At 41.8% G+C, this 144,179-nt stretch overlaps 3 protein-coding genes across 16 annotated transcripts in view; 2 read left to right on the forward strand and 1 right to left on the reverse strand.

Moving 5' to 3' along the window:
* LOC136841606 (zinc metalloproteinase nas-4-like) overlaps window positions 1–16,664 on the forward strand; it is a 129,253-nt gene extending 112,589 nt beyond the window's left edge. For 5 of the 8 annotated variants that reach the window (XM_067108678.1, XM_067108677.1, XM_067108674.1 and 2 more), the window contains 2 exons: window positions 11,181–11,226; window positions 13,485–16,664. In XM_067108678.1, the coding sequence (XP_066964779.1) occupies window positions 11,181–11,226; window positions 13,485–14,044 (606 nt within the window). In that variant the 3' untranslated portion in view covers window positions 14,045–16,664. Of the gene's footprint in view, window positions 1–11,180; window positions 11,227–11,554; window positions 11,995–13,484 lie in introns of those variants that run through there. The other 3 variants (XR_010854031.1, XR_010854030.1, XM_067108679.1) reach the window with 3 other exon arrangements.
* Window positions 16,665–38,370: 21,706 nt separating this feature from the next.
* Window positions 38,371–112,765, reverse strand: LOC136841608 (cylicin-1-like). 7 transcript variants are annotated; one of them, XM_067108683.1, is made up of 5 exons: window positions 112,432–112,534; window positions 96,710–96,875; window positions 92,401–93,010; window positions 54,790–54,978; window positions 38,371–41,033 (listed from the first exon to the last, which is right to left on the reverse strand). In XM_067108683.1, exons 3-5 carry the CDS (start codon window positions 92,921–92,923, stop codon window positions 39,199–39,201), a joined length of 2,547 nt encoding a protein of 848 aa, XP_066964784.1. In that variant the 5' UTR covers window positions 92,924–93,010; window positions 96,710–96,875; window positions 112,432–112,534; the 3' UTR covers window positions 38,371–39,198. The 7 variants fall into 7 exon arrangements, with proteins under 7 accessions (XP_066964784.1, XP_066964782.1, XP_066964781.1 ...); XM_067108681.1 differs by lacking the exon at window positions 96,710–96,875 and having other exon boundaries at window positions 112,530–112,765; XM_067108680.1 differs by lacking the exon at window positions 96,710–96,875 and having other exon boundaries at window positions 112,432–112,551.
* A 26,566-nt stretch (window positions 112,766–139,331) lies between these two features.
* LOC136841919 (uncharacterized) lies at window positions 139,332–140,003 on the forward strand. Its single transcript, XM_067109338.1, has one exon. It carries the CDS (start codon window positions 139,332–139,334, stop codon window positions 140,001–140,003), a length of 672 nt encoding a protein of 223 aa, XP_066965439.1.
* The last annotated feature ends 4,176 nt before the right edge of the window (window positions 140,004–144,179 follow it).

The raw sequence follows: 144,179 nt of genomic DNA on the forward strand, positions 1-144,179 counted from the left end.
TACTGTATTGTGAAATGAACTCGTGGCTTGAAAGTCATGCTAAACCCCACCTGCATACACCTGTTTGAGTGGTATGAAGACCACCAAGACTGGACACTGTTTATTTATCTAATTGTTTTATTACAGAAAAGGTGAAATTTGTCTTTATTCATTTAATTTTTGTTTCATTATAGAAAAGAAAGTGAATGGTGACTTTATTTAGTTTTGTCTTACTTAACAGAAGGGGAAAAACCATTTAAAATATATTTGACCTCCTTATGTCCTCAGCAGCCATTTCCACAAGCATTTTTAAACTTACATAATTACACAAACTAATTTTGCTGAGGTGAGCCCTTTCAACCATCACTTTTGCTGTGGGTACCAGATTATTTTTTTTAAAAGTTCTTTCAGCTCTGATTTTGTCTGTGGTGATAGCTTTTCAGTAAATTCCTAGGCTTCTTAAAATTTGATTTAAATACATCTCGAAAGTCAACCAAGGTTAAATGCTCCAGGACAAGTATATAGTCTCAAGGCATGAGGAAATGGCTCCAACATTTGACATTTTCTCTTATTACTGACTCTTCTTACCTCTGTCACAAAATGTTCAGTTTTGTATTGGAATGTTGTGGGAAATTATTATTCAAGTTTTCCCACCTTCTTCCTTATATTATGTATTTTTTTCATCCTCCATCACAAAGCTCTTCTTTTGCATTTAACATCTTATGACAAAAAACCACACAAAGCATCAGCAAAAGTTGCACTCAGATCTAATGAAACCCTTCTCTTGGTGGTTTTAACTCTGAACATGTTTAAAAAGGGTTAATGAATCAAATGGAGTTTTTAAAAATTACCCCAAGGAATAACATTCTTACAGGTTTTGCCAGAGTAAGAGCCTGTCCCAGCACACAGCTGGCTTAATCAAAAACGAATGAAGGAACAGCTGAAAAAACAGAACTCAGACTTAGTGTCACTTCAAGGTACAGTCAACCCCCAGTATTCGCGGGGAATACGTACCACTACCCCCCGCAAATAGCTAAAATCCACAAATACTTAAAACCCCTAAAAAAAACACTTAAAACTGCCTATTTTGATAGTTCAAAACACCAAAAAACCATCTAAAAATGCTTATACCGGAATATTTTAATAGTTCTATCTCAAAAAGTGCATTTAGTCACGAAAATGATATGAAAATACAATAATTTTTTAATATTTCTCGGTGAAAAATACCGTGAATAGGCGAATTTTCCGTGAATAATGTGTATATGTTCCACAGAGAAATCCGTGAATAGGTGAAGCAGCGAATCCAGAACCGCAAACAGGCGGGGGTCCACTGAACACTTACAGTACACTTCCTGCCCATAATATACTTTCATAAAAGTTCACTGTCAAAATTACTTTGCTTCTTAGGTTTTCTGCCTCAAATTTAATAATTTCTTCTTTTACATAAATTTTTAAGATATGTGCACTATTATGTGGGAACTTATGCAAGCCTGTATCTTTATAGATTGTATTATATCAGTTGGGCACATTTTGTGCCAGATTGTAGCGAGATCTTTTGTAACTGTTTATTTCAATTCAAATTACAGAATTGGATTTGAAACTTTCAAGAAATTAATTGTAACAGTTTTGATGGTAAGTAACTCAAATTGCAGCTGGAAATAGTTACTAATTCCTTTAATTCCCCTTTCCTGAAAAATCATTCATTTATTAATTTATTTTAATTTTTTATTTCATTTTCTTATCTGTTCAAGTTGTTCTTTATGGGTCAGTGTTATACAGTAGACAGTTTGTAAGTTGTTCTTTATGGATCAGAGTTACAGGTAACTGTATACAAGTGATATGGTTGTTGGCCTGGAGAAGAAGATTGTTCAGTGTGAGGATGATGCAACACTTGTGGGTGTAGTAAAGTCTCCACATATGAGAAATGAAGCTGTCCTAGTCTCAGTCATGACTTGGACCAGATTAGTGAATGGTGTAGTTGGTGGGGTATGAGGCTGAGACTCCAATAAAACAAAAACACTATTGATTAGCAGATCTTGTATGGATTTCCCACCTCATCCTCCCCTTTAAGTGGATGGGACCCTGCTGAATGAGTCTGGAGTTTCAACTATTCTAGATGTAACTTTTGACTCGTATCTTACTTTTGAGCAACATCTAATTAAAGTGTCAGCAAATGCTGCGCGAAAGTTAGGTATTGTACATAAGGCCTCATATATTTATAGCAGTGATAAAATCAGTGCAACTTGTTTTAAGTAATTTGTCCTTCATTTACTTGAATACTGATCTCTGGTGTGGATGTCTGCTTCTGATAGAGATTTATCTCTCTTAGAGAGTGATTAATGGTGGTATGTTTGCATTTCCTAATATCAGCAGTTATAATTTGGACCAGCTATAATTTGCAGATATTGGAAATGCTCCTGTCATGGCAGTGGTTGGAGCAAACTGTATTTCCTAGTTTGAATGGTTAACAACTTTGGCTTGTTTGCGGATTACTGTATTTTGGTTTTGACTGTGCTAAGAATGCTGCCTGGTAATCTTCACTTATAAGAATGATCAGTGTAGGTGTCCCAGACAAGACTGAATGATCACTAGATTTGTTTGTCTGCAACTGTAGACCCTCATTCTTTAGGTACTGATTGCAGGGATCAGGAGTGTATGCTGTCCTTGAATTGTGTGAAGCATATCTCTTGATTTCCTGCCCAGTGGAGGATATACAGGTTAGGAGGAAGTCAAAGATCACATAAGGGTCTTCTGAGAACATGTTGCTGCTCTCACCACCTCTTCCCAGATCTGTTCCTACTTTGACCCCACTGCTTCGTCTGGGGTAGTGTCTGCCTGTCCTCCCCTTGTTCAGTCCAAGAAGGATATGTGTAGATCAGACAGTGATCCACAATCTCTCCTGCTTCTCTTGTATTGATTCCAAGACATCCCAAGGATATGAAGGAGCTCCTAAAGGTGCTGTGGCTCTCTGGCATTTTGTGAGATCCTTCCCAGGATGCCTCCCTTAACTATTTAGCTTCAGCCTATAGTTCTTTGTCTCTACTGATCTCAGTGGACCCCATTGCTCGAATTCTGGTTCCCCCCACTGTTCCTTGACCCATTGCTATCACTGGGGTTTAGAGGATGGCAGTTGAGGAGCAATGTCCCACTGCTTTGATGATTTTAGAGATCGAAGCCCTGAAAGCCTTGCATTTCAGCTGCTGGATGGATGGGTGTATGATATTTAGGGCAAAAGCCCAGGCACTGGGGCCAAGAAGGCCATTCAGTGCCGTAATGAAGAGAAAATAAATTTTTTAAGGTAAATGAATTTTTGAATTAATGAAGGAAATGATTAATAAATAAAATGAAGTGATGTGACCAGTAAATAAAGATATGATGTTCAATGAATGATGTGATATACTGTATACATAATAAAAAATTTAATGTCATAAAATTCTGTGTGATGTAATAAATATAGATGTAATAAATATATTAGGAAAAAAAATTAAATATCGCTAAAAATTTGTATACACTTTAAAAAAAGAGATGATAGCAGAAATATCTGCTTCTTCTCCCAAAATATCAGAGAGGGAATTACCCTGGAAATATCTTTCTCTTTGATTAAAATATCTGGGGCAGACCACCAGAATGTGCTCCACTGTTAGTGTCTCGTCACAGTAAGCACTCTGGAGGGCTGCTTCCCTCTAAAATAAACTGATGGGTTAAACGAGTGTGCCCAATCCTTAATCTGGTTAAAATAACCCCTGTTCATCTGTCAAGCTGGAATGACGAAGACCGTGGCAGTATATTATCTCTAATATTTCTATATTTTTTATTATTGGCAAGAAGAGGAGAAGTCCACCTTTCTTGCCATTTACTTAAAACATAAGATCTAATAGGACCTTTTAGGTCTGTATGAGGCACTTTTCTGAAAGAGGTTTCTGATAACATACTAGCAGCTTTCGCTTCCCTGTCTGCCATCTCGTTTCCGTGAATCCCCACGTGAGAAGGGACCCAACAGAAAGAGATTGGTCTATGCCAACAGTAGATATGAAAAAGCCACTCCTGAACTTTTTCAATTAATGGATGAAAGCTATTAAATTTTTTAATAGCTTCTAAAGTGCTTCTAGAGTCTGAGTATAAGACAAAATTAGAGTCACTACTTTGATAAACTAAATCTAGGGCAGAGACTACGGCTGTTAATTCGGCAGTAAATATTGATGCAGTCAGGAAATTTAGCTGTGTACACTGTATCACCAAGGATAACAGCGCAACCAACACCACTATCTAACTTTGATCCATCTGTATAGATCTTTGTAAAATTAGCATGGGTAACGTCGTGCTCTAAGAATTTTCCCTAATCTCTTCTTAAGTGCAGTCCTTTTTGTTAAACAATTTCTTACATATTAAAGCCCCTGGAATAAGCCATGGAGGATTTACAGGATATTCTACTTCCAGGACTCTCTGGGATTTCAGATGATTACTCCTAACATCCTCATACAGTCGAATTTGGAATGGTTTAGAAGCTCCTGCACAAGAAAAATTCCGAGTCTGTTTCCTTTGGTACTTGAAAGGAGGGATTTTTGGGAGCACTTTTCTTTCTAGACACATATCGCAACCCTAGCTCTTGCCTTCTTAGATCAAGGGGAAAATGATCTTTATCAGCGTATATGCTTTCAACAGGCGAAGTTCTAAAAGACCCTGAGCATATTCTCAACCCCATGGTGTGTACAATATCCAGTTCCTTTAGCTTTGTTTTACAAGCTGAGGAATAAATTGACAGGCATAGTATAGCTTAGATCAACACAGAGAGTCATATAGCCTTAGAAGGGATTTCTTATCAGCCCCCAACTAAATCCAGAAACAACCTTAAAAAAATTCAGACTGTTTAACATTAATCTTTAGGGCATTTATGTGGTTGGCCCATGTTAATTTATGGACTATAATCATCCCCAGAAATTTTACTTCGTTTTCATAAGGAATGATAGATCCTTCTAGACTAAGTGTGGGAACCTGTTCCACACGCTGGCACACAGTAAATCTTACAGCAACTGTTTTGCAAGAGGAGAATTAAAACCATTCTCATCAGCCCACTTAGTAATAGCATTAATAGACCTTTGCAAATGTTTACATACAGACAAGGAATCATATCCTGTGCAGTATACTGCAAGGTCGTCAACAAAAAGCGAGCATTTAACAGGGGGTGAGATTTTTTCAACCACACTATTACACTATTTATTGCCACTGAAAAGAGTGTTACACTTAAAACACTTCCTTGAGAACTCCTTCCTCCTGCATAAAAGGTTGGGAGAGGGAGTTTCCCACTCTTACCTTTAAAAATTTCTGTTAAAAAGGAATATATAAACCTGATCATTCTTCCACATATACCCATCTTGTGCAATTGTTTCATGATGCCAATTCTCCAGGTAGTGTTATATGCTTTCTCCAAGTCAAAAAATATGCCGATGGTCTGACATTGTTTGGTGAATCCTTGCTGGATTTGGTTGGTCAGCCTCTGCAAGGGATCAAGGGTGGAGCGGTTTTTCCTGAAACCAAATTGAAATGGCGATATTAATCCTTTGATTTCCAGGTGCCAAACTACTCTGGTATTTATCATTTTCTCCATCACCTTACACACACAGCTGGTAAGAGCTATTGGTCTATAGCTGGTGGCATGGGAAGCATCTTTATTAGGCATTTTAAAAGGAACAATTATGGATATTTTCCAGTCCTTGGGTAAGATTCCTGTTTCCCATATTTTGCTTATAATCTTGAGTAAATATTTTTTGGCATCATCTTGAAGGTGTTTAAACATTTCATTTACAGTTGTATCCTCACCTGGATCTGCGGATTGACTTGAGGAGAGTGCCTCACGAAATTCTCTTAGGGAAAATTTGCAGTTGTAATGGTTCGGGAAAAAATTTGCAGTTGTAATGGTTCAGATTTTCCTGAATCAGATTTCAGAGTCATTTCAGAATTCCTAATTCTTTGAAATTCTGGAGAATAATTGTTAGGGCTGGAAACTTTAGAAAAGTGTTTTCCTAGCTCATTGGCAACTTCAGTGGGCTCTGTGATTAGAGAGTCATTTATTTTTAATGAGGGTAATGGTGACGCAACAAATTTTCCACTCAGTTTCCTTATTTTGTGCCACACCACTCTTAGTGGGGTCTTGGAGTTTATTCCATTAATATATATATAGTAAAGCCAACATTCCCTTTTGGCTTTCTTATAAAAGCACCGCTGCTTGGCTAAAACACGTTTGTAGATTAATTTAGACTGAGGGAAGCCACTAGTTTTGTAACATCTGTAGTACTTCCTAGTCACTTTCCTTAGAATACCACATGTCTTATTCCACCAGGGAACTGCAGGTTTACAAGGTTTGCCTTTTGTTTTTGGAATCGAGCCTTCAGCACTCTTCAAAGTAGATCCAATAAAGTAATCATAGGCATCTAGATGAGAATGAAAGGACTCAAACTCCCTATCTAGATTAACACCCTAACTGAATTTATCCGTCCGCATCCTCTACCTTCCACTTAGGTAAAACTTCAGAAGGATTCTGGAGCATTTACAGCATATTTCAAATGGATCAGGTAGTGATCACTTCCATTTAAATCTTCATTAACGGACCAATACTTGTTGAAGAAATACTAAGGTCTAGTGCAGAGAAATGATTATCGTGAATGTTGTGGAAGGTCATTGCCCTATTATTATATAGGGTACCATCATACCTGTCAGTAATGTCTTTAATTTCCCTTTACTGTCTAAAAACTGACTTTCCCAAAGGGGGTTGTGGGCATTAAAATCACCTAGGAGAAGTAAAGGAGCTGGAAGTTGGTCAATTAAGGATTAAATATCTCCAATGTGGAAGGTATAAGGAGCAGATTGTTATCCTCTTTTCCAAAATGACTGAAATAGCAACAGCTTGTAGAGTTGTATTGTGGAGTGCTGTAGAGATTTATTAATAATAAGTGCAGCACCTCCATGGGCACGATCACCAATTGGGGGATATGATTTAAATATTGAGTAATTTAGTCCAGGATTATAAGCAGAGTTGCCTAACGTTGTTTCCTGCAGGCATATAATCTCTGGATTGAATTCATGCATTAAAACTTTAAGGTCTTCTGTACGGGCTCTGAGACCTTTACAGTTCCACTGAAGGATATCGAGCATGAATGCTAAGGGGTAAAATGTGCTACTTCCCACTCCTTGGGAAGTACCGTTCCTAGGGTGGAGTGGGAAATTCTCCTTTATAAGAGATTGTTTTCTTAATTCCTTTTCATCTGAATTGGAGTTCAGGGTCTTTGGTTGATCTTCATATTTTTTATTATGGTCCTGATGTTCAGAATTTCTACTGTGATTCTGTGCATCACTAATCCTATTTGTTTTAGGGTGGCAAGACTGAATTGAACTCAGATGTTTTTGTTCTGAATCTACTTTTGGAACCACCTTTCTAGGAGGAGAGATCTTTTCCAAAACACTGAACCCATTCGAAGTTTTTATTGTAAAGCTATCATTATTTGGGGAAGTACAGTATTTCTTGTGCATTTCTTGTTAGTTGTAATTATAGCTTTGTTATTATTTTTGTTTATGGCTGTGACAACTGATGGCTCTGAACTAGCTCTATCTAATTGGGGTTATTCCTTTAACTTATTTTTGTTTGAAGTATTTTTAGAACATCTTTCTCAATTATTAGTTGATTTTGGCACACTTATTTTTGGAGATGAATCGGCAGCTATCGTAGAGGTGGCATTTGTATCGACTTTGGAAGATAAATTTTCTGTGCTTTTGAAAGTACAATTTTGTATATTTGACTCCAAATCACTTGCCGGCAAAAGTTTCTGACCAGTTTGAAGATTTTTATTATTATTTACAGTCAGAGGAATAGCAGGTTTACGATATCGACTATCAGATGCAGTTATTGGTGGCCTTACATTGCTAGAATTTTTCATAAGTTTTATTGCAGAAGCATAGGTAGAGTTGGCACTTTTGTTTGCCCCCATTACCGCGCGCTTTGGTTCGTTAATGCTGACATGTTCGTTATCAGCCACTGCCAACACTTCTTGTTCAAATCTATATCTGGGGCAAGCCCTAGAATTTGGAGGGTGATCACCCTTACATAGGAAACAGTATCGGGCTGCTTCACACTCATCAAAATTATCGTGCTCTGCACACAGGACATCTTTTATTGTTATCGCAAGAGTTTTGAATGTGGCCATATCCAAAGCATATGCGACACTGTTTAGGATTTCTTTTATATTTTTTAACCTGCATCCTCTCATGGCCAACAATGATGGTATCAGGTGGGTAATTGGAGGAGAAGGTTAACAGGATAGCTGCATCCCCACCCAGTTTTTTAACTTGAGATACACAATGAGGACATTGATGGAGGAGCTCCTCCTCTAAAAACATGCAAGTCTTTTGTGTAAACTACCCCTTTCAGGGTGTTAAAGAATCTGTGAGATGAAATACATTCAATATTTCCACTTTCAGGAGGTTTAAAATTTGATAGCAGAATTGCTTGAGTCTCATTACCAGCTTTTATTAGAAGGTTCTTTCCATAGCATTCTAAATTTCCAATGGGAATGGAACCAACCTTGCTCTCAATGCATTCAGCGGCTTTTAAATTTTTCCCTCCCTCCTTGTAGATAGCAACATGCCAGAAAGGGGGAGGAAGAGCTTTATTACATGGGGCTGGTCCATGTTCTTCAGTCTTAGGAATAAAATCTAATGGCTCATCATGTAAGTTTTTCACTGAAAACAATTTTATGCTGAGAACTGAGTCATTTAGAATGTGGCCATGGAGTCTTTGTTGTGTCTCACTAGCTTCCAAGGGAGAGGAAAATTTAACAAAAACAGAAAATGACTGCTTATCTTTTTCTAGAATTAATTTTATTCTTTCCACTATGCCAAATTGTTTTACTACACTGTATAAACATTCATAATCTAATGACAGGCCTACATTAGTGCAATAAAGGACCCTATTATTTTAATCAAATCCACCAGATTTACTAACACCCTGGTGTCTCAGTGTTTGGTTCTGTTGACAGCCAAGCTCGTATCCATGTTCATGCCAGAAGTCGTTGCCAGTGCCGTTAAGTCGTCGGATCCAGGGGAGGGAGAACTAATAGTCAAATCCATAAATTTAAACCAGTCCACATGCAGAAGTCCAAAAAGTGTACACCCGACACCCAAGAGCCCCCGCACAGACCCCAACGGCACATCAAACAAGGAAAACCGGGCAGAGAAGCTGCCCAGCTTCCCCACCCCAACACACCGCCAAAGCCCGCAAAGAGACCCCAAGATACCAAGCATGCATACAGACCACCACACACAAACTGGCTCATCCACCCACCCAAAACTGCTTGGTTATATATCAAGAAAGTATCGTGGATCAGTCAAGTATTTGCATTCTCCATCAATGGCACAAGTGAGAGTTGACTCCCAATAGTCCATCCCACACCCTACCCCTTCAGGATAGCACCAATACACTTGCAGTGGCCCAGGTATAAGCCAATCTGCCTGCTGGGAGTTCTGCCCCTGCTAATGGGGCTGACTCCCCACTCCAACCGTACTGGTGGGCTTCCGGACAAAAGCCAGTAGTCCCACCTCCAAAAACCAGCCTCCCCCCGGATTCTGACGGGCTGATCCCAGGAGATGGTTCCGCCCTCAAGATAGTAATGGGAAAAATCCCAACACCATCTCTTAGGTCCAAACCATACCGGGTGGCGACTCATCCACCACAGTTCCCACAATTAGCTTCGAATGCGAACCCCTTCCAAAAAACGATCCCTTCTCAGACTCGCCTGAGCAGTAAAATTTTGCGAATGTAGAAATGTCCACGCCATTTGAACCAAAAACTACGTAGGATGATTCGTCAGGATCCGAGCCCAAAGGCCTGTGTCCCTTAGCACCTCACCTTGTCAAGGCGTCCTACTCGAGGGGATTTCATTCAGCTGCTGACCCAACAAATTGTAGTCAGGCTTATTTTTTTATCCCTTAGTAACAATTTCATTTTTATTTTCTTCTATCAAAGCAGATCTGATTAAGACTAATCAGCTCAGTGGTCTGGTTAAAGTATTTTAATAATAATAATAAGACTAATATGTTTGTAATATGGAAAATTCTGCTTTTGAAACTTTGAAGGAAGGTGGAATTGTTTGGCATACCCCTTTACCTAAAAAACTGAGTTCTCCAATATTGAGGCAATATTGAGGGCCAAACCAATGAGAGTTAAATAAATTAGCTCAATGGTCTGGTTGAACTACTAGATAATCTTGGCTTTCTTCAGTCATGCTGTGTTAAATAGCACCTATATATGAGTATCTCAAACCAGGTTAGCAGACAACCTTCAGCTCTTGAAGGGAAGCAAAGCCAGAACTTAAGCTCTGTATTTAGTCAATTTGCAGTTTCTCTTTAGTGGTAAGGCATGATCTTGTTGAGTGCATTACTCATTATGGCAAGAACTATGCTGGTCTACCAGTTGCTTAGAAAGGTCACCAATTTAAGGGAAAGGCACAAGAGTTTGGAGTGAGACTGACTTTATTCTCAGAAACTTACTTGTTTTGACTGAGTATGCGGAGGAAAACTAGTGACAAGTAAACCTAGTAGCAGATAAAACACATGACCATGGGGTAACTGCATGAATGGCTGTCAAAGTTGAGTGTGACCCAGATTTTGGCAGTGAAGCTTGGAAAGCTTCATTGCATAGGAGTGGGTCTCCACACGAGAGATAAAAGTTTGCATTGTCATTGGAACAATGTATATTAAAATAATTAGCATTTTTCCAAGAATGCAAACCTGGTTATTTATTAAAATCCTATCCTTAACCAACCCTACACCTAACTCTGTTGCTTAAGGAAAAAGTGACATTATTAACTGAGTGAGTGGGCCCCCCAACCCCTCATACGCCTTGCTACCAGGCTCCAATGATTGGATTAGCTTTTGATAAGGTATATTCATATCTAAGACTTCTGGTCTGGATGTCTAGGTAAAATGCAGATTATCTTAAAGTTGCAATAAAGAAGTTGGTTTTAATCCAAATAGAATTTAAATTGATGAAAAGGAATCACTTCCACCCTGACATGAACAGAAAAAATATTGATGAATTGGTCTGATTTACAATAAATGATAAAGGATTTTCCAGAAAATGTCAACATAATTTCTGAAATTGGTTCCTCTACATCTCAAAAATAGCAAATTGTTAATTAAATATTTTCTTTCAGATTGATTACCAAAAGCTGAATCATCTGTACAGATGTGCACGCCAAGGTACAGTATTTCAAACTTGTTCAGAATTTTCTAGTTTTTTTACTTACCTTCAGTGTTCAGCATAGAGTATACATGACTCAAATAGTGCATAATTATGTCTAGTCTCCGTTAAAAAAATGTCTTTCAGATAGCTATAACTGTCTTTTAATTGCAATACTGTATTTTATATTTCTTGAGATTTACTATAAACCTTAAACGGAAGAACGGATGAAGGCTTTTAATAAAAAAATCTCAGTTTTATAGAAAATACAATTTCCCAGTAACTTTTATTAGGTCTGTAAAGAATGAACTTTGTCAACTGCTAAATTGTTGTATTTTTCTATTATAGATGTGCGTATGTGGACAACACTGATTAAAAAATGATAGTGAATGGAAGGTTTTAAATTCTGAAGACAGACTTACAGCATTGAAGCAAAAACATTATACTGACATGACCAATACTAATCAAAGGCGCATTCTAGGTCTGTTTATGTTGTGAAAATGAACTTAAATAATCCTAATTATGTTGAAACGTGCCCAAAAATAACATTTTGTTAATGTGATCAATCCTGGTGCATAATGTAGAGTGCGCCTTTGACAAATGGCATATTGATATGACTTTTGTTCCTCTAGATTTTCTTCCTTCCATTGAATATAACTGTGGAGATCACTTCGCAATAGCAGTGTGAAAGTGTTTTGCAAAGGACTGTGGAGAAAAGACATTCTCTAAAAGAATGACCAAAACTGACGCTCTTATTTTGAAAACTGATCTGTCTTCAATAAAAAAAGGTAAGTCTTGTATTGTGGCTTTTAAAACTCAAGGGAACGTGATTAGAATTTCACCATTTTAAGATTGCTGAAGACATAGACTACGTAATACATCAGACGATACAGGGAAGTAGCTAATATTATATCTCTTCGCCAAGAGACAATAGTTACCATTCAGGCTTGTATGTTTATTGATCGATTGGTCTTAACTATTTGTAGATTTCTGTACCTGAAAGTAGATCACATATTTACTTATATGACTAGCATGAAAGATTAGATTTTGAATGATGAAAATGGACTTGGGAATAGGGAAAAGAGAATGGATGAAAATTTATAAACTGGAATACATGCTGAAAATAATCTTTAGTAAGTATGTTCTATCCAGCAGTGTCCATACCATGGTAATATCTCTAGTTTAGGAGTTCTACCCACTTTGAATTTTATATGTCAGCAGGATTAAGGGAAAATTACTGATAGATTTTCAAGAGTTCTATGGAATAACTTAATTTAGTCAAGAAACTGTCACCAGATTTTCATAGTGACAGATGTGTCTACATTTGAGGAAAGAAAATTTCTTCATGTAAACTTTCGTATTAGAGTATTTTTTAAATAATTATTCTTCCCGTTCAAAAGTTAACCTCTAAATTGTCATATCTTTTAACTCTTCGAGACGCCTTGGCTTTTGCATATAGCACATCACTCTCATTTTGCTGACCACTTATTGTGTTAGCGATATTCTCCTTTCATTGCTCACAACTGTATTAGATAATTTTTTGAATAATTATTCTTCCTGTTCAAAAGTTAACCTTTAAATTGTCATATCTTTTAACCCTTTGAGACTCCTTGGCTTTTGCAGAACTCATATAGCACATCAGCTCTCATTTTGCTGACTGCTTATTGTCTTAGCGATATTCTCCTTTCATTGCTCACAGTTGCAGTAAAAGTAATTTTTTTTTGCTAGAACTTGATTTTATTTTGAAGCTGAATTGATGCAAGTTAACCTAGTGTGTCCATAAAAGCAAAACAATGAAAATGGCAAGTTTTAGATGAAAACAATGGCTTTACTTTGCCATAAAAAATATATGTATTTAATTTGATAATTACAAGAATATACTGTATAACAGAAATGAGCTGTCTTTTCTTGTTTTTTGGGTTAAATGAAGTTTCTGGGTGAATAGTAACATATGGTAAATTAGCAGTGAACTTCTACATGTGTTACAGTATGCTGCTATTGAAAATCAGAATGAACAATATGTATATAGTTTCCTGTATATGGACCATTACAAAAATAAAATTTACAATTACAGCCTCCTTCCAGGTTCAAGAGATTGTTGTTTATAAACATAATTCAGTAGTTCACCTTGACTATTATAGTTCTGACATAGCTCTGCATAGTGTACTCAGTGTATATGCATTAGCTTCCTAAAAAGATTACAGTAATACAGTAGTTTAGTAACAATATGGGCAAATTGGTACTGATTACAATTTCTTTACATCATTTGAATTTTCAGGTCCATTTTTGGTCTCCCTGGTTGGAAATACTGGGCCATCTGCATCCTGGTTTTCTGACAGTGGCTTTAAGCTAGAATCCCCAGCCATTCAACAGGATCCAGAGGTGGAGATCCTGCATCCATCACTTCTGACAGTACAAGCAGGACTAAATGAAAAAATGCCAGCCATTGTTTCTACCCTAAAGGCCTCTAATGTAATACACACTTCAGGTCGCAATACTGCAAAACCAATATTTCGCGTAAATAGCACCAGCATTCTTAGAAACTGGCTTAGGCCAAGGCAGGTACCTTTGCCAAATACTGGTGTTGTAAAACCAGTAATCCTTAAGACAAGAGCTTCAAGTGGTACATCACCTCTTCTAACCTCCTTAAGGCCTAACTTACATCCTGTTCCATCTTTGATTCCACATAAATCACTGCAAGGCAGGCTACAGAATATAACATTTGCAAACTTTAAGAATCAAAGGCAACGCCCATATAACAGAGGTTTAAACAGGTATCCTGTCCCAAAAGGCAGTCATGCACACCAACAGCAATTCAGACGACAAAGACTGTCTTAGTAGTTGGGTATATAAAGAAATAATATTTAATGATCCATTGTACAGGATTATCAACTACCTCTTCACTATTTTCATGTAGTCCAACAATTTTCATTATTTATTGTGTGATAGGAACTGTGCAGTAGATGACACTGAAATATTTAGCTTAGCATACATTTCATTAGTTTGCTTTTGTTCATAATTATTATGTTTTAGTTCTTACCAGATTAAGAATTTGTAGCATCTCAACAAGTAAGACTGGCATTTAAAAAAAATTCAGTTTATATGATTAAATAGCTTTAAAATGTATATATAGGTTCTAATCTGTATACATAGAAGATTATTATATATTCCTGACAATGTAAATGTAAACAGCCAAAGTCAAGTTATTCTTGGTGTATTATAGATGAATGCAGTAACTTTCAAATAACTAAACATAGTATTGTCAGGTGTGAAGTACTGTATTTGCATCCAGGGACCAAACCACTTTGGTACTGTCCGCAAACATTTCCTCGTCTTTCCTCAGGATTTTTTTTTAAAGTACAAATGGCTCTATCCTCTTATACTGTAAGTTGCCTTGAAAGTCGATCATTCAGCTGTGAAAATTTAAAGGTCAGTAAGGAGTCTGTCGCATTAGATAACCTTGATTTACATGGAAACTATTGAGTGAAATCCCTATGCAACTTCTCTCAATTGATGTGGATTATGTATCATGTAGGAGACCACCCGCATTATTGTATGGACCTACTGACGAATGTCAAACCTTTATGCAACACCTGATCATTATGAAATTCATATAAATGAAGTCTAATTGAAGTGGAATACATATTAAGAGTAAGGCCCAGGATTTAACATGGAACTCAAATCATGTATAGAGCTGCCTAATTAACATGAACTTCACATCAATAAACAAACTGATTTACGTGAAAACCTTGTTTACGAGATGTACACATTGCTGTGGAATCTGTATCCCATATGAGACCACTTCAGTGAAGTATTATAGAAGCTGTATCTTGTATGACTACCTGATAAATAGGGAGCCTCTGCCATGTGAGATCCATGGTCATGGATTGTGGAATCCTGATCAAGTATGACCCTGTGAGTAATAGCTATTCTTACCTTGCATGAGATCTACAGATAAATGTGAAAGTACCTATTATATATGGTTGCTGAATCTGTACTAGTACCAGACCTCTTCAAGTTTTAGGTAATAATGCCATTTATCAAGGCAACCTGATTAATATGTAATCCATGTTGATAATGAATCAGAATCATGTTCAAGGCCCAATACAGTAATCCTTCAATTATCTGGATCAAGGACCAAGGCCCCAGATATACAGTATATATAAATTTTAAAAAATTTTGAAAACCACTCTCTAATGGTTGGCAATGCCGCGCGGCCTCACAAAAATGTTGGTAACACTGCTTACAACTTAGACTGAGAAAGGGCTTTTGGGGGGGGGTGGAGGAGGCCTCAAGAAGTTTCCAAGGGAGGGGGTTGGATGGCTGGGCACCATGGAAGAGGAGGGCAGTAAGGTTGTATAGAGAGGGGGTTGTTTTGGAAACTGGGTGGAGCTGGGGAGCAGTTTCCTTGGCTGGTAAGGGGTGGGGATGCAGTGTTGGATGGGTGAAGAGGGCTAGGTAGAGGTCTGACTTAGTACAGCTTGTTTTTAGTGTTTTGTTATGACTTACTTGATGCCTTCCTAAGAAACACACACACATGAATGCACACACTATGTAGAGACAGTAACATCAACATTGATGAAATGCCACATGTAGATGTAAGCACACACACACACACAGGCATACAAGTACTGCTGCTTCTGTGACATTATGAAGCGAAGTCATTAACTCCAGTAAAACAGAAAACTACTTTTGAGTAGAATTTGCTTTGAACAGTCATCATGAGAAATACTGTACATGTACTAAAGATGTTAACACAGGGTGTTGTGTATTACAAACTGAATAAATTTCATTTTCGGTAGATTGTACTAGGCTGGGCTTTCAAGCAAGATACCAAACTTATGGCTTATGTAGCACATAACCATATTTTGTAATTAACAACCACTAAGAGCTGACATAAACATCAAGTATGATGTAAAAAATGAATCAGGAAACAGCTGTTTTGAGATTTTATGGGATGTTATTTTTACCCGTTTTACATTTATGTTAAAATATAAAAATAATTCCGGTAATACATTTGTTTTTGCCCCTAAAATACTATTCTTGCAATTATTCGCTAGTAGGCTCAATCAACTGATTCTGAGAACGTAAATATTAGTGGTTGCAAATGCAACCAATTGGTTTTTATACATATTACAATGATGATATAACATGATAATAATACAGTATAAATGGATTCAGTAAGTAAAATATCAGTTTCATTACCATTACTTTTTATCTTGAATACAGCTGTAATAGCCTACTGTATTTGACTTATGCAAATGGATACTGTGAATGTAATACCTTGCCTAGATCAGTAGTTCACACATACACAGTTTGTTTTTCGTCTATAGTAAAACAATATGGTAACAACCGATAAAGTACCTGTATAAAATTACATTAATGGTCATAAAACCATGGTAGGCTGTGGGTAGAATATAGGCTACATACCTACTGAATTGTGTCATTTATGAGAAAGGGTTACATTGTTTTCAATATTTATGCATTATATTTTGTTCTATATTTGGGGAAAAAGATAGATAATTGACTTTTGCATACAGTTTTCTGTTTAAAGTATGATGAGTGGTGTTTATAAGCATACCAAGTATTTACAGTTAGGTGGTACTGACAAGGTTAGGTGAGGAAGGGTGCAGAGTTCTGCCCTAAAATGGAAAACTGCATTATCTGCAAAATTTTCAAAATTGAGATAAGCCACCTATTGGGCTCGTGAAACACTAATACACAAGTTACTCTAGTTTCATAATGATTCGTGAATGCTTTCCACGAGTATTTAGGGGTCCCATTTGCAGTATCTGCAAAATCAGTAGTTAGGCAAGGGAAAACAGCAGTATTTACCATTTTTCTCAGTTTTGTATTTTTGCAGATACTGCAGTCTTCCATTTTAGGGCATAGCTGCCCTTTAACACCCATAAATTTTTGTATTTGCCCTTATCCAGACTTCACCATTATCTGACGGACCCTTGGTTCTATTAATCCAGAAAATTGAAAGATTACTGTAATTTTGTAATCCAAATCTTATACTGTACAAAATCACCTAATTACCGTATTGTGAACTCTGTCATGCACAAGACCAGGTAACAGGGATCCTGCATAATGTTATGGAAAGATCTTATGACAGCAGTCTATATACTGTATGTATAAAAAAAATTCTTGATCACTGTGGAATCTATATCTTGCATAAGACCTGATTAATGTAGATTAAGTATTGTGTATGTCTGCATAACTGAGAAATCTGTCTTGTTTTGAACCACATACCTAATAAGTATGCCATATCATTAGAGTAGATTTGAATCTGTCACCCTGTCAAGTCATACAAACCCACTCTAATAATTCTAATTACTGTAGCCAAGACCAGCAATATGGACAGGAGAGGTTTATTTTATAGAAAGTTCCCTATTTCAGTACAAAATTCATGTTGTCACAATACAGGCATTGAGAGGCAACTGACTAGAAAGTACAGTACTGAATTGCTATTGTTACTTCCTGACATTGCTAATCCTGTAAGATTTTTTTTTTTTTTTTCCAAATTCTGGCTTGGAGAAGATATTTAATTAGGTATGTAGTTATTCAATTGAAGGATGAACAGGCATTTTTTTTTTTTAACCAAAGTTTCAGGTTGACATTTTTTCTACAGAAAAACAGAACATTGCCTTTTAAGTAGGAGTGACTCCAGTATTCCTTAGCATGAGTGGAGACGATTGTTGAAACTTGGTAACAACGTGGTAAATTAGATGCAGGCGGGTGAGTAGAGGGAAAGCCCACTTCCTGCTGTAAGCCACCATTTCTTGAGCTGCAGTTGAATCTAACTGTACGTACAGTGTTTGTCTTTTTTGAGCCAGGACTGAATAAGGACCTTGTTTGGTGGCTGGATGATGGAAATCTCCTAGTGGGTGTTCCGTTGAACTCTTTACCTCTGGAGATGCTTCTGTTCTAAGATGCATCAAGGAGAGGAACACATACCTGCAAGATCACTCTGCTGTACATGTATCGGCAAAGGACCTTCATGTGCATATCAGTATCTTGGGAATTTTTGCAGCATGTATAACTGGAACATTCCTACTATTGTGTCATCATTAATGTTGATGAACAACCAAAGGTTGGTGAGGCAGATGTACTACTGGGTTGCCCAAGCTGTTGAGCTGCCAGCCATAGACATTCAAGTGGGCAGTTGAGAGGGCCCTCTTACTTCCACAGTGATCAACCTGCTCACCACACAGTTACGAAGTTTCTGGTGTTCAGCTCCCCCACTCCAGACCCAAGCTGCCTTGGAAAAACATCTTTCAGCTGCCCTGGGACATCTAGATACTGTATCTTCATAATTCCTCACGTCAGTCTGATTTGCCAAGTACTCAACTGAGAGTTTTTCAAGATCTGGCAGATCAGGATACCACTCGCCAAAGGGCCAATAACCCTTGAAGCTCCTTACTGGCCCTTGCAGAGTGGTATCCTGACCTGCCAGCTCTTCTGGTTGAGGTAACCCGAGATTCCCCATTGGCTCCTCATTTGCTGTTGACTACACATGTTGAGGTGGTCTTAATTACCATATACCTGAGAGTAGACCATCATAGATGAGGTTTCCAGTTGGAGTTAATTTGTAGCAAATTATGGACTTGTTTGTCCACCTTTGTCAAGACAAGCCCTTGCTCTACTTTAAGACTGGAAACCTTGGTAGAGTTGTCAATGCTCACAGGAAATATAAACTGTTTTGCACAACTCGTTAACTTAAGCATCTGGAGTGGGATCTTGTCTTCCACAGCCTAACTCAGGCAGCACAGACCTGTTGGGAGAAGTTGTGTTTCAAGATCTCCCCTCAAGACTTGTTCTGCTTGCCTTTTAGCCTCATTGTAACATGTTGAAATTGCATAGCATTTTGTATTTGTTGGAGGGGAGGGAATTCTTGTTTTCTTTTATGGGTTTGTGGCAAAAGCTTAGGACCTGTCAGTTTTTGACAAAGAGATTCTAGACCTTTCTCCCATAGTTCATTAACCCTTAAGGGATGGGCTAAATATATAGTCAGTCCCCAGTTAACAACAGGGGTTCCGTTCCTGGCCGAGTACTGCTAACTGAAAATCGGCGATAATAGCACTAACAGCCTGCTTAATGGCTGTTAACTGGATATTGGTGCCGCTAACGGGAAATTGGCGCCGAAAATCCAGTTAACGGCATCGCTAGACAAGTGCCGTGAAACTGGATCGCCATTAACCCTTAAACGCCTGTTGGATGTAGCAAACGTCGACTAAAATTGTCTGTTGAATGCCGAGTGGACGTAGCAAACGTCGACTACAAAAAATTTCAACCGGTCAACTTTGACTCGACCGAAATGGTAAAAAAACGCAATTGTAAGCTAAAACTCTTACATTCTAGTAATATGCAATCATGTACCTTCATTTTGCAACAAATTGGAAGTCTCTAGCACAATATTTCGATTTATGGTGAATTTTTGAAAAACTTTTTCTTACGCCCAGCGCAGTAACTTGGCCGAAAATTTCAGAAATTCTTTCGTCATTTTGTCGTAATTTTGCACTGTTCTATATTAGCCGTTACATAAAGTTTCATATATGAAAATGTGCGCAATTTCATGTACAATACAACAGAAAATAACTCATGGTTGTAGCTTTTATCAGTTTTGAAATATTTTCATATAAATCACGATAACTGCCAAAATTTCAACCTTCAGTCAACTTTGACTTGACCGAAATGGTAAAAAAACGCAATTGTAAGCTAAAACTCTTACATTCTAGTAATATTCAATCATTTACCTTCATTTTACAACCAATTGGAAGTCTCTAGCACAATATTTCGATTTATGGTGAATTTTTGAAAAAACTTTTTCCTTACGTCGCGCCAGAAATTCTTTAAATCACGTTGTCGTAATGTTTGCACTGTTTTATATTAGTCGTTACATAAAGTTTTATATATGGAAATGTGCGCAATTTCATGTAGAATACAACAGAAAATAACTCATGGTTGTAGCTTTTATCAGTTTTGAAATATTTTCATATAAATCACGATAACTGCCAAAATTTCAAGCTTCGGTCAACTTTAACTTGACCGAAATGGTCAAAAACGCAATTATAAGCTAAAACACTTACATTCTAGTAATATTCAATCATGTACCTTCATTTTGCAACAAACTGGAAGTCTCTAGCACAATATTTCGATTTATGGTGAATTTCTGAAAAAAAAATTTTTTCCTTACGTGTGTGACAAGAGTAACTTTCGGCCGAACATCTCAGAAATTCTTTCGTCATGTTGTCATAATGTTTGCATCGTTTTACATTAGTCGTTACATAAACTTTTATATATGAAAATGTGTGCAATTTCATGTAGAATACAACAGAAATTAGCTCATGGTTGTAGTTTTTATCAGTTTTGAAATATTTTCACATAAATCACGATAACTGCCAAAATTTCAACCTTCAGTCAACTTTAACTCTACCGAAATGGTAAAAAAACGCAATTGTAAGCTAAAACTCTTACATTCTAGTAATATTCAATCGTTTACCTTCATTTTGCAATAAATTGGAAGTCTCTAGCACAATATTTCGATTTATGGTGAATTTTTAAAAAAAACATTTTCCTTACGTCTGCGCGGTAACTCGGCCGAACATCTCGGAAATTCTTTCGTCTCGTTGTCGTAATATTTGCACCGTTTTATATTAGTCGATACATAAAGTTTTATATATGAAAATGTGCGCAATTTCATGTACAATACAACAAAAAATAACTCATGGTTGTAGCTTTAATCAGTTTTGAAATATTTTCATATAAATCACGATAAATAGAAAAAATTTGACTTTCGGTCAACTTTAACTCGACCGAAATGGTCGAAAACTGCAATTGTAAGCTAAAACACTTACAGTCTAGTAATATTCAATCAATTAGCTTCATTTTTCAACAAACGGGAAGTCTCTAGCACAATATTTCGATTTATGGTGAATTTTTGAAAAAAAAAATTTTTTTACGTCCGACGTTACTTAATTCATGCATCATTTTGTGATAATATTTTTCTGTGTTGCTTTGATCGTTTTAAAATTTGTTATATACCAAAATCATCGCAATTTAGTGTACAATACAACTAAAAAAAATTAAGTCATTAGCTTTAACCGTTTTGCTTACAGCGCGATTTGTATACAATTATAAACGTTTTTTTTTTTTTGCTGTCATATATTCCAATATTTATATATGATAATGATATTTTTTTCATTTCTGATGGTTGCATACTAAACTTCAGGCAATGACAAAAAAATGAGCCAAAAATGAACTCTTAATCTTAAAAACTAAGCGTGCTGTGATTTTTTGAAAAAAACTTTTTTTCCGCTTCGGCGCTAACTTACCGAACGCCGCCGGCATACGGGAGACGTTTTTGTAAATAGGGCTTCGCCGTTAAAGGGTTAACTGATGCTGCCGGTAGGCAGGGACTGCCTGTATTAAGCACATCCCCAGACCAGGCAAACTTTAAGGTTGGCCAACTAAAAAAAAAAAAAAAAATCAAAACACATCACTAGAAAGAGGAAGATATGTAAATGCACAGTGTAAGGAAAAAAAAAAAAAAAATTCTAAAAATTTCTCTGTACTATCCATGGGAAGTTGAAAGTGACTATTTACAACCCTGTGTTGGGCCTCTTCTACAAGACTTAAAAATATGCTAATTTTACAAAATAGTTTTTTCTAATAATTTATTTTTTGTAAAATTATAATTACAGCTCACACAACATCATAACAGATAAGAACTAAAATCAGTAACAATTTCTGAGTATATTTATTGTAAAATATTTACGAGATTTACTGAGCTGGGGAGATGCAGTACCTTTTTGTGAGGTATAAAATGGTTTTTCTAATATTTCTTTGCACTTTACAATTCTGTCTGAACTACTATCATAAAAGATACGAGCTAAAACCAACAGCGATCCCTGGGTAAATTTATGAGCAAAAAAAAAAAAAAAAGACATCCTGGAGTACATGCTCCCAAGAAATCTCAAGGTTGTCTGATCTACCTCTCCCCCATACCGAGTTAGAGTTGTAAGTCATTTATGACCCATTGGAGTGCTAGGAACATTTTCCCCCCAATTTCATCCAAGCTGTAAACCGCGCAGTATTAATCCTCATAAAGAGTTAGCTTGCCATTCACTCAAAACCTGATATAGTTCCTCATATGATCATACCCATCCAGTAAGGGTTAATGGGGAGCCAGCTCAGATACTTTTGAGCCTAAAGCAAGCTCTGTAGCACAATCTAATAAGACCACAACCTCTTGGACCAGTGTCGAGGTCTCTTTGTAGTAATGGCAGGCACAAGGAGGTAACCAAAAACACCCTTTCTTTCTGGCTTCATAAAGGGATCAAGCAATCATATGGTTTGTTCTGTGAGGATGGGTGTCTAGTCTGGGTGAGAGGTCGTGAAGCCAGAGGGATTGGCACAACCTTGCCATATGGAGAAACTTTTTGATTTCACAGGTAATAAGGGTAGGTTTCTGGTAGCAGCAGACTACCTTCACCTCTGGAATGTCACCTGCAAGTCCAGGGACCCTTTTTCCTTAGGACCTGTGGTGCCCTAATACTTATATAGCAAAAGGCTGGAGGTAGAACAGGTGAGTGACTGGCTTTCTTTACCTTCTATTCTAGTAAGGCAAAGTACATGCTGGATGGGACACAATGCAGGTAGGGTTCATAGTATGGCATGCTGTATTAGAGCTCAACTCATACAGTGTAAATCTCACCTCTCTGGTAAAGCTATCATCCATAACAATCGATTTATGTTTGACACAAGTACTAGCTGCTTTCCTGTTTATGCTCACAAGTACTAGCTGCCTTCCTTTTTGTGCTCAATCTTTCCCTGGCTCAGGGGCCTAGTAGTCTTGCAAGACTGTGCCAGATTGTATAGGTTACACGAGTCAGGTGTCCCCTGCTCAAAACAGTGACAAGGAACATGCCATTTTTGTGTGGAGATTCAATTTGTCAGTCAGCTTAGAGACTATCCGCACACCTAGGGAGTAAGTCTCTTACATATGAGGCAAAGGTTGTATTTCTATAGAAACAAATTCCAAGTTTCTAATGTATTTTTCTCAAGTATACAAACCAGTCTTTTATTACAATCCCACCTCACACAAAACATGATGGTGAAGGCAAAAGTGATGGCTTACAGCAGGTGATTGGGGGTTTCCCTAACACTTGCCAACCTCCCAAAAAACTTCTTGTTGCAGAGTTTCAGCAACCATTTCCACCACATTCTGATTAATAACTCCTAAAGAAAAGGCTATGGTTTTTATGTGTGAAAATACAAATTACTATAAAAATCTTGTATTAAGCATTTCCAGTACAACTGTTGAACACTAAATAGTGTACATCTTTTAATGCAGGTATAGTACAGAATGACAGGTGTAACTAAAAGAATCATTTGAAATGCTTCTTTTATATGGAAAGCAATGGCATTATGAACTCATCTGCAAGCCTCTGAAAAGGCCAGGAAAAATATGCAAAACACACTACAAATTTGTCAGTTACCTTTAATGTGAAAATTGTTGCAGTGACAGCCATGTATAGGCTTCCATGTATGGAAAATTTGGTGCAGTTACAGCAAAGTATATAGCCTTCCATGAATGGAAGATTTTTTTGCAGTTATAACCATGTATAAGCTTCCTTGAATGGAAGATTTGGTGCAGTTATAACCATGTTAAGCTTCCATGAATGGAAGATTTTGTTCATTTACATCAATGTATAGGCTTCCATGCCCTCACATACTGGTTAGGTTTTACTTAGTGGTAATGTATATTGTTTGCTCAAGTGTAAATAGGATTTAGTAATAAGAGTGTTTTGACTCTTTTGGGTTGGTATTCAAGAATTATGTACCCATACAAGTTATTTTGTTTACTTCATAAATATTTTCTGTTAGTGTTATGAATTTTATTTTATTTTTTTATTTCTCTGACAAAATGTTTAAATTTAAGGATGATTTTCATGAAGTTTTCAATTTGCCCTATATATAAGAATTTGAAATCCATTGTCTACAGTGGTTATGTCATAATAAAGTTGATCATGTTTCAATTATTATTGCTAAATTTGTATTTGGAAATGTATCAGCAACATTTTATTAGTGTCTTTTACTTCCCTGCAATTTTCTGTTATTTTAAAACGAAAAGCAAAAGTTACTGGGATGAGTCACTTAATGCCCTTTCATGTCAATACCTGAAGAAAAGTAAAAGTAAAAGCCAGAAAAATAATGGTGCGGGAACAGAGAAGGAGGCAGATCTTTCTCTTAAGAGCAGAAAGCTTGCAAGTCACTAAAAAACAGAAGAGAATATCAAAGTTTTGTAGAAGGAAAAGAAATACAGTAGTCACCGAAGTGTAATCCTACAAATATTCATTTCCAAATTCTCCCACTGAGCTCAAAAGAAAAAGGGCAAGAACAAGTCCTTTATTACCATTAATTAATTTATGACCACTAACACATTTCTAGACCCCTCTCAAAGCTCACCCTTCCGACCTGTTCAACATCAATCTTTGGTAGGCGAGATGAAGTTGAGAATTTATGGTATACAGTATAAAAAAATAACCAATTTCTTTAAGAATTTATGGTATACAGTATGAAAAACACCCAATTTATTATTGGAAGGTTGCACAATTATTTCCACTAGAATAATTGAATGGCAACCAGAAAAATTGTAAGAAACATGTTATGAAAGACCTGAATGACACTTGTTCACAGGCTTCCCATTCAAAACATTACAAGATCAGACTTCTGGAGTAAATCTACCTCCATCTGTAGGGCTCTCCCCTTCAGTGATTAGAGGCGTTAGGATGGGAATCTGGGACAGAGGTGGTTTTACTGGGCTGAAAGGCAGCCTGTACCCCTGCTTGAAGACTGATATTATTCCTCCACTCCTTAGTGCTGCCACACTGTCCACTTGTCTGCCAGGCACCCTCATTTGGGGCAGCTCAAGAGAAGGCACCTTCTCACTTCCAGCTGGAATGGCTCCTGTGGGTAGGCTGAGAGGACCAAAACGTCTGGCTGCTGTTGTTCCTACCTCTGTTGGGTTCCCGTTCTGTCCCTGCTTATGGAACCTCTGCTGGGAAAAGGAACATCTGATGGAGTGCCTCTGCCTGTTGAAGGGTGCCAAACTGCTTCCCATACCTTTGGCCGTTTGCGGGGGTTTGGGACACAAAGCCTGCGAGAGGAGAGTATCTTGCAAGTCCTCTTTCTCATTTCTGTGGCCTTCTGGATCTGTCCCAGAGGGAAATCCACCAAGGGGCTGTTCCTCAGGCTCAGCCAGCACTCCTGTAAGATGTTTTTTTGCACAACTGACAGGTATGGCACTCTTGTCTAGAATGACACTTGCCCAGATATATCCCACCTGGCGCATGATGCATGAGTAGGCTTTTCCCGAAGGTCCCAGAAAGTTCCTGATGGCTGGCCAACACTTCTGGATGACAGGTTCTGTAATTTCCATTAGCCAGGCCTCTTGGCACCTATCCAACCAGGACTCATAGGGTCCTCACCATCAGTTTGACGCTGTTGGCCTCCGTACTGTTGACCCTCGGGCGTTGTTTGAACCTCTTGAAGGGGACACTGTTACCCAACCTGCAGATAGTGAGTTCCAGGCTCTTGGGAATAGTAAAGGCAGCCTCAGGAAGATAGTGCTTTGCCTTGCAGGGTAACACAGGCAGCAACAGTTTCTCCAACCTGGTTTACACAAGAGTTCTCCCCACAAGGTTATTCAGTTGCTCCTTTGGAAATACAAACATATGCTTGTGTAAATGGAGTTTCTCACACAAGGCGTGCTTCAGCTGTCACTGGCTAACTAGAAAAATAAAATCATACTTGATAGTCATGTGACCGGAGATGGCCTACCTTGTCCACTGTGTTCTCAGACACGTTTGTGACCAGTTGTTACTGTATGTTCTCCTGTTTTGTACTGATACGTGTGGATAAATTCTTGTGTTGCTGCTGCAAGTTCATTGCCCTATCTTAGTAGTGTTCTTCCTGTAGCCTGTTATTTGCCGAATTTGTGAGATTTTGAAGGGCCAAGGTCGTGGCGTGTGTTCCCTCTGTTCATGGTATGCGACCCATGTGATTGACCTCCTTTGTGTGTACTGTGTGTAGGGTTTGTTCCACATTTTGGAGGCCCATGTGCAATCGATGGCTACCTTAGAGGGAAGTAAGCCTGAATTTAGATGGTGTGGGCAAAAGGAAACTGCAGTCACTTTGTCCCGGATAGTGGTAGATCCGCACTCAGTGTGTATCTTCTGTAGGGGAGAGAATTTTCGAGGGGCAACACGCAAGGACTGTGTAGGGTGGCAGAATCCTCAGTGGGCCTTGTATGAGAGAGACATTGCAAGAAAGGCAGTAAGTCATCAAGAGAACCTACTCTAGCCCTTCTTCCTTGCCACTTGTGAGTCTTACTTGGCCATGGCCTCTTCCTCCAACATTTGCCACCATCCCTCCTATAGGATCTACCGAGAAGCCAGTTTTGGAAGAGATGTTAAGAAGGTATTGGACTTGGAGAAGAAAGGCTAGACACAACAGGTAAAGGTGTTAGGTAAGCTTCCCCAGCCCATCATCATCAACCTGCTGCACATGTCGTTAGAGGCAAAGAAGGTAAAGTTGCAGCCTCCCTTTCCCTCTTTAGGGTTGTGCGAGGTAAAGGGGGAAGATGGCACCTCAGTTGGAATTAATGTTCCCATTCTAACTCCGCTGCCCCAAACCCTACACACAGTACACACAAAGGAGGTCAATCACATGGGTCACACACCATGAACAGAGGGAACACACATGCCACGACCTTGGCCCTTCAAAATCTCACAAATTCAGCAAACAACAGGCTACAGGAAGCACACTAGTAAGACAGGGCAATGAACCTGCAGTAGCAACACAAGAATTTATCCACATGCATCAGTACAAAACAGGAGAACATGCAGTAACAACTGGTCACAAACGTGTCTGAGAACACAGTGGACAAGGTAGGTCATCTCCGGTCACATGACTATCAAATATGATTTTATTTTTCCAGTAAGCCAGTGACGGCTGAAGCACACCTTGTGTGAGAAACTCCATTTACACAAGCATATGTTTGTATTTCCAAAGGAGCAACTGATGTTTGTTCCTAAAAAAATACAATTAGTCACCTTTTATGTAAAAGACGCACTCCTTAAGTGGGGGTCACACAACAACCCACCTAGAAATGACAATTCCTGTTGCAACTGTGAGAAAAGGATGCAACTCCTGTAACCACCTACGGTACTTAGTCTGGCATAGGAATGTGAGGGTGGTAGGGCCCTGGCCCTGAGTGAGGGATGAGAGCCTTGCTCAAGTAAGGAAAAGTTTGGGGAACCAAGTGATCCCTCATAAAGAACTGCATGTCGGAAGGTAGCTATGTTGCCTAATACAAACTGATGGGTTCAGAGCTAGTTCTGCCTTGGTCCCTCTTTGTTAAAAGGAAGAGCAGAGTATGACGCCACTTAAAGCAGAGCTCTAAAAACGGATATTAGAGGTGCTGTCGCCTGTATGAAGTCCAATCCCAGCTGCTACATCAGCCTAGGGTCTTGCACCGGGCATCAAGGGATCTTATCTGAGCCACCACCAACAAAATGTCAGGAACTAATGGGTTCTGAGTCTGCCAAAAACTTAGGATGTATGAGAAAGTGAGAAACCCCATCCCTCTGAGTGCCAGATTTGATGAAAAGACCATGTAACTCACCAACACACTTCACAAAGACTAAGGCCAGCAAAAATCTTGAGTGATTTTTGGTCCAAGCCCTCCCCCATGGGCTCAGGTTAGGCTGTGGAGGCTGAGTTACATCCCTCTCAGAAGGACAAAGCTCACGGGGAGGGCAAAACTGCTCAAAACCTTTCATAAGTATAGATAACTCCATCAAAGAGGAGAGATTAGATCCTTCAGTGAAAATGATCAGCCAAGCAGACACTGACTAAAGAGAGCCCCTTCTAGGATGCCAATCAGAAGATGGTACGCATTTGAGGAGGAATGATGAAGATATTCCGACATTTCCCCAGCAGCCCTGCAAGAAAAGCCTCTCTCTTGCAAGATAGGTTGGATGATAACCACATGTGAAACTGAAGGAAGTTAACAGTCTGATGTCACCCTGAACGTGGTCGACAGAGAAGAATCAGTAGATCTGGATACCACTGCTAGAGGCCAATGAAGAACAACCATGGTCATCCTGACACCTGGGATGATCAACAACCTCTTGATTACCTGATGAATGGCTTAAAGGCATTCACATCCAGCTTGTCAAAGGGGTGTTGGAAAACATCTTCCATCACTGCCCATGGATCTCACATGGAATAACTGTACACCAAAAGTTTCCTGTTCAACCATGTGGCAAACAAATAGAGCATGGGAGAGCCCCCGAGTTCAACATTCCCTCCCTCCTGACCAAAGCAACTGAGCCTCCCTGGAGTGTACCTGGCTAACAGCACTTGATGGTGTAGTGAACAACCAACTCGTGCATTTGCAATGCCCACTGACAGAGAGGAAAGAGAGACTGTCCCTCTTTGTTTGTTGACATATGCCACTACAATTTGTGTTGTAACCCATCAACACTACCAGAAACTTGCAGAGTTAGCAAAACTGCTTGCATTTCCAGAACACTAATATGTAAATTGAGGCATATCCTGCACCCGAAACGAATGAACGTTTCAGGTATGCGCCTCAACCCTCCTTTGCTGCATTTGTGAACAGGTGTATTCTGGAAAGATCCCTGTAGGAAGGTAGTGCTGTCAGTGCACCTCATACAGTGCTCCGTAGGCATTACTTGAGGTTCTTTGCAGTGTCCCTGTTACACCTTTCAAACCTCTTTACTGTCAATTTCCATTTCAGCACTGAATGACCTCATAGGTCCTAGTGCTTAGCCTTTGGCCTTTATTCTATATTCTCTTCTATTCTGGAAGGAGGAGAATCTAGATTAACTCCTCCTAGGACATTTTTGTCACCTGGCACCAAGTTGTATCCTCTCAAATCTCTCAACTCAAGGGCACGAGATGAGAAGGATTGTAACTGCCCAGTGCTGCTTCACCTCTCACTAAAGCGAGCATAGGTGGAGCCACCTGTGAGGAATGAGCATCTCCAAAAATGACAGGTGATCAAAGACACTCTACCAAAGCCCAGGTAGTTGCTACTGCTGAGACAGAAACAGCACTAATGCCTCCCTGAGCCTGTTCAGGTGAGTCTGACAAAGATCTTAGCTGTTGCTGAATGTGTGAGCATGCTCAGGTACTTTTCCTGCTGTTTGGGCACGAGACCTTATTTTTCCCAGTTTACCACGATCCCAACTTGTGGCAAAATGAGATGTGGTGGTCTCTGTCCTAGAGCAACCTGTGTCAGAGGGTGCCAAGACTAACCAGTCATCTAGGAAAAGCAATATAAACCCTACAAAGTGGGCCCAAGCCAAAACCAAGGCTAACATGGGAAAACACTTAGGGGGCTGCTGCCAGTCAAAGCAAAGAGTTTTGAACTAGTAAACAGTCCTGTTGCAAGCAGAGCAGAGTTACTTCCAAGAGTTCTCAACAACGGGGAAAGTATGCGTCCTCAGACCTACTGAAAGCATGAAGTTGTCCTCTCTGATAGAACCTAGCACAGACAATGCTGTTTCCATCTTGAAGCAAGTTTGTAATACAAAATTTATTCTGCAGTGAAATGTCAGACTGCTATCCAGCTCCCAGCTATCTTCTCCACCAAGAAAAGGCAACAATCCCCAGTAACTAGTTCTCTGCAACTTCCATAGCACCTTTCTTTATCATCACCTTGACCTATGCCAACAGGGCTTGAGATCTTGAAGAATTTGGAGGGTACTTCCAGAAAAGTACTGGTGTCTGAATACGGGGAGACTAGCAGTCACTGAACGTGAAAGGAATATGGTAACCATCTTGAACTAAGATTACCCAGTGTTCGGCTCCTGTCTCTGCCACACTGCCCAGCAGCCAGACAAGCATCACCCTACTCATGGCAACCGAGAGGATAGTGTATGCCGTCCTCAGCAACCTCATTTCTTCTTCCCCTTCCCTCCTTTCTTAGTAATTCCTGGGAGAGGAGGGCAAAATGACTAGGAAGGCTCCCCTCCATTTCTAGAGAATAAAGATTGGGTTTCTGGCTACCTCCTAGACCTAGAACCTGAATGCTTGGCCTCCCTCAAAAGATGTGACTAAAGACATCTTCAGTCTCACAGATGGGTTTCAAGACACTGTGCAGTGAATTAATGTCCCAAAACTCTGATCTCTTCTCCACCAACTATCTCATTGTTACTCCTGGGAAAGAGTAATGGCAAACTTAACACTAAAGTGTTCTTCAGAGCAAAAGAAAGTAAGAGCCTTTCCTCCCAATGCCACCTACCCCCTGAACTTTGCCATCTCATCCTGAGATGATATAATTGTCACAATGAAGTATGCCTTCTTGGTGAAGTCTCCAGGAGAAGGTAGTTTGTCAGCCCACAGACTGACGAGTCCAACACTAGAGTAGTAGTCTCCACAGCCTTCAGGATGTAAAATCTTCTTTTGCGTGTGTGGTGGGTAAAGGAGCTTCCATAATCTAATGGACATGTTAAAAGGAATGCTGATCTATAGATCAGAATGTTTACTTGGCCCAAAACACCACAGGCAAGCAAAGACCACAGCAACCTGGCCAACGGTGCCACTTCAGAAGTGTACCCAAGGGTAAGCTTAATTTACGCGATGGGTTAGGTGTGGAGCTGATGAAGCCTTCCCAGGATTATATGCTTTTGAATGAGTCTGGTAATTCCTTGGAAATGCACTTCAGTTTGGTTTGCTAAGGTTCTGGAGGAGAAGGGCCATCCAGAACCATCAGGTCCTCAGGAGCATGAGCTGGTTCCTCTCCCACCAGAGAGGAGGACACAAATGTCTGCTCCCTTGCCGCTCCTGGAAACATGGTGTTCAACTGGTACTCTGTATATCCAGGGACACACCATGGACCATGGAAGATCAGCCTTCTGAAAAATTTTCAAAATCTGGATTGACCAACCTATACACCTCCCTGTACTTGATAGCAGCCAAACTAGTAGAGGGAATAGGCCAAAGGGCACACACACCCCAGTCACTCATGGTAAGATCCTCTCTATGCTGGCATGCCTCGAGAGGCATCTCTTATGTGCAAACCCAACCTCTGCTCATGATCCATAGATCCTGAATGTGCCAAATTAACAGGGAATTGCCAGCTTTACCAAAAGTATTTGGGGAAGTACAGGAAGTAGAATCTACCCCACTACCTGCAAGCACCTGGTCCATGGACCAAGCACACAAAGCTATAGTAAGCTGTGTGAGTGCGTTGTGCTGGCTCAGCCACGTTTCTGGAGGGCTGAGAGCGGTCTTCTGTCCAAGTGGGTTAAGATGAGGTACAGATTATGCCCAGCGAAAGCCCATGCCAGCCTGGCCAGAATCAAGATAATCACCTGAAAATGATTGCAAGCTATTGCCCTAGGGAACTTAGAGGTCTTCTTGGATTTCCCCTTCTTCCTCCTTTGGGGGAGAGGGGCAAAGGAGGGAGAGGTTGAGGATAAGGAAGAGAAGGATGGCTACTTCGACAATAAAGAGGAGGAATTTCATTGTGAACGCTTCTTTCCTTTCAGGTCTTCCTCATTTTCAGTGCTGAGGGATAGGTCAGGGTCTGTTACAAGGAGCACAAACACTACAGGAGGGTCTCCTCCTTAGCAGACACCAAAGCAACAGTGTTAGCAGGGGCAGTGGACCAGAATCCTTCTACTTTGCAGCTGCCAGGTGGTCTAGAAGTGCTGCAAAAGATGGGGTGCCAGAGATGCTCAGGGGGAAGCCAAATCTTCCACATGTATTTTATGGACAATGACTGGTTATCTGGAAAGTCAAGGTTAGTAGTACGAGTGGTGGAAGGCAAACAGGGTACCTGGGTCAGTGCATTACCAGAGGAGGCACCAGCATGAGCATCAGAAATGTCATCCAAGGAGAGTAATAGGCACTTCTACAATTGCGAGAACCAACCAACCCCGCCCCCAAAGGCCTGAGAGGAAGTATTACTTGCAGATAGTAGTGGGATTGGTAGAACAGGACACAGACTAAGAAAATTTGTTGTTTTTGGCAGTTACACCAGGGCTGTAGCCCCCCAAAATGAAGCCCGCAAAAGCCTCCTACCCCTCTTCCACTTCCTACCATACTTCTCCCAATTAGAGGAAGACCAACCAGCATGCTCAAACGGAATAATACCAATGTGGGTCAATACTTAGAGGTCACATCAAGTGTCCACAAGGCCACCCTAGCAAACTGGTCTTGTGTTTTCTCCATTATTATCATTATTATTCAGAACATGAACCCTATTCACATGGGACAAACCCACAGGGGCCACTGACTTAAAATTCAAGCTAAAAAAGAATATAGTGTTCATTTGAAAGAAGTAACAGAAGGTAATATGAAAAACAAAAAGAACTGTTATTAGAAATGAAAAACTAAATTAAATTAATAAATAAATAGATAAATATGTAAATTATTAAAATAAAACGAGAATTGTTTTCACGTAGTAATATGTTTCATCTTCACTTGAGCTTCCGAAGTTCCAATTGCACAATATCGTCAGGGAGGCTGTTCCACAGTCCAACAGTATGAGGAATAAAGGACCTCTGGAACTGATAAGTTCGACAGCAAGAAACATTTACTACATATTAGTGCTGCTATTCAGCAATTCTGTTGCTCTTAGCCAGAAAAAGAGGATTAGGGATCAATTGTGAATGTGAAAGATCTGTTAAAATACAACTTATGGAAAACTGTGAAACAAGAGACCATCCATTGATAGTCCAAGTTATAACTGCTAATGTTACGAAACCGAAACCTATCACCACAAAGAACTATATCTAAAACACGAATTTCTGGCAGAAGCAGATATCCACACTAGAGAACAGTATTCTACTAATGGAAGGACAAATGACCTACAACAGGCTGTACTGACTTTATCAGCATTACAGACATATGAAGCCTCGTGTACAATACCTAACTTTCGTGTAGCATTTCCTGACGCTTTCATTAGATGTGTCTCAAAAATAAGATGAGAGTCAGAAGTCACATGAAGAATAGTTAAAGACTCAGACTCACTCAGCAATGTCCCATCCACCTGAAGGTTGAGACTAAGGGCAGCTTCATTTCTCATAAGCGGAAAGTGTTGCATCATCAGCATACTGAACAACCTTGTTTTCCAGGCCAACAACCATATCACTTGTATACAGTACACTAAAAATAACAGTGGACCAAGAACACTACCCTGTGGAATTCCAGACACAATAGGTCTTGGTTTGCTAGATATCATCAACAGCAAACTGCTGCTGCCTACCTGTAAGAAAATCTTTAAGTAATCCTAAAACACAAGTGCCTTGTGATTTACTAAATCGAAAGCAGCACTAAAAGCTACTTGAATTATTCTACACTCAAAAACCCTTATCAAGGTTCACTTGTGAATGGCATGTCCAATATAAATGAGCAAGTACCTAACTTCTTCCTATATGAATAATGACTATTAGCTATTTATGCTATTGTGTAGAACAATCATTCAGCTGCAAAGTAACACAAAATTTAGCAGTCTATCTTGAAAGTTGTCGGAACTGTGTCTTTGAACAAAAAAGGTATGGAGAGTTTAGCAAGTGTCGCTTGCCCTTCAGACAATGCGATGCTACTTTGTCATTCATTTCTAGTTTTCGGTAAAAGAAAACTGTTGAGATGGCCTTTTCTCTGTTCGTCTGCCTTCAGATCTTACTAAAATACTGGCTTAAAAATAATAATCTTGGGAGACAACATACTAGTAACTCTAAAAAATGAAGGAAAAAAACCATCAGGATCTCCGCCCCAGCAATCAGGACTATCAAGAATTTTCTTAACATTCCAAAAGTGAAATGCAAATTTTGTAAGAGTAAGTTCAGGATGACAAGTGTCAGGGAGGAGGACATTCTCAGTTGATTGCTTAGCTTCAAAAGCTCAGTGAAGCAGCTCAGGCTTTTCCTTTCAGCCAGTAACCAATCTACCAACATCACGAAGAAGCAAGACCCAAAAAACATAGCTAACACATGAGGTAGAGAGAGCTTGCAGATGATGTCAACTTTGCAAGACAGCTGACGAAAATTTGTCTGGAAATGGTAGGTGACTAAGGGGTATTCTCCCACTAGCCCCCTTAACTATCGGTTAATGACCTTGATACCAATTTCAAGAGTTGCCTCCCAGCTTGTGTTGACGGATACAAATGTATAAAAGGCAATGGTTTGTGTTTCCAAAGGAACAATCACTTCAATAATGACTACTATCATTACCAAAACCTTCAATAATGGCTAGTATCATTAAAAAATAATGTATAAAAGGCAATGGTTCGTATGTCCATAGGAATAATCACTTCAACAATGGCTACCATCATTACAATACACTTATTATTATTATTCAGTAGATGAAACCTATTCATATGAAACAAGCCCACAAGGGCCACTGACTTGAAATTCAAGCTTCCAAAGAATATTAAGGTGTTCAGTAGGAAGAAGTAAGAGGAAGTAAAGGGAAATACAGAAAGAAGAGATCTCACTTATTAAAAAAAAAAAATTAATAAATAGATAAAAATGTATTAAAATGTAAGGAGAATAGTATAAGGATAGTAATGCATTGCAACTTCGCTTGAACTTCTGAAGTCCCAATTGCACGACATCCACTGGTGGCTGTTCCACAGTACAACGGTGTGAGGAATAAAGGACCTCTGGAACTAAGAAGTTCGACAGCGAGGCACATTTACTGCATATTGGTGCTGCTGTTCAGCGAATCTGATTGCTCTCAGCAGGTAAAGGGGATCAGGGATCAATTGTGAATGTGAGAGACCTCTGTTGAAATGCAACTTATGAAAAAGTGACAAACAAAGACCAACCGTCGATGGTCCAAGTCATAACTGCTACTATTAGGAAACAGAGACTTACCACCACGAACAACTCTATCTACAAGAGATATATCTCTGGCAGAAGCAGACATCCACACCAGAGAACAGTATTCTAGTGAAGGAAGTACAAATGACCTAAAACATGTTGCACTGATTTTATCACTGTTATAAATATATGAAGCCTTACAAACAATACCCAACTTTAGCGCAGCATTTGCTGAAACTTTCATCACGCTTCTCAAAAGTTAGATGCGAGTCAGAAGTTGCACCTAAAATAGTTGAACCTTCAGACTCATCCAGCAAAGTTCCATCCACCTGAAGGGGAGGATGGGGTGGGAAATCTGTGTGAGATCTGCTATCAATAGTGTTTTTGTTTTACTGGAATTCAGCCTCATACCCCACTGACTACAACATTCCCTGATCCGGTCCATGTCCCGATTAAGGGGGTAGTTTCATTTCTCATAAGTGGAGACTTTACTACAACCACAAATGTTGCATCATCAGCATACTAAACAATCTTGCTTTCCAGGCCAACAACCATATCACTTGTAAACAGTCAACCCTCATTAAGACGGACTAATAGGGGGGCCAGGGTGTCTGTCTTAGCTGATAGTCCAGTTTAACCAGCGATATCTACTGTATATATATACCTACAAATTTCATTATTTTTATAAAGATGAATAATAAACCAATGTAGAAATGTTTGAATTAAAGCTCATGGTAAAAGATGAAAAATGAAGAATAAAACATGATAAAACTGACAGAATTCAGCCGCATATGTAGATGCCTAGGCTAAGACATGAACGCATAATTGTTAAGTAAAAAAAAATGGAGTCTATAATGAAAAGCAAGATAATGAAATTCAGTTTACAGGTACACAATCCTTTAGCGGAAATCCTCAGGGCCAGATGTGCTTTGGTTTCTGGAATTTTTCGGATTTCGGAACTATGGGGTCAGGAGCATAATCAAACATCACTGTCGCAGCAAAAACATTGTTTTCCCTTTTTTCATGTTTTTTCATTTTAGTTATTTATTTACTACAGTTTATTATTATTTATAATAATATACTGTTAAATGAATGTGAGATAATTAAGACCATCAGTAATAAAATTGTGGGACAATTAGGTCCTTACGTTCACTAACACACTTGTTTTTAACTAAAACATTCCATAAAATGCAAAAATATACATGATCAAAATAACTGTAATTCAACTTGTGAATTTTAACGATAAATAAGACTATAAAATACATTTCATCATATCGATCTTGGAGAGGGTTGTTTTTTATTGTCACTAACTTCGTCATCAGTTTGCAGTTGTAAATCTGAGGACGGTCTGGGAATAGGATTCACAAGTGATGACGCATCACTGCCACAGACTGTTGTGGGATTCCATACCATTATATTAAAGTTAAAATTATCGTTGAATTATTGAGTAATTTTTGCCATCAGCAGTCAAATAATCATGATCACAGCAATGTTCAAACTTGGTGCTGTCATGACGTATGTCTATAAATAGAACAGAAGTCGAGGGCTGTCACTGGCTATCAGATCTCCATGGCAACCAGCCAGCCAATCAGGTTTTAGCTGTAGTCTGTCTGAGAAAGAATGTTCTGCTCAGAGAAGCTGACGATGACATAAGTGCATGTGTTTTGAGTACAATATGTAGTTTTTAATAGTGTAGGTATTTTACTGATTATATAAAGAATAGAATGAATTCCTTATTACTTTGAGTGCAAAATTTTTGGTTCAGAGATTCTTCAGCAACATATTTATTTTTTTGCTTCAGAAGATATTTACTAAGGGTGCTGTTGACATACCTTTAAAACACAATTCTTCTCTTTAATCTCCCAAGGACAGAATTACGCTGCATAGAGGGAACTGGCAATTTTCTTTCTCTCGTCTCTCTCTCATGTCATTTGCCACGTAAACTCAAGTATTGTTCAGTAACTTAGCTTTTATCTTCATAAAGTTTACTTACCTTTGCCACATCTTTTCTTTCCTAAAAAACATATAAAGCATCGTACTGTTGCTGCCAGTCAGGCAGCAGATAGGTAAAACTGTTAATGCTCAGTGATTGGCTACGATACTTCCTACCCTTCCAGACAATAGCGTTTCTTAATGATGGTACGTACCGTGCGCAAGATAAATTGGTTACAAGTTAGAATACATTTCAGTTTAGTACAGTATAAATACAGAACAGTATATATAAAATAAAAATATAAATGAAAAGTTTTTTATTTACCTTTGATAAATAAAAAGGAAAATGGTACGCGGCAAGCGGAGGAGCAGTAACTGTCTTAAATCATGCTCGAACATTGCGTATTTTAAGTTGGCTGACCCTCTTTGGTGTCTGTCTTATCTGATATCGGGATTAACACGGGTCGACTGTATACTAAAAATAACAGTAGACCAAGAACACTGTCCCGTGGAGCTCCAGACACAACAGGTCTTGGTTCACTAAAGATCCCATCCACAGCAACTCTCTGCTGCCTACCTGTAAGGGAATCTTGAAAGTAATCCTAAAACATATCCACCTACTCCAAGATTCTGAAGTTTATATATCAAATCTATTTGAATTACTCTGCACACAAAACCCTTATCAAGGTCCCTAGCAAATGGCATGTCAAGTCTAAAAGAGCATCGCAGGTACCCAACTCCTTCCTGTATGCATACTGACTACAGGCAGTCCCTGGCTATCGGCGGGGTTCTGTTTCTGAGGGTGTGATGATAACCGAAAATCGGCGATTTTTGGCGATTTTCGGGAGTTATCGGCGCCGAAAAGCGCCGATTTTTGGTTATCAGCACCTCTGTTAGGTATGTATCGGTGCCAATACCCAATTATCGGCACCGATAAGCGGAAATCAGCGATTTTCGGCGCCGAAAATGGCCAATTTTCGTCACTAGACAAGCCCCATAAAACCGGATCTCTGTTACCCGAGCCCGCCGTTAACCGGGGACTGCCTGTGTCAGCTAACAATCCTTTAGATTCCACATACATAGTAGCTTAAAAATACAGTTTTCAGAAACTTTGGAGATCACATGGAGAATTTTTACTGAAGTCTGTAGATATGTTACTCTTTGGAACAGGCACTGTATTACTAAGCTTACACTCATCTGCAAAGATACTACGTCGACAGAAAAATATACAATCTACTAATCTTGGGAGACAACACCTTAGAAACTTTTTTAAAAAACAAAGGGGAGAAATCATCAGGATCTTCTCCACCCCAGCTATCAAGAATATCTTTTCAAGGTTTATTTTATAAATCAAAGTATATAATAAACATGTTTTTTAAATATTTCGTATGATTACAATAATTAACATTGTACATATATCTGCAAATACAGTAATATTCAAAGCAAATTAGAAAAATTCTTCATGTTAGCAGTATGATTAAGTTGACTTGATAACAGCAATAGCTTCACACTACTTTCAGCACCTTAAACACTGGTGAAAATAAAGAGGAATAAGAGGCGTATAAATCCACTTGTTGATCAACATTATGAAACAATCACTCACAAAAACTGAAATCATTAAAAAATACAGATGAAATATTCCTCATAACCTGGTGCTAGAAAATAATTACATATTTTTGCTTCAAATAGTTAGAATTTGAAGAAATGATAATAAACTGAAGATATGAAAAAAGAACTAGTAACAAAATAATAAAACGAGTAAAAGGGCCCTGAAGTAATGATCCCAAACTATTGTGAATTTGAACTGGCTTATCATGTATGCATTTGTCACTTAAGCCTGCACTTTTGATTACTGTACTTAGTGGTCAAAATCTATGTTCATACAATGTAGAACTAATCTGATTATTTGTACTCACAGCAAACACCATCGGTTCATATGCCTCCATAATAAGAAGGTCCCAAACATTTGTAATTTCAAAGTATTGTAACCTTGGTAACATCCTTTTGTAGCATAAACAGTATCAACTGCCATGGTAATCTCAAAATGTTGCTATACTGTACTGTATTATAAAATACCAAATTCCTATCCTAATGCACATTTTAACAATGGTTCTTGCACAACCATATCAAAATCAAACATACTGATCCCTTGAAAAGAATACCATAGCATTTGTCATGTCAGCCCCTATCTTAGTATCTCTTACTTCGAGTGCGGATACCAGAATTATATGACAATTTCCTTTTTGTCTCTTTTTTTTCAGAATGTTGTTTTCCATTACCTAAAATTGCACTTTGTCTAGTTATCCTGATGTGTGAATTTTCACCAGTTTTTTGCCTTGTATTAGGCGTACCCTTGTTCTTCTGTAACATGGAACTTTCCTGCACAATTTCTACCTCTTCATCAAATGCATCTACCACTTCAACATCACAAGAGTTACTACTTTCTTCCAGAGATATTTTTTTATCATTAATTTGACTTTTTAAACCACAATATGTATCACCTTTCTTATTTACAAACATGTCCCCCTCCTTTTCACACTCTTCCACAGAGTTGTAACCCTCTCCACACTCTGAAATGGTGTCATCCTTTTCAGTCATTTCCTCTTCAACTACATCAATTTCTAGAACATCATCTGGATCAGATGCTCCCTTTACCATTTTCATATCAATGTTTTTGTTTTCTTCCTCACTGACATTGGAACCTATTTCACATGTAACCTCTCCTGTGCTATCTTCAGTTTTTCTCTTTTTATCTGCAGTTAGACTACAGTGAATTTCAACAAAATCTTCCTTTAGGTCACAATCCTCTTCTGGGTTATTTTCCTGGGGACTAATTTCTTCCTCTTTCTCTTCCATGATAACTTTGCTTTCTTCACGCTTGACACAAACATCTCCCTTAATCGTAGAGTAAGTACCTTTGAAAGTTTCCAAAACAATAATATCCTCTTTGCTATGCAGAGATTCTACCCCTTGCTTATCATTAACTATTCTGTTAATAAAAATTTCATCTCCCACCTTATAATTTTCATGAGCTTCCTTTTCCTTACGGGTAAATTTTTGAGTGGAGCTATCAATATATTTTGACTCATCATCTGAAACAGACACTTCTTGAATGTCATATATTACAGAATTAGAACTTTCATTCTCTGATAATATATCAGCTGTTATTTGTTCTTGCCACAATTGTATACCCGAGTAGCCTTTCTTTCCAGCAACAGAAGCATTTTCAGCACTAAATTTAAATGGAATCACACTTTCTGACTCTGCTGACAAATTATGACAATCTAAGAAGTTTTCATTTCTAAGCACATTTTTCTTTTTCGCTTCCATCATTGAGCATTCTTGTATATTATTAATCTGTGAATCACTGGTATCATCAGATATACATTTTCCACTTGTAGTACCATCACTCTTATTTTCAGTCAGATCCATGCTCTCAGTAACATCACTTGCAAGTAAACTGTCTGTATGACTAACCACTTTCGTTTGCTCGATACAATTTGTCAGCTGTTCACCATTTTCATCATCCACATTACCACTTTCATCTTCCACATTAACCACTCTTTTTCTTTTTGTATTTAGTGTATTAGATACAGTAACACAAAGTTTTCTTTTTCTGTTCATCTTAATAAAACGACCATTGACTTGGGCAAGAAAAGTGACTTCACCTTGCCTTTTCTGAATAAAAATGACATCGTCTGAACCAAGTTCACCAACAATCCTAATGTCATCACTGTCATCTTCAGAGCTGCTCATAGCATCTTCAATTTCATCATCAAGAGTCAATACTTCAACATTTTCTTGGGAGTGAGGAATAACCTGAATGTCATCAGGATTAATGTCTTCTGTCTCCTCTCCTATGGGTGATTCTTTATTATTTTCATTTTTTCCACTTCCTATGTCACCCACAGTTGGTAAGTGACCAAGTCGATCTTGCACTCGTAATGTCTTGCCAGCAGCAACACAGCCAGTGTCTCTGCTAGTTGATGCCCCAAAATTTAAAGTATCTGAACCCTGGATATTTCCTGCAAATGTTAATTTAAAATAAAATATTACAAAAAGTTCAGTTTCCATTGTTACAAACCTCTTATTCCTACTTGATCAACAATATTTGTTAAAAACTGGGAGCTGAATAGCTATTAAATAATGTATACTGTAATATTTTTCTTTATTGAGACTACTGTTTCACATTTCTACACTCATAAGGCTCACCTGTAGGACTGATTGTTAAAATGAAATGTGAAAATTGGAAAAGTATTAAGGAAAAATCAATGGAAAAGGAGGAAAAAGAAAAAGGCAGGAAGCAAAGCAGCTGGGGGTGATGGGATGTTGTACAAAAACATTCAGCAACATCTAGTATTCCACATAAGGCACACTATACATGGTACACTAATGATAGCTCATGAGGAGTGAAACTTTCCCCAATTCACGAAAACTGGCTTTGAACTAACTACTATTATTATGGCTCCAGCAAGCACTAATGGTCTTGGTATGCAGGGAACCGAAGCCATATCAAATATGATTTTTTCTAATTGCACCTTCTACACCCAGTATCACAATAAAACAGCCCTCTCTGACCCACTATCTGCAGATTCTTCAATTCAGGTCACTTTCTTCCCAACCAAATACAGAGCACACTTCACATTGTTGGCATACAACAGGAGAGGTCTTCAAACTTTTCTCTGTATTTATCTGGATTATTTTTTTTAGATTTCAACTGTCATTTTCTTACAAGATGGACTAAGCAACAAATTCTTTTTCAATAAAGTCTGAATTTGTTCTATTCGGGATCAGCACATTTGTTACTCTGTGAGACTATTGCATTTCAATTCAATCCAGGAAATGAAAGCTATTACTGCAAATTTCCAGAGATATACCTAGGCAAGACCTGTGGTGAAACCTACTTCAACAGCAATAACGGTCATCCAAAGTGGGACCACTGTAACTGCTGTTGGGACAGATACAAAACCATCTTCTGCACACTTCACAAAGAAGAAAAAAATGAATTTCAACTCTATGGGATATGAATATTGTTCAGAATTTAAAATTACAAACATTTCTAATTTGGGGAGAGAGACAATTAGGAAGGATACATCTGAGTCTTTAACCCTATCCCATTAGGAGACTTGAATACATCTGCGTAAACTGCATATGACAAATTTTTATCTAATTTGTATTTTTCATGACTAACAAACCTGTGGTCTTAACGTAAAGATAAATTCTTCTAGCGCCAGCTGGAAATGGGTAAAAATCATCTAAAATAATCATTTAAAATTGCGAAATAGGGAACGGGTGGCAATGGGGTTTGGCCAATGGGATGAGAGAGGAGACGTCAGCCGATCTTCTCTCACCCATGATGCTGTGACTTATCCAGTCTCTTCCAGCCCACATAACCAGAATGAGGGGAGGCAAGAGGGAAGAGGCAGTCCCATCTTGTTCTCCTTCACTTCAGGATCGGCGGCTCAGACGAAGGCTGGCATCTAGGCTTCCCTAGGCCTTCCAGGAGTACCAACCTTCAATGGCCTATTGTCCCATTTCCTGTCATCTCACGTTCCTGTGTCGTCATCCTCAACAGTTGCCTACCCTGCTGCTCTCCCCTTAATTGTACCAAGATTATTGGTTCCAGTGTTGCCATATCAGTCTTTGCTGTGCCTTGACCAGCGTTTTGAGTCGGCAGCTGCAGCAGCTAACCTGATCACATTCCCATCTCGTCAGCCTTCACAGTTCCACGTTCAACGGCTCTCCTTGCACCTCTAAGTAGACCTATGATTCCGGATCTGTCGTCTTGTTGCTCACACATCTATGACATTAGTCTGTCATTCCAGAACTCCTCCCTGTTCACACTCTCCCAGGAGGCCCTCCGATCGTCGCTCCAGCTCCAATGACCGTGTCCTGTTGTAAGTCCACCACCATAAAGACACACCTACATGCGGTTAGTTCAATTCATTCAACCATTCGCCCTTGCTCCTCAGTGTCTCGTTGTCTCTCACATTCTTGCGCTCCTAGGAAAAATCGGGTTTGTCGTTCAAGTTCACTGCGGATGTGACAGCACAGATGTACAGTTGTACATCAACACACAGCTGTCCCACGAGGGGTTGTGGAAGTTGTCTCAGGATGGTGTGTCTGGGAACAGACCATTGACCACACTCACATGAAAGTTTAAGAAGAGAACGGGACGGCCTTCGGCCATGCCACGTTGAAGCACCGATTCCCATTCGGACACCGCCTCATTCATTTCTGTCAAGTAAAGAGCTTTAATAACACTTCTGTGAACATCTAGAAAGGCGACAACCCACGTTCAAGTGCATCAACAACACATCTGTGCAATGCCTTTCGCTCATGTACGTGTTCTAACTTGATCATCTGGACGTTACCATACCATCTACTTACAACCACACATATAAATTCATTCTATCAGACCCATACGGCCATCATTATGTGAACTGATGGTCTTTCATTTGTGTTCAGCCAGAAACTTTGACATTTTACAGGCAGGATGAAATCTCTGTTTTATTGTTCACATTCGAACCTTGACTCTTGATTGTTCCTACACTAATATTAACCTTCGACTCCCTGAGCCAAGATAGTTACAGTTTGTCAGCATGGATTTCTTATGATTCCTGTTCATTTTCAATTACAGGTTGGTTTCATTTACAGTGAAGTTCTACGATTTCTAAACAGGAGTCAATCAGTACTGGTCATGCAAGATTTTTTCCTTGTGCAATCAGAAGTATATTGTGGCTCCATAGATCTACAGATCGGGCCTACTCCTCGGTACAACAGCCTCAGTGTCCTCCTGTGCAATACTCTTCTTAGCACAATGAAGCCTAATTCTTGAGGGTTCCTGGTCTTCGACAAGGTCTCTCCATTCCTTCCCATCCTTTCTCAGAGAGGTGAGAGGACTTAACCTAATGGTGAGACAACAACTATCCCCTTGGGATGTTGTACACAATTCCCCTCCAGAGATACTTCATGCCTCAAAGCATCAACTGAAGGGCATTCACCTACACTTCAAGAGGTTAGTTTGGGTTAGGTTGGGCTCGGTACTGAACTAACTAAGCCTAGCCAATCTAGTTCTAGCCTAGTCTTACCAGACCTGCACTTCAATATCCTGGAACTTCTTGTCTTATGACATCAATCAAGGGTCTAGGTTGGATTGGGCACTTAACCTAACTTAGCCTAGCGTAACTAGTTCTAGCCTAATGTTACGAGACCTGCACTTCAATATCCTGGAACTACTTGTCTCATGACATCAACCAGGAGGTGGCAGCAGTCCCAGCTCTGCAAGGGTCTAGGTTGGGTTAGGTTTGGTTAGGTACTTAACCAAACTTAGTCTAGCCTAACTAGTTCTAGCCTAACCTTAACAAATGGGCACTTCAACATCCTGGGACTTCTTGTTTTATGGCATCAACCAGAAGGGGCTAGGTTGGATTCGGTTAGGTTGGGTACTTAACCCAACCTAGCCCAGCCTAACCTGACTTAACCTGCACCTCAATAACCAGGATCATCTCAGGTCTCTAAGCCTCAGGATCCATGGATAGGCATTCCGTAGTCTTGTTAAGGAATGATACCACGGTAGCTCCTTAGTCAACAAGGGGGAGGGGGGGGCTAGTGTTCTATCGTCTCCTCGACTGACGGTGCGGGTGCATGGGTTTGCAGTAGCACACTCAGCACAGCAGTCAACAAGACACATTCCAGGATGAAGGATGTATGACAGACAAGTCCAGTCACTAGAGTCAGTGTTAGAAACAATTGGTCTTGACACCTCGACGTTTATAAGAATTCTTTGATCTAGGAAGGCAGTCAATTAGTCCTTCAATCTTGACACTCCGAAGCTGTAACTAATCGGCTCTGTCTCTATGGTCCTTGGGCATAACACCCATCGACCATGCCACATTGAAATATCACTTCTCGTTTGATCAGCGAAATCAGCAATAATTGGGTCAGGTCAGTACTTGGATAGGTGACCTTGGGCATAACACCCATCGACCATGCCACATTGAAATATCGCTTCTCGTTTGATCAGCGAAATCAGCAATAATTGGGTCAGGTCAGTACTTGGATAGGTGACCTCCTGGAGCACCAAATTCTGTTGACGTCTTGGAGATGTCTTTCAAATCCATGGTTGGAAATGTTGGGACTGGTCAGTACTTGGATTAGTGACCTCCTAGAAACTTCAGATGTTGTTGGTGTCTAAGAGACATCTTTCCATCCATGATTCAAGTCTTGGGCTCACAACTTCCCATCATTCTGCCTGATTCATCAGGAGATCAACAGCACCTCCAAACTAATTTCTGACGACGTGTTTTTGGTTCCTACTCAGTCAAGAAGTGGTGTCTAAGAGCTCCATTTCCTTTGACTTGATGTAGTTACACTAAACCTGTGATGAGTGGGAGATGTAAGCAGTAGCTGCTGTTGCTGCAATTACCAGTTGATCCACAACCCGAGAGGGAGAGAATGTTATGTGGATCTTAAGACAGTTTCAGGAGTCTCAGGGTCCGAATAGGCACTCCTTTGATAGCAACGACAATAAGGTAGTGCCATGGTTACACTATCCTCCTCCAGAGATTCGAAACATTGACCAGGACGGCAGGCTTCTACTCTTCCTTTCTTGGAACCTAAGCACAGTTCTATTTAGACTTTCAAGAGTCTCAAGATCCAAAGATTCACTCCTCGGTGTGACAGCAACGACACCACAGTAGTGCCATGCTCAACAAAAGGTCGTAGTGTCCTTTCATCTACCCTACTGCAGTGAAGGTACAATCGGCAAGGAAAGTTAGGATACAGTTTTTTAACATCTTCAGACATATATTGCTCAATAATGTGACATCTGGCAACTTTAGAAAGGGGAGGAGTTTCAGTCTTATTGTGTTTATTTTTTGCTTGACCTCCTATAACTTTCAACCATATTCTACGATTCTGAAATCATTGATACTTAAATGCACTACTAAGCTTTACAGTATTCGTTCAACTTGTAATTTGCAGCGACAGTTCTGAGCAAAATAAACACTTTTCGACATAACCTACCAAGTAACCTTACACAAATGAATTTATGACACCACAATGAACGGAATGCTTGCATAATTGGAAACGCGATCTTCCATAATGAAATCAAGAGGTAAATTTGAGCAATGCCCAATGAAAAACGTGGGGTAGAATAAAGGAACGAATGCAATGTTATGATGAGAGAGAGAGAGAGAGAGAGAGAGAGAGAGAGAGAGAGAGAGAGAGAGAGAGAGAGAGAGAGAGAGAGAGAGAGAGAGAGAGTGAGTCTGCTGCTGTGTAAGCCTAGGCCTCTATGTAGAGCTACTCATTTCATTATTTTTTTCTTTTAGAGATTGAGCAATACTATATTTGTTTGGTATGTTTTAGCAATGGAGAGAGAGAGAGAGAGAGAGAGAGAGAGAGAGAGAGAAACTATGGCAACACCAAGAATCATCCGTTACTTGTATGTTCCCGCAGAAGTTCTTGGGCTGCTCCTCACATCATAGAGAACGCTCTTGCACATTTAAATAGATTTGGTCAACCTACCCTAGCTGTCACAACATTTACTGCCATTAATTCCAGGTGACTTTTAACACTGTGAAATACAAATACGAATGTGTAAAAATTAAAGAAATTATCATTACCTCGTATGATGATCCAATAATAAACCTGTTCATAACGGAAAACGAGTAAATATTGCCATTCTGATAAACAGTACTACACTGAGATATCCACACACTATTTTTTAGATCTTTATGAACGAAGTCATCTGAGAAATTCTCATTACTTCGGACATGCATGGTGTTTTTAAGTAGCTGAAAGTTTTTGCTTTGCAGATTTAACATAAATGATATAATTTGCACTGTATTTTCATATTCTAGAGTAAATTTACCAAGATTGTGTGTTTTCTGTACGAAAAAATTAAAATTCGATGAACAAAATCTAATGAAAACTGTATCCTCACTTTCCTTGCTGAGTGTGCATGAGTAGACAGGAAAATTCACCACAAAAGCCAACCAGACATATCCAAAGCAAGATGAATGTAATTAAAACAACTCATTCACTGAAGTCAGGTGATAAGGACAGTTGATCTTGGCACCTTGACTTCCGTAAATTCATTCAACCTTTGAAGAAGCTTGATCATAGTCCTTCTTTTCTAGACTTACTGAAGATGGCGCTGTTCTGTTCTGAATTCTCGCACCCTTGACTAAGCAAGACATCTTTGGTATCCATTTACATCTGGAAGCTTAGCCTTTTGCCATTCTACATACTTCGAAGGTGATCAGTGAGGTTGATCATTCCACTTCTATGGTCCTGTAGTTCCAATGACAGTATGATGTCTATGTTGCCTACGTAAAGACTAGACTTTCTGCCCAATGCCAACAACTCGTTTGTTAGCTTCGAGCTGGCTGAGAAAGTGTCCAAATTATCATTTCTCTGACTAGTAAGATGATCCAACAAGCGTACTCTGCAACTTCTTGGTGGACATCAATACATTTTGAGCCAGATCTTTTGAGGCCAGGGGCATTGGTCTGTCCATTGCATTCAGGAAGAACCTGTCAGTCGAGTACTAGGATGGAATGTAAAAGTGCAGATCACAATCATCTCCTTTTACCTTGGGACATTGCCCATACGCCCTTGTACTCCTTTTCCTTGGATCCTATGGTGGATGCTCAACAAGTCAATGGTTCACCCAGCTCTTGAGAGACAGGTTTTATCTCGCCTTAAGGTGTGCGGCTGCAAAGAGGTTTGTCTGGAACTGGCTTCCTCCCTTTCTCCTGTCATCCTTCCTCTTCCAGTGGGCAAAGGAACAGCGAACGAGCCGTCACGTGCTCAACGGGTGTGTATGCAGGTGATCTAGACAACTGAGTATCCTATCTATAATCTAGCTCCATTTGGATTAGTAGATGCAAATCCTTCCTTCTCTCTAACAAGGGAAGAGAGGGACTGACTATGAGCAAACCAGCTGGTTATTCTTAACTTTATAGTCTCCAACACTGTGGGTTCATCCAAACCTTTTCAAATCAAGGATATTACATTCCTTTAATTCAAAATGCCCAGACGTCTGACAATTGAACATCTCTCTTGTTCAATAGATCAGAGGTATAGTCTCCTTCCTTTGCTCTTGCATGACCAGGAAAAAAGTACCCAGGTGAGCCAAACTACCAGTCAGTTCAGAGATTTACTCAAAATCCTCCCTTCAAAAGTAAGTCTCTCATGTGTAAAGACTCAGGGTTTATATTTGTGTAGGAACAAATGACAAATTTTTAAAGTAATTTGTATTTTTCCTAACATAAAAACCTGAGGTCTTTACTTGAAGGGCCCACCTCTTACCACCCCTCATTCTCCAACCTGGGCCAAAAGGTAAACTGGGTAGAATTGGATGAGCATCAATTTGGTGAAAGGTACTTCCGCCACTACCATCAGTAGCTATTACCAAAACCACCTTGCAAAAGTTTAACAGCTGGATTGCCAGCTGACTGAAAGTCAATCCCATATGCAAAGACCTCAGATTTGTATGTTAGGAAAAATACCAATTACTAAAAAAATTTGTCATTTTGTTCATATGCAGAACAAACCTAGGTCTTAATGTAAGGATAGACTCACTTTTGATGGGAGGAAAGAAAGTCATGAACTGACTGGAGGTTCAGCACACCTGGTCTCACTTCCTGGCTACGGGAAGGCAAAGGAAGATGTAAGCCTTTGATCTATTAAATAGTTTATAAAACAGTCAGACCACTGGGCTAATACACAATGTGAAGAGACACTGTATAAGAGAAGTGAAAGAACTATACCTGTTAAGACAACAAACCTATGTTAGCCACCAATTTTGTTTGTTATTGTTCCTCTCTCCCCTTGTTAGAGAGAGGAAGGACTAGCTTCTGAGAGGTTTTATTCGTGTAAGAATAAAAAATACTCAAACAGAAAGTCCACTCACTCACCTGTCTCTAACCAGTTCCAGCACATAATAGATTAATCTTCTCACTGCCCGCCGGTAGAGAAGAAAGGGGGAAGACAAAAGGAAAAGAGATCAGTCATCTCATTCCTTCTCACTTTCATATCATCGTCTTAGGTAGGATACAAACTGTCCCGCCAGGGGCACTGGATGGGCTATACAACTTGTTGAGCAGCCACCACCAGACCCAGGAAAAAGTGTCCATGGACCTGAGGGCAACGTCCCACATATAGAAGGATGTGAAGGTGTTTTGATGAAGCCAAGTACCAGCCTTCAAAATCCTATGAACAGACAAGTTCTTTTGAATGCCAAGGAGGAGCCCAAACCCCTAACATCATGTACTCCTGCATGTACTGTGTCAGCATTAGAGGCTGAAGTAGAACATAAGCATGTCTGATGACCACAGAGCCAAAAGGAGATGATAATCTTGGGCTTCTTTCTTGTTCTGGTCTGTGCTACCAAAAAGTCTTCGACACCTGGGTCTGAGGCGACAAGTCCTTTTTAGGTAGCTATGCAGTGCTCTGATAGGACATAACAGCAATTTGTCTGGATCATTATCAACAAAATTTCCCCGGGAAAGTATTGGAAAAGACTCAAACCTGTCATCATGAGTTGAGGGATTCTGAGTCTTAGCCACAAATTTAGGGGAAATTCGAAGGTTACAGACCCCCAACCCCTAATGTGTTTAAAACTAAATAGAGACCATGAGGTTCACCCACTCTCTTTGATGAAGCCAAGGCCAGTAAGCACACCATCTTGAGGGTCAATTTTCTGTCTGATGATCGTTGTAAAGGCTCATATGGAGCACGAGTGAGACTGCTAAGTACCAGAGTCAGGTCCCAACTAGGTGGTTTAAGTTCCCCAAGAGAACAAAACTGCTCAAAATTTTTTAGCAGCATTGAGATCTCCCGAGAGAAAGAAAGGTTTACATCTTTCAAATGCAGAACCATACCCAAGCAGCTCTGCAGCCTTTGACAGCAGACACAGAAAGATGTTTCTCCCTATGGAGAAAAATAAGGAAAGAGAAAAACAAGGAAATCAGCTACCTGCTGAACACAAGTTCCAACTGGAGAGAAACCCGATCGATGACACCAATCGCAGTAGACGGCCCATTTTCCCTGGTACACGGCTGAGGAAGATCTTCTGAGATAGCCAGATATCTCTGCTGCTACTTTGCGAGAAAAGCCTCTTCTTGCAGGAGATACTGGATAGTCTCCAGCCGTGAAGAGACAAGGGTATCTCTTGATGTGAGGTTGGCAGGGAAGGTTGTGCCATGGGGGAATTTCACTTGGGACTGCTACAGTAGGGTTAGCAGATCTGGGGACCACTCTGCGTGAAGCCACAAGGGAGCTACTAGGGTCATCCTTAGATTCTTGGAAACCATTACCCTATTCAAGACTTGGCGGATCAGGCATAAACTTCCAGATTGTCCCAAGGATGTTGCAGGGCATCCTCCGCCACAATGAAGGAATCTGGAACCACACCACAATGAAGGAATCTGGAACCACACCACAATGAAGGAATCTGGAACCACATACAACAGACCTCTAGCTTCCTGTTGAACCTTGTTGCGAACAGGTCTATCACTGGCCTTCCCCACTGACTGAAGAGCCTGTCCGCTATCTCCTGATGTAGAGACCACTCCGTCCTTATCCCTGACCCTGACGACTTAGCTTGTCAGCCACTATATTCCTCTTGCCTGGAATATACCTGGCTGAGAGGTCTACTGAGTGATCTATCGCTCACTGGTATAAAAGTACCACCACTGAGTGAAGTTGGCGTGACACTAGGCCCCCATTTTATTTACGTAACCCACCACTGTAGTGTTGTCTGACATTAGGACCATGGAGTGTCCTGTCACCCTTTCTCTAAAGTCCCGAAGTGCCAGGAAGGATGCTTTCAACTCCAGAATTTTGATATGCAGCTGTTTGTCCTTTAGAGTCCACACTCCCGAGGTCAGAAGGTCCTCCAAGTGTGCTCCCCAACCCTCGTACAGGGTGTCCAAGAACAGGAGAATCTCTGGAGGGGAGAATGAAGGGGCACTCCTATACAGGCAGTCCCCAGTTATCGGCGGGGGTTCCATTCCCGAAAGCGTGATAACTGAAAATTGCCGATAACCGAAAAACGGCAATAATAGCTCTGATCCCTGGTTATTGGCGCCAATAACCAGGGATCAGCGCTGACGATAAGTGGGGATCAGCACCAATAACTGGAGATTGGTGTCGAAAGTCCGGTTATTGTCGTCACTAGACAACTGCTGTAAAACCGGATAGCCGATAACTGGGGGCTGTCTGTAGTCAAGTTTCTGTCGTCCAGCCATCACAGTAGGTCCCTTCTCACATCTGCCGACAGGGGGAGGGACCTGCAACAGAGGAGAATACCTTGATGGGGACCAGAAATCTCTCACTCTCCATTGGAGAGACCAAAGATGAAGATGGCCACGGGGAACAAGTTCTTCCAGGGAGGTCAAGAATCCCAGAACCACTTGCCATTGCCATGCCAGTTGCTTCTGCTCGGACAGAAAGGACTGGGCAACTTTCCTGAACTTCTTGATCCATTGGTCTGAAGGAAATGCTGTGTCTACAATCATGCCCAAGTAAAGAATCTTTTGACTGGGAACTAGGTCTGACTTTTCCAAATTTATCATGATGCCTAAGCCATGACAATATTGGAGACGACAATCCCTATCTTGGATTAGCTTCTCCCGAGAACTTGCTAAGACCAGCCAGTTGTTGAGGTATCTTAAGAGTAGAATTCCTTGAGAATGAGCCCATGCTGACACTAGGGTGAACACTCTTGTGAACACCTGAGGGGCTGTTGTAAGGCCGAAGCATAGTACTTTGAACTGAAACACCAGCTCCCCCAGATTGAAGCAAAGAAACTTCCACAAAGAGTGATGGATTTGAATTTGGAAGTAAACATCCTTCAGATCTATCGTGAGCATAAAATCATTGCTCCTGACAGCTACCAGGACTGTACAAGGAGTCTCCATCTTGAATCAGGTCTTTCTGATGAACAACAGGGCTGAGAGGTCTATCGCTGGCCTCCAATCACCCGTTGCCTTGGGAACGAGAAAAACCAGACAGTAAAATCCTGGAGGGGGATGCTTGACTACTTCCACCATTCTTTTTTCCATCATTTTCGTCACTTCCTCTTGAAGAGCTAAATGCTTTGTAGAGTCCTGGGCACATGTCAAATGATGGAGAGGTAGATCGGAGGGAGGGGGAGGAAAATGGAAGGGGAGTAGATATCCTACCCATAGAACATCTACTACCCATGTCTCTGCTCTGAAACTCTGCCACGTAGCCCAGTGGCTCGCCAGGCACCTGCCCACTAGTGGCAGTGAGCAGGGAGGGGTGCCCACTCTATCGCCTACTTCCTCTGGTTCTACCCCTAGCCCCTCTCCCTGATCTGGAAGACTTAGATGTTGATGAAGCAGGTTGACTGGATCTATAGGTAGAGGTTGTGTTAGGGGTCTCCTTAGAGGAAGGTTGAGGTCTAGGCTTTGATGAGTTACGGAGAGAAGGACCTGCAGATTTTGAATGACACTCAGAACAAGGATAGGTAATATTACACACGTTAGCTCTGCATCTGTTTCAACTTGATGTTAGTTCTGCATCTGTTGCAAGTTGAATGAGGATCAGTCTCAAATGAGGCAAGAAAATGAGAGCAAAGGTAGTTACAAACCCCATGACATTTCCTCTGAGGCTTAGGTTTGGGTGGCTTAGCACAAACACACAAAATAGCACTATTTCACAATACAAGAAATCAAACCAAACAAAACACAGGCAAAAAGAAAACACCGGCTTCAGTAGGAAGGGAAGCAGCATGTTCTACTAGTAAGGTGGTGAGGAAGAAACTGGATACGTCACAGCCTCATGGGCGAGAAAAGGTCGGCTGACGCCTCCTCTTTCACCCCACTGGCCAAACCCTGTTGCCACCAATTCCTTGTTCTACAATTTTAGATGATTTTTACCAGTTTCCAGCTGGTGCTAGAAGAATTTATTCCTATGTTAAGACCCAGGTTTGTTCCGCGTTTGAACAATGGACTTTTTCTACAAATTGTTTGGACTTTTGTGTCACCAAATTGTTATCATTATTCAGAAGATGAGCCCTATTCGTATGGAACAAGCTCACAAGGGTCACTGACTTGAAATTCAAGATTCCACAGAATATGGTGTTCAATAGTGTGTTGCCTACAATATTCACTAGTGTATGTACAATTTTTTTAATTAAGTCTATTTCCACTTTACATATTTGTAAAGCAAGACTCATTTTGTTTTAATCACAGAAAACAAGAAGCATGACGATGAAACCAACAAATAAACTTTTGTATTAGTGATAATGAGCATACTTTGGGCATAACACAATTTACAGCAGTATACAATATGGAGGAGTCATCCAAGTCCAATGCATTTGTAAAATATAAAAACTGAAAATTACCAGTTTGGCTTTATACCAAAGAAATTAACAAAGGCAATCTTATAGAGATGAAAAAAAGGAAACGTACCATGCTTAGAGGAAAATATTGTACCACATATTTGTGCATCTTGAGAGGGCATCTGACATAATACCAATACAAAATTATCAGATATGTATAGCTTTTGAACCTGATATGAACACTTGTCCACTTGTTTATCACTGTAATGTAGCAATCTACAAAGGAGTGCAGAAGAGGCAACCCTGGGACTGCTATATGTAAATGACCTGATGTTAACATCACAAACTGAGGAAGTTGTTGTAGAAAGGTTTAAAACAGAAAAATGAATTGGAGAACAGACAGGTCACAAGAAATGCTTGTGACTGTAAAACATAAATGGAGTCTGCAAGTCTCAATGTCAATAATGTATAAGATCAGCATAACGGGAGAAGGAGAAGCAGCCTAGATGAAGTGGTAAGAATACTACACTTCTCTTTAAATACGAGTATCCAACTAAAAACCAAGTATAACATTGTATGTTAAATCTGAACTACTCTGACAGCTAAGACTAGGGAACCAACAATAAAACTGGAGTGAAAAAGTTTGACAAGAAAATGCTAAGAATCATGGTTGTAGTGTGTAGGAGGATTGTACCATGAATGAAAAAGCTGGGGAGAGACTCAACTCCCAAGTCAATGGCTGGAAATGGACTGAAATGGCTTAGATTTGGTGAGAAGGGGTAAGGACTAATTAGTAATGTAAGTGATAGATAAGAAAACAGTAAGACAAAGACCATTGTGAAAGCCTGAAAAATTAAGGCAGATGGTCAGAGAAGACATACACCAGATGGGAATGCATCAGCGTGCATACACAGTGGATACTGAAGGAAACTCATTTCATGTCCACCCCTTGGTGGGAAAATCTGACATAAAGCATTGATGAAGGTGAAGACATAATTAGGGCAAAAGCATTACTGACTTTACCTGTAGATAAAACAATCAAGAGTTGATACAAATAAAAGGTGCAGCTAAAATTGCAATCAAACTTTTCTAACATGCTAAGGGGTCCCAAATGCAGAATACTCAAGAGAGAATTACCCATAATTTTCTTTTGTCAAGTCTATAGCACTAAGATAGCATGCTATATACCAGGCATATTACCCATAATTTCTTTTGTCAAGTCTATAGCACTCATATAGCATGCTATACAGTATACCAGGCATTGCAGCTTAAACAGCCGAAGCTTGCTTTGCAATGGGTACTCGATCTATGAAAGCATAGGCTCATATTCCCTTAGGAACGAATTATTCTTCCTCTCAATGATTGCCTACTTTTATTTGCTTTGCTTCAAAACTTTGGAAAATTAGTGAGGAAACACTATCAGACTAACTGTTAAGTAGAAGACAAAAACTTTCCCTTACCACTGCCATGCATAGCAGCTTTCCATTTACTGTCTGCAATAACTCTTCTAACTTCATCCTTGGCTACTTCAAAGGCCCAAATGCGCTCCATACGAACTTCAATCGGCGCATTATCATTTAATTTAGTTTGAAGGTATGCTTCTCTTCGTTTGTTTAAAGCTCTCTCCACACCTGTATTCCACCATGATCCTACAAAGAAAAATCAAAAGGCAGCTTGTTAAAACTATAAATTAAAAAATGGCCAGTTTCTTGATAAGATGTCACAAAAACTCACATCCATAGCTGATTTTACAAAATGCCTTTCCCTTAATTCAAACCCACGTGACTTATAAATGAAATCTTGATTCATACCTACTTAATACAGTGAAGCATCCACAATCTGGCATCTATGAGACAACTATACGAAGTTTTTGAATTATTGAAGATGTTCCTTCATGCTCTCCACTGAATCTTAACCCTCTCATGCTTACGGAGGTTACTATAGCGCCACCTGGTACGTGACTTATGCCGTGGAGGGAAAAGTGGGGCTCGCGCGGAAAAGTTTCTTTGTAAAAATTAATATGTCCAAACTATAACTGATATAGGCTTCTGGTTTGTTTTATGATGTCGGCAAATGATTGAACTTTTTCCTAAAGCAATCAGAAAATCTTTGCAAGGCTTAGAAATAATAAGGAAAATCATAGATATTTTTTTGAAATAAACATGAAAAATATAATAATTATGTTTGAGGAGTTTATTTTATACGTAAATTGTGTGGAAATGTTTGAACTTTCACGTGAAAGCAATCATTTTGCTATAAATGTGTTTGCTAATTAGCTGTTACCGATTAAAAAATTTTAATTTTTTACGGAGTGCAATTACCAGATTTTCCAACCTACTCATGTTGACGTTTCGTATCATACCCAAGTAAGAAATAAAGATAGAAAAAAAATAAATGTGGCATTAGAAAGCTGAATAAATTTCCTATAAAATGCATAAAAGAAAGATATGTATTGTTAGAATAAAATTGAGAAATTGTCGTTAGATTACAGACAATCTTTTTTCTTTTTCTAAGAAAAATTACGGCAACGATTATTATATATAAACGTTGATATTTTACATTTTGCTGTTCAGCATGATAAAATACAGAGAATGGCCGTTCGAATGATATATAATACATGCACACTGTAGTTATTTACAGATGCACAAACACAATAAATTATCTATGCATGCATAAATTCTGGCCAAACTATGGCGTTCAACACGCATATATATACGCTGACATTTTTCGTAATTACTCGGTAATAAATAATGCTAGAAAAAAAGTTAAAAACTGCAGTGGAAAGCTGAATAAATTTCCGATATATATATTACCTAAAATCAATAGGTGTTACCAGTAAATAATTGAGCAGCTGAAGCTCAAAGAAGTAAGTTTTGTTTTTTCACGTAGTGTCAATTGTTCCCTAAAGATTTTTATATAGAAACGTTGATATTTTTACACTTTGCCGTTCAGCATGATAAAGTACAAAGAATGGCCATTCGAATGATATATAATACATGCACATTGAAGTTATTTACAGATGCATAAACAGGCGTACAAAAAATTACTCATGCACTCGTAAACCCTAGGCCGAACTGCACGGCTTGAATGGGTTCTCAAATGCTTATATTTATGCTTACATTTTTCATAATAACTCGGTAATGAATAATGCTATGAAAAAATTGAAAATTGCAATGGAAAGCTGAATAAATTTTCTATAAATAGCCCACATAAAAGCAATAAGATCCAGAAAAAATTGAGCAACTGAAGCTGAAAGACAAATGTTGTTGAAAGACAGAAATATATGTAAAAAAAGTAAATTCTTCACTATTTATCTTATTGAAAAACACTTGAAATATTATTCAAAATACTCAACAATCACTTGCAAACACTTTTATAACAATAACAAACACAGATAAATGACGACAAAGCAAAAAACATGAGTGCTAAAAACTCTGTCAAAATAGGAGGTGCAGTGCTTTAGTTGGGGGAGGACTGCGGCACATGCACGATACCTATCGGTTTCCTGTTTACATTTTCTTGTAGGTCCTAGATCTGCCCAAGCAATGGCGCAGTTCTCGTTTACTTCAGATGACTTCTTTTTTTTTGGCGAATGTCCCCCGAAAACAACTCAGGAAAACGCGGAAATCGTGTCATCGGAGCACTTACGGCAAAAAATTTATTGACACGATTTTGCGTCATCGGATCACCAGAGGGTTAACATGGCCATAGCATTTAGCAAAATATACTAAAGCAAAGCAAACTAATAAAAATAAGGAAAATTTGAATCATTTAAGTTAAGAATCTTTTACTTGATCTTGATGCACAAGGGGCATACTCAAATAGTAATTCCCCCCTCTCTTTTACTCTTTCTTGTGAATACTGCTGAACACATAGTAGCTAAGTTGTCTGTTTATGAATGTTTCTTTATGCACACACTGGGGAATTGTTAATATTCTTCCATTAGCTAAATGTGGGAGTGTTAGCTAATGCCTTGCTGACTTCCATCCAATTCTTATAGCTCCTATACCATTTAACGTGTTTGAATTTTTGCTTCAAAAACATCTGAATGCATAAGCTAAAAACAATAAATTGTTCCCTAGTTCACATTTACACTTTTGCAAGGACCAGGGGCCTATGATGCACTTCCTTTAGTTTCCAGTGTGGTACAAAAACCAAAAATTCTGATTATAAAGTTCAAATAATTAGTCTCGACTTTTGTGCTGCTTTTAACAGTGTTAATCACAAGGACCTTGTTTCCAGTCTTAGAAAGGTGGGAATTTGAAGGAGTTTCCTAGTGCTAAATTATCAACTAATAGATTTTACAAGGAATATTTGTCAATGGACAGCATACTGGCAACAGTGATGTAATTTCTGGATCATATACAAATGATTTGTGGTTCAGCCAGAAAAGTAAGTTGTTTGCTATGTGGAAAATGCTCTCAACTTATCCATTAACAGTAAACCTGTGGTTGCTAATTCTCTTGACAAGAAACTCAAGTCAACCCTTACAAAACTTTAAAAATGCAAGTCTTTACATTCTGGGTCTAACTCCCATTCTAAACTTAAGATTCACTTAAGAAAAACAATAATGGACCATCTTTTCAACTGGTAAAAAAATAAAAATACTGACAAGGTCTTTCGAGGTTTTTAAGAGATTCTTTCATTTTGCCACTTTGAATACCATTCTCTTGTTTGGTCTCCAGCAGTTGACTCACTTATTCAACATGCTGGATAAACACTAAAGTTCCATTAAATTTCTAATCCTGATCCTAGTACCGATCTCCAGCACTGTTATTTGTTTAACTCTCTGTAAATCCCTTGTAAAACATTTCATGATTCTAATAAACCTTAGCATTCAGATCTTCACATTTCTTTTGTAACATTACATATTGCACAGCTAACTACAAATTTTATTCAGGTTAGTAACAAATCATGAAATGATCTCCCTAATTATGAGGCTGAATCATTAGAACTTCAAAAGTTCAAACTAGGAGCAAATACTTTCTTGGTGTGAAGTCACTTCATAATTTAACTGTTTTTACCTGGTTTGTTTTCCACAGTTATTTCCCAGTTTTTTATTTACTTTTTCCTCTTTATCTGGTTCCTTTCTCTATTGGGAATAGAACAGAATAGAATACAAAATTTAGGCCAAAGGCCAAGCACTGGGGTCTCTGAGGTCATTCAGCTCTGAAGGGGATATTAACAATAAGAAGATTTGAAAAGGTGTAACAGGAGAGAAACTTCACAGCTGCACTGTGAAATAATTATTAGGAGAGGGTGAAAAGTCAGATGGAAGAAAGAGAATATGAACAAAGATACAGTAAAAGGGAAGAACAAGGTTGGAGCTGGGGGCCGAAGGGACACTGCAAAGACCCTTAAGTAATGGCTACAGTTCACCGCCTGAGGCACACTGACAGCATTAACCTCCCTACGGGGTTCTCTATTGGGGCACTTGGGCTTGAGTTGCAGCTTAGCTAATAAAAAGCTTGTTTTAAAAAAAAAAAACTATCCCTTTACAAAAACCTAATTCTACAAGTCAAGACAGACATTAAGTCTAAACTACTAATAGCTATTAATAGTATTTAAGTAAAAGAGTAAAGAACCTACATTAAGGGATACCATTTTACTTTACTTGAAAAAGTCCTCACTTTTTCTCTGCGTATACAGCTAAAATAACGCATCTTTAAAGTTATTTATTTTTCATAGGTACAAAAACCAGAGCATTTCATACAGGAGTACACTTTATCATGAGCTGGAGAGGTCATTGACCTTGTTAATATGGTCATTAACTGGTGGTTAGGGTGGGTGAATGACAGAGTACCCTCTAACTCTCCTACGTCACCCTCACTTTTTCTTTGGCTATAGGGAGAAAGCAGGATGGTTGAGGTGGGTTTAATCTATAGTATGAGACCCAGGTTTGTATACCTACGAAAAATAGAAATGACTTCCCCCAACAAGGATCTCACGTAAGAAGGCTATTACAAAGTACCAGCAGTTCCCGGGTTACATCGGGGGTTCCGTTCCGATATCACTCAGTAACCTGGAAAACGATGTAACAAGGAATGTCGCAGGAAAAATGAATAAAAATCAGAAATAAAGTGATGAAAGCCTTACCTTTAATCCTCTGGGTGTACTGTACAGAATTTTACTTGCATTCTGATGCAGTGTACTTCCAGAAACCTCCAAATTTTGACTTAATATTGTAGCTGTATGTACTTTTACTGTTCCATTGCGGCGTAAGACGACGACGTAACCCCAGAACATCTGCTGTAACCCGGAACTGATTTTTTATGAATATATTTGAAAAGCAACATAACTCAGAATGGTGTAACCCACGAACTGCCTGTAATGGGTTCAAAATAAGCTCTACCACATCTATGACTCCTTGTTGTAAGTGGGAGGACAGAAGGAGATGCACTCTAATCACTGGTTCCTTAGTGTGTAGTTAGCTGTATCTTGTCCAGCTCTAGCAAGTATTTTGGCCACAAGGGTTCCCTTGAAAAAGAGGCAGAAGGAAGGAGCCCAGTCATTCTACATTTACACCTACCAACTTACACTATCCTTAATTACTTTTCAATCTGACTGGCACTCAGGTGCCTTCATAACCTGTTGAGGAGCCACCAAAGGCCCTAACAAGAAGGCTTCCCAGGAATGTGTGCTATATCCCTCAGATAAAATGAGGTAAAAGTGGTCCATCTATGCCAGACACCTGCCCTCGTTGCCTGAAATATAAAAGTTTGTACTCTGCAGTACTTCCTCTGGTGCATGAACAGAAGGAAGAGGAGTTTGCTTGATCTGCTGGATGCCAAGGAACTTCCTGATATGCACATCACGGTGTACACCTTGTCCAAGACACCACTAGCTAGCCGGGCCCTAGGACACCTGACCAACGGTCTCACCTCAAGTGAGTTCCATAAATACAGCTCTGTAGATGATACTGTCAGCAGGTAAAAAGGAGAGGTAGCCTACCCAAACTTTCAGAGGTCTGGTTAAACAAATCATTTATAACTAACTAACCTACCCAAACTATTATGCTCATAAATGAGCACAACAATCATCTCAAAAAGGTGCTCAAGTTCTGCCGATAATGTAGGCGAGGGACCACCAGGATTCAGATACCCTGGGTCATGAGCTAAATCCTCTTTAAGCAAAGATGATGTGCCAGCTCTCTGCTCCCTTGCGATCCCATTATGAACTGGAAGAGCCTCTCTCCAGAGAGGACACGAGAGCAAGCAAAGTCACTGCTTGAATGGCGCTCACCTCTCTCGGTAGCTAACGAGCCAGCAGACAGTGGTGTAGAGCAAGCCCATGCACCACTATTCCCACGTGCCCCGTGTCATGAACTGCACACCCAGGAGGTGGAACTCACAAGAGATCTCTCCTTCACGTGAGTGCTCAGATTGTACCCCTAAAGAAGCTGGTCAATTGTGGTTGTGGGGTTACTTTATTTCCTTAGTACAATTGATCCCCAGTATTCTTGGGGGTTAGGGACCACAACCATTCACGAATAGCTGAAATCTGCGAACAATTGGGACCCCCCTCTAAAAACACTTATAACTGCCTGTTTTAGTTGTTCAGTCACCAAATACAGTATACCTTAAACTATCATCCTAAAACACTTTAAATATAATTTCAAAGCCATCTTACAACATTATCCTTAAAAATATATGGCTTACAGCTGTATGTGAACACTCCTACAACTGCTACTCTTGCCAAGGCAAAAACTAATAAAGCTACCCCTATATTCAGGCACGCACATTTTCTTTCATACAGTATTCAAGCCTTACCATTTTCTTTTAACGTATACAGTACATAGGAGTAACATTGGCACATTCTCAAGTACAGGTATCAGTTAACCCATTTATACCCAAATGACGTAGTGGTACGTAAAATTACCCTACTCCCCTTCTTACCCGACTGACGTACCGCTACATAAAATTTACCGAAATTTTTCGTACGTGTGTTAGGAGTAAATTCTTTTTTTATTCGGACAGTTAGTGGTTTCCATAAGCTAAAGCATACCTTGGACCGTGTAACTCAGGCATCAATACGCCAGCCAAGTAGTTCCTATACTGCACATGCACAAATCCCTGGCATAGTAAATTTCTCACAATGAAATCAGCTGATCCTACCCATGCTTCTCTCTCGTATCTTACATTTTTTATAAAATGTGGGATTACATTATTGGAAACACTGTTTGCACCCTCTTTTCTATAAATTTTTAGTTCCTGTACTACTGAATCATAAAATCCTGGCGTGGTAAAATTCTCACAATGAAATCTGCTGATCCTACCCACGCTTCTCTCTCGTATCTTACATTTTTTTTTTACATTTTTTATAAAATGTGGGATTTGTACATGGGATTACATTATTGGAAACACTGTTTCATACCCTCTTTTTCTATAAATTTTTTCACCAACTGTACTTATTCGTTTTTCATTCTTTTGTACGTCGATATTTAGAGAATTTTGTGGGCTTTCTCATAAAAAATAATTCATTCGCCTCACTGTTATAGTTTTTGAGCTACAAACGATAATGTTGACAACGGTAACATTTTTTTTCGTTTCAATCAACATATAACGTCAAAATGAAACTGTTGCCTTTACCAAAACCATTTTTCTTGACTCTCCCTGTATTCCTCAACCTTTGCTCTACATTTTTGTATATTTACAAAGTAATTCCTATGAAAAATAACCGAGATAGAGCTCTTAAAAAAAAAATGACTAGCGTTAATTCTCACTGTACGCCGGGCAGCGTGCTCTGTTTCTTACCCTCTTTTCTATCAATTTTTTCACCAACTGTACTTATTTGTTTTTCATTATTTTATATATCGATATTTGGAGAATTTTGTTGGCTTTCTCATAAAAAAAATTAATTTGGCTGACTTTCACAGTTTTTGGGCTATGAACGAAAATGTAAAAATAAGTAGATTTCTTTTTTTTTCTCAATAACTCAAATTTTTTCGTATTTAGAGGGAGTGGGACTCTTATTCTGACTATTCCACCATAAAATATAAGCACTGAGAAAAAAAGGACAGCAAAATGAACGTTGTTGGCATATAATTTCTATTTTTGCTGAATTTTCAAAATAATTATTTTTTCGCACTGTTGAGCGCTCCCAGACACCTCAGATCTCAAACTATACAGATGCGAAAGTGTTAAGTACTGTACCTTAATATTTAAATATATGCATTGAAAAAATAAACAAAATAGCGAGAAGTTTAAGATTAAATAAATTATACGGGTACTCACTGGTGACGAATGTTGATTGAAGATGATGATGAATTAGCTGTGCAGTCTGATGAATGATGATGAAGATATGACTCCACAGCAAAGCAGAGGAGTAACATCTCCTCTGGGGTGCCTCTTCCCCTTCTTCAGGACTGCACTCTTTCAGGGGCTTTGGGAGGCTTTGGAGGGTCCTACGAAGCCGACAAGGAGGTTATCATAGGGCCCCATGCACGCATTTGAAAACTTATATGGAGTATTCCAAGTAAGGATCCCATGCCCAAGTCATCTCCTGCAGCTCCCTGGCTGCCCTCATAATTCAGGCAAATGTTCCAAAGAAAGCCCCTCATCCTCCTCCTGAGAACCTGCCATGTCTTCTTCCTCGCTGGCAGACTTTATCAGCTCTTCCAAATCCTGGTTCATCAGGGGTGCCCACTTCTTCCTCGGTGATGTTACCGGAACCTTCTCCACCAAGCACCCTTGCCAATTGGACTGCCTTCTCAATGGCCGAATGTTGAATTTCTTCAGGAGAGAAGCCCTAATAATCGTGAACACACTCCGGCCACAACTTCTTCCAGCATGCATTAAGGGTCTCCACATCCTTCAACGATCTGCAAAAATTCACTGTCGATGTCCATTTCCTTCACAAGGTGCTCGAGGGAGTTCCGGGTGTTGAGTGACCTGGTCCATAGGCTGGAAGGGAGAGGTGGTGTTGGCAGGGAGGAATTTGAGCTGGGCTACCTTATGATAACATCCAGAGGGTGGCAACCAGCAATATCCATAACCAACAACAGCTTGAACTCCAAGCACAAGTCAATGTAATAATCAACTTGAGGGATGAAGCTCTGAATGAACCTGTTAAACATAAAGAATTTGGTGATCAAGGTCTTCGGGTTGTGCATCCAGAACTCAGGCAGCAAGTTCTTCTTCTTATTCTTGAGGATCCTGGGGTTTGCAGCCTTGTAAATGAGGCCTGGTTTTAGTGTGAAGCCAGCAGCATTTCCACACATGATGAGGGTAACCCTACCCTTCTGGGCCTTAAACCCAGGGTTCTGGCTTCGTCCTTCATGGGGTATGTCCGTGAAGGCAATATCTTCCAGAACAAGCCAGTCTCATCCATATTGAACACCTGTTCTGGATGGCAGCCCTTGTCCCTGATGATATTCTTGAAGGTCTCGAGACATTTCACGGCCGCTTCCATGTCATCCATGTCTTGGGGTACAGTCAGTTAGCACCACAGAAAATGAATGGCGATCCTGGATTGGCTTCTTTGCAAACGCCAGCCAATAGCATGTCAACTAGCATTGCGCCTAGGTATTTCAGCTTCCCAACCTGCACTTTCTTTCCCGCAAGCTTCGTGTTTGGAATTTGCACATCGTTTGGCGAACATTTTTTACGGAAAAAAAATTTATTTCATTTATATTTTGCTGTTTGCATTAATGTTAATATTTGAGAATTAGTACATAATTTCTTTATCATAAAAAATGTATTGTCACAAAAATAAAATTAAAATTAGTACATATTTTAGATATGCTCTATGAAAAAATCTGTGAATATAGTCGACCCCAGTATTTGCGGGGTTAGGGACCACAACCGCCTGTGAAATGTGAAATTCTGCATCAAGTTGTTACCATTCCCCCCTCTAAAAATGCTTATTACTGCCTATTTCCCCATGCAGAGAAACACACTTGAGGTAGAACAACTTCTGGACACTGTGGAACCACCTCATGCTGTCCCATAAACCTTCAGGTCCTGACGATGGTCCTGCTTCTTCCTCTTCTTCAGTGAGGTCGTCAAAGCCTAAGAAGTCTGGCTTCCTGTACATTGCCGCCTTCCGTAACAGTTGAAAACTGCTGGTAGGGTTTTCGTGCCTTCTCAACGATGATGTTGCCATTGAGGGGGTTGTTCTTCATACAGCAGTCCGTGATCTACAAAGCCACAGCCACCTCCATCCTCGTGGCACTATCACAGAAGCTAACATCCACAGTCTTCCTTATCACTGACTCTTTCTTCTTGATGTACCCGATGGTACTCTCATTCACTCCACAATGGCGGGCTACTGTGGCGTAATTTTTCCCTTCCTTCGATATTTCCATAAGTGCTACCTTCTCCTGGAGCGTCATAACCATTTTCTGCTGGGCGTTTAGGAGGCATCTTAGGGCACAAACATTAAAAACGGGACACAAGGATACACAAAGTACACAGATATGCTGTGAAATACTCGAACAGCAAAAATCTATGCAGTGAACTGGCAGAGATGTGGGCTCCCACAGCACATCTCCATAAGACAAAGTTTTGGCGATACAGTGGAACCCCACCTATACACGGTTCTGGATTTGTGGCTTCACCTATTCGCGGATTTTTCTGTGGAACGTATACTGTATACACATTTCGCAGAAAATTTGCCTATTTGCTGTATTTTTCATAGAGAAATATTCACTAATTACTATATTTTCATATAATTTTCTTGACTAAATACTAAGGTATAAGCATTTTTAGGGGGAAGTCAAGTATTCACGGATTTTAGCTATTTGCGGGGGTTGTGATACGCATCCCCCGCAAATAACAGAGTTTGTACAGTCAATCAGTACCACGGAAAATGAATGGCACTCCTGGATGGGCTTCTTTGCAAATGCCAGCCAATAGCGTGTCAAATAGTATTCTGCCTAAGTATTTTAGCTTCCCAAGCTGCATTTTCTTTCTCGCGAGCTTCGTGTTTGGAATTTAAACATCGTTCGGTGAATGTTTTTTAAGAGAAATTTTTTTTATTGATATTTTGCTGTTTACATTAATATTAATATTTGAAAATTAGTAAATAATTTTTTTATCATAAATATATTTAGTCACAAAAAGAAAATGAAAATTAGTGAATATTTTAGATGTGATTATCAAAAAATCCGCGAATACAGTCAGCCCTCAGTATTCGCAGGGGTTAGGGGTCACAACCACCTGCGAAAAGCGGAAATCCACATTAAGGTGTTATCCCCCTCTAAAAATGCTTATAAACTGCCTATTTTAATAGTTCAAATACAAATACACCTTAAACTAAAATGCTTGCAACTGCCTATTTTAACCCTCTCACGTTTACAGTACGCGACTTATGCCGTTGTGGAGGGAAAAGTGGGGCTCGCATGGAAGTTTCTTTGTAAAAATCGATATGTCCAAACTATAACTGATATAGGCTTCTGGTTTGTTTTATGACCTTGGCAAATGATTGTATTTTTTCCTAAAGCATTCAGAAAAGCTTTGCAAGGCTTAGAAATAATAAAAAAGACATGATGAACGTGAGATTTTTAAGGAAAATCGTAGATATTTTTTCGAAATAATCATGAATAATATAATAATTAGGTTTGGGGAATTTATTTTATACGTAAATTGTGTGGAAACGTTTGACTTTCACGTGGAAGCAATCATTTTGCTATAAATGTGTTTACTAATTAGCTGTTACCGATTAAAAAATGCTAATTTTTTACGGAGTGCAACTAACAGATTTTCCAACCTACTTATGTTGACGTTTTGTATCGTACCTAAGTAAGGAATAAAGATGTAAAAAAAAAATTAATATGGCATTAGAAAGCTGAATAAATTTCATATAAAACGCACAAAAAAAAAGATATATGTATTGTTACAATAAAATTGAGCAATTGTCGTTAGATTACGGACAATCTTTTTTTTAAGAAAATATACGGCAACGATTATTATATAGAAACTTTGATATTTTTACATTTTGCTGTTCAGCGAGATAAAGTACAAAGAATGGCCGTTCGAATGAAATATAATACATGCACACTGAAGTTATTTACACATGCACAAACAGGCGTATAAAAAATTATCTACATATGCATAAATTCTGGCTGAACTACAGCGTTCAACGCATATACCGGGTGTTTCGAAATTAGACGGCTCCCTCCACAGAACAAATGGAAAGTTATGAAGTTTTCTGCTATAGCCTATCTCCAAGTACATTTCTGGATCGGGGTCCCGTGTCACCCGGTGAAATAGTCCATTCAGCACTTATTTCTAGGTAATTCCGTTGCTAGATACCAGAGAAAGCTAAATGAAATACTGGAGTTACTACCCCCAGAGCGAGCTCCACTAGATGGAGTCGTGTATGGAAAAGGGTGAACTACAAAAACACGGAACCTTATCCTATAGAGATTCCCAATGTCAAAAGTCCCAACGAGAGGTGCCGATACAAGCCCATGCACTACTCAAGGACTGTATACAAGGCAACACTAGCCGCATTCCATTTTAGCACACGTTTTTGTTCACACGTAATTTCGTTGTGATCCTTATTTTGTGCTCTATTTTGGCTTTTTTATGGCATCCTCGCAAGGTTCTTCTTCAATTACTTGAGTACCAGTGTTTTGTTGTTTTTTAGGCGATTGAGGCTTCTTATTTTCCTTTAGTTTAATAATTAAAGGAATTTATAACGCCTGGTCTCGATCTCCTCTTACGTCATCTCTTGACCTCTCTTGGTATTGGATCGGCATTTTTGTTTTGTGTTTTTATTTGTATCCCTTTTTATTTGGGATGTTTTACCAGTAATGATCCCTAACTTTAGTGGGTTTGATTAATTTTTGTTTGTTCTGTACCCATTTACTACGAGAAGTGCTGTTTAGCGTTTAGGCTACGAGCTACCCCCTCGGCCCATTCGCTTTTATCATGGCTTCATTACGAGAGTGATTTTTATTACGGAAGTGATGTTTAGCGTTTAGGCTACGAGCTACCCACTTGGGCCCATTCGCCTTTTATCATGGCTTCATTACGGGAGTGATGTTTAGCGTTTAGGCTACTTAGCTACCCTCGGGCCCATTCGCTTTTTATCGTGGCTTCATTACGAGAAATGTTGTTGAGCGTTTAGGCTACTGAAGCTTCCCCTCGAGCCCATTCGCTTATTATCATGGCCTTATTATGCTTTATTTTTGTCACTCACTTCTCTTAGCCTTTGGGGATCTTATTTTCATTGGTACTGTTATGGTTTTTACTTTGTTTTCATGATTTTGTTTATTTTGTGAATTTTGTGTTCCCTTCCTGGTCAAGTGCTGTCTTGTTGTTTAGGCTACGTGGTTCCCCCTCGGGCCTATTCGCTTCTTATTTTGGTCTTATTTTGGCTTGTTTTAGACTCACTTCTCTAAGTGTATGGGAACATGATTTTCATTGTTACATTTAATTTTTGACCTTGTGCTTGGATGCTTTTTGAATTTTGTTAATTTTGGGATACTTTCTTTTAACTGGAGATCGGTCATGTCCCTTCACGTCCATGTTGTGTTGGGCCTGCCTATCCTCCTACATGTACCTTATAGACAATTTTTGTTTTATTATGATTTTTTTTTTTTTGAGTTATTGGTTAGCCTTTACCTCTCTCCTAGGCTTCCTTCCTTTACATCACCTCAGTTAGGTTAGCCTAGGGGTTGGCTGTAACACTTTTCCCTTCGGGGAAAAAATTCGTTATGAGGGGACGATCTCGATCTGTACGTATGAGTTTCATGTCGGTGATCTCGTTCTGTACATGTGTGTTTTATGTCTGGTGCTTCCCTTTGTTTGGTTTTGACTTGGATATATTGTCACGTCCACCCTCTCCCTGTTTTGGCTTTTCACTTAGGCTAATGTTCCTAATAAGTTAAGCTGGAATAGCGAGGGTTTACCTCGTAGCCTATCTTAGTTCAATCCTTCTTTGGGTTGCTTACCAATGGTGACCGGGAGTGCTCTCCCCACTCCTGTTCACATTTCTTTTACCGACTATATACTGTATATGTTATTTTGTGGTTTCGAGAGTCCCCTTCTCTCCCTTTTATCCTTTGCTCTCTCTCTCCCCTTGGTTTGTTTTCAAAGTTTGTTAACTTTCCAAGGCTTGAGGGCAATTATCCTTATTTTATGTCGTAGCCTAAATCCCCTCCCTCTGCATTGATTGATTGTCCTTCGGTGTGTCTGAGTTGGCACTCCACCTGGACCTGGAGGTGACCAGGAGTGCTCTCCCCACTCCTGTTCACACTCCTTTTATCTTTCTTTGCTCTCCTGGCCGTAGAGGTTTTTGCCCTTCCTCTCTTTTTCTCTCGCTCTTGTCGTGCAACACAGCTTACATAGCGAGGGGATCTATGAGAATCTCTGGGCGCCCGGGGAGTGCTGTCCCACCCCTGGTCGCTGCTTTGGGTTATCAACCTCCTGGCCTATCCTTCCCCCTTCCTTTTACGTCGACTATTTCCTTCGTGGTGCTTCCTACATGTTCGCACCTCACTGTTGGGATCTCATACGAGGCCAGTTAGCGTTCTCCACCTAACTGTCTTCTGCTTTATTTACTTTCGGCGTTCCCCCTCCTTTTTGCTACTACCTGTTCGGTGTTTCGTTATCTTGTTGGGCGCTCTCCTTGCTTACTGCTACGGCGGTTTTTAGTGTTTAGCGGTCGGCGTTTATTCCCCACCGCTATCACTTCGTTCAGGATATCCTCCTCCGGGGGTTTTCCTCTCCTGGCTCGGAGTGCGCCCACTTCCGAACAGTTCATAACCTTCCCACATTTTGTTCAGACATAATCGCTTCGGAATGTTCCGTTGACTCTGTTTTTATGTCTATGAGTTTTGTCCTGTTAGCCCGGTTTTCTCTCCGGTTTTCTCCGGGGGTTTTCCTGGTCTGACTAGGCTATAGCTGCTACGGTACTCTGCTCCGGCATCCGTTCCAGCATGCCCTTTTCTCATACGTTTTCGGCTGGTTTTGTCAAGTGCAGGAATGCTCCGCTATCCTACAACAAACCAGCGGTCACGGAGTCTATAGCTCCCATTCCGGTGCGCAGTCTGTTTTGGATTTATAGTTTGGCACGGAAGGTTATGAAGTACGCTATGCTCTCCTCGAGCAGGCTTCTTGATGAACCCGTAGGTTTTATATATACCTGTCGGTTTCGTCTCCGCCAAACTCCGCCTCATGTGACTTATTCTTGACTCGGAAGGTTGTTAAGTACGCTATGCTCTCTCCGAGCAGGCTACTTGATGAATCCGTAGGTTTTATCGCCGCCAAACGCCTCCTTTGGCTTATTATTAGTCGTTTGGCACCCGGCAGGTGGCGTTGTACGCTATGCTCTCCCGAGCAGGCTACCTGATGAATCCGTAGGTTTCATATACACCTGTTGGTTTTACCTCCGTCAAGCTCCACCTTATGTGGCTTATTAATAGTCGCTCTTTCGAACTCCGTCTCCGGGCGGGATTCTTGTTAATTCGGTAGGTTTCATATAAACCTATCGGTTCTCCGCCTCTTGTGGCTTATTAATAGTTAATCTTTCGGTGTTTGGTTTTTCTCTCTCCGGCGAGATTCTCGATGGTTGGTAGGTTTCATATCGCCTATCGATTTCCTCCGCCAAACTCCGTTTCGGGCGAGATTCTCGGTAAATTGGTAGGTTTCATATACACCTATCGGTTTTTCCTTCGCCAAACTCCGTCTTATATAACTTATTGATAGTTGTTCCTCCGGTGTCTGGGGTTCTAATTTTCCCCCTCCTGGAGGCCGGCCTCTAAGTCTCGTAACTCTTCGCTTCAAGTTAATTGTTTACGGAGAGTTTTCTGAAGACGCTGCGGCCTTCTGTCTCGTTCTCGGACCTGTGAACATCGTCCCGGAGCGATAAGTAGGTGCGGAATAATTGAGACAAACCTTTTCCGCTTAGCTCGGAATTAGGTGAGGCAAACTTTTTCCTTTAGGGATTCGTTACCTTCTCATCCCTTTTCGACGGTTCCTGGTCTACCGTCCCTAAGGTGAAGTAAGTAAAATAAAAAAGACCACCCTTTTTTAAACCAAGAAGACCCGCTCCGGGGCCCCCTCAAGGACGTCTCGGATCTCTAATCCGGTGCCATCTACGAGTTTGGCCTCGTCTTCTGGAAAGGGACACGGCCCAAGCAAAGCAAGGCGGTTACCCCCTCCTTCCTTTGTTGGATAACTCTTTTACGGGTCTCCTTATAAGGAGCTCGTTATGAGGGTCATTGTCAACCTATTAAACTAACTATCTACGTCATGGTCCATGCCTTCCCTTTCCCAGGAGCTTAAATCCCAAGAGATCAATCTCAAGACTCATTGTCAATGGATCACCTGTTAAGTCCTGCTCCGTTCCGGAATTCTATCGTTCCGGACATCTCCACCTCTTTTCCCCTCCAGTCTGGGGAATCTTGGTGCCTTCCCTTTATGCTTCCCAGCATGAAGGCACCCTCCTGTCGGGGTGTGGGCACACGGAGGTTGGTGGAAGGGCATTTCTTCCTTCCGGTCTGGTATCCTCTTATCCGGGTTTTACCAGACTGTCAGAACGAGCATGGCATCTGTCTGGCAGGATCCATAAGTGAGCCCTCAGCTAGGGGCTGGACACATCGTCTCCTGAGGACTCTAATGGAGTGGCAGGCGGAAAATTCCAAGTTCACGCCAGCTGTGGGTCTTACCGTGCTCTCTTTGGGAGCCCTGTTTCTTACCCCTTGTGCTCGAATGTAGCCCCTCTTATCAACAGGCTTGTTTTGAAAATGTATCGCTGAGGCATTTCCGGGAGACAGATATCACAGATACATTCACAGTGAATCTTCTAACCCCGGACTACGCTTTCTAATTTCTTCAGCGTACAGCTCCTAAGCTTCCGGAGTCAATTTTCGGAAGCTGAAACAGGGTGTAAGTCAGGCTTGCCCGTTCCGCCTTGAGCTGAAGAATCTTATGAACAGTTTCACCTGGAGAATTAATCTTTTCCCCAGGTGGGCGTTGTTACGGCCCGTCTTGGGCTACTATTGTTACCCAGAGCCTCCGTTCTCATGGGTGTCTACCCTACGAGCAGAAACGGTCTGATCTTGCCGGGACCTGTCCCAAGTCCGGCAAGAAGTTCATGTAGTTCAAGAGCCCCCCTGCTCAGGCGGTGTGCAGGCGCTTCAGGTCTCTGCCCCTAGACAGCCGTCAGCTCTCACTCCCAGCCTCCACCTCGATGTGTGCGGGTTCAGCCAACACATCAGCCCCCTTGTATCGCCCCGTGTGTCTCTGCCTCCCCACGTGCCCGCCGGAGTTTTCTTTGCTTCATACCAAAACCTAAGGAAAGAATTTTCACTAGACATTTGGCCAGAGGCTCTGACCCTCAGAGTTATCATAGGAGCAGGATGCATCCTACTCCTCTCCGAGAATTTGGGAAGGCATTCGCTTCACGGGAGGCAATCAAGCCTCCTCCCTGTAGTATTTCTCATATGGGTGGGAGGCTGTACCATTTTCGGGGCCACTGGAACTTCAGTTCCTGGGCCCAGAGTATAGTTATCAGGGCCCGGGGAGCTGGACTGTTGTTCCCCAATCAGGTTCAGTCAACCTCCGGCCAGAGTTCTGGGGGTCTTTGCGAATGGCCTGTCAGGCTTTTCAGTCTGCCTAGGAAGTTCCCTTCCACTGGAAAATTTTTCCGGGCGTGTCCCGTTTGTTTTCCTTATTCTTGCGGCAAGTCTCGGTTGCTTACAGTCTTGTGGGTTCGGATCCTACTGCGCCGTGGAGCCGTAACCACTTCTATAGACCTTTCCGATGCTTCCTTTCACATCTTGGTTGCAGAAAGGTCCTATCCCTTCTGGGATTCAGACTCGGGGAGCAGGCGTACCCCTTCAGGTTCATGCCCTCCTCAATACGGCTCCAGAGTCTTTGCCAGTTTGAACAATACCGTAGTTCAACAGCTCCGGTATTAGGAGGCTATGCTAGCTGCATATCTAGTTGCCTGGCTCATTTGGGCACCCAGCGTCGGGAATTGCCTGAGGGCCCCGGTCATTATAATCGGTTTCTAGAGTCTTTGGGCTTCTAAGTAACCAGGAAGGAATCCCACCTGATTCAGGAGGGTAACCTTCCGTAGTTATGAATCCAGTGGAAGTGGAAAGAGATAACAAGGGCATCTTATCATTTCATCATCTCAAGCATACCTCTCCCTGTGCCCAAGAAAAGGTCCTGGGTTTTCTCCAGTTTGCTTTAGTGACGGTTCTCCTTCTGAAGTCAAAGCTGGAGTTTATGACCGGGGTATGGTGGAGTCAGGGACGTGTCTCCTTGATTCCTCCTGCTTGAATAGTGGCCTCCGGCCTCGCACAACTGTCAAGTGCTTACCGAAGTCAGTTCCTCTCCAGCTTTCCCCTCCGGCCTCAGTATTCCACACCGTCACCTCTCTGGGCGGGTGAGGTGGATATTTTTTGGCCCAATGAAGTACATGGTACTTAGTCGGTCACGTTCCGGCAGTTCCATATCAACGCTTTGGAGGGCGGTGACAGTCTTCCTGTTCTTGGAAACTTCTTCCCCCCAAGAGGTTTCCTTTTAGGCTGGTTCTGAACAAAACAGCAATAGTGCGCTGCGTAAACAAGTGGTTTTGGACTCGAATTGCTTCGTTCAGGTTATGGTTCATTCTTCTCCATAACCAACAGACGCAGGTGCTTCTGTCTACCACCCTTCTCGTAGGGGTCCAAAAGGTCACTGCTTTTTCCCTATCCAGGGCCTCCCCCCTGGTGTCGGAATAGTCCTTAGGCGGAGCGTCATTCAGGTAGTCTTGTGACCTTTTCCTGGGCCTGGAAGTAGGTCAGTTTGCAACCCAATTCAGCCACAAACTATCAAGCTGTCCCGTCTGGTATAAACTCAGCCTGCGTCAGCCCACTCAAACTCTGATGTCCTGGCTTTGTGGTCTTTGTGAATCTTACAGTTTAGGAGGAAACTGATATTGGTCCTGTTATTTCTGTTTTCCTGAAATCAGTTAAGGGATCCTACTCTACTGCAGTATGGTTCTGCAGTTCAGTAACTAGCACTCTTCACATAGTTTTCGAAGCTACAGTACTGATGCGGCCGCATTGGCCTCGAGCAAGTGTTTTGTTGGAACCAGACTCACAGGCCCTTAACTTTCATCCCTAAGGTCTGTGTTCGTCTAAGAACAGTACTCCGTCCACATTCGGTTTCCTGGTCTTTGAGTAATGTATCGGAGTTAGCTTGGTAACCAACAATCATCTCGTTCTTATCTTTCCTTGTTAAGGAAGTCCCAAAAATTTTTAATCAGCTTAGCTTCTAGTGTTAGTTTTCCTGTACTGTCTGCCCTGTCTGGCGGAACCAATCAGTTTGGTTTGTCTGGTGGAACCAATCAGTTTGGTTTCCCCTCATCAGGGTAGTGTTGTGAATTCCTCACCCTAACTTTCTCTCTACAATTGAAGGTCCTCATTTTCGGTGGTCACCTTGGAAAGTACTCCCCTTTTACAAGGTCTGTTTCTGTGTCCAGTTTTCTTCTTGCAGGCTTTTTAGACAGGACCTCGCAATTTTGTCAGGTCCTCTCCTTTAAAAAGGGGGCACTGTCATTGGGTCCGCTATTAGGCAGGAAGTATTTTCTTAATACAAGCCTATTCAGGTGCTGTTCTAAGCTCATGATCTTAGACGGTGACCACTTACATTATTTTCATTACATGAACTTAGAGGACCTTACTTATGTTCAGGGTAGAATTCTCCTAGTTTTCAACGTTTCTATTTAAGTCTTTAATAGCATAAGAATGATGTTTATTTCTCTGTTACTATTTCACGGGTGACACGGGACCCGATCCAGAAAAAGGATTTTGACAAAGGAAAAATCTATTTCTGGAGAGGGGCCCGTGTCACCCGGTGACCCACCCTGTTTTTCATTCTCTCCCTCCTTGTTAAACTTCATTCTAGTGAGGTGGGTGCTAACATGGAATGCGGCTAGTGTTGCCTTGTATACAGTCCATGAGTAGTGCATGGGCTTGTATCGGCACCTCTCGTTGGGACTTTTGACATTGGGAATCTCTATAGGATAAGGTTCCGTGTTTTTGTAGTTCACCCTTTTCCATACACGACTCCATCTAGTGGAGCTCGCTCTGGGGTAGTAACTCCAGTATTTCATTTAGCTTTCTCTGGTATCTAGCAACGGAATTACCTAGAAATAAGTGCTGAATGGACTATTTCACCGGGTGACACGGGCCCCTCTCCAGAAATAGATTTTTCCTTTGTCAAAATCCTTTTATTTTAAGTTTCTATTAAGCTATTTTTCATTTTATATTTCTTGTATTTTCAGACTGAGTGACGGAGTTGGATACAGCCATGGCTAACAACTCGGAGGAAATCAGATGGATTGATCGAATCCAGGCTATAACCTTCAGAGAGGCCAGGGATGCTGGCGCATCCTTCATTTCACGTTCCCAGACAGCTAAATACATTAAAAGAGATGAATCCTTTGTTAAAAGAAACTCGAACAAAAATCCATATGACTGTCATCGCGAAAAGAGTGAGAATCTTGAAAAACCTTAAGTCCTTTCTCAGGAGTCAAAAAACATCATAGCTGAGGCAGTGGGTAGAACAAGAAAGTCTTTATGTAAACTGGCGCTTGAACTAGAAACAAAAAGGGAAAAGAAACAAAAGGGGCACCACTCCGCAGTTGGGCACTCAGATACTGAGTGCTCATAACCCGATCGCTCGGACACTGAGTGATCCAACACCATAGGCTCGGACATTGGGCATTCGGAAGTTGGGAGCTCAGACACTGGACGCTTTGACACTACACGTTCGGAAACCAGGTGCTCGGCCGCTGGACGTTCAGACAACTTGGATGAGGAATGTCGCATCATAGACCGGCTCACCCTTATTGAAGTGCCGAGCACGAGCCGATTGGGGCCGGAAGTTAGGCGTTCTGACACGGGGCGTTTGGAAACAGAACACTTTGACACTGCATGTTCGGACACTGGACGCTCGCCACTGGGTGCTCGGACAACTTGGGCGAGGAATTCCTCGTCAAAGACTGGCTTTCTGTCACCAAAGCGTTACGCACAGCCCGCTCAGGACTAGCCCAAAAACTGCAGGAGGGAAGAGGACTGTGTTCTTGTTCCCTGGAAATCTTACATGGGAGCGGGAAAGCGAGCTCAGCTGAAGGAGCATGCCTTTTCTATGGCCGATGCTTTTGAAAACCGTTTACGACCCCTGTCTGCACTGGTATCCGAATCACAGGACGACAGAGCACGCAAATCTGTATGAACGCCTTTCCAATGGCAAACCGCCAAGTCCTGGGTTTGATCAACAGACTCAGTTGAGGGGGCAACTATCCATGGGAAAACCCCATCTTCCAGTTTGCTTCCTCCCAGGAGCATCGGTGGGACGAGTAGTCACCTCCTCCACTTGAACTACACTAATTGCACTTACCTGATCTGTTAAGGGCCTTAGCCGAAGACCCAATTTGGGCTACAGTATTAACAAGCATACCAAACTTTTGGTCAATTCTAGCTTCTAGGCTGGCGATGGCATCAGGTTCAGAAGAATGGGAGCCAGGTAACGGCGTTTGAGGAAAAGTCGAAGGGCTGGTGATCGGGGAGAACACAGGTAGAAGCGTAGAAGGCACAGGCTGAGAAGCAATATCTGATTTTGGAGTAGAAACCTGACTTGCTAATGCTTTAGCCTTGGCTCTAGCAGCTGCCTTTCTCTGTCTGTCTCTTTGGAGTCTATCTAGATGTGCTTCCAAAACTTTCCATTTACCCTGATCCCAGTCTTTGAATTAGTCACATTTAAGTTCAAATGAGCAAATTTGCCCTCTGCAATGGCAACACAAAGTGCAGGAGTCATACTTAGCAGAAGCAAGTCTAGTATCTCAGCCTTTGCTGCAATACCTAATACTAGACACACTAGAATCTGACATAAGTCACAAGTCTGAATAATACACTAGCTAAGCTAATCAATAGCAAGCTGACAACACGAATGAATACTTCACCAAAGGCAAAAGATACAACCATCTGGCAAAATTCAAATCAGAGCTGCTCAACCAACCGTGTACAGTTTGTTGACTGGCAAAAACAAATTTGGGCTCTTCAGCACTGTTGTACCTATTCTTCCAAGTTAGCAGGCAGGGTCTAGTTACATACACAAACAATAGTGGGTATCGCAAATTTCAAATTTAGAACTGCCATGGTTAAGTGAAACTAATAGCTATATAGTTACTTGGTAAGTCACTTATATAAAAACACCATTTATTACCATAATTACTGTGATGTTCTGGTTATCGACGATTTTTGGTTATTGGTGCTCAGCCGGGAAAGGAAACCCCACCATTAACAAGACACTATCTGTATATGCATATTGACTATCAGCTAATAATCCTTTAGATTCCACATACTTATATAGTAGCTTAAAAATAAGTTTTTCTACAACTTTGGAGAGAACAGGGAGAATAGAAATTGGCATGTAGGTACAGTAAACCCCCCATATTCACGAGGGATGAGTACCACATCCCCACTCTTGCAAATAGCTTAAACCCGCAAATACTTACAACCCTTCTAAAAACACTTAGAACTGCCTATTTTGATAGTTCAAACACAAAAAACTAAAAATGCTTATACAGATATTATCGTACTTACGATGGGGTTGGGTTCCAAAAAACCCATCATTTGTTGGAAAAAATGTATCTCGAATGTAGCCCAGCCTACACTACGGTATTCGGTACAACGTATACATATATGGTAGCCTACCCTACACTATAAAGTATACTCTATACATACATGGTATAGTAATTATTAATATCAGCTAATTCTGGAGGGTCATGCAGAGTGACTTATGATAACTCAATACAAAGAGAAATTGAATAACAAACAAGAATTAGATTAGCCTACACTATGGTATATCGCATACACATACGGTAGCCCAGCCTACATTGTACTGTACTCTATATTTACATATCGTATCATACAAACATCAACATGACGAATATTCATCTTTTCCATGGATCTTTTAAAATGTTATGCCTTAATTCAATGTATCCAATAATATTGTATATATTCTTATATTGCTTTTGTATTACGAATCGCGACCATAGCGATCAATGCTTTGGTTTGGAAATCAATTATGCACGTAAGTTTATTTCATCGTATTCAACTCAGTTCACAGTGCTTTTCTTGCTTCTAATTAGCGTAAATGAATCTCTAGATACAGTACTTTATTTATATGGGACAAAGTTATTTTTCGTTATACAAAGTATTTTTAAGTCGAAATATAACTTAAATACGTCTCGTTGTGAAATTTATTTAGCTATTTTTTTCTTTAATAAATGACGTTGGCCGTTTGGGGCATTTGCTGCGTGTAAAAAAATCAAGATTCCGTTCGCTATTTTCACTTGATTTCATCATAATACGAGTTTTACATATTTATCGTTTAACGGCATAAAAATAGCAGTAATGTGTTCTTTCACGGCTAGTAGTTTTCATTAAAATACTTACTCGCCAATTTTAATTGCGGTCAAGTTTCATCCATGTTGCCAATGCACGATAATTTATGGTCATTAGCAGCTTGAACATTGTTTTCTCAGCTTCAACTACAACTTGCAGCTTAAATTTAGCAGTATATTTCCTTGCCGATCTTTTATCCATACCGAGTAAGGGTATACAGTAATGCAAAAATATATCAGTCCTATTCTACTTAACGTCATTTGTACTATAACTATGGTAATTGTTTTTTACTGTACGATGGTTGAAATACAAGCAAAATGGCTGTTGTTATCCGATTCGGTGATAAGCAAAACAACAGTTTCTTGTTCGGTTGTTTATGGATGTACGCATTTAAGTAGGAGTGTAACATTACTAACAATACTTTTATTATTCTCTTTTACTTTTTTAACTAGAAGATAGGATAAAGAGATTGAGGAAAAGAAGTTGGTCTACAGTCAAGCCCCGTATTCGCACGGGATGCGTCCCGCACCCCCCAGGGAACAGCTAAAATCCACGAATACTTAAAACCCCTAAAAAAACACTTAGAACTGCCGATTTTGATAGTTTAAACACAAGAAAAACCCTGTAAAAATGCTTATGCCTGAATATTTTAATAGTTTTATCACACAAAAGTGCATTTATTCATGAAAATATGAAAATACAGTAATTAGTGAATATTTCTCAGTGAAAAATACCACGAATGGGCGAATTTTCCACAAATAACGGGTAGGTATGTTCCACAGAGAAACCTGCGAATGCGTGAGTCCGCGAATCGTGAGTCCGCGAATACGGGGGTTTACTGTATTGTGATCTGGTCTCTCCCGCTGCCTGACTGTACGCTGCTGCCTGCTCCCGAGCAAAATTTAAAAATATTTTATAAATATTGTCGTATCGGTATTAACTGTTTACCCCATTGCAAAATCGAATTATCGTTAGGTGAATTATCGTAACTCGAGCACTGCCTGAGTATTTTAATAGTTTTATCACAAAAAGTGCATTTAATCATGAAAATGAGATGAAAATATAGTAATTAGTGAATATTTCTCAGTGAAAAATACAGTGATAGGGCGAATTTTCAGTGAATAATGCTTATATATGTTCCATAGAGAAATCCGTGAAAAGGTGAGTCCGCAAATTGTGAGACCGCAAATACGGGGGGTTTACTGTACTGCAATCTGCAGATATACCACTCTGTGGAACAAGCACTGTATGTATCACTACACTTGAGCTCATCTGCAAAGATACTACAACATAAAAATCTATAGAATCTCCTAATCTTGACAGACGACACTAGAAACTTTTTTAAAAAACAAGGGGATGAAACCATCAGGATCTCCATCCCAGCTATCAAGATTATCCAGAATTTTCTCAACATACCTGGAGAGAAATGCAAATTCTGTACAATGACATGTTTACAATAAAATAAAGCTTTATATATACTTACCAAGCAATTACAGTAAACCCCCTGTATTCGAGGGGGATGCGTACCATACCCCCCCACGAATAGCTAAAACCCATGAATACTTAGAACCCTTCTAAAAACACTTAGAACTGCCTATTTTGATAGTTCAAACACACACAACTTTTACAGGTATTAATCTTACTTACGATGGGGTTAGGCTTAAAGAAAAATCATCGTTTGTTGGAAAAAATGTAAGAAATACCAAAACATATCTCGAACATAGCCTAGCCCACACTAGGGTATTCGGTACCATGTACTGTATACATACATGGTAGCCTAGCTACACTATAAAATATACTCTTTACATACACGGTATAGTAATCATTAATATCAGCTAATTCTGGAGGTTCACGCAAAGTGACTTATGATAATTCAATACAAAGAGAAACTGAATAACAAACAAGAATTAGCTTAGCCTACACTATGGTATATTGTATACATACATGGTAGCGTAGCCTACATTATACTGTACTCTATATTCGTATATCGTATTATAAAAACGTCAACATAACGAATATGCATCTTTGCCATGAATCTTTTAAAATAGTATGCTTTAATTCACTGTATCCAATAATACTGTATATATTGTTATATTGCTTTTGTATTATAAATTGCAATCTTAGTGATCATCAATGTTTTGGTTTGGAAATCCATTATGCGGTAAGTTTATTTCGTCGTATTCAACTCGGTTCAGAGTGCTTATCTTGCTTCTAGTTAGCATAAATGAATCTCTAGATACTTTATTTATAAGGGGCAAAGTTATTTTTCGTTATACGAAGTGTTTTTATGTTGAAATATAACTAAAATACGTCTCGTTGTGAAATTAATTTATCTATTATTATCGTTAATAGATGATGATTGACAATGGCCATTTGGGGGCGTTTGTTTTGTGTAAAAAAAATTCAAGATTCTGTTCGCTTTTTTCACCTGATTTCATCATAATACGAGCTTTACATATTTATTGTTTATTGGCGTAAAATAACAGTAATGTGTTCTTTCATGCCAAGTGGCTTTGATTAAAATACTTTCTCTCCCATTTTAATTACGGATCAAGTTTCATCCATGTTGCCAATGCACGATAATTTACAGTATTGTCACTAGCAGCTTGAACATTGTTTTCTCAGCTTCAGCTAAAACTTGCAGCTTAAATTTAGCAGTACTGTATATTTCCTTGATGATCTTCTATCCATACCGAATAAGGGTATACTGTAATGTAAAAATATGCCAGTCCTATTCTACTTAATGTCATTTGTGCAATAACCTACGGTAATTGTTTATTACCGTACGATGGTTGAAATACCAGGTAAACGGCTGTTGTTATCTGATTCGGTTATCAGCAAAACAACAGTTTCTTGGTCGGTTGTTTATGGCTGTACGCATTTACGCAAGAGTATAACATTACTAACAATACTTTTATCATTCTCTTTTACTTTTTTAACTAGAAGATGGGATAAAGTGATGGAGGAAAAGTTGTCCATTGTGATTTGGTCTCTCTCACTGCCTGATTACGTTGCTGTCTGCGCCCACATGAAATTTAAAAATATTTTATAAATAATACTGTCGTATCGGTATCAATTGCTTACCCCACTGCAAAATCGAATTATCGTAAGATGAATTTTCATAACTTGAGCATTACCCGAGTATTTTCATAGTTTTATCACAAAAAGTGCATTTAGTCATGAAAATCCAGTATTTAGTAAATATTTCTCAGTGAAAAATACTGCGAATGGGCGAATTTTCTGCAAATAATGGGTAGATATGTTCCACAGAGAAACCCATGAATATGTGAGTCCGCGAATCGTGAGAACGCGAATACGGGGGTTTACTGTACATAGCTACTAGCTTTCTACACAGCAGTCTAACGAAATTCAAATTTTCATGGTGGTGCTGCCATCGCTAGTGTAGGTGACAGGGTCCTGCCCACTTTTGGGACTGATAGGTACAACTCAGCTTAGAGCTTCAATTCGTTTGATGCCTAAATGTTCATTGAGGGGAGGAGGGCGGGCTCCGATTATGTAATTGCTTAGTAAGTATATATAAAACTTTATTTTATCATAAAAATGTCATTTTTATATAAATGACCTACCAAGCAATTACACAGCTAATTCCACACTGCGATGGGGTGGGAATCACGGACATGTTCTAAACCAAAACATTAATAAAGATAATGACTTGGAACTAGAAAAGCTGCTAGCATTGGGCCAATGCTTATTGTACCTTATCTGGTAAGAGAGCTGCTCCAGGTGGGTACCACCTCTGGTCGGTGCTCCTCTTACCCTGTAGAGGGCATGGCAGTATTGGCCAAGAGTCGCCCCTACTTCAGTGGGTACTTTGCAGCCATGGAGGTTCACCGATGGCTGACAAAGACAAAAAATGGTGCCCTTGCCCTGGGCAGAGACCATAATAAACACAACACTTTCACCTACAATCAAAATTGAGAACCACCACCCCAACCATTAAAAACTGGTGGGTACTCCTGATTCACTGTACCCCAACAAGGCAAAGAGACAGTAGAGAGACAGAGAACCCCCTATGCTTCCTTTCCCAACCATGCCAGCCAAGGACCCCGCAAATTGGCACCGAGCACCCGGAGTTTGGCGTCAAGCGCCCCACTGTTGATGCCGAGGGCCCAAATGTTGGCAGCAAACGCTCCACAGTCAAAAGTTGGTGCCAGGCGGTTGGGTGCAGGTTGACGAAGCGGGCGTCAAGCGGATTGAAAAAGAGGGGTGCTCCGGACTGAGTGCGAGCGCTTGAACCTCATGAGCTTTGACCTTAAGGAAAGATACGACGTCTTCTTGAACTTGAGAATGCACTTCTGTAATCGACCTTCTAAGGAAAAAAGAAAGTCCATTCTTTGACAGAGGGTGTGAAGGGTTCTTCACTGAGCACCGAAGCTTGTCGGAGGGTCCTCTGATCTTTCCTGTCTTCTGAACATAGTACCTCTAAGGTTCCCACATGAGAAAGAAGTCTCTCTTCCTCCTCTGGCCCGAGGATGACCATTACTCTCTTAATAACGAACGAGTGAGGCTATGGCTTGGAAACATCCTCATTCTTGGCGAGGAAACCAAGAGAGAGGGAGCATACTGCATTTCCATTTAAAAAGCCTACTCTCATGTTGAAGGCTTGCCACTCGCTAACGCATTTGGCGATCACTAATGCCACGAGAAAGGAGTCTCCCTTGCGACATTCTTAAAAGAGGTCGAGCTGAGGTGTTCGAAAGTTGAGCTCGCAAGCCACTTCAGAACAACATTCAAATTCCAGGAGAGAAATCCAGCTTTTCTAATTTGGAGGTTTCAAAGGAACTGATAAGGTCACTGAAGTCTTAAAACAATAACCTATACCCCTTGATAGAAGAGGGAGACAACTTCCTATCGGTCCTCAGGAAAGGTAACAAGTCAGCTAACTGGCTTATAGAGGTTTCAGAAGGCGAGATGTTATTTTGTCAGTACCATCCTCTGAAAACTGACCACTTGGATTGGTAGAGCATGCTACCAAAAGATCTTTTGCACTTAGCAAAAGCTTCTGTAGCTTGCTTCGAAAAGCCTTTTCACTCGGACGAGGCTCCTGACAGTCTGAAGCCTGTCAGGGCCACAGAGGACTATCCATGATGGGACCTGAGGGAGTGGGGCTGTTAAAAACAGTGACTGTCTTTGTGACAGAAGTCTTGGGGAGTCCATTAACAGACACAGCAGATCCGAAAACCATTCCTTCCTGGGCCAGAACAGAGCAATCAGGGTCATTGAGACGTTCTGGTGAGAGGAGAACTTGATGAACGCCTCCCTGATCAATCCAAAAGGTGGGCAGGCGTGGACATCCAGGCCCGTCCAATCCAACAGAATGGCATCCGTCACCCATGCGAGAGGATCCGGAACTGGGGAGCAACAGGGAGGCAAACGATGATTTCTTGATGTTGTGAAGAGGTCCACAGCTGGTTTGTCTCAATGTTTCCAGAAATTGTCGCATACCAGGGAGTCCCGAGTCCACTCCATCGGCAACACCTGACTGCAACGATTCAATTCGTCTGCAAGGACGTTAATTTTTTCCCCGCAAGAAGCAAGTAATAATCTTCACTGGTACTGATCTGCCCAGAGAAGGTCGTCTTTCACAGACTCGTAGAGAGAGAAGGAGTGGGTCCCCCCTTGTCTGCAGACATAAGACAGTGCTGTAGTGTTGTCCGCATAAACCGCTACTGCTTTGCCAGAAACTAAAGGAGAAAAAAACCAGGAGTTTCAGTCGAATGGTCCTTGGTTCCTTCACATAGATGTGGAGCTCTCTGATCTGCAGGCCACATCCCTGAGATCTTCTGACTCCCTAGAAGGGCTCCCCAAACCTCCTGAAGCGTCAGAATAAAATTCTGGTGCAACGGTACAAGAGACTCCCCTCTTGAAGTCTTTCTACAGACAACCACCATCGAAGGTCCGTCTTGATCTCTGAGGAGAAAGGGGGAAAAGGAAGGAGTCCAGTTGGTTTTTCCCACCCCAGCTCGCTTTAGATAAAACTGAAGAGGCCTCATGTGAAGCCTGTCCCTCTTTATGAACGGTTCTACTGAGGCCCAGGTCCCCAGCAGAATCATCCACTGAAGCACAAAGCAAGTCCAAGGATAGCGAAGCAGCCAACTGTCGAGACAGAGACAAACATTGACACCGGGAAGGTGAAGCCATTTCCCAAGAGGAGCTAGGATTCAACTGAACACTTGTAGGGTGGTGGACAGGGTGAAGCACAAGGCTCGAAACTGGAGAACTTTATCTCAATATACAAAGTGCAGGAATTTTCTTGAATCTGGATGTATCGGGACATGGAAAAACAGCGTCCTGCATGCCCAGGGTAACCATCCAGTCGCCCCGATGGAGAGAGTACAAGACCTATTGACTGGTTTCCATATGAAATTTGGTTTTCAGCATGAAAAGATTCAGGAAGCTGACTTCCAGAACTGGCCTCTAGCCCCCCTAATGACTTGGGGACCATGAAGACTATTAAAATCCCTATGCTGAGTTGTACCGATCAGTCCTGAAAGTGGAGAGGACCCTGTCACCTACACTAGTGATGGCAGTGCCACCGTGAAAATCTGAATTTCATTAGACTGCCTTGTAGAAAGTTAGTAGCTATGTAATTGCTTGGTAAGTCACTTACATAAAAAATAGGTTTAGGATGACAAGTATCAGGAAGAGGGACATCCTCAGCTGATTGCTTAGCTTCAAAAGCTCAATGAAGCAGTTCAGCATTTTTCCTAGGGCCAGTAACCAATCTATCATCATCTCTTAGTAGTGGTGGAATGGAAGGCGGCGAGCCTGGCCTAAAAGATAGATGACGCCAATTTGGTCCACCACAGATGAGGCCGAGTAATTCCTTCAAGTTTCCTCCTCAAGGAATTATTGTAATTTCTCTTGGCCGTATGTTAAGTTCTATTCACAGCACGGCTAGACTAAACAAAAACAGTGTAATTTTCATTCAAATGATTTCATCTCCATTTACTGAATTTGGCCGGTTTGTCACGGTAAGCTCATCTACATGTACCATCAAACCATGGCTGGTCATTTATCCTGCATTTGATGACCTTTCTACAGACATACCTTATTAAAATAGCCGTCGGTACTTCATTTAACTTCTTGGGGTCATGATCTAATACAGCATCTGAAATATTAAGTTCCTGACAAGCTTTAATAATGTTATCCCAATTGGCTCTGTATTTCACCCAGACCTTTATCCCATGGTGGCATTAGGAATATACTGATTGACAGATATGTTCATCTCAATGGCGCAATGATCAGAAGTGCCTATAAATTCCCATACTAGGACTTGACAATAGCTGGAACATCTGTGAATATGAGGCACAATCCATTACCAGAAACATGCGCAAGTTCCTCATTTAGATGGACAAAGTCAGAGGATACACAGAACTGAAGAGCACACTAGCAATGTTGATTTGTGGAATTTGAATTTAGCCACTCGCTGTTCTTTGCATTACAGTCTCCAAAAATAACAAATGAAGCATTTGAATCCTGAGAATTGTCAATATTTGGACTGCTGTACACAGCAAATAAGTACACATTGTAGAACTTACTGAAAATTTTAAAACAAAGAACTTCATGGCAACTACACTCCAAATTTTTCTGACAACAAACAAGTCGTCCAGACTTGTCTATACAGCCATACCTTGCACATGCGGGATGTTGCGATGATAATAAAATCAGGGCCAGTACACCCTGGGATTAAAAACTCAAACCTTTGACTGGTTACTACAGTACTTACAAGTCTCAGATAAAAATATCAAATCATAGTTATGGGCAAACTCTGGAAATCAAGAAAATGTGACCTTAAGCCTCGAATATTTGAGTAAAATACTTTGCAACTTCCCTTACTGTAATGAGTAACTGGCCCAGGGTTCAGCTCAATGTCTCCCAAAAGAATTAAAATTAACAATATAAAGTCAATAGCAAAACCAATCAATAGACTCGTAACAACAATAACATTGTAAAAATCACCAGAACAAAAAACAACAATACAGTACTATCAACAACAACAGTATTTAAATTATTTACAAAAATTCTGTTGAAAGAATATATCAACATCACGTCATTGAAAAAAGTGCCAGAAGCATCTGGTAGACAAGATGGGGCCAGCACACATTGTAAGGCAAATAAGAAATCCACCAGGTTTGACAAAAAACTGGGGGAGAACAGTCAGGATGGATTTACAAATTATAAAACACTCAGAAGGAAAAGACTTGGTAAATACATGGGCACTTTCTGATAATCCACCAAACAACTTTTGCTTTCTCATCAGCCTGTCTTACACACTTCGAAAAACAGGAAAGTGAACAAAAAGGCAAGGGAACTCAAACCCAAAACCACAGAAGGCCACGGTACAATGGTTATGGCACACTCCATGCTTGGAGAACAAGGTTTGTATTCAGAATCTAGGCAGTCCTCGGTTATCGGTGGGGTTCCGTTCTGGGGGTAAGATGATAACCGAAAATCGCCACTAACCAAAAATCTGTGATTTCCGGTGCTTTTTCGACAATTTTCGGGGCTTATCGGCGCTGAAAAGCACAGATTTTCAGTTAAGGACACCTCTGTTTGATATGTATCGGCGCCAATACCCAATTATCAGCGCTGATAAGCGGAAATCGGCGATTTTCGTCGCTAGACAAGCGCCGTAAAACCGGATCGCCATTAACTGAGCCCACCATTAACTGGGGACTGCCTGTAACCATCTCTTAGAAGGGTTGCCTACCAAGGGTAAAGGGTCCCTTCTACCTGCTGGTTTATCTCAGTGTCCTCCTAGAAGAGTTGCCTGCCAAGGCTAAAGAGTCTCTTCTACCCTAACTCTTGTAGGCAGGGACGTCACACCCTGAAGTGAATGTTGCTAAGAGACTATACATTGGACCAAAAATTTCTCTGGGTTGTTGGGATTTATTTATTGAGAGCTAACCCATGTTGTCACTATCAAAAAAATTGTTTTGACACCCCTTTTTTATAGCCACTGTGAGTCCTCACACCCATACACTTTCCCTGACAAAAAGGCATGGGACTGGCATGAACATTTATCTTGCACAGACCTGGTGTGTAATGAGGAAGTTAGCCGATATACATCTTGTCACATCTGTGCAAGTAGGATAAAAGGAAAACTGAGGCAGCCACTGTGAACAGGAGATACAGCCCTTTTGTCCTGGGTCCTTTATATTCTATCATTATGCCAATAAGCACTTGGATGGTCTGTGTTATGCAGGCTGGGGAGACCACGACAGTGTAACTCCTAACAGGACCCACAGTAGCTGCCAAAAATAGCTTTTTCCTTTGGCAAAATGACATTTTTATGATAAAATAAAGTTTTATATATACTTACCAAATAACTACATAGTTATTACGTTTCATTTATCGGTAACTCGCCCTGCCCACTTTCGGGGAAGGATAGGTACAACACTACTAAGAAGCCCAATTCATTTATGCCCTATGCCCATGTGAGGGGAGGAGGGAGGGGTCTGATCATGTAGTTACTTGGTAAATATATATAAAACTTTATCATAAAAATGTCATTTCTATATAAGTAATTTAGCAAGCAACTACATAGCTGAATCCCACATTGACAGGAGGTGAGATGCATGTATTACTTAAAAAACACTCATGAATGGAGAAGAATTCTGAAATAGCAAGTAGTTAACACATAAAATGTTTGTTGTAACCTACCCGGTGAGAGAGCTACAGAAAGAAAATACTGCCTCTGACACGGCTCATCTCGACTGTAGTGGCGTGGCAGTGAAGCCAGAGGCGCCTCTACATCAGTGGGCCTTTGCAGCCGAGGAATACTCCGATGGCTGCCAAAGCATACAATAAAACACAAAAGCCCTTGCCCTGGGAGCAGTACCAAAACCAAGGCCATAAAAGCAAGTTACACATACACCATATAAAAAACCAGTACCATAACCCATTCAGAACAAGACACCACGAATCATGGGTGCTCCAGGTACTCAGTAACCCCCAACTTCCCAAAACTCGACAACCTAAATTCCAGGCGAGTGGATAGAGGAATGTAAGAAATACCCCGCTATCCTTCCTTCTCCAACACCATGCCAACCATGGATAAAGGGCCAAGGATACTGCAGTTTTCATATACAGTTTCAATATCATGTAGATAAAATTCACAAATACTGACTTGCATCTCCAAACGGTGGATTGCAAAATTGCATAGAGGGATAAATTCCACTTGAAGGAAAGCAAAGTCGCTACTGCCCTTATTTCGTGGGCTTTAATCTTGCAAATTGGCAAGTCTTCCTCGAGTCTTAATATGCGACTTGGAAATCACGTCTCTCAAGAAGAACGACAATGCTTTCTTGGATAAAGGACAGGTCGGATCCTTAACTGAACACCACAGGTTAGGAGACGTGCCTCTGATTCTTTTAGTCCTCTCCAGATAATACTTTACTGCTCTTACTGGACAAAGAGCTCGCTCTTGGTCTGTAGGCCATAAAATGTCCATTAAACCTTGGATTGTGAATGAATGGGGCCAGAAAAAGACAGCATTTCATTCTTCACTAAGAACCCCATAGTAAAGCAACAGACCCCATTTCCTTGTGCAAATCCTACCTTCTTGCTCAAAGCCTGCAACTCACTAGTTCTCTTAGCAGTAGCCAGAGCAACTAAAAACAGTGTCTTCCTTGTAAGATCCCTGAGGGATGTGGATTGAAGAGTCTCAAAGGGAGGACCTCAGAGCCATTTTAAAACAACATCTAGGTTCCAGGATATGGAATCTGCCCCGTCCTGTTTCGAAGTGTCCAGTGATCTGATTAGGTCACTGATGTCTTCATCAGTCAACACATCCAGACCTCTATGTCTGAATATGGAGTTGAGCATCGCTCTGTAGCCCTTGATCGTGGTTGTAGCTAATCCTTGGCAGGACCTTAAAAATAAAAAAAAATCTGCCACTTGCACTACAGGGGTAGAAGTAGATGATACATTGTGTCTTCCGCACCAACTGTGGAATATTGCCCACTCATTCTGGTAGATGTTGGAGGAAGACTGGCGTCTACACCTTGCAATTGCTTCCGTGGTTGATCTCGAAAAGCCTTTCGCTCTGACAAGCTTCTTAACAGTCTGAAGCCTGTCAGAGCGAGAGTGGACAGTCCTTGATGGAACCGGTTAAAATGTGGTTGCTTAAGTAGATTTTGTCGCTGTGGAAGTAGTCTTGGGAAATCTACCTGGAGATTGAGTTCTAAAACCACTCCTGTTGTGCAGGAGAAATTTGTTGATTACGTCTCCCACCATGCTGAATGATGGGAAGGCGTAGATGTCCAGGTTCGACCAGTCCTGGAGCATTGCATCCGTTGCCCATGCAAGTGGGTCCGGGGCTGGCGAGCAATACAAAGGAAGTTGGTGATTCCTTAACATTGCAAATAGATCTACAGACGGCTTTCCCCAACGTTTCCACAGGTCGAAGCATACCTGCAAATTCAGCATCCCTTCCATGGGTAGGACCTGTTTGCGACGACTAATTCATCCGCTAAGATATTTAGTTTGCCCTGCATGAATTGGGTGACAATCTTGTTTGGCTTTCTTGTGCCCAGATAAGATCTCTGGTCGCTTGATACAGTGAAAGGGAGTGGGTCCCTCCCTGATTCTTTATGTAGGCCAGAGCTGTTGTATTGTCCGAGTGGACTATCACTGTTGCAAAGTGCTGAAGGGCAAAGTGTATTGCCTTCAGCTCCTTCACGTTGATATGAAGTTCTCTCTCGGATTGTGACCATGTCCCTGAAACTTTCTTTTTTCTAGCAGAGCCCCCCAACCCAGATCTGATGCGTCTGAATATAATGTGAGGTTGGGCCTCAGGGGGTGTAGCGATTTTCCTTCTTCAAATCTTCCTGTTACGAGCCACCACCGAAGGTCCTCCTTGATCTTGGGAGTGATCGGGAAAACAAACAAGTCCGGAAGAATCTTCCTCTGCCAACTGGCCTTTAGAAAAAACTGTAACACCCTCATGTGAAGTCTTCCTAATGGAACAAACTTTTTCTATGGATGAGTGTTCCCAGTAAATTCATCCACTTGTTAGCCAAGCATGACGGGTGAGAGAGGAAGTTCTGAACTGTCCAAATGCAGGATTGGATTCTCTTGTCGGACAGAAAAGCCCGACAAGTCCAAGAGTTGATCTTCATTCCCAAATATAGAATCGACTGACTTGGGACTAATTGGGATTTGTCTAGGTTTATCAACAGACCCAACTCTTGGGCTAACAGAAGAGTCTTTTTGAGGTCCTCCGTGCAACTTGACTCCAAGGGGGAGCATAGGAGTCAGTTGTCTAGATAGAGACAAATGCTGATCCCCATGAGATGTAGCCACTTTGCTAATGGGGCGAGGACGCGGGTGAAAACTTGAGGGGATGTCGATAGACTGAAGTACAGTGCTTGAAATTGGAAGAGCTTGTCCTGGAACACAAACCGCAGATATTTCCTGGCTTCTGGGTGAATTGGAACGTGGAAATACGCATCCTGCATGTCTATGGTCACCATCCAATCCCCTTGAAAGGTAGAAGACAGAACTGAATGAGTGGTTTCCATTTTGAATTTCATAGTCTGAACATAGAAATTCAGGGCCCTGACGCCCACGGCAGGTCTTCAACCTCCCGATGACTTTGGGACAACGAACAGGCGGTTGTAAAACCCCGGGGTGCTGACATCTTCGACTATCTCTATGGCCTTCTTGGTGAGCATAGACAAGACTTCTTGTGACAGGGCCAAATACCTATCCGAGCCTAAAGAGTAGGCCGCCAAGTTGATAGGATCCCTCAGATCCCACTAAATACCTGGATCCCTCAGATCCCACTACATACCTGGATCCCTCAAATCCCACTACATACCTGGATCCCTCAGATCCCACTACATACTTGGATCCTCCAGATCCCACTAAACTGGATCCCTTGGATGCCACTGGATGCTCGGGTCCCTTGGATACCGAAGCACAATCTACGGTTTTCTTGGAGACGCACTTGGGTGACAAAAACCAACTTTCTGACACAGACACTGCAGGTGACACATTAGATGGATCATCTCATAAACTACATAACGGTTTGGGACTCTGATCCAGATCTCTGGTCCACTTGAACGGGATCGGAAAATCAGACCCAGCCGCGGATATCGGCCTTTTCAGTGGCCTGGATGCACTCTTAAAGGGCTAATCGCTCTTTTGACTCGCTTTACACTTCGATTCATCAGACCCCAAATCCGAATCACTCGATGAAAGGGCATGAACTCTGATAAAGGCACCTTTCCAGTGGCTGTCCACCGAGTCCTGGGAATCTTGACAACAGGCTCGGTTGAGGGGACGACTACCCGTGGGCAAACCCCACTGACCTCCCTTGGGCTTACGGTTTACCTCCTCCCAGGTTTAGGGGAATTTGACAGGGACCTTTGCCTAGGAGTGTTGGTGGGACGAGTAGCCACCTTCTCCACTGACATGACACTTGCACCATGATCACTGGCGCTAAACTTATCCATAAGACCCCTCACTGAAGCCTGTATCTGAGCTAAAGTGTTAACTGAGAGACCATATTTCTGGTCCATTCTGGCTTCGCAACTGGCGATGGCATTGGGTTCAGAAGGTTGGAAGTTGGGCAATGGAGTCACAGGTAAAGTCAGAGGACTGGTGATAGGGGAAAATGCAGTTACAGAAGTCGGAAGGGTATGCAAAACAGGAGAACCCTGACTAACTGAATTCTTTGTTTCGGCTTTAGCAGCCGCTTTCCTTAGTCTGTTCTTCTCAAGTTTATCTAAATAACTAGCCAAAGTTTTCCATTTCCCCTGATCCCACTCTTTGCATTCGTCACAAGTCAAGACTGAAGGGCAATTTTGTCCTCTATATTGAAAACAAATGATATGAGAGTCATATTTAATTGAAGTAAGTCTGGTATTGCAGCCCTTGCAGCAAAACCTACTGCTAGCAGAACTAGAATCAGACACCAAGGCAAAAGTCCAAGCTAAATAAGCCAATACAGTTAGCGCAATCGCTACCAAGACCAAGAATACTTCACCAAAAAACGATGAAAACAATTCAGTGAATTATATTAAATCAAATGAAAGCTGACGTCAACAACCATGTTAAGCTGTCAATCAGCAGGGACAAATTGGGCTCGTTAGTAGTGTTTTACCTATCCTTCCCCGAAAGTGGGCAAGGCGAGTTACCTACACCAAAATATTGGAACACTACCACGAGTTTTCAAATATAAGCTGCCGATAAATGACACATAATAGCTATGTAGTTACTTGGTAAGTTACTTTTATAAAAACCTGTTTTTTTCATATGCTACCACTTTGGATTTAAATTTTTTTATTATCTCTTAAACTGGACTTTTGTGTAAGTACAAGTTGGTTTACATTACTAACATATAGAATTGCTGTTAACTGTATATCTAGAAATATTCAAGTGCAGGCTATATCACTGCGTCTTTATCTTTGTTACATAGCAAACTTGCTTACTTATCTGAGGCACCAGACCCCAAAGCATCTTTTAAGTTGCAGAGTTACTTTATGGTATTTCACCATGTACAGTACAAATGAAATGAGACCATCAGTTAATGGAAGACTATGGAGACTAAGATATATAGTAAACTTAATTCTATAAGTATAGGAATATTCTTTAAAAAATGTACCTCTAAGACAAATCACTATCTAACTTTGTTTAGATTACTGGCTCAAAGTGTTAGTATAAAAATAATGCAGAGAAAACTTACTTGCTGCGGCCCGTGGCTCATGGGTGTCCCGTGTATATATATAATGCCAATCTGGAGGGGGCCCATTTCTTCTTCGTGGTGCTGTATACCTGAGCTTCAGTTCCATCTCAGACAAAGGCTTTGGGATGTAATGTTTTTGCTTTGTTTCATTCTTTATATGATTCTGCATAACTAGAGGTTCCCACTTTATTTGAGGCCAATTAAAATCACGAGGAAATTCTCCTTTCACAAGGGCACGCTCAATATATGCCATTGGTTCACTTTTAATGTCAGGTGGTTCTGTTTTCACAACAGAATTCATGGCTGAAGAATTTTTGGCTGATGTAAAGAGCACTGGTGAGAATTTTGAAGGTTTACATAAAGGAGATGGGGGAGATGAGTTTACAGGTTCTTTTTTAACCAAGACCACTGGAGGCTCCCCAGGTTTTGGCACCTTTTTTGAAGCTGGACTCTGTTTCACAGCACCACATACAGACCCATTTACTTCCGACGTATTCCACCACGGCCTTCCTTGTTCTGTCATTTTTCATTAAAATGATGAACATTACACCTACTCAATGTTCACAGTAGTCACGCACCTTCTGAAAGTACTGTAATTTGCTTGCTCCTCCTGAAAAAATGAGTGTCAATAGCAATAATGATAAAACTACTTATGCATTAACAATTCAACAATGCTACATGAATAATTTTGGCACCAAATAAGTCGTGTCAAAGGGGGCTAAATGGCAAATTCTATAGATAAAGCTTTAATATCCTAAGAATTATTCATATTGCCACTAATTTTTCTTATAAAAGTCCCTTCATTTTCAAGGAGTGCAAATTGCACGAAACAAAAAGGATAATTCTATTCCTTTCAGACAATAAAAGAAATAGCTATACAGTAGTAACAAGGAGACATATAATGGGGGAAATTACCAAACTTTTTCTTCCAAAAGTTCCTAGGTCTAAATGTATTGCCTTACATATTCAGTCTGTAAACCTTTGAACACCTTGAACCACTGATTATCAGCTTGTTGATTTGTTAGCATTACCTATCAACCTTAGCCCGAGTGTGAAACACTGCATGACTCAGTATGCTATAATTCCATTAAAGGGACTGTTGTGGCCCCTCCACAATCTTTCTTATTAAGAGCCAAGGAAGATAAACTGTTACTTGCAGGGCTAGAGCTATGTATTTTTATAAAGTATATGGAATTAGGAATACAATATAAAGCCCCTGATTTCAGCATAAAAATTAAAAAGTTTTCAAGTAATTTGTAATTTTCCAGTATTACCTCAATTATCCACATCTACACCATTACCTCAATTATCCACATCTGCACTATCTGCCAACTCAGCATTACCCATAAGCAAAATATATGTGGCTATGAGTACAATAAAAAAAAAAAGCTTTATGTTTGGTTTGCAACACTGCACAGTAGTACAGGACAGTAATACTGTTAATAGGTAATACAGTATAGCTCAAAATAAAGGGGTATAGTGAGGGATACACTAGGGTTATTGCATGGGGGGGGGGAAATGGGGAGGGCTGGGAGGGACTGGGAGATCATTGTCCTCCTTGTGAGATCTTGGCTAAAAGGCAACATCATACATATATGTCATTTTGTTTATTACCTGTAAGTGGCTGATAAAGATACCATGACTATATCACAGACATGGTTGGGAGAGCACTCTTTTGCTTGCAAGCTTTTGCCAATATCACTGGCTACCATGTAATAATGTCACTTTGTTTGTCATTCTGACTAGCTGATCGAGATGTGCCATGGCTACATCACACAAGTTTCGTTCTCTCATTGGCTACTTGTAATGACACCAACACACTTGTTCTGATGCATGCTCCACTTTGTCCAGTTGTACATAATTTTTTAGTAATTGAGTACAGTATTAAGGAAACAAATGACTTATGTCCCCTATACTGTATAAGTCCCTGACTTACGGCAGGGGATCCGCCCCAGTGCCGCGCCATAAGTTGATTTCCACCGTAAGTGGGTATTTCGCCTTTAACGGTGCTTATGGAGCCGTAACTTGATATTTGGCAGTGTAACCTGATGTTGCATCTAGTTACAGCACCGAAAGCGCCGTCAACTTAATGCCTATTCTTGCTGTTAGCGCCATTTGTTGCATCAATTTACAGTGCTGGAAAACACCGTTAACAGCACTGAAAAAGCGCTGAAAGATAAAATCCGCCGTAAGTCGGTGACGCACTGTACAGGTATTCCCCTACTTACGATGGGGTTAGGTTCCAAAAAACCCATCGTTTGTTGAAAAAATCGTAACTCGAATATGGCCTAGCCTACACTAGGGTAATCAGTACCATCTATACATATATGGTAGCCTAGCCTACACTACACAGTATACTTTATACATACTGTATATGGTATAGTAATCATTAGTGTCAGCTAATTCTGCAAGTTCAATGCAGATTGACATGATAAGTCAGTATAAAGAGAAATTGAATAACAAACAAGGCCTAGCCTGCACTTTCTTATATGTACGGTAGCCTAGCCTACATTATATTGTACTCTATTTTCACCTAACACCGTATTATACAAACATCAAAATAACGAATGTTCATCTTTTCCCTGGATCTTTTAAAGAGTTATGCTTTACTACACTGTATCCAATCGTAAATATTCTTATATTGCTTTTGCATTATAAATTCCGATCATAGCGATCAAATGTTTTGGTTTGTGAATCAATCACGCGGTCTTTATTTCGCCGTATTTAACTCGGTTCAGAGGGCATTTCTTGCTTCTAGTTAGCGTAAATGAATCTCTAGATACTTTATTTATAAGGGACATATATATTTTTCGTTATATGAAGTGTTTTTAAGTCGAAATATAACTTAAATATTTATGTCTCGTTGTGAAATTAATTTGGCCATTTTTTTCGTTAATAGATGATGTTGGCGGCTGGCCGTTTGTTTTGTGTTTGTGTAAAAAAAAAAATCAAGATTCCGTTCGCTATTTTCTCGATTTCATCATCATACTACGAACTTTTCGTAATTATCTTTTATCGGCGTGAAAACAGCAGTAATATGTGTTCTTTCATGCCCAGTAGTTTTGATTGAAATACTTTCCAATTTTACTTGCTGTTGAGTTTCATCCATGTTGCCAATGCACGATAATTTATAGTCATTAGCAGCTTGAACATTCTTTTCTCAGCTTCAACTACAACTTGCAGCTTGAATTTACTGTAGCAGTATATTTCCTTGCCGATCTTTTCTCCAAAGCGGATAAGGGTAGTGTAAAAATATATCAGTACTTAACGTCATTTTTAACATAACTACGGTAATTGTTTAACCGTACGATGGTTGAAATACAAGCAAAACAGTTGTTATCCGATTCGGTTATTAGCAAAACAACAGAGTCTCGTTCGGTTGTTTATGGCTGTACGCATTTTCGCAAGAGCATAAGGTTACTAACAATACTTTTATAATTCTCTTACTTTTTTAACTAGAAGATGGAATAAAGAGATGAGAAAAAGAAGTTGGTCTATTGTAAGTTGGTCTCTCTTGCTGCCTGATTCTACGGCAACTGTAGTGTACGCTGTTGCCTGTGCCCGCTCGAAATTTAACAATATTATCTAAATATTGTCGTACCGGTATTAATTGCTAACTCCATCGTAAACTCGAATTATCATAAGACGAATTATCGTCACTCGTGCACTACCTGTATTTACAAATGCACAAAAATTGCAAACGAACACTGACCTATTTTAACTTCCGACACAACGAGAGCAAGTGAGGTCAGCTCATTGAAATAATGTACCTATTCCAGTCTCTCGGGCCAACGTATCGTACACTGTACGCTGCCTGATTGTACGTTGTTGCCTGCGCCAGTCGCCCGCGAAATTTAAAAATACGTATTTTCAAAATATTGTCGTATCGATATTAATTGCTAACCCCATCATAAAAGCGAATTATCGTAAGTCGAATTATTGTAACTCGAGCACTACCTGTATTTATTTTTTCTTTATTTAATCCTAATTAAATCATTTCAGTTTGTTGATTTTATACATTAAAATATCTGAAAAATGGTTATTTTATATAAAAAAAAAATACGAAAAATAGGAATATTATACCATTTTTTAAACTGCTAAGGATATTTATTTTGAAATCAATCTCATTCTTGTAAAAATGTACGAAAGAATTGAAAAATACACACATTCAAGTTTATAAAATGTATTAAATTATTCAATTACTCCTACATTCTTAGCTGTTAATACTAAATGACTAAGCAGATTATCACTGTACAGGCATACAAAAAATGACAATTTTATAATAAAATAAAGTTTTATATATATTTACCAAGCAATTACATAGCTAACAGCTTCCTACCACAGCAGAACAAAAATTCAAATTTCGCGGTGACACTACCATCGCTAGTGTAGGTGACAGGGTCCTGCCCATGATCGGGACTGACAGGTAGAACTCACTAGGATACATCAATTCGTTTGAGCCAAAATACATCCATCTGTGGGGAAGGAGGGAGGGCTCCGATTATGTAATTGCTTGGTAATTATATATAAAACTTTATTTTATTATAAAAATGTCATTTGTATATAAGTGACTTACCAAGCAATTACATAGCCGACTTGACGTTGAGAGGCGGAGGGTTAGATGGACATGAAACTAATCCAAAACATTAAAAGATAATGACTTTGAACTAGAAGGTTGCTAGCATTGAGACAATGCTCGTTTTACCTTACCTGGTAATAGAGCTGCTACAGGTAAATACTGCCTCTGGTCGGCACTCATCTTAACCTGTAGAGGGCATGGCGTATTGGCCAGAGTCACCCTTACCTCTGGGTACTTTTTAGCTGTGGAGGTACACCAATGGCTGACAAAGACAAAAGGAGATGCCCTTGCCCTGGGCATGACCAGAATAAAAAAAAAAAAAACAATAGTGTCACCTACACCACAATAAAAACTAGACAACCAACACCCCAACCATAAAAAACCTGGTGGGTACTCCAGGTACATTTGTACCCCCAGGCTTCCCAACAAATCAACACCTAAAAACAACCAAAATGAGGAGATAGTAGAAGGACAGTTCGCCCCCTATGCTTCCTCTACCAACACCATGCCGGCCAAGGATAAAGGCCCTAACATATTACACTTATCAAAAGCTGCTTCCACGTCTTTCAGGCAGAACGAAGCAAACACGGACTTCGATCTCCAAAAAGTCAATTGGAGAATGGAAGACAATGACATATTATGATGGAATGCAAGAGAAGTGGCGACGGCTCAAACCTCATGACCCTTTACCCTCAAGATCGGGAAGGCGTCCTCTTAAATCTGAGAATGTGCTTCTGATATAAGGCTCCTTAAGAAAAAGGAGAGGCCGTTCTTAGAGAGTGGGCGAGATGGGTTTCTCACCAAACACCAGAGGTTGCTAGAGGAACCCCTGATCTTCTCAGTCCTGTGGAAGTAAAGCTGCAAGACCCTTACATGGAAAAGAAGTCTCTCCCCTTCTTCTGGCCCAAGAACGTTCTACAAGCTCTTAATAATAAATGAGCGGGGCCAGGGACAAGAAACGTCCTCGTTTTTAGCGAGGAAATCAAGCGAAAAAGAGCAAACTGCCCGTCCTTGTGCAAAACCAACTTCCTTATCCACTGCTTGGAGTTCGCTCACTCACCTCGCTGTAGCAGCTCCAAGGAAATGAAGAGCGACTGCCTGTTTTGGAGGTCTCAAAAGACTTGACAAGATCACTAGTACTGTATCTTGGTTCGTAGACAGGTTAAGGCCTCTGTTCTTGAACACTGAGCTAAGCATAGCCCTATATCCCTTAATTGTAGAGGGTGACAATCTCTTAACAGTCTTGAGAAAGAGCAAGAAGTCTGCAATCTGGGCTACATAGGTTTCAGAAGAGACATGATTTTGTGCACACCATCTTCCGAAAACTGTCCACTTGGACCAAGCCAGAGAAGTCTGCCTGAGAGGAGGCAGAAATTCCTAAGGAAGGTGCTTCCCCAGTGGCATAAAACCTGTACTGTACCTCCTCTAAGGAGCTTCGAAGGAGGAAAGGAGAAAGTAGCCTTGCCAGCAGTTCTCTTCGAAGTCAACCACTCATCAACCTCTTTCAACACTTTCTTCAAAGAGGACAAGCTTAGGAAGGCAAGAGCCAGAGGCATGCTTCTTCATCAAAAACGTAGAGGCAGGGGAGACTCAAATAAGCCGAGGCAGGCACTGAATCATGGTCTGCTTCTTCCTCCTCTGACGAAATAGGAAAGAGAACTAAATCCTCAGACTTACGAAGCATCTTCTTCTTTAAGAAAGTCATCAAATCCTCCAATTGACACTTAATTGGAGCCAAAGAAGAATCCTCTAGAGGCGACGAAAGAGGGAGAGGCAGCAATGGCGTCGGGCGCTCAGAAGAAGCATGAGTCGAACGGTCCAAAGTTGGCGCCAACTGAGAAGAAGTTGGTGCCAAACGAGCAGGTGCAGGCACCTGGGACTGAGCAGCTGGTGCCAGGAGCTAGGGAGAAGGCAGGTGCTCAGGAGCGTGAGAACGCTTGGGCTGAGGAGGGAGCGCTTATTTCGAGAGCTCTTAGGAGACAAGATCAGGCTATCTTTGGCACCATGAGACTCTGGACTATCACAGGCTGCTTGTCGAACCTGAGACGATGAGGGAGCCGGATCAGAAAAACTGCAAGAAGGTTGGGGACTAACACTGACTTCCTTAAGTCTCTTAACAGGAGGAGGAGAGCTGTCCGCACCCACAGAGAGCCTCTTCCAAGGATGTGAAAATAGAAGACGCCTCCCATCCGATGATGAATCTTCTGAATCAGACATACAATGTGCACTTAAAAAGACACCTTTCCAGTGGCGCTAAGTCAACACCTGGGAACGTGCAACAGGCCCAATAGAGGGACGACTGCCTGTGGGCAAACCCTACTAGCCTCCCTTCGACCCCCAGTATGTCTTCTTCCTGGTGTGGGGGAGTGGGACAGGGACCTTCATCTAGGAGCACTGGTAGGACAGACAGCAGCCTCCTCAGAAAACACAACACTCTCACTTTGTACTTTACTAGCACTGGGAACACTGGTAGCTCAAACACCTGGAACAGAAGCTTTATCAACAAAAGCCTTAAAAGATAAACCAAGATTCATGACCGTATTGGCCAAAAACTCTTAACTTCTTATCTACCCTAGACTCGAGACTGGCGATGGTGTTGGAATCAGAAGCATGGGAAGACGGTAAAGGAGTACATGGTAAATCAGTAGGAGGACTCAAAATTGGAGAAACAGAAGGGATAAGTGGGGAAGAAACAGCGCCACCCTCAACCAATGAAGGCAAAGGAGTAGCTTCTAAGTAGCTCTATGCTCCGCTCTAAGAGCAGACTTCCTCTTCTTATCTTTATTAAGTTTATCAGAATGTGAACGATAAACCTTCCACTGGTGAGAATCCCAATCCTGACATTACTGACAAGTAATCTCCCCATTACAATCCTGTCCCCTGTATACATTTAATATGAGACTCATGCATAATCTTACTTAAAATCCAGTTTTACATCCCTCAGTACAGAACTGAATGCTAGAACTACAATCTGACATAGCAAAATAGTGAAAAAATTACAAAATAACCTAATAATTCACTAATTGCAAAAAGCCACACAAAATCTGAGTAAGTCACCATATACAGGAAAACAATCCAACAAATAACGCAAGGTACTGCCCAAAAACCACCAACGTTGATCAGGAGCCAGCAGAAAACGAACTGTTTTCCACTGAGTTGTACCTGTCAGTCCCGATAGAGGGCAGGATCCTGTCACCTGCACTAGCGATGGTAGCGTCACCACGGAATTTGAATTTTTGGTCTGCCGTGGTAGGAACCTATTAGCTATGTAATTGCTCGGTAAGTCACTTATAACGGTTTTTTGGTGAAGTTTCTGACAGTATTTGGAGACACTTCTCGTTAATTAACTAGCTCTACATCCTAATCAGAATGTTTTACTAGTTTCTTTATTTGGCACTAGAAATATTCACACTATGTTCCATGAAAAGAGACTTACGAATAGTTGAAGACTATTTTTTAGCAGAATTTCAACTGGATGATCTTCATTTAGCTTCAGCTTTGAGCTTTTCCTTGTTGGCCTGGCCTCCTATATAAACAACTACACAGCTATTTTTTAGTTGTTTTTTGGTCTGCATGTTAACAATGACGTATTTAATGTATATATAATATTCTCAGCAATAATAGCAAGGACAATTTAAGAAAGAACAAATTTTTATAGGACAAGTTCCATCCAGCCACATGTACACAAAATATTGTGACGTCACTGAATTTAGATGAATTACTGATCACACAAAATGGGTATGAAACATTTCAAGTACAAATGCCCTGCAGCAGGGTTAGCCTCTCAAACAAAAGTATTGGAAAAAAAAAATTTTTCTGATCATCCATCTTTTGACAGGTGCCTGAGTTAACTGGCATTTACGTGCCCGTGGTATTTCAACTTGCAAGCAAATGCACCAAAATACATAAAAACTGGTGGAAAAATAACCACAGTACCTTATGGGATCATTTTCTAATTTTTGTGTATGGGCCATAAATACCTTAAATGGTCGCTATGTGGTACCATGTGTCACAATGCATCCTGTAGATTTTGTGGCATTTGTGGGTGTCCCTGCAGCATTGCAAGTACTGTTTTTGTTGTGTATGGTGCTGTGTATTTTGTGTTTGGCCTTACCAACTCCTAAGAGGGCTAGGAAGGTGCTGGCCCTTCAGATGATGTAAGTCGTCAAGAGAATCAATTTGTATCATGGGCAAGCACGGCATAGCATGGTCTACCTTGCTGGACAAGAATGCAAGGTCAAACTGAAGAAGTTCTTTACACCTTTAGGAAAAAGACCTCCAGGAGTGGAGTCTCCAAGGTCATGTCCAAGCCCTGCCATGAGGAGACCAACCAGTCGACATTGATCTGGTTTCGTCAGCAGAGATCAGCTGGGGCGCACGTGCGTGGTGACAAGTCGATGGCTGCTGCTACAAAGTTCACAAGTCTGCATGGGATTGCAGACTTAAGGTGTCCAAGGGTTGGCTGTTTCAGCTCAAAGTTTGACATGGGCTCTTTATCAAGAAGACTCATGATGAGGCTAGACATTGGGTAAACGCTTTGCTTTTTAATGACAAAGCACCTACTCATCCTATCATGGACCACACAACCAAAATGGTTATGCCGGAGAAATTTCCTTGCAAAGGTGATACTGGTGTTCAAGGAGAAGGAAATATAGGGGGCAAGGACTCTGAAGAATCTTCAAAGCTACTCACTGAAGTCTGTACTCTACTCTTCACAGATGCTTGGAGGGCTGTCTTTGTGCAGACCTTGGAGCACACATTGAACAATATCTTGAAGGGATAAGACCTCGTCAACTTTCAAGGCGTCGATGTTGATGACTTTTGTGCCCAGCTAGCAAAAATGTTCCAAAGGACAATGATGGTGGCAATCCTGCCTTCCAACTGATGTCTGATGAGACAACTGCTGCAGGTGAGGAGGAGGATGAAGCACCTGAAGATGACAACAAAGATGATTCTGATGCTCCACAACCTCTATATTACAAGATGAGGAGGATCTTGGATGGCATCTTTGAGCTGATGGAGAACCCCCCCACAATAACCGCAGCTGTTTTGTCAAGGTGTTGGAGTTGGCTAAAGAAGCTCAAGAAATGCAGCAGCTGGTGATTATGAGGCAGACGTTCTTTTCATCAGAATACCCTCAATAGTTTCTTCAAATCCCTGACCCCAAAACATCCAAGTCCACTGCCATCCACTTCTTTGGTAACTTGGTCCTTAAGCTCTGAACCACAGGCAAGTACTTCAGCAATCTTTGTTGACAAGTCCAGCATAAGCAATCAATTTTGCCATTGCTTACACTGTGTGTGTGAGAGAGAGAATTTCATGCTTTAATTTTTTTTATGTTCTATATAGAGCATAATGCACAGCTTTATTTTTATTTTGTTTATAGTGCTGTAGAGTATATTGCGTGTTTATAAGCATATATAGTCCTATGTTGTGACAAACTAGGGGAAAAAAGGTTAAAAATTGCTTTTGCTTATATTCTGTTGTTTTTATCACATCCACAAACTTCAAATATCTGCAAGGGTCTTGGGTGTCTTCTTGCAGATAATTGCAGTAACTCTTATACAAACCAGACCCTTTTTTATAGGAGTAGCCTTCAGCGTGACACAGTCATTGAACTTGTCAAAGTAGTAGTTAAGTAGAAGTTACAGGGAGTAGAGGGAGAGGCTGGTAATACCCCTGATGTCACCAAGACTTTTCCCTTTGGCCCTGGGAACAAAGTGACATAGTTGAGGTGGGCAATTTGATAAAAGGCTCTGGGTTTGGACATGTGAAGATGAAAAATGACAGGATGATGAAAAGGGGTGCAATTTGTATGTCTTACAGCAAAGGAGAAAAGAGGTAATTCAAAACTGGTGAGTAAACATTGTTATGAATGTTTGAAACTGAAAGGCCAAGCATAATTAAGATGCAAGCAAGATAAAAAGTGAGTGCAAGCAAGATAAGAAGTGAGAGGTGCAGTACAATATACCCAGGAAAAATACAAATTACTTTAAAAAGCTTTTTCTAGCAAAAACACAAACCATTACCTTTTCTATCAGAAACTCATTCCTTGCGTGAGAGGTCATCAACAACAGACTGGATGCTGAGTGATCCAACTAGAAATGCCACAAATCCTGTGGCAAAAAGCTTGCAAGAGGACAAAGACTCCTGTAGCTTCCTACTTGGTCTGGCATAAGCATACTAGATAGGTAGGGCCCCAAGGCCCAGGATAAAGTGTAGTCTCTCTCCCAGGTAAGGAAAGCATGGGGCACAAATCACATCCCTTTAAGGATATACCAGTTGGAAGGTGGCTTTCTCTGGTTATCACAAAAGTGATAGGTTCAGTATAGCTCTCTGGGAAAGGTAAAAGAGGAAGGAGAGGCATCTTAAAAGACGAAGCTCTAGGACTGGAAGCTCTCTATGTAGCTACCTGTATTGTCAAATCCAACAGGTACTCAGCCTTAATTGCTGCCCTGCTAGGGAAGACAAAATCAGGGAGACCAGTAACTCTCCATTCATACCCCATATTTACACTAAGTATTCAAACGAGATACTTGTCTGTCCAAATGGAGCTGAGTGCCTATACAAAATGGTAAGTAGCTACACTACCGGTACCAGTGAGGTGTCCAGGGACTTGTGGGTGATGTCCCTAAGGTAGAGTGAGATGAAGGTCGTCTGACATTTTGAAACCTGGACAACTGATAAGTCCCTTTGAAAAGCAAGGGACAGTCCCATACCCATAACTTTGTGGGCAATCACACAGCCTAAATCACTGAAATCCCAGCTGCAGGAGTCGTATGCTCATTTGATCACTGTGCGAAGCCAGATAAAAAGGGGTGATCCTGGGCACCTCCTCCTTATGCTTGCTAATACTAGTACAGAGTCTCAGGTACTCTTGCTTGAAAGGACAGGTTCTTTTCAAATAGCACATAATTTCTCATTCTAAGCATAAAAGCACTTCATCCAAATCACCTCCATCAAAGTCTCAGAGATGTAACAGAAAACCTTATACAGTATTTATATACCGTACTTCCCAACAGGAACTGATGGGTTCTGAGTTTTTGCCACAAACTCAGGGATGCATGAGAAATACAAAGAGAGAGACCCCTATCACTCAAGTGCCAGACTAGATAGGATAACCCGAATGTACTTTGCTGAGGATAAAGCTGGCATACAGACAGTCTTGAGAGCGAGTGTTTGGTCCCAGGCTTTCCCCACAGGCTCATAGGGCAGTTAGGTTAGGCTATGGAGGATGAACCTCCCATGGAGAATAATGGAGCTCCCACCAAGAGGTGCCTGTCTCACAAAGCCAAGCTGGTTGTTCCTGTCTGTCAGTGCAGAAGTGAACTTCAAACTGTTAGCTAGTACTATTGCAGACAAAGCAGAGGTACTTCCGAGAGTTGAGATGGGTGCGTACTTGAAAGTAAATGTCCTTCAGATCTATCAAAGACATGAAGTCACCCTCTGAATACTGAAAATGCCATTTTCATCCAGAAACAAGTCTGAGACACAAACTTGTTCAGAAGGGTGAGGCTGATGACCAGTCTCCAGCCACTAGTTGCCTTTCCCACCAGAAAGAGGTGACTGGAGCTCCACAGATTCATCCTCGACAACTTTGAGCAGATGCATTTCTGATGAAATATGACTGGAAGACCCAGGAACAGTCCTCATTTGAGCAGATGCAGTTCTGATGAAATACAACGGGAAGACCCAAGAGCAGTCCTCATATATAAGTCGGGGTGGGCCAGGACAGGATACTGAAACCCATCTCAGCCTGGCCTCAAATTAATTGGTCATCTGTAGGTGTCCAAGAGCCACTGTCCCCAGAGATTGAGAAGAGTGAACACTAAAGCTCTGCTGGACTTCTTTTGAGAGGCCTTCTCAGGTTTCCCTTCTTCCTCCTGTGGAAGGAAGTTGAAAGACAGTGACTGTGCCCTCTTCCTTGCTGGGTCTTGCTTTCCTTGAATGTTGGGGAAGAGGTCAAAGGAGGAAACATCTCCAACTTGAAGTACAGTACTGTACTACCATTACCGAAGGGTCAGCCTCCTTAGCAGTGGTAGAAAAAGCAGCAGCAGCAGCTTCACCTGCACCAAGAGGAACAGCAGTAGAATCCTCCAACTCAGCCAAGGCTAAGAGGTTGAGGCATGCAGCAAAAGGAGGACTCCCTTGGATGTTCCAAGATGGTCACATCTTACGTTGGTACATATCAAAAAAGATTTCATACCTGGAATTTCAAGTGACTCAGTAGGAGTACATGGAAGCTAGTAAGGTACATAGGTCAAAGTGAGATATGCAAAGATGGCATGAGAAGAAGAATAGCAGAGGTGGGAAAGGAGAACTTAAAAGGGTTTGGAGGCATAACCAAGGGAGTATTCCCTCCCAAGCAGACTTATGAATGCTTCCTATCCCCTTTTTTTTCTTGCAAAACCTTGCCCACTCAGGAGAGCAACCAACACACTCTTTACATAAGGGAAAGGCAAGAACAAGCCTTTTCCCTACAGGAAACATGACATTTTTATAATAAACTAAAGTTTATATACACTTACCAAGTAATTACGTAGATATTAGTTCACTTACATGGCAGCTTGAATTCAAAATTTCATGGGTAACACTTCACACGTCTGTGAAGGTGACCAGTTCTGCCCACTACCGGGAATTCTAAGAATGACTGTAGCATATAACTTCAATTTGTTCACGCCTTATGTCCATCAGCGGGGAGGAGGGTGGGCTCCAATCATGTAATTACTTGTTAAGTATATATAAAACCTTCATTTTATTACAAAAATGTAATTTGTATATAAGTAACTTACCGAGTAATTGATAGGAGGTGGGATACATGGACGTATTTTTCCCCACAAAATTATGTAATGAATTTGAAAATAGAAAAAAAAAATTGCTAGCATTGAAAACAATGCTTGTCATTACCTATCAGTTAAGAGAGCTACTGGGATACTTCCTCTGGTTGGTGCTCATCTTAACTCGTAGTGGCATGGCGGTAAGGCCATGGGTCGCCTCCTACTTAGTGGGAAACTTGCAGCGAAGCAAGTACTCTGATGGCTAGCAAAGCATGATAGGTGCTCTCCCTTGCCTTGGGCACAGCACCAAAATAACAACAACCAGACAACACTGTCACCTACACTGAGATAAAACCACAACCCATCCACTGAGAATGGTAGGTGCTCCAGGTACATCACACCCCTCTGGCTCCGCAAAAAAATCAACACCTTTTAAAAAGGTGAAGAGATGGTAGGAACAAATAATCCTATGCTTCCTTCTGCGATACCATGCCAGTCACTAGAAATGGTCTCAAGGCACTGGAAGATTCAACACTGTTCTAAATTACATTAAAATTAAAAGAAGGCAAACTGCTCTCCTAATTCTTAGTGTGTCCCAAGTTAAAAGTCCAGGAGAGCAATACGTTCTAGTCAGTGGATGAAACAGATCTTGCCATATCATCATATGTAGAGGATGGTCCTCTGAAACTCCAAAAGGACAGATACCTCCCTATTCTCCCACAGAGTTGGAGAGGGCTTTGAGTGCTCGGAGAATGATCTGGTGTCAGGCTGTAGCTGGCGTCAGAAGCGCTGAGCACCACTCGAGCTGAGAGCTTGGAACTGGCAGGAGCTCGGAGCAAAAGCTGGTGCCAGGCTGTAACCAGCGCCAAACGAGCAGGGCGCCAGGCGAGCTGGGTGCCAAACGAGCGAGAAGCTTGTGGCTCTGAAAGCTCTATAGCTGGTGGCATACAGTAGCTGATGCCAGACTGTAGCTGTCGCCCAGCAAACTGAGCGACAGGTGAGCTAGAAGATCGGGATCCCTTGATATGAAAGCAAGACAAGGAGGACAAATATACTTGCAATAGGACTATGTGGAATGGAAGTAGAGACACAGAGGATGAATATACTTCCAGTAAGACTAAGTGGAATGGAAGTAAAGGGCAAATGAGCCTGAAGACTAAGGAGGTATAAGCTGCTCTAATGTCCTTGGCTTTCACTTAAAAGAAGGAAAAATGTTTCTCTTGAGCATTCAAAAAATAAGCCCTTTCAAGATGTGATCTTAGTCTGATCATGTTCAGGTAAAATTCCGAAAGCTGTAGATGGACTGGACAGAAGATCCTCTCTACTTCAGAGTCAATGATGCCTGTTAACTTCCTTAAGGAGAAAGAACAGATCTAGAGCTTGAATAGATCCTCCTTATGGCTAAAAATCCCAGGGAAAACGAGGAAAAAAGGGTCTCCCTGTGAAAAAAGAAGTTAAGTATACCTTATTTTAACCAGACCACTGAGCTGATTAACAGCTCTCCTAGGGCTGGCCCAAAGGGTTAGATTTATTTTACGTGGCTAAGAACCAATTGGTTAACTAGAAATGGGACCTACAGCTTATTGAGGAATCCGAACAACATTATAGCGAGAAAGTAATTTCTATCACCAGAAATAATTTCCTCTAATTCTCCATTGGCTAGTCGGAGAATCTAACAAAGGGCCAGCAGAGTGCTAGCCGAGAACGATACCAACTCATCCAATAAAGAACGTCTCCCTGTGAAAACACCTCTAAATGATGACTTGGATCTCACTAGTATGTCCTAGTTGAAACCAGAGGCCACTCAGAAGGGTGCCTTCTGTGTAAGGTTGCAAAGAGGAATGCAGGGGATCAAACAAGGGACTCGTTGGTCATTCATAATACATCCAGATTCCAGAAGACCAGATTCCTTCCTCACCTGGATGTGTCAAAGACAAGATAAGGTCATCAAAAGCTAGGCCCCTGTGCTTAAACACTTAGTTAAGCATAGTTCAGTACCCTTTACTGATGGAATATGAAAGATGTAGGTCTCAGGTACAGAAGGGGTATCCGAAAAAAGGCCTAGATGTTTCCAAGAAAGGTAGAGACAGAAACCCCCAGCTTCGAAAATGGCCCATTGAGTCTGGTAGATGTGGCTAAAAGATGACGTCTGCAACCACATTATTATTATTAAAACAGTTTAACCAGACCACTGAGCTGACTATCAGCTCTAATAGGGCTGGCCCGAAGGATCTGGATGAAATGACAAGTCTAGGCTAGAAGCCTGGCACTGGGACCAAATATGTCATTCGATATAGTGATGAATGAAAGAAAATGAAATTAAAAACTATACAAAAGCACAAGCTCTCATACTGGAATACACTCACACAATAAATACATACATACTGTACTGTTTCCATATATATATACTCACTAAAAATTTTAAAATTTAGTTGTTTTACAATTCATTAGACCCTTAAGGGCTTTCGTATTTCAGTTATTTGCTTTTTATATTTTATCAATTAAATCACAGCTCCTCATGAACATTAAAATTGGTATTACTGAAAATGTAATAAGATTCTGACAAAATTTCCTTCACTGATCTATTTCCAAAATTTGATAATCGCTGCAGGTTATATTTTGGACATTCATACAATACATGTTTGACATTGTCAATACTTTGCAATCTGGGCATTTGGGAGGAGGGCCACATGGACTGTTCATTGTGTCTCCATGTGTCAAACGAGTATGGCCTACTCGAAGACACGTCAGAATTTTCTGCAACCACAATAGTTTATGCAATAAGTCTAGCAGGATAAACCTTGTACTGATGAGCTCCCTGAAACTTCGAAGGTTCCTTGAGGTGGCAAATAGGATCATAGTCGGTCTGCCCCATGGACTCCACAGTTCCCCATAAGCACTTTGATGGATGCTCCTAATTCCGTCATAGAACTTATCACAAGTTCAAACTTACCATCGATTCTACCTTCAAGACTGGCAATGGCATTGGGGTCAGAAGCATTAGAGCCAGATACAGTACAGGAGTAGGTGGTACAATGGTAGGACGACTGGAGATTGGAGACAGTGCTTAAAAGGGAGAAGGAGGAATGGTAGGAAAATTTCCAGCACTAGGGTTAGGAGCAGAATCAATGCTATGTGTCCTAATTGCTGCTCTAACTTCTGCCTTCCACTTCCTATCACTGTCAAGTTTATCAAGATGGGACTGCAAAACCTTCCATTGCTTTTCACTCCAGTCTTTACATTCATCACATGTATTCTCTTTTGAACATGAATGTCCTCTACAACTAGCACAAATTGTATGGGAATTGTAAGTAGATTTACACACCTCCCAACAGTACCTAATACTAGAGGAACCGGAATCAGACATAATGAAGCCACAATTAATTCACTACTAAGCTGGTTATAAAAACCTAAGCTAGCGCTAGTAATAGAAGCTACACAAAAGTAAGAATAATTCACCATATCCTGAGATAAAACCAGAAGACCGATGAAAGAATTCAAAACAAAGCTGCTGCAAACCATCAATGTTAGCTTGAGCCGGCAGTAATGAATCAAGCTCTTTCGCTTGGTTGTTCCCTCTCATTCCCTGATACTGGGAAGGGATGTCACCAACACAAAAACAGTAGAAGCACTGGTGCAGCTTTTACATTTTGAGATGCCGCATGAGTGGAAATAATAGCAATGTAATTACTTGGTAAGTTACTTATATAAAATATGATTTTCCTATGTTTTAGTGCATACAGTATTTTGAATACTTCTGACAGTAATTTCAGTAACAAAGTAGTAGGTTAGGCCTGAATTTTGAGATACTGAATTGCTCTTATATTCTACAAGTATGGTACCACTGTGACAAAGCAGGGTTTCTGGGTGGCAGATAATACAAAAAGAGTGAAATAAAAGGTTGTAATCTAACAACATCCCACATGATGCTTCTGCAAGTTCTGATTGTAATAAGGATTATCGAAAATTTTTAAAGTGACTTCATGCACTAGGAAAAGACAGGTAGGCCTAACCTAGGTTAGGACTGTGTTGGGGGGGGGCAGTAATGACCCTGCATCATAAGTTAGAAATGGCTAGGTCGCAACCCTATTATTTATTTTAATTTAGTGCCCTTGACTAGCTCAAGGGAGGGGAGGTGAGAAGCCCCTGGCCTGATAAGGACATTGTGCCCTGGGTGAGGTTGGGTTAAGCTGGGCTGCAAACCCACTGTTCATTTTAATTTACAGTGCCTTAGGTAAAATAAGGCATCTAGGTTAGGTTATATACATCCTTGAATATTGCTGTTTGTGTTTTGCCCAACCCAAAACCTTTCTTTTCCACTGGACATAGGCCTAGCCTATGGATATAATGGAGGGATTGGGGTTTCTGAAGCTGTATCTCTAAAACCAGGGTATTAATTTTCTACCTAGCATAAATGAACTTAAAACATTCTAACAAATGAAAATACTGTATTAAAACAGGAAAATTATATTTTCAACTAGCACATAATGTAGTTAGGGTTCAAACTCTTTTTTTTTTTTATGTGTACTGTTAGGATATTATGATTACGTGATCGCTAACCTTTCGTGGGAGCCAGTGAATGTCAGTTGGACACCGATTTTGCTGCCAAAAAATAAAGCAATAAAAAGGCCAAAAAAGGCAAGTAAGAAACATAACGAAACTGGCATACCATGGTTTTGATATCGGGAATGAAATAATTGCTATTTATCCCGTTTTTGGGATGAAAGTGTTAAAATAAAATATCAAAGGAAACCTAAAAACGGTAAGGGGGACCCTGTTGGGAAACTGGGGTTTTTGGGTGGGGGGAACAGGCACAAAGGTATATGATGTCCACAACTTTCGTAATTCCCAATTCACTTACTAGCCACCCTACATACAAAAGGCTGATCCGCCACTCTACATACAAATGGCTACAACATTCAGGCAGTCACAAACCAAAACCTAACTGAACCTAGAATATCCTGTCTTGACCTAACCTAACACAACCCAACCTAACCTTACTTAGGGTACGTGCCCTCACCTGGTTGGAGGGGAGGCTTCGCCTCCCTGGACCGCCCACCGTTGTAACCCAGTAATAACTCAGACATGTGGAATGACCTAGGCTACCCCTTAACGGCAGTAGGTCCAAATCATCATTATTCATTAAGCAATGTTAACTGCAAAGAAAGAGAACTGCACCGCTTCCCTTACTCAATATCGCTGCTATCTGACCAAGAGGGTACCAGCCTCCGCTTCTTTGCAGCAATCAAAAGTTCATGTGAATTGGAAGTACTGGGTCCGGGTCTTCTTATTTTCGGCTGGGAAATTACATCCAGAAATGCCCGAAACAGACACAGAATAAATTCTAAATATCACTTGGGAATTAAATTCGTCAGTGGACACAATGTTAGGGAACACAATTTTATCACGACACTACACCTCGGCAGTCAAAGACGAAAAGAAAGGGTGACTATGGGTTAGGGTGTAGTCTATGAATCATCTCGATCAGACATTCTGATTGATTAGATATATTTAATCCGTGGCCCTAGGGAATGACCCGAGTCAACGGGAAATACGACTGGAATGAATTAAATTTCCCGCGATCAGGTCGGGGCAATGTACGGCGGCAGCTTAGGAACCACAGGGTGAGAGGAGCAGCCGCAATGCGGCCATCTTAAGAACTACGGGAGAGCGGTGCTGCGTGGCACTGTTCACGTCAACTGGGAACTTGAAAAACTTACATTCCACTGAAAAAACTGTTTATCGGCAAACTCAAGCAAACTGGCCGGCTCAGTTACTTTTTGGGTAGCTTTCAGCACGCTGAACAACTTTTATTCTAAGCAATTTTTATTTGGAGTCATTGGTAATGAGCTATAGTCACGTCCCGAGGATATACAAACTACAAACTACTCCTTGGTAATTATATACATTAGCTCCGTGCCTGTTTTTACCTTTATAACTGGTTTTTCTACACTTTTGGGAGTTCTGGTACTGGTGGTGCGTCTGTTTGTTGTCGGCCAAATGGAATGTCCCTTCGTCGTGTTTAATACTGGCCCGGGGGCCGTAACAAGTTATTGCACTTGCCGGACAGGACATGAACTGTTTGAAACAGACGTAGCCGTGCTCTACAGACGTAGCTGTGCTCTGTCATGTGAAGGTGGCATAGGGAAACCCTTTGTTGGATGGACTTCTGGAGTTAATTACACTTGAGCGCCAAAAAATTAAGGGTAAATTCATTAATAGCAAACCAAAATCTGTAGAAAAAGTAAAATTATAGTGCCGTCGCCGCCGCGGAGCTACTATATAGTTCTACCTACCCCTTTACTGTACTTAGTTCTAAGCTATGCTGACTTGCCCACCAGCTGGCCTAGGCTAAATTGTTTAAACATAGCCTAGGCCTACTCTCTTCCTCATTTGGGCTCCATCTCGTTGACCAATCGAGGAAATGCTATGGTTAAGGTGCTCTCTTTCGACCTTTATCACTTAGCCTAGCCTATATCACACACGATTTAGTGATGTATTACATTCATTAGGCCTGTGTTTACCTTTTGCCTTTGTTTCGCTTCCGTTTCACCTACTGTAAACACAAGACATTTGCCTTAGCCTATTTTCACCCTTCTCTGGTATGTACTTTCAGATTACAAAGAAATGCATTACGTAGAAAAGCATTAGTATAAACAAACGTTAGTTAATTACCTTATGTCTGCTCTATGACATCATACGACGGAATATAAAGGAGAAAATGAAGGAACGTAAGCCAACAGTCGTTCTGACGTGCAACAGTGGTCACTCACCTGGTGGTGTTGTTTTGGTTTTGGTGGGCTGGTGGGTGGTGGCTGTGGACGGGCCTCCGTACAATACTCCAAGACAAGAGAAGTGTACAACCACCCACTGAACATATTCGCTCTGCGAAAATCTATCAATGTTAGTCCCTCAAGGGTAGGCCATTAGAACTACCGTAATGTTTGTGCTGGTTTCGTTCTTAGGTATCTTATTGTGCTTTCATTCGTTGTTATCTAATAGGCCTATCATTTTTAAGGTTTTCATGCTGATTTCTTTCTAAAGTATCTTATTGTGCTTTCATTCTTTGTTATCTAAATTTTTAGGGTTTTTTTTGCTAATTTCATTCTTTGGTATCTGTTTTCACTTTTTAGGGATTCTGTTCTGATTTCATTCTTTGGCATTGTGAGAGAGGTGCAAAATAATGAGCAGGTAGACAAGTACTGCTAGTTTATTGGTGTTGTTTCAGATTTAGCCGGCCTTGTGCCAGCACGGGCTCTTGCTCCCAGAGCAGCCCGCAATACTTTATTGATGTTGTTGTTTCAGATTTAGCTGGCCTTATGCCAGCACGGGCTCTTGCTCCTAGAGCAGCCCGTAAAGTTTATTGATGAAGCCAGCTGCTTATGAAGCGGGTGCGGACTTCGGACGTCTGCGTACTTCGCAGAGATCGCCGGTACAAAGATTTGCTGGTCACCTAAGGTCAAACTAATTCTCTACAAAAACAGGACAGGTTCATACAGAAAACATAGTGATCAATAATGTTTGATGCATAACATAAATACTTCGTTACATGTACATAAAGCATGATCATTTGGAAAGACAAAATATACAATTTATAATTATAGTGATAAACAAGCGTGTAAGGTGTCAAAGAAACGAGCAGGTAAAAGTTACTGCTACTTTATTACAGATCCAGGCAGCTTATATTGCGGCCGACTGATGCCGGGCCGTGAGAGACAATGGAATTGACTGTGACCTGAGGTCGAAACAATAAACAATAATATGCAGTGAACGAGTACAAATTACAATACAAAACATACAGAGCTACAATATAGATACAGTCTTGATGCCCGTGAATGAAGAAACATGTGATACACAATGTGTGACATTCGTATAGATACCATAAAGTAAAAATGATTAAAATGCGTGACCTGGCACGTTTTAGGCGTGACTAATTGAGCTTGAAGAAAACGGGAAGTCACCAAAGAAAACAAGCTCAGCGGAGACTTAATTAATGGCGCCGCCGAAACACTATCCTGGCGCCGATTTGGTGACTTTACAAATACTCCCCCCCCAAGACGAGGGACGCGTCTGATTAATCCCTGTACCTGCTGGGACGCTGAAGGGTGCCGCGGCTCCTTGAAGATAACTGAGGGGCCTCCCGCCTGTGAGGCTGCTGTTTGGGCGGTTCCTTCCTGGGGCGGCCGCGCCTGCGGGGGTGAGGGCGTGCTGGAGTGCGTTTGGGCGGAAGGGGTGCTGCGTCGCTGCCGGGACTCTCCGACAGGAAGGCGGGCTTTAGCCGGTCTATGGAAACCCAGTCGTTCTTGCCTGGGAGTGCCAGCTGGAACGCCTTGCTGTTCCGCCCCAGCACGCGGAAGGGTCCCCTGTAGGGCTTAGTTAGTGGTGGACGGACGGCGTCGACTCTGACGAAGACGTGGGTGGCGGATGACAGCTGTGGCGGCATGAAGGTGGTTGCTTTGTCGATGTATGAGCGCCTGCAAGGGGCGAACTTGCCGGCCACGTCGCGGAGCCTCTGCAGAGATGGGGAGTGGCGATCATCCGTCACGAGCTCTCCCGGCACCACGAGGGGTTCCCCATAGGTTTGTTCAGCTGCGGATGGGGTGCTGTCGGCTCTGGGGGCGGTCCTCAACCCGAGGAGGACCCACGGCAGCTGATGTTTCCAGTCCTCGGCGGTGCAGCGGGCCATGAGGGATGACTTTAAGGACCTGTGGAACCGTTCCACCAGGCCGTTGGCCGCTGGGTTGTACGCTGTGGTGGTGTGGTGCGTGGTTCCCAGCAGTTGAGCCAGGGCAGACCATAACTCGGAGAGGAAAGCGGGGCCCCTGTCGGTTGTGATGTGGTCCGGGACGCCGAAGCGGCTAACCCAACTGGAGAGCAGGGCCTCAGCGCACGCGCTGGCGGTGGCTTCTTGCATGGGTGTGGCTTCGGGCCACCTCGTCGAACGGTCTACCACCGTGAGGAGGTATCTGGATCCGCCTGATGGGGGAAGGGGCCCGACGACGTCGATGTGGATGTGGCCGAAGCGGCGCCCTGGTTGTGGGAACTCGCCTACCCCCGACTGCGTGTGACGACCCACTTTACTGGTCTGGCACTGCAGGCACTGTTTTGCCCAGGCTGTGGCGTCCTTTTGCACCCCGTGCCAGACGAACTTTTTTGAAAGCAGTTTGGCCGTGGTCCTGCCGGAGGGGTGTGAGAGGCCGTGAATGATGTCGAATACCTGGCGGCGGCGTGAGGCTGGAACCAAAGGGCGGGGCTGGCCTGTGCTGATGTCACAGAGCAGGCTGGGGCCTCCGGGGGCGAGGGTCACGTCCCGCCACTTGAGGGATGTGATGGCGGTGCGGTATGCTGGGGTTTCTGGGTCAGCGGCCTGTTCTCTGGCAAGGTCCTGGTAATCTACACCAAGCTGCACTGCGTTCAACTCGACTCTGGAGAGGGCGTCTGCTACGGATTTTTCTTGCCGGGAGGTACCTGACGGAACAGGTAAATTCGGCTATGGCTGAGAGGTGGCGCTGCTGTCTGGAAGACCATGCGTCCCCTGCTTCGTGAAGGCGTGAACCAGTGGCTGGTGGTCTGTGAAGATTGTGAAGGGCGTCCTCCAGGAGGAACTTGAAGTGCCGAACTGCGCGGTACATCGCGCGCAGAGTTCCCTGTCGAAGGTGCTGTAGCGGGACTCTGCGGGACTGAACTTCTTGCTGAAGAAGGCGATGGGCTGGGGGCGCCGTTGATGATTTGCTCCAGAACAGCACCGCAGGCAACGTTACTGGCGTCTGTCGTCAGCTGGGGGAGCCTTGGGATCTGGTGTGCCAAGGCGGTTGCCTTGGTGAGGGCGGCCTTCGTCAGGGAAAAGGCCTGCTGCTGGCTGGGTCCCCAAGACAGGGACTTCGGTTGACCTTTTAGGACTTCCGTCAGGGGCCGTGGTGTGCGCGATCCCGGGATGAACCGCCTGTAGAAGTTTACCATCCCAAGGAACTCCTGGACGGCCTTGATGGAGGTGGGTGTCGGGAACTTGGCTACGGCTGCCACTTTCGATGTAAGAGGGCGGACGCCTGTCGGAGACACCTCGTGACCCAGGAATTCTGCTTTCTGGACGCCGAAGGTACACTTGTCGAAACGGACGACGAGGCCGTTTTCTTGGAGGCGCTGGAGGACTGCTTTGATGTGCCTCTGGTGTTCGCTGTGAGACCTGGAAAATATGAGAATGTCGTCGACGTAGCAGACGCAGAATTTTAGGTCCCCAGGATGCTGTCCATGAGCAGCTGGAAGGTGGCCCCGGCGTTCCTCAGCCCGAAGGTGGAGAAGGCGAACACATAGGACCCGAAGGGCGTGATGATGGCTGTCTTTGGTGTGTCCTCTGGCGCAACAGGTACCTGGAAATAAGATTTAAGAAGGTCCAATTTAGTGAATATTTTGGCCCCGTGAAAGGAGGCCGTGAGGTCTTGCATATTGGGTAGAGGGTAGTGGTCGGGCTCCGTTGCAATGTTGAGCCGCCTGTAGTCGCCGCAGGGTCTCCAGGAGCCGTCCGGTTTCTGCACCATGTGGAGGGGGGAGGCCCATGGACTGGAGGCTTTCCTGCAGATGCCCATCTGTTCCATCTCCGAATGCTTTTTCGCCTCCTGAAGGCGCTGAGGGGGAAGCCTGCGGAACTTCGCATGTGTCGGGGCCCTTTAGTCACTATATGGTGGTATATGCCGTGCTTGGCTGGGGCCCCGGGGACTTGGCGGCTCGGGCTTGAATACCTCAGGGAACTCCGACAGAAGGTGTGCATACTGGTGGGGGGCGACGGCGCTGATGGTGGGTCTGGGTCCCGCCGTTAACGGGAGAGACCGGCAGGAGTCGGTATCGAGGAGGCGCTTGCGCCCCACGTCGACTAGCAGGCCGAAGTGCGCCAGAAAATCGGCCCCCAGGAGTGGGGTTCCTACGTCCGCGACGATGAAGTCCCAGGAGTAACTCTGGCCAAGGATGGAGATCGGCAGGAGCCTGGTGCCGCCGAGGAGAGGATGGGGTTCCGTTGGCGGCCGTCAGAAAGCGGCCGGGTCTGGTGTCTGGTTGCGGTCCTCTCTGGATGCTGGGAAGACCAACTTAAAGTCTCCTGTGTCGACCAGCATCATCCTGCCGGAGACGGTGTCGCGGACGTAAAAACCTACTGTTTTTGAGGCCCTGGGTTCTTCGGCTGCCATGGCGGCCTGTCCTGCTGGCCGCCGCCCCCGTTTTTTTGAACGGTTGAACGAGCAGGGCGGCAGGCAGTTTCGGGCGTCCTTTCCGAACCACTTGTGGTAGCGACAGAAGCCCGGGACCTCCGTCTGCTGTGGTTCGGTGGACGTCTGTTGGCGATGGCGTTGACGGGCTGCTCTCACGTCCTCTTCAGGCTGGACGGAGCTGACCGGCTGTGTGGCCGGTTTTAGCCGCTGTGAAGCCTTGACGGAGTCTGTGAGGTGTTGTGCCGCTTCTATGAGGTCCTCGACAGGCATGGTGTAGGGGTGAGCGATCTGGTTGCGTACTTCCGGGAGGAGTTGGCGAAGGAAGATTTCCCGTATGAAGCTTATCTCCTGCCGCTTGTTTGTGCCACCCAAGACTGGTATTGACAGGAGATCTACGACCATGCCCCAAGCGTCTCTTGGATTGAGGTCGTGGCATGGATTATTGGCAAGGTCGATAGCACGGGCGGCCCGCTCGGCGATGGGCAGGGAGCAAGCTTCGAGGAGGAACTTTTTGTGGTGCTGTATGTGAGGGTGTGTGTTTCGGTACTCGCGAGATGAGTTTTCTGTACACGTCCTCCGGATGGGCGTTGAGCACTGTGTCGGCCTGTAGGATTTCGTCCGTGAGGTCCGCGATTCTGAAGTGGCTCTCCACCCTGCGCAGCCACATCGATGGGTTCCCCTGCGTAAACGGCGGCAGCTTTACGGTGAGGGCGGCCCGCGATTGTGTTGCCCGGCCGTCGTGTGTTCGGGCGCTGGTGTGGAGTTGCGGGAGGGCCTCGATGCGGGGCGGGCGCGGCTGTGATGGGAGGTAGGTAAACCTCGAGTCCGCGGGGTCGCGTTTAACTGCATGAAGGAGGGGATATCTGCGTCCATGCTCGCTCCTTTGACCCCTTACTGGAGTGGGGTACTGGCGTCAGTACGCACTTTCGTGCGCCCGTGTGGTTCCGCTAGTGACGCTGGTGGGGTACGCCGACGAGTCAGCACGCTCAAACGCTGGTTACAGCGCCGTGTTTAGGCCGCTAAGAGCGTTTTGGAGAAATCCTGGAGCCAAGACTGAGTCGCCGTGTGAGTCCGCTAATGGCTCCGGATACTCGGGGTCACCACTGTAAGGTGTCAAAGAAACGAGCAGGTAAAAGTTACTGCTACTTTATTACAGATCCAGGCAGCTTATATTGCGGCCGACTGACGCCGGGCCGTGAGAGACAATGGAATTGACTGTGACCTGAGGTCGAAACAATAAACAATAATATGCAGTGAACGAGTACAAATTACAATACAAAACATACAGAGCTACAATATAGATACAGTCTTGATGCCTGTGAATGAAGAAACATGTGATACACAATGTGTGACATTCGTATAAATACCATAAAGTAAAAATGATTAAAATGCGTGACCTGGCACGTTTTAGGCGTGACTAATTGAGCTTGAAGAAAACGGGAAGTCACCAAAGAAAACAAGCTCAGCGGAGACTTAATTAATGGCGCCGCCGAAACACTATCCTGGCGCCGATTTGGTGACTTTACAAGCGTTCTGGTCAACCGCAGGTCGATGTGAAGGCACCGCAGAAAACGGAATGTTCACTATACAGAACGCGTTGAGCGGGGACTTTACAATACCCCCCCCCCAACCAAGACGGAGGTAACGTCTGATCAAAGCAGGTATCTGCTGGGGCGACGAAGGGGGCCTCGCTTCCTCGATGTCAACTGGAGAGGGTGGTCGCCTTCCTCGGCGCCCTCAGGAGCGGTTTGTTGGGGTGCCTTCCTGTCTGGTTTCTGGGTTTTCCTGCTCACGGGGCTGTCCGAGGGAGTGCCACATCCTGCGGGAGGCTTTGGGGACCGCCTCCGACGTCCTCCTCCAGGAATGCGGGTTTGAAACGATCTACAGATATCCAATCTTCCCGCCCGTGGACGGCTACTCGGAATGCCTTCTTGTTCCTCTCCAGTACAAGGAGTTCTTCATTGGAGAGGTGGGTAGAGCTCTCGACTAGCACGCTGTTGGCCCAGCGTTCGACTCTCCGACCGGCCAATGAAGAATTAGAGGAATTTATTTCTGGTGATAGAAATTCATTTCTCGTCATAATGTGGTTCGGATTCCACAATAAGCTGTAGGTCCCGTTGCTAGGTAACCAGTTGGCTCTTAGCCACGTAAAATAAATCTAATCCAGTGCAAGGAAAGGTCTTCTGTAGGGTCTAGTTAAGGGTGGGCACACGGCGTCGTCCCGTCTGTGTACTTTGCAGAGATCGCGGGTACAAAGATTTACTGGTGACCTGAGGTCAAACTAATTCTCTACAAAAACAGGATAGGTTCATACAGAAAGCATAGTGATCAATAACGTCTGATGCATAACATAAATACTTCGTTACATGTACATAAAGCATGATCATTTGGAAAGACAATAAAATATACAATTTACAATTATGATGATAAACATGTGCTCTGGCCGACCCCAGGTCGATGTGAAGGCACCGCAGAAAACGGGATGCATTGAGCGGGGACTTTACAGTATCAAATATGATTTTTGGGGTTTCTGCACTTTTATTCTTTGGTAACTAATATTTTAAGGGTTTCTGTGCTTTCATTCTTTGGTAACTAATATTTTTTAGGGTTTCTGTGCTCTTCAGTCTTTGTCATCTAATATAATTTTTAGGGTTTCTGTGCCGATTTCATTCTTTGGTATCTAATATTGTAAAGACGTCAGACTTCGTTTCCCATCAATCACGATCATGTATCGCATCTACATACAAATATATACATACATAAGATTCTCGCTGTGTCGATAGATGCGATATACGATCGTGGTTGATGGGAAAGGAAGAGATGTCTGACGTCTTTACAAGTAGCCCTTTCTAGTTTTTTGTGAAAGAACAGGGGGCTCTGCAATTTCTGGCGTCGCCTCCGAACCTCTGATGGAAGTAACACCAGGCAGGATTTGTCCTCATCTTCCTGTATACCACATTCGTGTCCCTCACTTCGACTTCTTCTGCTACCAGGCTGCATGCGCAGGTGTTGCAGCGTGTTTGGAGGCCTTGGCGGCCTCGTGGAGTTTGTGTGCAATGTTCACCAATTCGTCCATTGAGAGGGTGTCCGCATCCATGATTTGTGCCCTTACCTCCTGCGGAAGGCGTTGCAGGAATATTTCCCATGACAAGCTGATCTCCCTCCTCCATTTGTCTGAGTCGACGCCTGGCAGCATCAGGAGACCTTGTAGTTTGTCCCAGGCATCCCTGGGTGATGCATTCCCCGGGGGCTGGGTCATCAGGTCGAGGGCGCGCTGGGCTCTCTCTGGGACGGGCTTGGAGTATGTGTCGATGGGTTTCTCTCGCAGGTCTCTGTACTTGACTTTGCCCAGCTGCGAGTCCAACCATGGGGTGATTTTGTTGAAGACCTCCTGCAGAGTTGTCATGGTGACGCTCACTTTGGTTTCCTCATCAGTGATTTTTGCTACCCGGAAATGGATGTCTGCCCGCAGGAGCCAGGATCCGGTATTTTGCCGCGAGAACAGTGGGAGTTTTATCACCTGGCTTATTGCTGCCTTCGAAGGCGAGAGGGGGATGCAGAGGATCTGTGTGTCCCCAGAACTACTTTCTACCTCAGTGTCTGACATTTTGCCTCACACCAAAATGCGAAATAAGCGCCGTATTTAGCCCGTTAATGGCGTTTGGGGCTTGTCAGAAGTCAAAACTATTCGCCATGTGGTTCCGTTAATGACTTCCTAATACGGTTGACGTGAATTGTAAATGGCGGGCCCAATTAAGCCGTTCGAGAACGCCAGAAAGTACCTGAAGGAGGTACACCGTAATTAGTCCATTAGTGGCATGGGTGTTCTCCGAGGAAGGAACTTTCAGAGGCCTAGACTCTATCGCTGTATGGTTCCGTTTAGGGCTCTCTGAAGGTAAAGTGGCCGTAGTAAGTCCGTTAATGGTGAAGCCAAAACTGCTGTGTTTACCGTCTCTCCTCAGGTCACCAGTTGTGAGGTCAAAGAGACAGAACTGCATCAGGTGCCAGGTACCCAGGCCAAGCATGGCATCCATCACCACCACAGGCCTGCCGACACATGCCAAGTTCTGCTGCCTGCCACCCAAGAAACCCAAGATGCTAAACGAACATTCACAGAGATGGAAAGGATGGTTATCTGCAGAAAGGCATCGAGTCCATGGGCATCCCCCTCCACATGGTGAAGGAACCATACAGTTCCTGGAGGCCCTGTGGGGACTGTTGTCGATTGAACCTGATGACAACACCAGACCACTATCCCCTGCCAAACATGCAGGACCTAACTGGTGCCCTGCATGGGGCCAAGATATTCACAAAAATGGATTTGCTCAAGTCCTATTTTCAGGTACCAGTACATCCTGACAACATTCCAAAGACAGCCACCATCATGCCGTTTGGGGCACATACCTTCTCCTACTCCACCTTCGACCTCAGAAACTCTGGGGCCACATTCCAACGCCTTATGGACAGCATCTTGGGTGACCTACCTTTCTGTGTCTGCATGTAGACATCCTGATCTTCTCCAGGTCCCCGGAGAAGCACCTGGATCACGCCCGGGCTGTGCTGAAATGCCTTCAGGAGAACGGTTTGGTCATCAGATTCAGCAAATGTACCTTCAGAGTGGAGAAGGTAGACTTCCTGGGGCACAAGGTCTCTCCGGCAGGTGTCCGCCCCATGGCCTCCTAGGTGAATGCAGTGAAGGAGTTTCTAGCACCAAAAACCATCAAGTCCCTGCAGGAGTTGCTCGGCATGGTCAACTACTACCGATGCTTCGTGCCAGGCATCACCCGCATCATGTATCCCCTAACCAGGTTACTGAAGGGGAAGCCGAAAACACTGACTTGGGAAGACCCGCAGCAAAAGGCGTTCGAACAGACGAAGGCAGCCCTCGCCAAAGCCACCACTTTAACATATCAAGACCCCACCACCACCCAGACTTACCACCGACGCCAGCAACGTTGCCTGTGGAGCCATGCTGGAGCAGATAGTAGATGGTTCCACCCACCTGCTTGCCTATTTTAGCCGCAAGTTAAAGCCACCGAAGACCCGCTACAGTGCATTCGACAGGGAACTGCTGGCAATCTACCAATCTGTGTCGCACTTCAAGTACCTCTTGGACGGCACCCCTTTCACTACCCTGACAGACCACAAGCCGTTGGTACATGTGTTCACGAGGGCGGGAGACTCATGGTTGGCAAGACAGTAATGGCACCTGGCTGCTATCTCCGAATTCGGCTGTACCATCAGTTACGTCCCCGGCAAGAAGAACCCAGTAGCCGATGCCCTAAAAAGAATTGAAATAAATTCGGTCCAACTGGGCATAGACTAAGAAGACTTGGCGAAGGAACAGGCTGCAGACCCAGAAACGGGAACTTACCGCACTGAAGTGGGAAGACGTGCCAGTGGGTGGATCCCAATCAACACTTCTCTGCTACACCAGAATAGGCTGCCCGCGCCCCCTGATACCCGCATCACAAAGAAAGCAGACGTTCAACATCATCCTCGGGCTGTCCCATCCATCAAGACGGACAACAATGCACCTGATGACAGAAATTCAGGTGGTATGGGATCAGGAAGGACATATGAGAGTGGGCGAAGGACTGCATACAGTGCCAGACAAGTAAGATCACCCGGCACACGGAATCAGGCATCGTAGACTTCCCTCAACTACGATGGCATTTCGGGCACATCCATGTAGATGTCGTAGGACCTCTGCCGCAATCAGAGGGCGCCAGATACCTCCTGACAACCATAGACCATTCCACAAGATGGCCAGAAGCAACCCCAATGGTAGAAGCATCAACAAGCACCTGCGCAGAAGCCCTACTGTCAAGTTGGATAAGCCTTTTTGGTGTGCCTAATGACATAACTACAGAGAGAGGCCCGGCATTCTTATTGGAACTCTGGGTCTCCCTGGCACACCTGATGGGGACAACGCTCCACAGTACGACAGCGAACAACCCTGCTGCCAATGGTATGGTGGAAAGAACCCACTATTCATTGAAAGCAGCTCTGCTGGCACGTTGCACCGACGAAAATTTGAAGCTGCAGCTGCCCTAGGTCCTGCTGGGTCTCTGCACAGCACCAATGGCAAACGGTGATGAATCTCACGCAGAGTGTCTACGGCGAAACACTGGCCATACCTGGAGAATTTGTAAAGTCCCCGCTCAATGCCTTCTCTGTAGAGAACATCCCGTTTTCTGCAGTGCCTTCACATCGACCTAAGGTCGATCAGAATATATATTTATCACCATAATTGTAAATTGTACATATGTTGTCTTTCTAAACAATCATGTTTTATGTACAAGTAATGAGTTATTTATGTTATGTGTCAGACATTATTGATCACTATGTTTTCTGTATGAACCTGTCCTGTTTTTGTAAGAAATTAGTTTGACCTCAGGTCACCTGTAAATCTTTGTACCAGTGGTCTCTGCGAAGTACGCAGACGTCTGCATCCCGCTTTATAAGCAGCTCGCTTCATCAATAAACCAGCAGTGCTTGTCTTCCTGCTCATTATTTCCCACCTCTCTCATAGTGTTGACCCCCAGAGTGGTTCCCGGAAGCCATTAATGGACCCATACTGTGACTAAGTCTTGGCTCAATGAACCTAATCCATGCCCCTAACGGACTAACTACGGTGCTCTAACAAAGCGTTCGGGTGTTAACTGACCCTCGTCGGCAGGTCACCAGTGTCATTAGCAGACCCACACGGCACACTCCACCAGTGTGTATTGGTGCGGGTATTCCCTCACACTCCAAGTGAGAGTGAGAAATCAGCATGGACACAGACATTCCCAACCACATACAAATTACGAACCACTCGGAGGCAGACACCTCCCTCTCGCATCCCCCTCCCACACGCATCTCCACACTGGTACCGCTGCCCCACACGATGACTCCCCTGAGAGGACCAACCAAAGACGGCCCTCAACATAAGGCTGCTGCCATTCACCAGGGAGATCACAGCACCCTGGTTCTACAGGGTCGAGGGGCAATACAGAATAGCAGGCCTAACGGACAAGGTGTTGAAGGTGGACATTGCCATTAACACCCTCCCGGAGGAGATATATAAGATGATGGCGTCGGGCCCCGCCACCTTCCAAGAACTAAAACCCACTCTCGGCGAGACCTGCTCCCTGCTGGTCTCCGAGAGAGCTGCCCGTGCCCTCGACCTCGCCCTCAACCCCCGGCAGGAGGGAAACCTCTTGGAAGTGTGGCATGCCCTCCAGGGCCTCCTCCTCCTCCTCCCCGAGACTGACAGCAGCAGTAGGCGCAAAGAAATCAGTCTGTCGAGGGAGATCTTCCTGCGGCAGCTACTGCTGGAAGTCCGTGGGCAGATCACGGACGCGTACACCCTGCTGGTCGAGGACCTAATCAGGTTGGCGCAGCAGCTGACGGACTCCACGAAGGCTGCCGAGCGGGTGACCACGCCCGCACACTCCACCAACTGCCTCCTGCCGGAGGACCCCACCACAGAGCCCGTCAACGCTGTCAAGCAGAAAAGGCCGTCCCACCAGCAGAAGAGGGAGGGGCCGGGGCTTTGCTACTTCCACTGGAGGTTCGGGAGAGCTGCCAGGAGGTGCGAAGCCCCCTGCCCTTTCTTCCCCTCAAAAAACGAAGGAGGTAGCGGCTAACCCCACAGGCCGCTGTGGCAGCAGCAGCAGCAGCAAAAACACCCAGGGCCCCCCTACCATTAGGGTTCTACATCCGCAACGCGATCTCCGGAAGGATGATGTTGGTCGACACTGGAGCCATGTGTTCGGTGTTTCCGCCTTCAGGAGAGGACCGCAGACAGCCGCCGGACCCAGTCCCCCATCCTCTCCTACAGCACCAAGCTCCTGTCGATCTCTATCCTTGGCCAGAGGTACAGCTGGGAGTTCATCAGGACATCAGGACTCCACTCCTGGGGGCAGACTTCCTTGCCCACTTCAGTCTAGCAGTCGACATCGGCTGCAAACACCTGCTGGACACCCAGTCCTGCGAGTCCCTGCCCTTGTCGCCAGGCCCCAGGGAGCCCGCCATCTGTTCCATTGCGCCCCACCAGTACAGTTCCCTCCAGAAGGAGTTCCCAGAGGTCTTCAAATCCGAGCTCCACCAGATGCCCGGGACTCCTGCCAAACATGGGATATATCACTACATCAAGGTGAAGGGCCCCCTGACGCCCGCGAAGTTCCAACGGCTTCCCCCACAGCGCCTTCAGGAGGCCAAAAAGGCCTTCGCTGAGCTGGAAAGAACGGGCATATGCAAAAAGGCTCCCAGCCCGTGGGCCTCCACTCTTCACATGGTGCAGAAAGCGGACAGCACCTGGGGGCCCTATGGCGACAACAGGCTACTGAACCTGGCAACAGAGCCCGACCACTACCCCCTGCCGAACATGCAGGCCCTGACAGCCTCCTTCCACAGGGCCAGAATATTCTCCAAAATGGACCTATTAAAGTCTTATGTTCAGGTACCAGTAGCACTGGAGGACATCCCCAAAACCGCCATTGTCACGCCCTTCAGGTCCTACGTCTTCGCCTTCTCCGCCTTCCACCTGAGGAACGTGGGCGTGACCTCCCAGAGATTGATGGACAGCATCCTGGGGGACCTGGACTTCTGCGTCTGCTATGTCAATGATATCCTAATCTTTTCCCGATCCCGAGAGGAACACCTGCGACACATCCGAAAGGTTCTGCAGCGCCTGCAGGAAAGTGGCCTTGTCGTCAGGTTTGACAAATGCACCTTCAGTGTCGAGAAGGTGGAGTTCCTGGGCCATGAGATATCCCCAGATGGCGTCCGCCCAATGTTGTCGAAGGTCGAAGCTGTTGAGAAATTCCCCACCCCTACCTCCATCAGGGCCATACAAAAATTTCTCGGTATGGTCAACTACTACAGAAGATTCATCCCAGGGATTGCTCACACCATGGCCCCCCATGACGGAGGTCCTGAAGGGACGTCCAAAAACCTTAGTGTGGGGCCCCGACCAGCAAAAGGCTTTCCTTCTGACAAAGTCCGCCCTTGCCAAAGCAACATCTTTGGCCCACCAGGACCCCAGCACTCCCCTCCAGCTGACAACGGACGCCAGCAACGTCGCCTGCAGAGCAGTCCTGAAGCAGGTCATCAGAGGGACCCCTCAGCCCACTGCCTTCTTCAGTAGGAGGCTAAGCCCCACTGAGTCCCGCTACAGCACCTTAAACTGGGAACTCTTCACAGCATACCAGGCGGTGAGGCACTTCAAGTTCCTCCTGGAGGGGACGCCCTTCACAATTTGGACCAACCACCAGCCACTGGTCCACGCCTTCATGAAGCTGGGGGACACATGGTCCTCTAGGCAGCAGCGGCACCTCGCAGTCATCGCTGAGTTCACCTGCACCATCAAGTACCTCCCAGCAGAAGAACCCAGTAGCTGACGCCTTCTCGAGGGTCGACATCGACCCAGTACAGCTCGGGATCGACTACGAGGACCTTGCCTGTGAACAAGCTGCTGACCCTGAGACCCCAGCCTACTATACAACCGTCATGTTGCTGAAGTGGAAGGACGTCCCCTCGGCTCAGGAGGAGCAACATTACTGAGCTATGTCAGTACTGGACGCCCCCGCCCACTGGTACCTGCCTCCAGACGTCAGCTGGTCTTCGACATCATCCACAGCCTATCCCACCCATCCAGAAGGACAACAGCCAGACTGCTGACAGAGAAGTTCATCTGGCACGGCATACGGAAACATGCGACGGCCTGGGCAGGGCAGTCTATGCAGTGTCAGGCAAGCAAAGTGGTACGGCACGCCGAATGGAGTGGGCGAATTTCCCCAGCCAAAAAGACGCTTTGGGCACATCCACGTCGATGTCGTGGGTCCCCTTCCCCCATCAGGAGGAGCCAGATACCTTCTGACAGTTGTCGACCGCTCCACCCCGTGGCCTGAAGCTATGCCCATGGAAGAAACCACCTCCAGTGCATGCGCAGAAGCCCTCCTCTCCAGCTGGATCAGCCGGTTTGGTGTCCCAGACGAAATAACAACAGACAGGGGACCCGCTTTCCTGTCCGAGCTATGGACCACCCTGGCACACCTAATGGGGACCACTCACCACAGCACCACTGCCTACAACCCCGCAGCCAGCGGAATGGTGGAAAGGTTCCACAGGTCTCTGAAGGTGTCCCTCATGGCTCGTTGAAGTACCAGCTGCCCTGGGTCCTCCTCGGGTTGAGGACCGCCCCCAGAACCAACGGCGACCCCTTCTCAGCAGAAAAAGTCTACTGGGAGACTCTGGTAGTCCCGGGGGAACTCGTTGCAGATGACAGGGATGACATAGGGACACAGAGGCTCCGTGACAGGGTTGGAAAGTTCGCCCCCTGCCAAAGGACATTCAACCGACAGGACGTCCCCCTTCATGTCCCCCGGGCTCTCCTCCGCCACCCATGTCTTCATCAGGGACGACGCCATAAGCCCACCTTGACTAGACCCTACAGGGGACCTTTCCTTGTACCGGAAAGGAACAAGAAGGCATTCCGAATATCCATCCATGGGCGGGAAAACTGGTTATCAATAGATCGTCTCAAACCTGCATTCCTGGAGGAGGGCAATGGAGGCGGACCCCAAAACCTCCCGCAGGATGCGGCAGCCCCTCAGACAACCCCGGGTGCAGGGAGGCGTGGGCGTCCCCGGAAAACCCAGAAACTGGACAGAAAGGCACCCCAACAAACCGCTGCAGAGGACACTGGGGAGGGCGACCACCCTCTCCAGTTGACATCGAGAAAGCGAGGGCCCCTTCGTCGCCCCAGCAGATACCTGGTTTAATCAGACGTTTCCTCATCTTGGGGGCGGGGAAGTATTGTAAAGTCCCCGCTCAACGCCTTCTCTTTAGAGAACATCCCGTTTTCTGTGGTGCCTTCACATTGACCTAAGATCGATCAGAATATATATTTATCACCATAATTGTAAACTGCATATATGTTGTCTTTCTAAACAATCATGCTTTATGTACAAGTAACGAGTTATTTATGTTATGTGTCAGACATTATTGATCACTATGTTTTCTGTATGAACCTGCCCTGTTTTTGTAAGAAATTAGTTTGACCTCAGGTCACCTGTAAATCTTTGTACCAGCGGTCTCTGCGAAGTATACAGACGTCCGCATCACGCTTTATAAGCAGCTCGCTTCATCAGCCCGTGCTGGCACAAGGCCAGCTAAATCTGAAACAACATCAGTAAACCAGCAGTATTTGTCTTCCTGCTCATTATTTCGCACCTCTCTCACAAATTCTTCCACACGGAGCCGGACGACCCGGATACGCCCCTTCCAAGGATTAGAGAAATTGCAAAGAAGTTCGCGCCTTACCGAAAGACTTTCACGGACAGGACCCATAACTTCAGCCCAGAAGGCCTGAATACCTGTACACACGTCTTCATCAGGAACGACTCCCACCGCCCACCCTTGACCAGACCATACAGAGGACCGTACCGAGTCGTCAGTAGAACATCGAAGGCCTACCTCGTCAACATCCATGGGCGGGAAGACTATACCTGTCGACAGGTTAAAGCCAGCCTTCCTAATGGACAGCAGAACTCGGGAGGAAACCGGCAGGTTCCAGAATTCCTCCACAAAACAAGGCCTCAGAAGAAGTGATCGGCATCCCGAAACGAAGTCAAGGACGTCCCAACGGCCGCACTAAGGATGTCATCAGCTCGGCAAAACCGCCAGGCGATTCAGCAGTCGAAGCCGCCCCACAACCGCAGGTATCAAGAACTCAGGGTCGGTTCCTGCTCCCAAAGAGATACCGTGATTGACATTCAACAGGTCTCCCAATCATTATTTCATAATAATTGTCTTGGGAGGGGGGAGTGCTTGTAAAGACATCAGACATCTCTTCATTTCCCATCAATCACGACCATGTGTCGCATCTATCAACACAGCGAGAATCTCATGTATATATTTGTATGTAGAATTTCCTGGCCTTTTCGCCAATACATATTTTGTCACTGTATGTCTCTTATTATTGCTATTTGATTGACTGTTAACATACACAAATTGCTCTCACTCAGCGTACGGGTCACGGCAATCGAAGGTCGGGCACTTCGTTTCCGTCCGCACGCTGCTATGTACACCTGTGCCCAGGTAAATAAATTAGTCAGTACCCAGTTTTGTCTCTTTGACCTCACAATATGTCTTTAGGCTAGTGAAGTCCTAACGGGAAAGTAACAATAAAGGTGGCAGTTTGATAACAAAAAATCCTACAAATGAAAGAAGTATTAGATAAGATTACCAGATCAGAATCATATACAAGAAGGAATAATAAGCCAAAGGAAAAAAACTAGAAAATCCTTTTGAAATTATAAAGCACTCCGCCTAATCCATTTAGTGTAGGGTGCCCACGACTGTTTGAGTGGTGAACGCTGAGGAGCCAGAACCAGGAACCATGAAGGTCTACTCACATGGAAAACGCTTTGTCGAACCAAGAGACGTCTAACTAATCAGTAAATGAGACAAGGTGTCAAATCGTGTTAGATATATATTAATATGACCACTCACTGTAATAAATTGAGATGGGGGTAGTAGGCAAATCTTGACTGTGTTATAGCTTGCAAAGAACCTTGTGACCGCTGATGTTTCGTTCAGTAATCGATGACGAACCAGAAACTTACTTTTGCTGATCATTTATTTTGTGGCTCCTTTCTTTACTTTCTTTGAATGATGTTCAAGGACAACAATTCCCATGAACATATGAGGCAATGTGAAATCTGGGGCAAGGTTTGTGCCTCCAAATGAAGTCCTGAACCAAGAGGAACACAGTTCCCTGGTTCTTTTTTTTTGACTGGTATCTCCATTTTTCTTCTTCTAGTTAAGCTGGTCTTATATCAACTCTTGCTATTGAGAACCCTGTAAAAATATCTACCTTAATCACTGTTGCAGATATTGGTAACTTGTCCGCTTCTGCACACTCATCTGAGGTGCAGGCTTTCAGCTAACTACAGCTGATGATATTTTTGGAGGCTTTATACAGTATAACGACGATCTACCTTGAATATATACGCGTAATTTTTTTTATTTTTTTGGGAAATTCTTCCCTTCTCTGTGGTATACGCTCGGCAAAGAAGAGTTTGCTTCTCTCTCTCTCTCACACACAACACAAATGGACGCACTGTCTAACGCACGCATAAAACATGGCTCATAACAACGTGATTTTTGTGGAAACCTTACATTTAATTTACACTCATTATTGAGCACCGGCTAGAGTACACTGAAGCCTAAAGTCCCCAGCTTTTATACGAGGAGCCATGTCTAAAAACAAACACTTCTTTGGAGAATAATATAGACAAAAATAATATACTAAAATGTTCAAGAATCTTAGTGCATTGGCAATGGAAGATAATTTGCAGACTTTTTAAACCAGACCTAATATTTTGTGTATTTACTTCATGTCTGAATGAGTGGGATAAAAAAATATAAAAAAACATAAAAAAAGTTATTTTCAAGTGCGTCGTGAAGTTTTAGGGTGACGCTAGATTGTCCACTTATCTAAGTCCGCTGAGCTAAATTTCTCGAAAAAGAGTAAAAAGAAAAGTTATAGATTAAGCTGGCAAAGTTAGCACGGTCTCTTGCTCCTGGGCAGCCCGAAAAAATTTGGAGATTACAATTTAGTAATGATATGTAGCGAGGCTAGTGAATACTAAATATGTGATTTGAAAAGAAGGGTGTTTTATAATTACATATGAAACGAAAGACTAAATGGAGACTTTTCAATAGAAAAATTAAAAAATGTGAAGAAACCTGAAATCAGGAAGGACAGAAGTCAAAATAAAAAATAATCGAATAATCTGGTGATACATTTTATAAAAAAAAAATTTTTATACACCTAGGAAGAAAACCACTGGATTCAATACGACTTTTGTAAGTTTTGGTATGATGTCATTGTGGTGACAGTGTGAAGACATATTCTCATGAGAACAATTATAGAAACGCATGAAAAGTAGCTCTAAACATGCAGCCAGCTCTGCATTAACTTCAGAAGTTCAAGCGAAGATGGAATGCATTACTAACCGAATGCTATTCTCAATGCATTTTAATACATTTTTATCTAATTTATTTTTTTTTCTTTTTAATAGGCGAGATCTCTTCTCTGTATTCCCCTTTACCTTCTCTCACTTCCTAATGAGCACCATATTCTTTGGAAGCTTGAATATCAAGTCAATGGCCCCTAGGGCTTGTTCTATACGAATAGGGTTCATCTTCTGAATAATAATATTAATAATTAAGAAAAACAAGCGCAAGCCTGGGGCCTCATGGGAAGAGGTGCCACCATAGTTTTTTCCAGTGCCAGACTTACAGTGGGCCACGGTGCAAATGTTGCAGCTGAATCAGGGCCCATAATAAATTTTAAAAAACGCACTAGCATATTATTCTTAACAAAATATTACTGCTAATATCACTGTAGTTGCCTGTAAATAAATCTTACTGTAAATGTTTCACCCCAAAAGACAAAATTGTATTTAACGGTTTAGTATGCGAGGGGGCAGGGTACTATAAACTTTTCAGGGCTTAGGTCTCTAAAGGTCTGGTCCTGCATGCCATGCCTATTGCAAACTCAAGACCAATAGAGTGTCGGCAGCTATTGGAAAATTTGACGATTGGCAAATTATTTCGTGAATTTTGTGGTTGACATCTGCAAGGTGAAATTAGTAAAATGACGAGAACAAAGAAACGTTATTGCTGAATTACTGATTAAGCAAAAGCGAAACTGTCTGCTAAATTCTGCAAACTTCAAGTAGCAAGATTATTAAAATAAGTAAAAAATGCGCCAAAGTTTCTTCAGCGCAATCGAGTTTTCTGTACAGCGTATAATCAAGGCCACCGAAAATAGATCTATCTTTCGGTGGTCTTGGTATAATGCTGCATGAGCCATGGCCTTTGAAACTTTAACCACGGCCTGGTGGTGGCATATTCTATATCGTTGCCAGAAGCTCGATTGTGGCTAACTTTAACCTTAGATAAGATAAAAACTAATGAGGCTAGAGGGCTGCAGTTTGGTATGTTTGATGATTGGAGGGAGGGTGATCAATATACCAATTGCAGCCCTCTAGCCTCAGCAGTTTTTAAGACCTGAGGGCGGACAGAAAAAGTGCGGACGGACAGACAAAGCCGGCACTATAGTTTTCTTTTCAGAAAACTAAAAATGGAAGTTTTTTTTTTACTGATGAAACAAAAATATCCAGTTCAGATAACGATTGAAAATGTGCCCAATAATAATAATGATGACGATGATGAAGACATGATCATGGAATATAAAATGGAACAAAATCCTATAAATAAATGACCTGACAAAAAACGGAATATATTTTATTAAGGAGTTGCAACACTGAAATAGGGGTAATTCTACATAAGAGCTCGGCACGGAGATATAGTTTATTAATTTTCCTTTTTAACTGAACAGTATGGAAAAGGTTGTATGTAATGCAATACAGATGAGATCATTTTAGAAATTTATCGAGACAACCTAAGGAATTTACCGTCTTTTTTTTTACGTTCATCCCGAGGGGCTGGCAATAAATAAGGCGCCCTGCTGAGCTTTTCTGCAGAATTACTGAAACAGAAACTCCCGTAGGAAAGTAACGCTGTCAGTGCACCTCACGTGGTGCACTGTAGGCATTACCAAAGGGTGTTTGCTGCGTCCCTTCTTACATCTATTTTTAGAATTTTACTTTACCACCATTCTCGCTTCCTTTCTTCAGTCTTGCTGTACAACTATTTCAATTCCCTCTTTTCAAAGTCTCAGGTGCTGCATGGCCGAAAGTCCCGCAGTGCTTGACTTGGCCTAAAATTCATATATTATATCATCACCCAAACAGGAAACACTGTTAGTACCAACTCACTTGAGATAACATACAAATTTGAGAGGACAGATTGTATGTTTATATTAAATATTGCAATGCGTTCGTCTACACGACGTACCGGTACCACAAGATAAGGTGTTACATATAAATATCAGAAATTCTGACGTAAGACAATTACACTGTAGACAACTCAGTAAATGTAAAGGAGACAGACACACGAAGAGATCGTGTATTAATATAAATGGTTTGGTTAAATAATATAAAAAAGAGCGTATATGATGCCGTGCAAGTGAGATAATCTGGGAAATGTAGCCTACTATGATAACGAGAAATTTACCGTCTTTTATTCACGTTCATCCTTGAGGGGCGGAAGCTTAGCGGGGGACCATGTTTACCAGCCCCTCGGGGATAGTAGGGTACGTAGCGGGAAGGGGTTCACTATGGGCCACCCCCATGGTTTAATAAGACTAAGATTTTTATATGCTTTAAAGTGCCTCCTAACAGGTTTGACATGTTAACACTGAAAAAAAAGTGGGCACTCTTTTGATTTACCGTGTGTCAAGAGTAGCCTTCAAAAATTAGCTACAGAATCCAATATGCGCCAGTACCAACACTTACGAACAATAACAAGATAAAAAATGGCGTTCTATTTACATAAATGAGTTATGGTATGATTGAGAATGAATAATTTTTTATCTAAATAACCATTGATAAAAAGAAATGGGACATTTCACAAAAAAATGGAAAGAATATTCAAAATCTTAAGTTACTTAAAATAGATCTGACATGTTACACCATACTAACAATGAAAAAGAATAGCACTCTTTGACCTTCCTTAGTGCAAAAGTGACTTTCAAAAACTACTTGTAGTAGCTACTAACCGCCAATATCAGCATTTATGAACACTAATATAATACAAAAAGTGTTCTATTTACAAAAGCAAAATAAGGTATGATCTTGAATAATTTTGTAGCCAAATAATTTACAGTCATTAAACTTTTTTGACATTTAGTATTATATTTACAAAGAGGATGTCAAATTTGCACGAATAAAGTATAAAATGGTATTATAAGTCACCAAAAGAGAATATTTGAGAAATAATCAATAATCATGTTACTAAGGCATTTTAGAAAGAAAATATAAGGCGTCTGAATTTAAAAGTCATTATCTGAATCACTTTGAAGAAATTTACATTCTTCATCTACTAGTTAATTTTCTTCATGCCTGACCTCCGATTGCTCTTCCTCTATTATTTCTGGGACAATGTCAGTAAGACTCTTTGGAAGAATGTCAGACCAGATAGGCTCAAAACTACTAGTTCCTGGATCCTTGTCCAACCATGATCATTCAACATTAGTAAACCAGGCATTCTTTCATGTGACCGTTTCCATTGACCTGCTCTATAGTTTGCACGTTTTGTGTGCGGAATCAGGGACATCCTGCACAGAGGACGTCTTGAAAAGTCTACCTTATAGCTTTTCTTATTTCTTCATTCTTATCACCAACCATTTTTCGAAGCAGAAGTGCTCGCAACTTGTTTACATCTTTGACTATGGCGAAAGATTGAATGATTAACTATCTATTACATAGTTCCTAGCTTTCATATGTCTTAAATGAATTATAAATTATTCACAAATTATTCAGACGAGTATTATATTCAGACATAGAGGACAAACAAATTAAAGTTCTTACTTAACATGGGTAGCCATACGAGTACATCACACATGTGGAACGTTCCAGCTCTTCTGCCAGTTCTGTATCAATCTCCTAGCTTTCACCAAGTCTCTTGAATACATCGTGGTACTTGAGCATTTACTGTAACTTTTTAAATGGCGTCACTTTTCCTTTGCCTCGAAAGACACTCGTGCAGTCTTCGCCTGTATAGATATATATTCCGAGGAGAGTTGTGCAAATCCTTCACCAAAGTCATCAGCAAGATTGGCTATATTGATGAGCCTCCTCTTCGCACCATTTCTCGTATCAAACAATACTGGCAGTGGCTTCAGCTTGGATGTATAATGGAATTATGAAAAACAAATCGCTGTCTGGACTCTGCACCAATGCGTATGGGAAATTATTCTCTTTAGTATGAAGTAAGTAAAGAACAGTTCTGCTATCAGTTTCCTCCTGAGATGGCTCAGTAGCAGATATTTCCTCTTGCTGAACCACACGGCCATCATGAGACGTCAGACTGTAAACCTTCCCATCAACTATGATGACTATGTTCTTACTCTTCAGTCTACTTATAGCATCATCACTTTTCCAAACTTTTAACATAATTCTGAGCAACTGGGCCTTATTGTGGCAGTTCTGCAAAAATTATCTAAAATCTGGAGGAGTTCTCATGTGTATCCCCTCTAAAATGAGCTTTCCACTAGATCCACGGCGTCTTCTTTCATGGCTCTTCGGTGATTCTTGTAAAATACATGTCAGTTGAAAAGATGACAATTTTTTTTGGTTACTAAGTTAGTAAAATATTTTAAGGCAAGTGTCTTTAACATGTAGATGGAATATCCTTTAGCGAATGAAGCATTGCATCACCATCTATAATTCAAAGAATTTCATCATTTGCCAGTTGGTAAGGTTCTGCATCTCTTGACAAATAGTTCACTAAAGCTGCTTTGTGTTTTGAAGAGAACCCCATCTGGGGTCCCAGTGGCATGGGGAATGGCAGTGTTAGAATACGCCATGAGTTCCTCCAGGCTGAGTGGTGTGGATAGTTGTTGAGACTTAATCAGTATCTGGAAAGCAATGTCACCTTGATCTTAATATTTCATCATATTGCCTTGTGACGTGGTCAGTTTTACTTGTTTGTTTTTTCCATTGTCTTAAGTTTTAATCTGTCGAAGAAATTAATGTGCTCACTATGCTCACCTTTCATTAGTCTTTCTTGCATGAAAGCAATTCTGGCTTCTTTTCCCATATTCTCTGACTGTAAGACATCCTTTTCAATGACATGAGGAACACATGCACCAGAAGGGATATTACAGAGTTTATCTTTGTCAGCCATGTTGAAAGGGTTGGGCCATCCCTGAATAGCATCAAGTGTTCTTTGCACTGCGTCCTCACTTCGCTTGATTTCAGATTCACATAGCTCTCTGTGCTTTCCAGTTTTTATACTGTCCTCATCCCCAATCATTCCAGCCATCTCGAGATTAGCTCCATAATACTTGGTACCTTCCGATGCAGTTCTTATTCATCTTTGATAGGCACCATAATTATGGAGTATGCCTGAGAGTCCTGCACCTCCTCTAGATTTGGCAAATTTCATAAAGGTCTCCTCCGTTGTTTTGTCAACAGTACACAGATTCCCTGGAATAAGAGACCTTGCAACACGTATAGCTCCCTTCCTTAAAAGCTCACTTGCACTTGGATGTGATTCCTCAACGAATAACAAAAAGCAGTAAAACCAAGAAAGGTAGCGAGCATAATTCTGTCCGCCAAATAAAAAAAAAAAAAAAAATCTGCCATTGTGAAATTAAGGTAGGCTATTAGTTTTGACTGCATATATAACGAGAAAAACTAATCGAGAATCATCCAAGAAGGACATCCAGAACTAAGCAGTTTTCCCCAGTAAACCATTTCTCACTTTTTCTTGAAATACGATGTATTTGTCCAGGTACTCTGATAAATTTTTATCCTCTATGGCATTGGCCATGTTATCAGGGGTCATAGATGTAATGAGATCAATTAAGGCTTCTGCATTTCCTTCAGTTTTCTGTTGCGCATCTATGAAGCTCTGAAGAAGTCTCTCAGATGATTCACTCAACTTTGAGAGACCAAAATGCCTTGCTGTACCTCTTGCCACTGAGAACTTTCCCAACACATCGCGATGTAACAAGACCAGCTTCAATAAGCAATTCAGTCTATCCTAATCCAGCCATTTTATGACCGATCATGTTCAAATAATTTATAATGGCATGGAAAGTACCAATTAAAACAATGTGGTTTTTGTATTTAGCAAGATTGTCCCATATCAATGTGGTTATAGTATATAATTGGCCAACCTCTTTTGTAGCTTGTTCACACCGCTTAAGTAATTCTTTGACATTATACTCTGTGATCCAGGGCTAGTTATGTATAATAGTGCGTCTGAGTGGGTGCAATCCCTGTTCTTGAAATGAAGCCACCAAAGGCTGGCACGGTTTGTTTCCCTGTTGCACAAGCTTTTACACTGATAAAAATGCCTGTATTTCCTTCGGAAGGTACTGTACATATATTAGAGCAAAAACATGACTACCATTGCGGGTATAAAAAAAAGTGATACGCGCATGTTTGCTTGCGGCCACTTTACACAACGAAAAACCAGTGTGCCCACTTTTTTTTTTGTGTTAACATGCAAAACCTGTTTTGGGACACTTTATTGTCTATAAAATTGCTTGGCTTATTAAATCCTTGAGCGGGGGACATAGTGACACCCCTTACGTACCTGACTAGGATGACAGTCAAGATACAGACAAAACGCGGCAAATTTATCTTTATTTTGGTACTTTCCTCAAATGATCTCACCTGTCCTTATATTCTTCAGTTAAAAACAGTGATAAACTATTTTCGCACGGCCGTCTCCTTTACATTTACCGAGAACTTACCCACGTTCTAGGGGACACGTAGGAAATGTATTGAGAAAATGAGAAACAAATAAATAAGACATTCAATCGCGGAGAGCAGTAATTGTAATTGAGGTGAAGTCTCTTGAACATCCAACTGAAATAGAACACATCACTCACTTAAATTACGTGGTAATTCAAGGATGGAAAGATTAATTTCGAGGTTAAGAGAAAATTTAATAAAATTAAAGTATCTTTAATATAAAAATTGTAGTTTTCAGACTGTACTTATCGAAGACTATAGCTTCTTAAAATTAAGTATTCAAAAGCCAGTCTAAACTACCAAAAATGTCTCGATAGTTCCAAAATGATAGCTCTCGACCTCTCTTTACTCAAGTTTCCACCCCTTTCAGCGAAACTTCAACCTAAGGAAATTAGTGCTAAACTGTGGGGAGCGATGTATTGCAAGCTCAAAATCAGATGTACTCAGTATCTCAAAAAACTTAAAATGTCAAACGATATTCACACTTTCAGTAAGTTAATGACATCACTCAAGATTGAAAAATTTATAAAGGGCTTTGCCTCATCAATCTTTCACCGACTTTGTACACGTAACACCCTTGGATCAGCATTACAAGAACTTACTTAAAGGAGGCCGCCAGCCACGAAGATAACATGAATTCTCCTTCACCACGGACCCACACGACGTGCTTATTTGCTCATGTTCAATTTCGTATACCTGACGAACATCCCTGACTTGAAAAGCCTTAAGTCCCTTCAGCCGCATTAATACATCAGTACCTCCGAGAAACAATCCATCAACAAATGTGTGCAGAAATAAGATATTGATCACTCGACCAACCAAATATGATCTTTAAAGTTTCTCGTCGTAACAGTAGCCTACCCGTCACGTCTCGAGCGACGGTGGTAGTTGTCGCGAATTTCCTCGACAGATGTCAGTGATTTCTGTTGTGCTGATCGACTGCACGATCAACACACGATCTACGATAGTGACTTAGCCCCCATGCAAGGACAAACGAGACACGTACCAGGCAGGGCCGGATTAGAGTGGGGGGGGAGGGGCCTGGGCCCCGGGCCACCCACCAAAAGCGGGGCCTCCCACCAATAAAAACAATATATTTTAATTTAATAAGGTTAGTATTGTAATCGGGCACTTATATTACCCATACTAGCCAAACTGAAAATTTTATTATTAAGTTTGACAATAACATGATGCTCGTACGTACGAATGTTACGAATGTTTGTGTCGCTATGGTTGTAAGTTGTGTTTCAAATTGTAATGATATGTGGCTGCAAAATAACATACCTCAGTATTCTTTGTATTACGACCAAATCAAGTTTCTAAGACGTGTCATAGTTAAAATACAACCAAACTCGTTAATCTATATGTCTCACGCGAGATGATAGCATCTATAAGTATATCTAAATTTACAATTATAATAACGGGTTACGCTAGTCACGCTTACGGTTCCCTAGTGTTCAGATGAAATGTTCGAAGAATTAGCCTCCGGCTACAATGTTATAAGTTTCCAAGAGTAAGAAGACATTATATATTTTAACTTGTAACAGATAGTAATAACGTTAAACATCTTTCCCCTTCTCAATCATAAATCATAACTAAACAACTGCCAGGCCAATAAAGCAGAAGTGAGATCTAAGCTAAAGTTGTGATCGTATAAAAAGTCACACGCTCTGAAACCCTCTTCCTTTTCCTCCCCTCCAGCCTGCCAGCGCTTGGAAAATTTTTCAAGATCTTGAAAAATTAACCATGGTCTTGAAAGCTTTAAAATAAAAGTTAAAATCCCGGAAATCTTGAAAAATCTATACCGAATAACATAAAATTCCCATAAAGAGAGAGAGAGAGAGAGAGAGAGAGAGAGAGAGAGAGAGAGAGAGAGAGAGAGAGAGAGAGAGAGAGAGGATCTGACGCTTTGATGGAATTTTTGAACACACATGACCTAGACCTTGGAAACTGCCGTGGACAAATCTACGACAATGCATCAGCAATGAGTGGTAAATACAATGGTCTTCAAGCCAAAGTGAGAGAGGAGAACAGTCTTGCATCCTGGATTCCTTGTGCAGCACATTCACTTAACCTGGTTGGTAAAAATGCTGTAGAATGCTGCTCAAGTGCTGTACATTTCTTTGACTTCCTTGAAAAGCTGTTTGTCTTCTTCACAATTTCACCCCATCGGTATCAACTTCTGGGTGAGGCTTTAAAGAATAATGATTCATCATTGCCTCTCAAACGTGTCCCAACAACGCGCTGGTCCTGCAGAGCTGATGCAACTAAGGCTCTTAAGCATGATTATGAGCAGATTAAAGGCATACTTAAACATATTGTTGATGACATTGAAGAAAAAAGGTGTGTATGCTGTGAAGCAGAAGGACTGTTAAAACAGATGAATCAGCTTGAAACAGGAATTTACACCACCTTCTGGATTGATATTCTGCAAAGAACAGATGCAACTAATAAAACTCTACAACACGCAAAACTTGATCTAAATACTGCTGTGGCATCACTGACTAGCTTGAAAGACTATGTTGCATCAAAGCGTGACTCCTTCCACACTTATGAAAAAGAAGGTGAACAGCTGTCTCAGTCTGGTTCAGCATACTATAAGCAGACAGAATCTCGGCAGAAGCGCCGCAATGTGCGACTTAACCCATTGGATTAAGGACATGCAGAAGAAGTACAACTCAGCCCTTCTGAAAAATACAGAACACAAACTTTCTTGCTTGTCATTGATCAGTTTATCTCTTCTCTCGACCAACGTCTGGAAGTATACAAATAGATATCAAGTCAATTTAGTTTTTTTAGACATCTGCAAAAGCTTTCTTCAGACGAATTTCACGACACAGCAGAGCAACTCGTCAGGGCATATCCAGATGACTTGGATATTACATTTAAGGAGGAACTGTGCCAGTTTGTAACATTTGCTAATATATTCACAGATGAGGAGCCAACAGATATCAGCACTGAGCTTTTCCTATATAGACTTATATTGGACAAGGGTGTGCAGGACACTTTCCCAAACATAGAGATAGCTCTACGAATATACCTTGTTTTGATGGTGTCAAACTGCAGTGGGGAGCACTCTTTCTCAAAGCTAAAATTAATTGAAAATAGATTACGGACATCCAAGAAACAGAAACGTCTGGTAAATCTGACTATAATGAGCCTCGAGTCAGATAAATTGCTTGAACTGGACTTCAACGAAATCATCAGTGAATTTGCAACAAAAAAAATCAAGAAAAATGTCGAGAAAGTAATCCTGGCTATACATATAACTCCATAAGAAAGAATGAACTATTATAATTGTGTGTTAGTTACATTATTTTTATATAAATAATTGTAACTATGTGTAAATAAATATGATAAGAACAACTTATGCTTAATTTTTTTTGTGTGTTTATGCATATTAATAACACCAGAAGAATAGTCCCATTGTAGTATTTCCTAAATAAAACTGTCCTACTAATATATTAGTATTACTGTATTTTGGCTACCAGATTACTTAGACTATAGTTTGTAGTGTATGCAATAGGAGTTGGAAAGGGGGCCTCCCACCAGAGTATGGGCCCCAGGCCTCCCACCAGCTTAATCCGGCCCTGGTACCAGTTTTCTTTTTACAATTTTATTTACAAAAATAAAACCGAACTATCATCCTCACGTAAACACACAAAACCTCCAAACTAAAGCGCAACAACGAACTAACAATCCACGTGCCCGTAACACGAAACACGTGGGCCACACGACTGTCCTCAACCTCAAGAAATCACTGAAATTTAACTACAATCAACACAACGCCACCGCAGCACACAACGCCCAAACAGTTATTCTCACCCAATCATTTTCATTACAAGGTACAACTATGTAGGAGCACTCACATTTTCAGACTTTACACCAACCTTTGGAAGCCCAAAAACACAAGCCTGTTCAAAAAGAGATCTCTGGACGACAAGGGCGAAATAATCGCGCGAGAGTCTCATCTCCCGGTCCAGGCGGTTGCTAATTGGGATAATTTGCTTTTACCTATCCGGGCTTAAAGACCCCAAACTCACAACAAATCACTCGAACAAACAATAACATTAGTAGCGGTACTGTGTTATCAGTCCTTGTCAGGTCCGACGTATGTCAACTAATGACGTGTCCAAGGATCGTGGAGACATAGAGGTCCATTTTCATATAAATTCAAGGGTAAACTTCACTAAATATGAATATTTAATTGAAATTATCGTTAAGGTTCAAATTTTTTAAAAGGGTGATGTTTGCACAAATATTTTTGTACAGACGAGGCCTGGCAAGGTAACGTACAGAGGCCCGTAGTGAATGGTAAGAATAGTAAACTACCCAACTATATGAAGCCGAAATGCCCCAGCCATAAAAGTTTATGACTCATGCAGTCATTCAGTCTACAATCCCAGATTAAACTGTTCCTGGTTAACTCGTTCACATTGCACAGATTTGCACTTGCAGCCTTAAGGGCTAGGAGTGGTAGTAATAATATATATCATTGAAACGGCTCCCGTGGTCGTTCTAGTTTTCCTTTGATTGTACATTTAACGAAAATTCATACTCATGAAGCTTAATCGGATTATATACGAACAGCCCTTGTATCTGCGCCTACGAGAAATCAGAATTTCGAACGAAAGATTTCTACAAAACGTTTTTGGCCTGTTTTTAGTAGGGTATGCAAGGACTGGTCAAATAATTAAAGGGCATGATTTAGCTGTATAAACGGATTGTTCGAGATTAAATGGCCGGAAAAGAGATATGCAAATAAGATGAAAATTAAATACAAGTGAAAGTATAGAATGAGCAAGTGTAATATATACATGTATATATATTTATATAATAAATAATGTGCGTATGTAGGTGCAAACAGATAAATAGACTGATGTCATTTATAAGATACACGACTTGAGTGGATCCTCTTGGAACTAAGTATGATAACTTGAGAACCTATACTCATTGCAAGTAGAAGTTTATACGTTATATTGTTCTTGACAAATATGTTGAATTTCTACATGAAAAATGCTTTTCATATCTTAAGCTTAGTGTAGAGGGACAGCAATATACGCAATCCTATCAATACTCACTCGTTGCCGAAATCTTTCAGAGAGAAAAAAAAAAAAGGCCGTACCAACACGATTCTTCGTCAACTACCATAAACAAACCAGTTGTTCAGTGGCTGATATCCGGAGCTATCATATTTTGTTTTCACAGTGTATGGGAAAAATAACTTGGTTTGTCACTTCTCGATCATTTCAGTTATGGAAGTTGAAATTCATATATAACGAAAGTACAGTAAATGCAAGGCATAAACCCACTCTCTGAAATAAGCTGACAAAGGTCAAAAGGATTTGAGGATTATTAGGGAAGGCACTTACAACACACACACAAACACGAAGAATGTTTCAGTCTTTCAGACAATCACTGGGCACTCTAGCAATCTGTTGTAGCATCTGCAGCACCTGTTGATTGACGTTCTCGGCTCTGTTTTTGAACAGGGACTTGACTGAAGCGTCTGAAATTGTTTTGTGACTCATGCAAGAACTAATTTCAAGAAATGGATTTGGGATGAAAAAGGGTCAAACCAGGTCTTGCTTTCTGATACCCCAAAACCACAATAAATGACTAAGGGGTGGGAAGAGAACTCTCTGAATTCCCACTTTCTTGTATAGGGGGAATTGTATATCAGTACTGTATGCGGATCATTATTTCTTATATTAAACGTTGATAACAGACCCAAAATTTGGAATTTTGTAATGCTTGTGTTCTTTATTCTATAATCTCCCATTCAGAATCAAAGCTTATTTTTTCTTCCGTTTGGATCATTCCTTGGCGGAGGTATGGGCACTGGTTTGCTGTTTCCAGCTTTCGTTAAAGAGAATAAGATGCAGAAGCAAGTCTGATTGCTTAAAATTTAATAAACTAGGTTTATACTGTAGAGCTTTCATTTCCTTGAAGTAGCTTTTAGCAAATACTAGAAGTCTTGCCACTAGCTAAAAATAGCTATTAGTATTGTAAAATAATGGTTTGTATGGTAGTCAACAATGAAAGTCTTTTTAAAAGTAAGTGCAGTTCATTACTATTGCCCCAATTAATATTTATTTTTATAAATATGGTTAAAGTTTTGACCCTGGCAAACTGGAACTGCTTCACTACAATTACTTTACACAGAGAGTCTAGCCAAACCAGAATTTGCAGTATCTGTACTGTATTTATAACTGTCTGTGTGGGATTAGAGATTGTTTGAATCTTGATGAATATATGTCGGAAGGTGCTAACTTTGTGTGCCACATTTCATGATGATTTTCACATTAATGTCCTAGTACAGTACATGTTGATCAATCATCAATTTCACCCAGGCATAAACCTGGAAACTGAAAATGAATATTGAAAAAAGGAACAGACCAGCCTATTCCAAAATCCTATAGCAGGGTACCCATGCCTTTCAGCAAAACATATCTTGTGGCATTTGAATGAGTAAAGCTCATTTTGTGATATGTTATAAATAGTATACTGACAATAATAACCCCAAGATTGGAACCACATAGCATGCTGCCTCCTGTCACAACCATTGCCTCATGTTTAAGATTTGGAGGGAGCAGATCATTTAGATAATAAGCAGCAATACAAGCATGGTCTTGTGCAATATCTGAGTAAAAAATCTGATTCTCTTAAAATTACTGTACTCGGTTAAACTCTTTTCAGTGTGGGCTTGATTAGTGTACAGGTTTTGGCAGGCCTTTCTGTTAACCTTACAGAAAAAAATTTAGTAATGTACAAGTAATGGTACATCATGCCACTGAGTACCCTAGGCAATCATAAGGAATAATTTGAAGCT

Source organism: Macrobrachium rosenbergii, chromosome 9, assembly GCF_040412425.1.
Source record: "Macrobrachium rosenbergii isolate ZJJX-2024 chromosome 9, ASM4041242v1, whole genome shotgun sequence".
NCBI classification, from domain to species: domain Eukaryota; kingdom Metazoa; phylum Arthropoda; class Malacostraca; order Decapoda; family Palaemonidae; genus Macrobrachium; species Macrobrachium rosenbergii.

Coding starts and splice junctions, on each gene's coding strand:
- LOC136841608 (XM_067108681.1), bottom strand. CDS start 92,923: ATGACAGAACAAGGAAGGCCGTGGTGGAATACGTCGGAAGTAAATGGG. Junction 54,979..92,400: donor TGAGCCACGGGCCGCAGCAA/GTAAGTTTTCTC, acceptor TTTTCTTTGTAG/GATCATGGTGGAATACAGGT. Junction 41,034..54,789: donor AGCTGCTATGCATGGCAGTG/GTAAGGGAAAGT, acceptor TAACATTTGCAG/GAAATATCCAGGGTTCAGAT.
- LOC136841919 (XM_067109338.1), top strand. CDS start 139,332: ATGAGTGGTAAATACAATGGTCTTCAAGCCAAAGTGAGAGAGGAGAAC.